General features: G+C 43.4%; 2 protein-coding genes across 9 annotated transcripts; both read right to left on the bottom strand.

The window, feature by feature from the left end:
* Positions 1–993: 993 nt before the first annotated feature.
* Positions 994–20331, bottom strand: CHRNA1 (cholinergic receptor nicotinic alpha 1 subunit). 7 transcript variants are annotated; one of them, XM_083842056.1, is made up of 13 exons: positions 20181–20310; positions 17213–17514; positions 16328–16519; positions 10752–11300; positions 9039–9184; positions 8858–8902; positions 8331–8440; positions 7921–8116; positions 7070–7307; positions 5677–5900; positions 4300–4539; positions 2262–2422; positions 994–1748 (listed from the first exon to the last, which is right to left on the bottom strand). In XM_083842056.1, the coding sequence occupies exons 4-12, from the start codon at positions 10789–10791 to the stop codon at positions 2291–2293; spliced, it is 1371 nt and encodes a 456-aa protein (XP_083698182.1). In that variant the 5' UTR covers positions 10792–11300; positions 16328–16519; positions 17213–17514; positions 20181–20310; the 3' UTR covers positions 994–1748; positions 2262–2290. The 7 variants fall into 7 exon arrangements, with proteins under 7 accessions (XP_083698182.1, XP_083698177.1, XP_083698178.1 ...); XM_083842052.1 differs by lacking the exons at positions 994–1748; positions 2262–2422 and having other exon boundaries at positions 3048–4539; positions 20181–20311; XM_083842051.1 differs by lacking the exons at positions 10752–11300; positions 16328–16519; positions 17213–17514; positions 20181–20310 and adding an exon at positions 16139–16317.
* A 751-nt stretch (positions 20332–21082) lies between these two features.
* On the bottom strand, positions 21083–117196 carry CHN1 (chimerin 1). Of its 2 annotated transcripts, none has more exons than XM_083842068.1 (13): positions 117080–117196; positions 97604–97642; positions 94798–94857; positions 87253–87280; positions 86013–86126; positions 69755–70043; positions 49708–49785; positions 38361–38445; positions 27950–28123; positions 27163–27240; positions 25853–25990; positions 24752–24857; positions 21083–22010 (listed from the first exon to the last, which is right to left on the bottom strand). In XM_083842068.1, exons 1-13 carry the CDS (start codon positions 117096–117098, stop codon positions 21839–21841), a joined length of 1380 nt encoding a protein of 459 aa, XP_083698194.1. In that variant the 5' UTR covers positions 117099–117196; the 3' UTR covers positions 21083–21838. The 2 variants fall into 2 exon arrangements, with proteins under 2 accessions (XP_083698194.1, XP_083698193.1); XM_083842067.1 differs by lacking the exon at positions 117080–117196 and adding an exon at positions 106283–106322.
* Between the last annotated feature and the right edge of the window lie 5867 nt (positions 117197–123063).

Here is a 123063-nt window from a genome sequence, read left to right on the forward strand (position 1 = left end):
CTAGGAACATACATTAATGGCAGCCCAGACAGTCTGAGTATTCAAAACAAAAAAAGAGAGATGTAGGTAAACTTCCTCCTGAAGTGTCCTGTTGATGTTTGGAGGACTGTCTGTATGGGAAGTCAGAATACAGTGCCCAGATTCTGCAACTCAAGGAGGGAAGTTGTTTGCTGTTCCTCCCCCTACCCCCAGTGCCACATCTTTTGAGACGTACCTAGTTTATCAAGGCTCAGAGTGATACGAAGGCAAAAGATTTACTGTGCCTCTAAGACATATCAAACTATCACAAATAAAAATAAAATAAATTTCAAACCTTTTTCTTTAGAAGGAAATGACTGACAGGGCAGCTAGTTGTGTATGGAGAGAGCCAGAGCTGGAGAGGTGAGCCCATGCACACAGGCACACAAAGAGATGGGACTGGGGGACCAGTACCCTGGAGGTGTTTTGAGGAAACTGAACAAGCCTACTGCACATGCTTACCACAAATCTTGTTACTTAATGTTTATTTTTAATGCTAAGATTCAACCACAGGTTCTCCTAAGAGGATTGTCCTGCCACGTTAGTGCCAGTCACAGTCTCCCAGTTTAAGCATCATAGGCACCATTACATGGCAACTTAGCTCCTCGCAAGCTGGGGAATTGCTTGGCTCCATCCAAGAGCTGAGAACTTACTGAAGATAAGCAGAGTGGCAGCAGGCCCTCCGTCTGCCAGCAGGTTTAGCCCAGCATACATCTTCAGCCATCGATTACGAGGTTGATGATCATCCACGGCGGCGAAGATTACCAACATCAAAACCGTAAGAGCCGAGCAGAGCGTTACAAGTGATTGACTGACCTGCACAAACCCTTTGCTTTAGGCAAGTACTGCACCTCACCAAAACATTGCCCAAACAGCCCCGCTGCAGTAAATGAACTATTACACAAGAGCCTAATTTTCCCCATAGTGTGTTTCAAATCCCCGTCCTCCGCAAACACGACACATTCCTGTAGGACATTAACATAATGCAAGTTATTTTATTAAACTCACAGCAAATTATTTACAGATGTTAGCAAAGTAGTCTTATTGGCATGGGCAACCAGCTCGGAAAGATGAGTAACTTGTATTCTTTGCCCCACCTCTGTTTATTTATTTTTCAGAAGAATAGACAGCACTGCTGGAACTTCCACACTGTGTTATTGAAGCAAACATAAGCTTGTTGCCTGGGTTGAACATTTACTGAAAAAAACAACCCTACAATATCAAATGTCTTTGGACAAAAGCAGCACTACTCGGTTTTGTCACTAGAGTGAGCTGCTGCTCAACATTTAGAGAAAGCTTGGTTAATTCAGGCGATTGAGGGGTGGAGGTCCTATCGTTCTGTCACATGGAGTAGAACCAGTATTCACGCTTTCCATAAGAATATTCTTTGTGATGGTGTATCTGACTTTGATGCTCATGATATATTTCAGCAGAACAGGGGACAGAGAGTTGTGTTTAAGATGTCATACTAAACACTCAATTTGAAGCTGCCCCCACAATTACTCATCACTCAAAATGGAGAGTGGATACCAAGGTGTGATTGCTCTCTGTCTGCAGCTTATTTGGGTGGCCACAGAGCAGGGCTCAGTGATAAAAGAGGGTGAAAAATCCTCCTCTGCAAGTCCTTTTATCATGGGCCTGAATAGCAATAAATACGTGCGAGAGCCAACTGGCTGTGGATCCTTCCCACAACAAGGAACATTCCCTTCTCTTTGCTGGACCAGGAGTTTCTGTAGGTAGAGGCACACACGACACTCGTTTCAGGTTTGTACGTGAAAATCAAGTGCTTAACCAAGGAGTTTGAGACATTTCTGCTGGTTACAGCCCATGTTACAAGAAGAGTCATTTGTGACATTGCCAATACAAAAACCACAGAGCAGATATTGAAACCAGCTTGGAAGCTAAAGCTGGATAGAGATTTACTGCTCAGCTAAAGCTTATTACTGCTATTGATGTCACTTGAATTGTGTCTGTGGGTTACAAAGTCAGACAGTCTTATTAATACGTTAACATTTCTAATAAATGGTAAAATGGACCAAAACCTGGCTGACAGCCATTCGGTCTAGCAGTAGCGCAAGTATGTCTTTTGGCAATGAAATGGCACCAAGCAGCAGCTCAGAAGTGCTAAGTATGGAGCCTTACATTTTATTATCCCTGCTCATTCCCAGGGGAACTCAGTCCTGCCTGTGAAACTTCCAGGGGCTGGCCAGGTTTTGATGATTAAGACGCTTTCAGATGCTTACCAGGGCAGCAAATAGTTTCCATCTGATGTTCATCCTTGCTGATTTAATTCAATCAGGCGACCAGCAAATACAGCCAGTGTTCCAATAATACAGACTAGCATAAATATACCAAGGAGAAGATGATCGATCACCATTGCAACAAACTTCCACTCTTCTGCAGCCTGAGGAAGAAAGAAAGGAGATAGTAAAATCTCTGCAGAAGTGTGCCTGCTGTGGACATTCTTGTAATTTACTGTCTTGAACAATGGAAGGGCTCTTCAGTAAGATCCACTAGTATGCAAAAAATACTCATTTTCTTTGCAAAATCAGGTCAGTGATTCAGAAAGCCTAAGCTAACTAGAAATACAAGTTTTAAGGCTAAATTGTTAAAACGCCTGATAATTTGGTGAACAATTTTAAGTAATGCTGGAAAGCCTAATTTTTAGTCAAATGGTTGCTTTTGAAAGACAGCTTAAAAAAAGTAGGAAGCCAAACAGTTAGTTTGACCCAACTGGCTTTGTTTTCCTATTGCCTTTTCGTTCTAATGGGATGCCTAAGCAATTACTGATTAATTTAGCTCCAGTCCCTGCTTTCCATGCCTACCATGCACTCTAAGGTCTGGGACAGCCTTCTCCGCAGCTCCCTTAGTCTTTTTCCCCCTCGCAGATCATGGCACAAACCAGCAAAGAGCAAAGGGTGGGGCATGGAGCGCAGCAGGGCCGAGGGCTCGGCATTCCCACCCTGCAACTCTGCCCTACGACCGAGGCGCCCTGGCCTGAGGCACCCTCTTCTTTTGCCTCAGGTGCACCACGAGTAGAAGGGGCTGCTGTGAGTCATCTAGAGGAGGACACTGTTACCAATACCGCTTCGAGGTGGTTCATAAGCAAATGCAATGATGTGACAAGCCTTCAGGAGCCACAGCCTGCGGTTTATTTTTGGAATTTGATTTTTGAAACCCTCTGGAAGTGGTGCCTAGATGACACAAGCAGCTGGGCTCCACTTCCGAAGGGGGCACTTGCCAGTAACTGGAGACCCTCCTTGTAAGTACAGGAGGAAGCAGAGGCCAGAGGCACTGAAACCATGCCAGCCCTGCTGAAGGTAGCACTTTATCTGCCGAGGAGCCATTGGGAACACGAGACTACGACCGGAGCCATCTCACACGCTTCTGGAATGTGGCCACAGGAACAAACACTGGGGTGTAAATTCTGCCCGAGTGGAGGAGAGGCCAAATTATTGTCCCCAGGAAGCCCCTCCCCATCTGCAGGCTAGCTGTCACCGCCAGACATCCACTTCTCGGCAGGAAGCAGCTGATCATTTAGAAAGGTGAGGGACTGGTACTGAGTTACCTGTTCAAAAGCTGTGTGAGCTGCAAAAATTGAAATGAAAGAGGGGGTTAATTGCATCGAACACGCTAGGAGGAGGCAGAGCTAGGTTTTCCTGGGGAACACTGCCATATGTGACTCTACACGCAGTTATCCTTCCTTTGGCTTGCTATGTGGAAAAAGACAGTAATCGGAGTAGCTCCTGATGTGTTTCACTTGCAGAGACTACTTGTAGCTTTCATGGATCAACAGAAAATCTTATCAAAACGGGAATTATCATTTGGAAGTCACAGTGGCTTCTCAAAACTACATCTGAATTCTGCAGTTGGGCTTGCTTCCTGGCTTGTTAAGATTGCTTACCACAGGGGGAAGATGCCCAAGCTGGGGACAGGAGGGATGGTTCTTGGAATTGCTAACAGTTCTGGAATCTGCGTTGCTACTCACACTCCAGCTCTGTGGCTTCACATACCACATTAAGAAAACCATAGCACTGCTACTTTATTATTTTCTCTCTCTCTCTTTTTTTTTTTAACTGAGATTCAATTGCTATCTGTGACTATTACCTGTAACTCCTCAAAGAGTGAATCAAGGGCAGAAGACTGTCCCCTGCTAAAGCCAAAACAGGGTTTGGAGTGTTGCTTTTTTTTTTTTTTTTTAAGAGTCATGGATATTTTGCCAAAAAATGAGATGTAGGAGTTTGAAAGCAAGAAATGAATCATGCACAAAGAATGCCTTACATTACTGGATTCTTGGTCCGATTTCATCGTTTCCGCAATGTATTTGATTCCCTCTATAGCATTTTTCACATCTGGATTTTTGGTAAGCGGGGAGTAGAAGTTGACAGGCATAGGACCTGGCTTCCCAGAAATTTCAGAAATATCAATATCTTCTGCAAAAATCCTTTTGTCTGGTTTATCCCTGGATGGTCGTTTCATTGTAGAGAAAAACATGATGTTTGGGATTGTGTCAATAAAGATCTGAAAACAAAGAGGCAGAAGAGGAATGTTTCTGTTTGGAGGGGCTGCTTTGCAGATGCAGCTCTGCAGTAAACAAAGGCAAGCTGCTCAGGTCCCAGATAACTTCCTGTCCTGGGCTCACTAGAAATTCCACTTTGGAGTATGTCACACCACATGCTGCATTCACACTCTGTCTGTGTCATCCGCAGGCCCGTCACACGCTTTCTGGAAGTGATTTTGCTCGGCCGTGTAGCCGGCAGAGGGTCTCCTGGCTACTTTTGCCTGACTTTGCTATTCCAATAGTTTGTTACTACAAGCCTTATAGGCACATGTAATTTCCTTTGGCGTAAGGGAGCCTTACTTCCAGATCAGTTTTAAGCACATGCAGTGTTTGTCATTTGAAATCTCTCTTCTGCAGCGTTCTTTGTGCTGCAGAACAAATCTGATGTAAGCTGTAGCCTTAAAAGGAAATCCGCAGAGCAACCTCCTGTTCATGTCATGGCTTAATATGAACCTAGGCAGGCTTATAGAAGATAAGAATAACTGGCTGGGTCCCCTTTGGTACTGTCTGCCTGGTAAAGAGCTCGCAGTAACGGACACCCAATTATTTCTACACCTCGCGGTCACCATTTAGGCCGGTGTGCAAACATCTCCTTGCTTCCCAAGGACTGCAGAACTATTGGAAAAGTACAGAGGAGACCTTGGCTCTTGCTAAACTGTCTTTTGCAGAACGGGAAGCTGAGCACAGCTATCCCTGGCAACCTTTGCGCTCCCAATTCACACGATCTGACGGGCCTGGCCTTGGGCAGGCAGAAGTGGATAATTAGACTAGCAACATCCCTCGGGCCCAGCTGGCCAGCTTTCTCCTCCCTGTACCCTAGCTGCCCATGCTTTGCCTTGTCCGTTCCCTCCAGGACTTTACCCAGTGGGCAATTCTGTTACGTAACGGAGCAACTTGGCAGTCTCGTTGCCTTTACACACAACTAAGTAGGAAACGCTGGCTCTTGTGCCTGGAGAGATCTAACATGATGCATCTACTTCCCTGATTCATGCTGACTTGTAGGAGAAAATCCTCCATAAAAAAAAAAAACACCCCACAAACAACACACACACAATGCTCTGTGGAAACCACAGAACATGCAAAAGCATCGAGCTCACCTTCCTGACCCAGTGCGGCATGGTGTGAGTGCTGGGGGAGCGGTGGTGGGTGTTGATGACGATGACCGTAATGATGATTGAAGCGATGACAAACACCATGGTAAACAGCATGTATTTGCCTATTAGAGGCACTGCGCTGGAGGTGGAGGGAATCAGCTCCACAATGACCAGAAGGAACACAGTCAGAGACAGCAAGACAGAGATGCTGAGCGTCATTTTCTCACCTGCCATGCCAAAACACAAAACCAAACAAATTATAATAAAAAACAATACCACTGCTGTTCATATAATTCAGAGCTGAGACTGTCAATCTGAGAAGTTCAGATGTGGATGATGGCTATCCACACACATGGATTTTCATGCACCTGGAGCGCTATCAGCACTCCCAGCACCCAAAGTGGTAATGAATGCTGCTGGCCAAACCCAACTGCCTCATACAGCCCCAGGTCCAGCAGTACAATGGAAGTCACCAGACATGGCTAGGCTGAGGTATACGTTGTGGGTATGGAAAGCTTACTTGCCAGGAGCACTTTATGAGCTGTGGGATTTGAATGATGGAGTGCATGCACCTGATTAATGCCTGCTCCAGAGTCTCTTGGGGTCCACCTGCCTCAGCACAGCATGAGCCTGCCAGAGCGTAAGTGAGCGGACAAAAAAAAAAAAAAAAAAAAATCACATCTGGCACCAGAGGTCAGCTGCCATGGGGGACATTTCAGTACTTAGGATGTCAGAACTGAACCACAAATCATGATTCACACAGCTTTTTTCTATCCACTTCAACTTTCTGTAAAGTTCTCCACCCAAAGAACTTGCGTTGGAAGTCTTTCACAGAAGGGGCTCAGTGAAATTAAGCAGTATGAGAAGCTGGGCAAGGCAGAATGAACAAAGCATGAGACATGGTAGCAGGGAGAAAGAGCTTTCTTCAGCAGAGCTGCTCAGCAGGGACAAAGCAGGCCAGAAGAGGCCAGAATTACTCCATGTCAAACAAGCCGATGTGCGCATGCAAATGACAAGGTCGCTGCTCCAGCACGGTGCAGAGGGGCCTCAGGCCCCCCGCTTGCTCACATACTGTGCAACGTACAACTGTACTAAAAGCCTGAGTGACAGAATAAGAAAGTCAGCTAGGCCAATCATTGTTTTGCAGAAGTAAATTAACTGGACAGTTAATCAGTGTTTTCCATAGGAAATCAGCCCAATTTGTCTGTATTAATAGTTTCAGCTTTCAGAGCTTACTTTTTATTTGCAGAATGTTTAGACCTGTTATTTTGAGCTGAAACATCTGTTTAGCAAGCACTACCCCTTGGTTTGGGTGGTGGCTTCAGATGCCCAGAATTTCCCCAAAACTTGTTAGAAGAGCCATCTTTATGGCAGTAGAATGAATAAATTCACATACCTGAATCCGTGGGCAGATAAAAAACCAACCCAGTTAAAAACGAGAAAAGCAGGCAGGGAATGATGACATTGACGATGAAGTAGAGTGGCAGGCGCTGCATGAGGAAGTGGTACGTGATGTCCAGGTAGGGCGTGTCGGGGCAGCAAGCGTAGTAAACCCAGTGCTTCCAGCCCCGGTAGTCCTTCATCACCCACTCGCCGCTCTCCATGAAGTTACTCAGGTCAGGACGATCGCTCTCCTGACAGAAAATAAATAACAGAAATAGAGTATTAGATGTTCTGAACAAAACCTAACTTGGCAGTCACTCAGGAACAGAATTTCCAATAAGTCAGGCACTTTACACATCTTTGTAAGCAAAGCAACCACTCTTATTTATGTGATTTTGCTTTAGAACATCATCCTTTGCACAGAGTTCAACTGAATGTTTTAAAGAAGGAATCAGGGATAGTCCACTGAAGGGAAAGACTAATTAAGTATCTACAGGTTGGAGACATACCTGAAGAGACAGGGAAAGAGTCCTTGTAAACAGAAAGTCACAAGCAGATAAAAAGTTATCCCCCCCAAAATAAGGAAAACAAAAGCAGAATGTGCAGCACCATAAGGAGTGGCATGAAGCTGTAAGAGGATAGGCAGGCAGGAAATTTGGGGAAGACATGGGAAATAAATATACTCAGAATCTGAGAAGTCAAACTGGGCAATTTTTGTGATCGATTTATAAACGGGGTATTATACAGGTAGTGTCTGCTTGTTTTCCAGTCAAAGCACAGTTATTTTCCATTCTAAATCTGAGATTTCTCTAAGAAAGTACCCAGGTCTTTACTGCTTTTCCCAGTTACCAAACTGTTGCTTACCGGGTTAATAACCACCACCGTACCATCATACGTCCAAGTTCCCAGCTTCATGCTGCAGTTCTGCTGGTCAAACGGGAAGTGCGTGACTATAATTTCACAGTAACTTTTAAAAATGGCAGGTGGCGTCCAAGTGATCTTTCCTGTGTGTTCCAGAAGGACTTTGGTGTATTTAACAATGGCAAAATCGCCGTCTGCACTGTGAAAGGAAGGATGTTAGCAGCTACCCAGTGGCTTGGGAGCAGCCTAGCTGTCTGTGGAAAGCAGTTGGTGCTCAGCCTCTGGTCCTTGCAGTGGGATGGGATTGCTGTGGGACAGGATTAGAGAGCAGGCAGTGCAAAAACACCCTCCTGTCTCAGTTTTCATAAAGGTGCTACTGGGCAGAGATGTCCTTTCCTTCCTACACTGCTTACTTGTTGTAAAGGACAAGGTCCGGGCGCCAGATGTCATCTGACGGGATGCGGATTTGTTTCACGCCGCCGTAGTCTTCTGGATTCCACTTCAGGTTGACGTCTGTCCATTGCTGCAGAGGGAGGAGTTCAGCCAGGGAGAACCTCTCCCAGCACTGCTCAATACTTCCTAGAGACACCCACCTCCCTAGCTTCGGGTCGTGCAGGTAAGCATCAATATGTGTTACTGGGCCCCACAGATTTCTGGTTGTTTTTAACATTAACTTCAATATTGGTTTAAGACACTTAATCCAAAATAAATATACCCAAAGCCTACTGTTTGAATTGCGATCAGAAAATGAATATTCAGGTGCAAAATGGTTTTCTTAAGGCCACTAGTGTCCAAAGCTTTTTGTTCTTGAGGCCCTAGAATGAAGAAATACTCCACCAGCTGACCCTTTGGTCCAAGTTGCCCCCAAAAGTAGTTCATTCCTGGCTGTGTCTAGCATATTTATTTGAACAGGACAGAATAGTTAGCAATATTTAGTTACCTGCTTCAGACGTACATTGGTTGTTACAATCTGATTTACTTCATCCTTAAAAAATAGAAAGAAAGAAAAGGAGACACCAGCAGCAGACACCAGGATTAGAGGAGAAGGAAAGTGATGGCATTTGGCGATACCCCGTCAACCAACAGTGACATGTGCACCGTGCCACACGCCCATACTGTACCACGTTAATAAGCTGAATGAGCTGCAGCCCAACCGTGACGACAACGGCATCCCGATGGTCCTCGACAGGCCGCACGACCTTGTTGTAGTCCCTGAACAGGTCCTCGACGAGGCGCGTCTCATGCTCGTAGCACAGGGCCAGCCCGGCTGCGAAGGGCAGGGAGGTGTCAGCGGGATGGGGCGGGGGACATGCTGTGGGGCCAGGCACAGGGCAAGTGCCACCAGAAGCTAGGCCCCGTGGCCGGCCAGCGCCAAGCCCACCTTGTGGCTCCTCTCTCAGTTCACCTGTGTGCTGCAAATGCCACCAGCAGGAGCAATTGCTTATCTGACTGCAGGTCAGATCAGGATGAAGGCAGCAAGAGCTGCCAACATGCAGATGGCAAAAACAAATGGCCGTGACTGTGGAAGTCAGACTGTGCGTTAGGAATCAATCCCCTGCAGGCTCTCCCAACCCACGGCTGTGGTTGGGCTCAGCATTTACAGACAGTTTAGCACAGAGGATACCCATCATCAGGGATTTCTTATGTTGCTGCCCTGTCCGTCTTTGATCCTATGGTCCTGCCAGTAATAGTGATGTTAAATGGGGCCAACCTCAGCCATTTGGGTGAAAGCATCATCCAGGCTCTTCCACCTGAGGCCTACGCAGAACAAGATCCTTCTGATGCCAGGAGCCACTCCGGCAGCACCCAGGAGGGCAGAGAAAGAAGCAGTTCACAACTTGTGCTCATATTTCTATGTCCTGTGCTCCCTTGTCTGCTGAGCCACCTACCCCTCTTAATGGCAGCGAGAGGCAGTGGAGAACAGCTGAGCCTCACCACAAGCATGTTTGGAAGATCTCTCCCTTGCCTCTTTGTCTCTCAGTACAGGTCCTGGGCTGTTGAATTCAACAAGAATTTTGCTGCTGACTCCAGACTGAGCCAGGATTTCCCCTTATTTCCTAACTGCCTTTTCACCAGGTCCTCTCATACAGCTAAGCTGAGATGCCAAGGATTCTGTCTCAGCCTTGTCCTGTCACCAGACGCTATTAAAATACCTGGGTGTCATTGCAAAAACCCCGTGCGGGCCCTGCGCAGCCGGGCACTGCTCGCTTCCCGATGGCTGCTTTCGCTTCCTACGCTGTGATCATAGTGTCACAGCTAGGTTAAACATTTTGCTATGCTTTATTAATCCAATTAAAATCCTTCACACCATTACCTTCTGGAGGGGCTTGGTAGGAATTTGGTATACTTCTTGATTTTGGTGAAAAAGGTTTAGGATCACAAAATCCTTATTCTTTCAAAGGACAATTTACAGAGAATTATCCTGGTACAACATATACAGCTGCAAAACTATTCTGCATCTTTGTCAGTAGTCCTGAAACTAGTGACATTTTACACTTCAAACCATGTTTGCTAGACCCTCTCATACACTGGGAAATAAATTTAGCACTAGAGTAAATGAGAGCATGGCAAAAAGATAGCAAACACACAGAGAGGAAAACAACTAAACACAAACTTCTCATTTCAAACTGTCTGAGGGCTGAAATTAGGAATGTTTTAGCTGCTATCAGAGCACGCCAAAGCTCTTATTTGAGTGATACGGCATGTCATAAAACCTCCTTCTGGACAGGCTGCTCCCAGAGCACGTGCATTTATACAAATGCATACACAAAGCTGTGCTCCCGCACCCTCCCAAGGACCCAGCCCAAGACAATCGCTGAACCACGCTTGTTTACCTGTGGAGAATACGAGGAGGAGCACACGACAGACCTCCATCACCTGGGCTCCCTCCCGCTGCAGCCCCACGGAGCCCAGAGCGCACGCAGTGCCTTTAACATCTCCCGGGGGGGGGCTGGACGGCCTCCTGCCAAGGGGCCGGATTGATACAGCCACCGAGGTGTTGCCTTACACCACCTGTTTTTGGGAATGACAGCTGAGGGCCACCGCACCGGCTGGGGAATGGGAGCACAATGTGTTTCACCGGTCAAGTATCTCCTACTGTTTACAGAAGGCCATATTTTCTAAGTGGCACTGTGATTTGTGTTTAATAAATAAGAATGGACTGTCTGTAACATAGCAGGGCGTCACAGCGAGACTGCAGAACCTTCCCAAACTGGAGACCAGGCCATGTGTGCATCACCCTCTGACCGGAGTGACTTGCCAGATTAGGGATTTTATTTCTCTCAGGGAAAACAGCTCGGTCACTTATTTCTGATGTACCCTCATTGGCATACAGGCTGAACTCTGGGAATCGGGCTGCTGTTCCTATTGCTTTACAGGTGGATCTGTGAAGACATGAAAAAATACATTCAAGAGAGATCCATCACCTGGAACCTACTGGGATGTTCAGAAGGTACTGGGTAGTGTCCCTACCCTGACAGCTACAAGCTAACCTAAATAACTTGGAGTAAGAGAGAAAACCTTCCCATAGATAAGCTTACTGAACTGTGGAAGGGCAAACGGTAGGGATATGTTTCCATAACTCCAGTCTCCATAGGATTGGTTTCCATAGCAGGGTAGATCCAGTGGATTCCTCCAGGGCATGCTGATGCCTGCTTATTAGCACCATAAATCACCTGGAAAAGGGGTGAAGAGCTAGGTGTTTGCTAATTACAGTGGGAGATATGGGCAAGTAAAGACAAAGACCATCTCTGAAGAATTATATAAACAAATATATAAAATAAACAGTGACTTCCTCCGAGCTCACTGATGTCACGCAGGATCAAAACCACGAGACAGACAGTTCTGTGAAAGGCTCAGCTCGGTGCTCAGCAGAGTGAGGAAAGACAGCCTCTTGGTTCCCTGGAAAGGGGAGGAAGCAACAAGGAAAGACAATGTTGCTATAATCATGGTGTCCTGAGTGCTGCTGGCAGTTCTGATCCTCTGATTTCAAGGGGAGAAAATTGCAAAGACATCCAAGGTAGTGAATGGCTTCCGTACCAGGAACAAATAGATAAGAGTACGGCCCTCCAGCTAGAAGAGAAGCCAGAGGGAGAAAGGGCTTTGGGCAGGGTCTGTAAAACGGTCTGGAGAAGACAAAAAACCACAGCTAGATCAATTAGCTTCACGCTACTAAATACAGGAGTGATTCCTGTCACAGAAACCCCATCGTCACAAGGCACAGGGGGCTGGCACTGCATCCCGGGGAGCGCTGCTGGACGCAAAAAAGCACTTCCCCCTGGGCACCTGCTGTTCGGAGACGGGCTGCTGGTCTGGATGGCCAACACAGCCACCTGTACGCAGCGCTCTGAACGTCCTTTTCTGGAAAACATTCCCCACAAAGAGCTTCCTTCGCTTCGCCTCTGGGTGACACCAGCTGCACTTTGTATGTCTTACGGACGTCCTTTGTGCTGCCTGTCAGCTGCGTCAGTGCTTCATGATGGATGCCTTAATTTTATTTTGTTTTATTTGCATTTGTATTTCTTTTTAAATCACTCCCCCTCGGCCACTCTCCTCCGCTAACCCGGCACTCAGCCTCCAGGTTTGCATTTACCCTCCATCCACATAGCTCGGCAGGGCTCGTGTTCCAGCCGGCAGCTCCCATTGTCCCCGCGATCTCATTTCAAAGGGGCGGCTGGCTGCTCCCCAGCCTTGCCCAGGGCCAGCAGCTGCTGCACAGCCAGCCGCAGGCATTGCGGCGACGCCAACAACACCCTTGGGTCCCACGGGCTCCATAACGCAGTCCCTGCGTGCAACGCAGCGCCGGCCCGTCGGCTCCTGAGCAGATGCAGGAGAGCAAAACCACTGCCTCCAGCAAATGGTAGCTGCTGGGTGACACAGGCTCGTGTCCCTCGGAAAGGTCTGGCTGTCTGCAACAAGCAGGGTGGAGAACCTGCAATACTTTATTTAAAATCTTCGGATTATTTATATGTAATTCCCACATAGAATAGCCTTTTCACATACATTTAGCTCCAAGGTTTCTGGCATGGTTTGTGAAGCCCTCCCCCAGATTCCAGGCAAGCCTACTCCTCACGGTGCTAGGGCAGAACAGGTTGCACTCACATAGATTAAAAACAAAGCAAAAGACCCACAACTCCCTGCTATCCAAATTCAGGATATTGCTTCTATAATTTGCACATCAGGAACAAGCTCTGCAAAGGGATGCTGCCCACTCTAGCCTGAAGGAAGCCAGCCATGAACAACCACCACTGCAGATAAGTCTTTTTGGCAGGGTGACACCACACAGCCCCATTACAAGCGAGCAGAACGCCAAGTGCTTCTGACAGCGAGGAACACAAGATTTTGACTGAAATATTTGTCATGAGTTACAAGCACAAATGCAATTCCTGAGTAGAGTGGGGGAAAGAGCAGGTGCAGGAGGCTCTGATGTCTGCAGGGGCCGCGCAGGGGAAGCGGGAGTGAAGCTAACAGAGAACAGAGATCACCTTGAACAATGCTGCCAGCAATGGCATGCTTACACCCCTGTTCCCCACACTGCCCACCCCATTTTGTGGTGCCTTTGTTCATCTACCCTTTGCAGAGGGTAAAGCCACCTGCGCCTCAGCCGTCCTCTTGGGGGTACGTGCGCTGCCGCGTGGGGAGCCCAGCTGCTCATCACGATAGACTTGCGTTTCGAATTCCACTTGGTGGATGTTATATCAGGGAGAGTAAGGGCATAACAGCTGAAAATATTAGCAATATTAGCAGCGTGTTTTATATATCTATAATTTTAAACTTGCAAATACAGTAGTTGCAGATTATAATGCAGTTTGGTGTCAGAAGAGCGGCATTGCTGGTGACAGCAGCTCATGGCCACGCTGGATAGGAGAAGGCAGCTGGCTGGACATCGCGCGGACTGGCCACGTGCTGGTTACCCCTCCAGCTGCAGGCAGCAGGACACCCATCCCGCCGGGAGCAATCTCCCACAGCCAGTCGCTCGTCACGATCACCACCAGGTCACGACAGGTGAGCAACAAGGGGCAGTGGGCACAGCACCGCGTTTCAGAGGCTGCTGTTGCAAACCATCTCTTGGCAGAGCATGACAGAGGGAGGAAATATTTTCAGTGCCTTCAAGGCATTAACAAATCCTGAGATCCTAACGGACCGTACTTCTGCTTAGCCCAGTGCACATAAGAACATGCTAAGCATTTGTAGATATCAACACGTATGGCATGTAGGATTTAAATCTACAACTTTAAGAAATTCAGAATTGTAGCTTTCCATACTGAGCCATCCCACAGATGTATTTTATTCCCATTGATGTTTGTAGCAAATTGTTTTCAGTGTTTCTTTTCTTTGTTTTCTACTGCACAAGCCAAAAGAATTAAAATACCAAGAACTCATGTCAAAAGCGTGGTCGTAGCCTCTGTGGTTACAGAGCTGACATGTAGCACAGACACAGCGCACATTTACCTCATCAGAAAGAAGCATGCTTCTGGAAGAGTGCTGTGAGGACAGCAAAGGGCTGACACGTCCCCTCACAAAGACCTTCCTGCACTGCAGGGCTCCTCAGACACTGCTGGTGTGCTCAGGGAAATCTCAGTTATGCTTGGATGGGGTTGGGCGACACCTGTACGAAAGTTATTAAAGTCCCTGCCCCTTCCCGGCAGGGCAAGTCTCCATCTGGAAGCCTCCTACACCTCTGCAAAATGTACTCGGCCTGACACAAACCACCGCTACCGCCTGTTGCTGCAGAAAGGTCCCACACAAGAGACTTGTTCTAGAGAGAGAAATACAGAGCAAACCAGCCATTGGATCTGAACTGTTACTCTACGACTGAAGCAGGAAGCCCCTCACCCCTCTGCCCAGAAGCTCTGTTCCTCCAGTGCCCAGACAAACATCACACAGCTGTACAGGCCAGGCCAGCAAGGCAGAAAACACACCCAGGCTTCACTCGATTTAGCCTTATTCGGATCGCTGTGACAAACCGGTGCCAAGCCAAGCTCAGCACCCCCAATGCCATCCCCAGGGTTTGTTCTGAGCTTCACCTATAGCCACCAAGCAGAAGTTCTCTCTCTGCAGACATAGAAAACCCTGCAAGGCACAGAAGTGACAGACGAAAGTAAAACTGGACAGAGAGTGGCCCAGGGGTGACCCGGGGGCCCAGCGGGCGCTGCCAGCCCTGCCACGTGCTGACCGGGCAGTCACCTAGGCAAGGGTTAATCAAGCGTTGGGCACCTGAGGGCTGAGATCCATCTGCCTCAGGATATGGCCTTGTATCATTATATTATGTTTTGGGTACATATCTGATGCAAATTCGCTTTTATAAGTACAAAGCTGAGTTACTACAAGTGCCGAAAGCAGAGCTTGCCACTGCCTGACTTCTGGAAATGCATCTATCATCCTACCTGCATGCCACTGCATACAAAAGCTTTCACAAGAAAGGCAGCATTTGACCTGAAGGAGCTCTCTGGATGCTCACATTGACATGTTTAAATACACATCTGTTTTAAAATAAGGATTGATTCTCTGTTGGAGTAACTGCAGTGCAGACCGTTCACTTCAAGCACTACACAAAAGCAAGCTGCTTGTTCAGCTCCTGTGCGACCTGACACGTTTCGGCCCGTGTGCTGTATTTCAGAGTTTTCCTAGAGACATTTTGGGGGAGCTCCACCAAGAAGCCAGTGGAAAGGAGAACTGGCAGTGTGGGAAGCATGTTTCACTGCTTAGCTCCTTCTCTTACCCAGTCCACCAGAAAAGTCACATCATCCCAGCTCGCCACTGACACGAGCTCTTCCGAGCGCAGGCCCACAAGGACAGCACTGGCCACAACCATCCCTACCAAGCAGTGAAGCGGCTGGCTACCGGAGCACCCCACAGCACGTGTCCCACACGGCCAGCTCTGGCTGGGAGCCCTGGAGGGCTCCACACCACAGGGTGCTCGCGCGCCACAGCCAGAGCCATCCCCATCGCTCCCGGGGAAAGCGCAGCAGGATAAGATTTACAACCTTGCAAAACACCTCTGTGAGCCTGCAGGAGCCCCAGGGCACCTCGTTTTGTGCTAGCAAGTCTTTCATGGCCCGTGTTAGCTGAGTAAACACTGAGCAAAGCACGTCTATTTTATTTTTAGTTCTGAAACTACCTGGCAGAGCACTCTCCCTTCTTGCAAAGGGCTCCCCCTCCACACACCCTCTCTGGTCCCAGAAAGCACGTAGCAGGGATATCTGCAAAGCATCCATCTCACCTACGGCTGCGGGTGAAGGCAGCACCCCCCTCATGGCAGCAACTGGGGCAGGAGGCTCGGCTCCCCAGCCCCGCTGCCCTGTGGCTCCCGGGGGCCGAGCCCTGCTCCTTCCCATGGCAGGCCTGCCTCTGTGGGGTGTACTTCAACAGCCACTGACTCCGTGCCAAAATACGCACTTCTATTGCTTACCTTGGGATCTTTGCCAGTACTCGCACAGCTTTTTGTTGGTAATGAATGGAAAATACTGGCTTCTGTGGTTCCTGTTGTGCAGCTCTCACCTGCCACGCTCCGGGTTTATTTTGCCCCCTTGCAGGCTGCAAGCTCTTTGCCACATTTGTCCTCTGCACTGGCCAAGAGTGAGCTTACAGGTTGTGTTTATAACTGATGAAGGGGGAAAAAAAACAAAACCAAAAAAACTCTACTGAAGAAATGCTTTCAAACAGATAGCCAAAGTGTTAAAAAAAAAAAAAAAAAACTACACCATGCTGGAATACAGGCTGCAGCGAGCAGTGGCTGCAAGGCCCGGCAGCCCCATGGCCGGAGCCATGCGTGAGGCGGGGGCCAGGAGGTCATTTCCACTCCGTTATGTCCATGCTGACTCTCTGTTCAAGAATGCACCTGAAGCTAAATTCCTGATTTCCCTGCTTGCTAGTATTTGGGATTTGACAGAAGCTCGAAACGCCCCATTCAAGACAGTTGGGGAAATATCTTAGTAAACACCCAATACAGCACGGGGAGCAATAGCAGTGTAACATAAGCAATGCAGGAGCAAAAACAGCACAAGAGAAACTGGCATTGAAACAAAGAGGTTTACCAGTCTGAATAAAGTCTGTTTTTCAGATTAGCCTAACTGGGAAGTTTGTCTCCCTATCAGACAATGGCTGCATCCAAGGCACTTTCTGCCAAAGACTTGGTGGTCTCTCTCCTTTCTCCTCCTCCCACACCCTCTCCATGTGCAGGTCAGTGACACTCGGTGACGGACACCGGGAAGGACGCGGCACTGGCTGCTGTCGCTCCAGTAGGCCATGACAGCACCGAGGGCCTCATTCCTCCGGCTGCTTTCAGCACACTTACAGTGTAATGAGGGGGGAAAAGGAAAAAAAAGTCACAGTTTGTTACTCAGGCCACACTGCAGAGTCCAAGAGAAGACAGCATCTGTGCTCCTGGTTCTTATTGTATCTCTTCACGGAAATAGAAGCAGACAAAGAAACAAAGGTGGCTTCTCAGACTAGAGCCCAGCAAGCAGCAGCAGTTTAGCTAGGCCGAGGCTCGCTGTTGAAGTTGCTCAATAACAGAAGACTTGGGGGTAGATGTCACAGCAGAACAGTTTCGTGCTAAATTCTTCTGGGCTTAGTGAGTGATCTTTCCAGTGAGAGCTACAATACACCACCGTATGAATATCAATGGAAAAAAAAAAAAGAAAAAGGTAATTTTAATAATTTGGACTGTCCTATTTGCATTGCTTCTTTTTCCATGCTGCATCAGCAAAGAGAAAAAGCTCAAATTTCAAATTCTAAAATTCATAGCAAGAACAACAAATTGCAGGCAACGTAGCTCTTGAAAATGAATCCTGGTTGGCTGCCAAATGTATTTTTCAAAACAATGCCTAATTGCCTCAGGAAATACATTAATCAAAGTGTCCCAGAGGCCTGAGAATCATTTTCTGCAATCCACTGAGGCAGAGTAGTGATAAAGACCTGAGTAATGTGAGGAGCTACGCATGTCCTTGAGACAAAACACTTACGTGAGGGGTAGGAAAGGATGCCCAACTAAGAGGTCTTAAACAAATTCCTCGAGCAGCTCATTGACATCGCTCTTCGGAGAGATCAAATAAGAACAAATAGCACTCCGGCCATGAAGCCAGGAATAGAAATCAGAGCAGCTCAAGACTCGTGCTGTCCAAACTGATGTACAGAAGGTGGCACCAAGAAGCAGCCCGTGCAGGGAGTGGATCAGGCCAGCGCGGAGAAGCCCTCAGCCTGCGCAGGGGCTCTGTAGAGGCAATCAGAGGCATGCTGCGGCCTGGTTGGCAGCAGCGGGGAGCCCAACACCCAAGCTCGAGGCTGACCGGGGTGCACACTGGCATGGCCAGCCCCATGCGCTGACCCAGCTTTCCACAGCGTGCTCTCTGGCACATCTCCTCAGCCGTTCGCTTGTGCTGCTGTTAGCGTGCACCCAAGGCACAGCGAGCTCCTTCCTTACACAGCTTGCTCAGCAATCATTTTAATCCACAACATGCTTCCTAACCCCTGTTCTCTTGCATTACATAAGCTTTCTAGGTCTGGCGTGCAGTTGCTAAGCAGTAATTTTGCATGACTAAAAAAGAAATCCATGATTGCTAGGTTTACTGTTTTTTTTTCCTCTTTTTTTTTTCCCTTGTTGCAATATAATTATAGCCGTAATGCAAACATTGCAGAACTTTCATCAGCAGGCAAAAACAAGGTTGAGAACAGGGTGAGCACATCATAGCTGCCTTGTAGGAGCCTTTACTTCCTACTTAGTCGTTGGGGCTGGAAAAATTTGGTATAGCACAAAATCATTTATGATAGGTTTCCCACCCTGCCAGCTAATCTGGGACAAGCAGTACTGCCCATCCGGGTGCCAGAGGCAGCTTGCTTCCCCATCCCCCTGGTGCAGGGCACGGCCAGCCCCAGCAGTGTGCATTCATCCAGGCAAGCAGCAGCCCCACACCACTCAGCGTCCTTGGGCACCAGATGCATGGGGACCTCCAAGTTTTCTCCTCTGCTAGGAGCGCCAACCCATCATCACCAAAAGATGTTTCCTTTCTCACACTGAAGCTCCCAGTTATGCCCCATGCATAGCCCTAAATATTTTCCAATAGTTCCAATATTTATTTTTTGCAAGACAAAGTCATTCCCTGCCTCAATCATTTTTAATAATTAATTTTATCTTCCTTTGCCCTCAGTGAAAGGTCTGTTTTCCCTCAGACCCCGTTCAAATCCCTTGACCACTACCACCCTCTTGTACTTGCTTCCAATGCTCCTCATTTCTTCATTAGAAGTCCAAGGAAGGAGTTTTTCCTCAGGTCCCCCCCTGCTTCCCCCGTGCCCTTTTTGGTGCCAGCGGGGTGGCTCCAGCACCCCCGCAGAGGTGCATCCTGTGCTGTAGGCACACACCATGCCATCAGGTACAGGTCCTGCAGCACTGGATACCCTGAAGTCAACTACAAACTACAGATAACGCTTATTCATCATGGAAGTCAATTCATTTAAAGAACAAATTGAGTCAGCGATGACCTTTGCTTCTTGTGGACCTAGGTTATTTTATCTTCGTTTAAATACTGTGAATACCACAAGTATTAGCTTTCTGTATTTCCTTAAAAAGTTGAATAAGTTTAACTTAACGTAATTGACTATATGCACATGCAAAATACCTCCCTGGTTGGCCAAAAAAAGTACTAAGCCTACTGCAACATTTATTTGGGCACTACCTGCTTGAACGGTTACCACTCAGGAAAATACAAAATTTCCTTAGGATAGTAACTAAAATGATAACAAGATTGAAATGGGGGCTCTAACTACACGCTTAACATGAAATGACAATTAAATAAACACAATTACTTTCTTTTTAGTTGAAGCAGCAGTGGATGGGGACACTCAGGGCCATCAGACAACACAGGGGTGAGGAAACACATCCCACGTTGTGGGGACAGGGGGAGGGAACGTGGGGGTGGCTTAGAAACAAGGCAGCAGGGAAAAGATGGTGCTGCTGGAAGGTCCCAGGCAGATGTGCCTGGGGAGCACAGAGTGACAGGGGGAGCAAGGCTGTGGTCAAACCTGGCTGGTATCCAGCTGTGCCAGTTCATTGGGGTAGATAAGGTAATAACGTGCCACATGCTGGGCAGTAGATGAGGTAATGATTTATACATGAGTTATAACAGTAAGTCACTTCCAGTAACACCAAAGATTAAAAAAAAAAAAAAAAAGCTAGGGGATGACACTTTCCATCCTCTGAAAGCCTCTCCCTGCTCTGCCCCTTCTATCAGCCCCACAGCAGCCACCCAACCCAGAGCACTGCTCACCATGCGCTTATCCTTGGGCATCCCCAGCTTCACCCTCTTCCTTCTGGAAGCCTTCACTGCCCACTTCCAGGAGGGCTGCTTCTCCCCCTTCCTGGTGAGGTGTGCACAAGCATGGTGTGGTGCAGAGAGGCTACTTACTGCTCACAGGAAGGGAGACCAGCTGGTTGCAATTACGAACTGATTCCTCCTCCTGGTGTCTGAGGGGAGGGAATAGGTGAAACCTCCAAACAGCCTCACCTGGCTGCTCTCCTCTGGAGCAGGTGTTAGGGAAGGTGCCCAACCAAAGCATCTCCCTAACCTAGGATCTCATTGTGTCCTTCTTCCACACGGGTCCCTGCTTATGTGCCCCAAACTGACTCACTCCTTTCTCGTTTTTCTCTTCCATTATTACCAACCCTTCAACCTCGGGCTTTGGCTTCCACGTTCCTGGAAGCTGCTGTTTCATCCTCACCCCAACTTCAGTGTGAAGCAAGTACTCTGTGAGGTATTACATTTGGAATTCGGTGCTGTATCCATCTACTCAGGGCATCTACGTAATGGTAAACTGCAATGCCAGTTTGTATATAGTTAATTACAGCAGTATACATCATTTATGAAGGAGTAAATGGCTTGATGGTACCTTTTTTTTTGGTTTATTTAAGAGTTCTGAAGCATTCTGTAGAAGCACCCTGGACAAAGAAGAAAGAAAATTTCAAACGAAATATAAAGAGAAATTCCTGGGAACCTTAACAAAGCATCAGGCTCTGAAGTATTTAGAGCAGAGTGGTCTTGACAGAAATTGTAAAGACCTAACTTGTTTCTTTTAGTTCAGAGGCTGTTCAGTGTGAAAGTTATCAATGTGAACAGTGAAACAAACAGTATTTTTGAAACACGTTCATTAAGTAAAAATAAATAGCTTGGTGTTAGAGTTCTAAAAGCAAAATTTAATAAATTAATATATGCATGCCAGATAAAAATACAAAATTACAATTGAAATAGCAATCATAATAAAGGAACACTGCTCAGCATTGCAGATTTCACTGCAACCACCATAAACATCATGGAGAATTACTTAAAGTAACATTTAAAGTACATGTTTTGTTTCTGTTAAAAACAAATTACTATATGATGAAAAAACTGAAAGAAACCCAAGAACAAATCAGCCAAAAAAGTGGCAGAGAATGATATGAAGTGTCAATAAACTGCCAGAGGCTCAATTTCACATAAGTCGGCCTTCTTTTTAGTATCAGAAACCAATTACATAGAACATAAAAGCAAATTCACAACAGGTTTACACTGAGAAACATGCTGAATTACAACCACAAACTATCCAGAACAAAGATGCTGCACCAGATCAGTTGTTTTCTTCATGGAATGATTCTCACCAGAGCAGGGAGAACAGGGAGCAAATCATGCAATAGCTGTAGGCTTCTTGTTTTTTATTTTCACATGATAAACACCCAGGATTACTAGTACTGGAAAGTATGTGTTAACCTTTTTCAACATCAGCTGAATGGCACTACAGAAATGACAAAGAGTTCCTTCATTTTTATCCTGAATACATCGAAAGCTCTAGCAAATATGGAATTCAGCGACAAGAGCCATTAAATTACTTTAAAATATTCCTTCATCCATAGAACACTGTTGCTTCCTTTTTTATTACAAAACCCCCAAAATATTCAAAATAAAATGTCTTCATTTTTTATAAGCATCTCCACCACAAGTCTCTGATAACGGATGTCATTCAATGCAGCCATCGCATCCAGTTCTGGCGCTCTCATAAGAGTTGGTCCAAAAACTATGCCCAGGTTCTCTGCACTCATGAGATTTTCCTTTTCATGAAGTGTTACTCTGTAAGAGAGGACAGAAAAGTGTTTTTCACTGACTGAAAGATGCCTTCCGCGCCAAATAGTACCTGCATAGGCTTGAAAAAAAAATGGGGAGGAGAAGCTGGAAACATCTTTCTGCCTTTCTCCCAGACCTGCAGATATACGTTGAGTCAGACGTCTGTGTCCTCCTACCAGGCACACAGACCACGTTTACCTCCAGAAGGGTTACAGTGTACTGAGTGAGGGGGCTGATGACTGCTTTCAGTCGAACTGGGACCATTTTGCTTTTGCTCTTTAATCTGCAGCACTTGGAGGCTGCTCCCCTGGGAAGCAGGCTGTGCTCCTGGAGAGCCTCTCAGAGCTGCTACGTGCGCAGCTGAGCTCACCAGAGACGCATGATGTGACTCCACGCCACGTGGTCACACTGCCGCTCCCTCACGCGTGCAACTGCACTGCAGGCGAGGCACGCGTGAAGGCACTGCCTTTACGCATTACACGCTAACTGCGCTAAGTTGGCCTGAATGCACCTCATTCCCCTCCAGTACAAATTACGCCCTGTGGCTTGTACTAAAAAATGAAATCATCACTTTGGGGTGGCTTTGAAACCATGAGGATCTCACTAGAAGCTCATTTTCATAGCATCTGCAGCATGCTATGAAGTCTGCGCTCTGACAGGCCTACTCCCACCCCCACGCCTCTTCTTCTGTGGACCCTAACATCTGCCAAGCAGCTGAGCCCCAGCCCATGGTGGGCTCCTGCTGCCCGGTCTCCATCTGCAGAAGAGGAGGGATGGAGGGAGGCCACGTTTTGCTGCTCCACAGGAACCTGACCTCATCAAAGCCGTGGGCTGAGGCCCTGCTTCTGGGCAGATGTGGAGGCTGCCTCCAGAAACTAACTCCTGGCCAAGAACCATACCCACAGGAGAGGCATTCTCTGCCGGGGCCACTGCAGAAACACGTCTGCTCAGCCAGTGCCAGCAGCGTCACTGCTGGACAGCTAGGATGGTCTCTGCGGTCACAGGATGGTATTTCTTAGCACAGCACCTTGTGCTCCTCTGTGCTGCTCTGCCTCAGCATGGGCAGCATCGGCGCCACGAGGGGTGTAGGAGGAGAACGGCCTGGCCCCGAGCGGCCCATTACTGCTGTCTGCTGCAGTGGGTGCGGGAGAGAAAAGCCTGTCCCAGAGCCGAAGCTCCTGCCTTGATCCATCCTGGTGAATTGCCTCAATTGAGGAAACAAATTTGTATTATGCAAAAGTTTAAATATACACTATTGTTTTATACAAAATGAATCTCCGTAAGGATTCCCAGAAACAACTACGTATCCAGGGACAGTAACTGAAAGCTTGGTTATATTATTTCTCTTTTCACTGCTCTGGCACTTCTTTTGTTGCATGAACAAATCCGTTGGTGTGTATACATAAAGACAAGCTTTTTCTCCCCTTTTTGTCTTCTGCTTTAATTTTTATTTTAAAACAAGTGGGATTGATGTTTCTAAACTTCTGTGTCTTCAACTAGTAGTTATCTCAGGTAAAGGAGCTGTGTCTGATTACCTGAATTCAGTAGCAAGACAACAGCTTTTCCAGCACCACAGCCCATTTTAACAAACATACTAAGGGGAAGTTTAAAAATGAGTGAATTTTGTCACCCTTCTACCTTATTGTTCACCTATACCACAAATATGATGTGCCAAAGAAACTTGCTAACTGGAGCAGCAATTGCAACTCTTGAACAGGGTAAGGAAAAATGAACTTCATACCTGACAAGCAGTAAGCAGTGTTTTTTTTTTATTTCTCCCTAAGTCTTTCATCCCTCTGTCTGTTCTAAAAGATACATTTGAAATGTCACTGAAATAAATGGACAAATCAGGCAGAAACCCTGTAGCTGAATTTTGCCTGAGGTATTCAGCAGAGTCAACGTATTCCTACTTGTACAAGATCTATAAAAGGAAAAAAAAAGAGCTTAAAATCAAGTCTTTTTCTAAAGAAAGGGAGTAATTCTTATATATTGCCAATAAGTTTGAGTTATTCGAGAAGATGAAATTGATACCCTAACACGTCATATTGATTTTTTCCCCCTACTTTCCTGAAATAAATAGGACCTTTGCTGCTGCACTGGATATTCATCCGTCAATCTCTATCTAGCAATTTTTAAACCTACTGACCAGTTTCAATCACATCTGAGGGTGGTGGAGAAACCACACACAGAACTGATGTTCCTAGTTTTGAGAGTGGCATCTGGCATGGGGGTATCCATGCTGGCAAACCCCACTGCACCTGGGGCTAGATGGCCCTCTGTGCCCAATATCCACCATGTTTTTTAGGGTGTCAGGGATGATCAGGTTAGACGAGACAGCAGAAAAAGCCACCAATCCATAGGCATTAAACTGTATTATTTCCTTGCCTGGGGAGTAACTTATTACTCCCAGCAATACTAAAGACTATTTTTTTCTTTTTTCATAAACATTCACTAACTTTAAACATAGTGCAAATTTGTTAGGCAGGTGACTTTTGTGCTTCGAAACTGTGGGCTTCTTAGACTTATGTCCTTCAGATACTTTGTGAATGCTTAAAGTTGGGTAAAAAACAATGTTTGGGTATTTACCACTGTGCAATCTATCATTCCCCACCACAGCCAGACTCCAGGAGCAACTCTTAATTTGCTTTGCAGAATTTGGTGGGCCTTGCCCAGGCTCTTCCGAAGGTCCTAACATGAACTTTCCTAAGAACAAGTTTGGCTTAGTTCTTTCCAGACAGTCCACCTACCTCTTCAAATGTGCCATGAGATACCTTAACGTTTCACAGTGTGCAGGCGGCAGCAGTTTCAGCGCCTCATGGAGAATTTCCAGCTGTTCATCCGGATCGGTGGTTTCTGAAACACAGATGTTCACGGTCACCACATGTACAGCCCGAAGTCACGCATGGAAGGACAAGAATGGTGGCCTGCAGAGGAGAGCAGGACCTCACAGCTCTGTTGGATTACTTATTTACAGAACCTATCCAAACCTCTTTGTGGAGGATTTGCCTATCCAAAGGTGCTTAGAGCACGGTCAGGACGTGATTGGTTTTAGACAAAGAAAACTGCCTAAAAATTACACTCCAAAGGATTCCCTGCAGCCTACTAAAAAAATTCCCCTAGCAGCCCCTGCTGACTGGACTAGTTTTGCACAAACAATCTACAGGTGCAGCCCTGGAACAGCAGAAGGTACTGGGAACTTTGCCATCAGTTTCCTTGGTGGTGTCCACACTGCTTGAAAAGAGCCTTCTCCAGAGCAGTGCCAAGCCCAGCATCTGGCCCTTCTTTTCTACCCATGGCCACCCCAGACCTCTCCAGGCGTGCATGGTGTGCCTGTCGAGTCGCAGAGCTGCTCCAGGCAGCCAGGATGCTTGGCAGAAATGTTCCAGCTGGGCTTACTGCCATGCCTGCAGAGGCCAGCCCTGACAGTGGCCTTAGGATGGGCACTTATCAGCTTGTAAAAACACTTAAAACGGACATCTCTAGAAACAAGTGGCTTATCTTATTTCTAAACATTTTCATAAATCACCTTTCTAGCAAGACAAAAGCAAAGACTTTAAATGTCACTATTCAGTATTAGGGATTCACACAACACAGGCAAAACAATGCAATCCGTAAATGTGAGGAAAAGGAAGCGTTCCTGGTGACAAAGGGGAAGAAGAATGTACCCACAATTGTGTGGTACCATGTGATTGTGTTGTAACGTGCAGCACATATTTATTCCTTGATCCTTACTAAATAGAACATGCAGCAGAAGAGTTGCTGGGACAGAATATGTCAATAGGCAAGTCGTGCACAAAAAGAAGAAAAGGATGAGAATGAAGAACAGGAGGAAAATGCGTTATACATACTTGCAGACTCTATAAACTTTGGGTAGGCATCATACGTGATGAGTGGAATTGGCAAATCCCTGAAGTACAGTTTAAGTGCACCAGTGATAATATTGATATCTTCATACATATTCACAGAAATATCAGCTTTCTCCCCATCTGTGTGGAGAAGGCATTGACATTAAAGCCTTGGAAATGTAAACAGATGTAAAATAGTATTCAAAACAAAAATAATACCTTGCTTAAGCAAACATTATTAAACTAGACACGATTATACATTTTGGATTTATAAGCAAAACAGTGCATTACTGGGCTGTGAAGTTCATCATTTCACAGTTAAAACCTCAAGCCTTTTTACACAGAAACTTATCCTTTCTTCATTTCAAATGACTATAGAAAATGAAGTGTTCGGTTTTTCTAGGAAAAAACTGCTTGCCTCCTCTAGCAGTATCTATGTTGTAGAAACGTGTGGAAGTTTAGCTATTTCTGTACACATTGCATTGCCAAACAACATGTTTGTCAGCACTGCATGACAAATTAGGGAAAGTCTGAGAAAAAAAAAAAGGTAAAGGAAACCAACTTTGTCCACAGCCTCCCTGTTTTATAAGAAAAACATGTGTTCACCATTTAGCTACAGCGTACTACCTACTCCTGACCGCAGTGGACATGGATTCAAAACTTGGCTTCTCCAGCACATCCCCACCCTGCTAAGGCTGCAGAGGAGGCAGATGTTGTGTGAATAGGTCCAGTTCTCTGCTGAAACAGGAGAGAGAGTTTCCAGAATGGATTTTGGCCTTGATTTCTACTGGGACAGGGGGACTGCAGCTGGAAAGCCTTTAATTTTCCTACTGCCTTTTGCCAGAGAGAAGAGTCTGTTCTCACTGACTTCCTTTAGACTGTAATAATTCAAACTTTGCGTGATTGTATTTACCTTATTATTTTGGAGCTTTCATCCAGAAAGATGAATTTAAATTGCACAGTCCTCTTAAGGCACTTCACTGCTTGCCCTATCCTTCCCCCACCCCCCCCGAGCGTAGTTTTACTTGCAAACCAGGGCAGTAGTTCAGAAAGCTTTACCCTTTCCTATGTACATCATCACTGAAGCACAGACACTGATGGAAGGAGAAGAGCAGATTTTGGTAATAAAGGCCAAAGAAAAGCTGATGTGCTTTTCTGACGGGGGAGACTCCCCCACTCTTCTGCCAGAACAGCCCCCAGACTCCTTCAGACCGCCTGCGCGGTGGAGCATGAGACAGGCAGGGGCTGTGCAGAAAAAACCTTGTCTATTTAACACAGCAGCACGAAGGTACAGCATGCAGGAAAGAACGTACCTCTGTCAAATGCCATTTTGACATCTTCAATAAGATCACTAAATCCTGAGACTCTGTACAGTCCCTCAGAATTAAGACCTGCAATGAACATTTTAACAAGATTAAAATCAGTATTAATTTTAGTTTCCTTCTACCCAGTTCTTTTTTTTTTTTTCTAGGTTCTTCATTTAAGGGAGAAAAAGCAGACTGGTTTTAAAAGCCTTATCAGGCTTTCCTTTCAGAATGAAATCTCACCCTGGCCTTTTAACCCTGACCCTTGCATTAGCTGCCTTGTTAAATCAGCACTAAATTATGTTTATGCAAATGATTTCAGAGCTGAAGAAACATATTAAGCCAATTACAACGGATTTAAAAATAACTGAGATTAGCATGTGAGATGTTCAGTCATCATTTCAGAATGAAAACAAATATTCTAATTCTAGAAAAGGATATTCTGTGTGCTAGGGGATCTAGCAAGAGGAAACGTCAATACTAACTGGCTTTGCTTTAGCACATTCACTTGATTTTTTAATAAAAATATTACTGGAAAGATAGGTGCCAAGATGTGACTATAAAGCAGTAATTGTTCATTAAGCAATTTCTAGCAGAATCTATAAAAATTATAAATGGGTACGAACCATGAAATAATACGAAGTATAATATTAACAGTGCAGGGTAATAGGCAGTCATAAAATGTCTTGTGCAAACCTGTTTTGAGCAATCATACACTCAGCAGAAACCCAGATGACCCAGATCAATCTAAACGGATTATCAGTAAAGCAACGAGAGCCCATTAACTACGCCTTACCTCGGGATTCAATTTCCCTAATGCACATGTCTACTACCATCGGTCTCTTTGTGAAGTGTGCTTTTACTAGCGTGGTAAGGTCACAGCTGTACACTTTTTTGACATGCTTCAGGTCTGGCTTGCAGTCATTTGGGACCATCTTGGAACACTGCTTGTGCACATTTAAACCACAATCTGAGAGAAAAATGAAAGGACGATTAGGCTGGTGTTTGGTGAAGATGTATCCCGAGGTCACCGCTGCTGAGTGCACGCAGATCCTGACGCCATCCTGCAACTACTACTTCTGCAGAGACCTCTTAACGACCAAACGCACGAGGCTGGGACAGACTTAAAGCAACGTATTTTCTACCCAAGACATTCCTTCCACGCCTCAAAGATCCAACATGAACCGATAAACTTTCCCCAGGGCTTACCGAACCAAGGTGTAAGAGCCAGTCGTGTTCCCCACCAGTATTTGTGTTGCTACCATGACCTGAACTTTCCTTCCAGGTCGTTGCGGATATCCAGGCGCGACAGCCCAAGCACAGCGTTGCTGGTGACAGGGCCCTTTCCCCGGCATGGGGAGCAGACATGCAGCCGCAGAGTCCCCGCGCTGCCGGGGGCATTTCACAAGGACTGCTCTAGGGCTGCCCCTCTGATACAGGCTCACAGGCTGTTTGTGAAGCAGTGCTGGCAGTCACCAAAACAGTTCTATGTATTTTAAAAGTGGCTTCAGGAATATTTGTGGGTTTTGTTTTTTTTAAGCATAAACAAACAACTCCACACCTTTATCGCAAACATGCTGAGAATGAGATTTAGTTTAAGTGAAACTTAATTGAAATCAGATAATCAGATTATGGAAAAACGTTTGCTCTCTCCAAAACCACACGAAACATACTAATCAGGGTTTGGAAAAAAAAAAAAGTGTAGGAAAACAACACTAATTACACAGTGAAGATGGGCAGAGCAGTGCAGTCCCTTTTAAGCTAAGCACACACTGCCACCAGCAGCAGCCCTGGTGTGCCCGGCCAGCTTCTGCACTACCCACAGCCAAGGGCAGTGCCCCCATTTTCACTACAGTTTCTCCTGTTTTGTAACAAAGACTCACAGACTTCTGTGAGAAAACAGCAGCGGGCAAGAAGCATGGCACGGTGTGGTCAGGATGTTTGCCATGGTCTAACCTGCACTTAGCATTCACTGAGACTCCAGCCCTGCATGTCTCCGGTGCCACACACAGCCCCCTGCATTTCCACAGCAGCAGAATTAAAGGATGTAGGCGCTTGAAGGATCAATGGAGGATCAATGGATCCTTGACGGAAATCCATAACTTCCCACTGCAGTACTGAATAGCTAGCTGCGTGTAGAGATTCCCTTTGGATTTTTGCCAATACCCGTATTTTCATTAATGCTCCATAGATTATTTGACTTTGATCTTTACAAAACAGTAAAGCCCAGAAGTTTAATTTCCACCGCGTCAGCTGCAGCCTGCTGCTAACAGCGCTGTGTTAACTCAACAGGCCTGTAAAGCCACCAGCACTGTCACTCGGGCTCCTCTATAAAGCATCCCCTCTCTGCTTGCAGTTCAAGTTTGGCATGTCACCTCAATCACCTCAACCAGCCCTGGGCCCCAGGATTAAAGCTCCCCTCAGCTTTCTGTGCAGGAACGCCCCCTGCCCTGTGAGGGTGACTAGCGCCGAGGCCGGGGAGCTGCCAGCTCCTCATTTCACGCCTGTTTGTCAGTTTGTGTGGCGAACACACCTCGGGCAAAGCCATCAAGGTGAAACCTGCTCCCTGCAAGCAAGCGGCATTACCGAAGAAACTCTGAGGGCACCAGTCAGCAGTGGCAAGGGCGCCTCTACCCATGTTTAAATACCACCAGCACTCCTTGTCTGAACTCTGGAAAACCAGGTCCCAAAATTCTTTGGAAACGTGCGACTTGAATCCTCCAGCATCTCAGTGCTTCAGCTGTGAAATGGGAAGGAGATGATGTTCCAGCTTTCTCTGCTGCTGTAGAAATCCCTTAGAGGTTTATGAGAACGCAGAGGAGAAATTATTCATCTTTGGAGTACGGTTTCAATACTGTGCCCTCAACAAGCCCAAAGGCTACACTTTTAACATCAAGGAGAAATAAAAAATACTAAGTAGGTGCTGGTAAGCAAGTACCATCCGTTCTGCTTTCAGACCAAGGATGAAGTGGTGGAGTAAAAATAGCATGTAGCTAAATAATTAGGGGCAATATCTCAATGCACACACAGAAGGGAAGCGAACTGATACCCCAGAGAAAATCCTAATTCTTGATTTCCTTTAATTTGAAACCCTAAGTTTGCAGTAGTAATAGTATTTATGAATGCAAATTAATTATTGCACGTTGATTCCTAAAACCGCTGCAAGAAGCACCTATTCCAGCACAGATGAAAAGTTTGAAATATTAAAATATTTATCAGAAATGCTCTAACATGTCTATCAAAACTATTGTCTACAGGACTGAAATGGCTGCATCTTACAAGGACTCACTAGTAATTTTGTGAGTACAAATTAGCCACTTCACATAGATAGCAATGTAGCTCAGAGTTACATCTCTGGGAATCCAAGGCTAATTAAGACCAAAATATATAAAAGTAGAAAAAACATGCTTCCAAGTATCTTACACTTAAAGCAATTACCACATTCGCTGAGATCATCCTAATTATATTTATATACAAGAAAGTTTTATTTCATTAAAATAGCTAACTTACAGAGATGTTTCCAATGTGAAAACCTTGCTTCAGAAAATAATTGTGTTATTGCTAATCCTACAGATTCAGATTGGCTTTGGATCTGACCTCATTAATGCCAGAATAATAATTACAAAAGAAAAAGTCAACTTTCCTCTGCTGTCTTTTGTTCTTCCTTTACACTTGATTGGATTTTATGCACCATCCCACTGCTTAAGGGCTTACAAACACTCCTGAGGAACATTTAAAACCTAGAAATATTTCAGATAGTTAATGCTTACAAAATGCATGAGCACTATGTTTGGTATTATTGGGCTGCGCGATACCTTTCTAACAAACAAGGCTCTTTACCTCTTACGTAGGAGATCACCTTACCTTAGCAATTCAACATCAGTATACAGTTCTAGGAGATTTTGGTGAATTTGCAATAGGAAAATAGTATTTGCTTCAATAAATAAGCTGAAATTCCCCAATGCTATGATTTCTATGAGGTGGGTCCCTCTCCTGCGCTAACAACAGTCATGTCTCAGTCACTAGTCCCTGACTAAGCTGACAAACAGAGTCACATGCAGATGCAGGATGACCACCTGTCTTGCTAACGTAAAGGTAAAAAGCACGCAGCCAGGAGGTCAACCCTCTGCTCCACATTGCTGCGTGGAACCTTCTACTCTAATGACATCCAGCTTACTTGTTAGTACTAAAAGACAGGAACTACACCGCAAATAAAAATGCCCTCTGTTCTTATTGGAGGATCTTCATGAAAGCTTAGAAACCCACTGTCTGAGACAGTGGAACTAACACGGAACAGGAAAGCCTCGTCCCAAATCTTCGTGCTTCCACATAGTGAAGCCTTAGGACTGTTTGCTTCCTTCACACGTGATCTTCATGATTTGGCTGGGTTGACTGAGTAAGACCAAGAGATTGACTTCAAATCTAAGACCTATTTACTTTCAGTTATATCAAAATAAATCCAGAATAGCTAAGTTGGCATTAGCAACTTTACTCCTGATCTACTCTAATGTAACAAAGAGCCCTACCCATTTCTTACAGAAGTTCATTAGAGCCTATCCCGACTGGCTAAAAAAAAGTCCCCCTAAAGCACCATATCTGCCGATAAATCCTATAATAATACAGGGCAGATTTAAAAGATCTCTCATGACCTCTGGCAGGTCAATAGAAAAACTTCTGCTGACTTCAGTTAATCAGAATTCCACCTTTACAGCGATGATTTCTCAGGACTAGAACTGTAAGTCATGCATACCATTCCTTTTTATAGTGCTATCAAACTGTGGCCACCTTTCAAATACACCAACTATGGCTAAAAAAATACAGCCATAAATTCAAAAGCATATAGGAAGTTTGGAAATCTAGCGAAAAAAAAAAAGTCATTTTAGATGACAGCTTTAAAAGTCTGTGATAAGCTACCCTTACTTTAATAGCATATTGATCTAGAAGCTCAGGTGGGCTGTGACATTGCTCCTATGAGAGGTATTAAATTTAAAACCAGCCCGACAATACTTTCTTATGATGCCCAGAAAAAGGTTTTGCAATGTTTTAGAAACAGCAAATACTGATGTTCGTCCACTGAGCTGAAAGACAAGTAAGGCATTCATACAAACGCATGAGCAGAACCAAAAGATGTATGTACTTTAATACTGCCCCATGAGCACACATTATAAATATTTGCAGAGTCTAAAACACACTTAGCTGTCACTTTTTGTTATCCTGCTGATTTGATTTTAGGCAGTTTTAGATTTCCTCTGGTTTACAATTTACTGGTTAACATGGCTGCTGATCATGCTCCGCTGGAACAATACCATATGCTATATACATCACTCTAATTGTGTTTTTGAATTATCCCAAAGAAAAATTCATGCATTTGATCACTCCGATGAGCAGCTTTAAGAGCTAAAAGGTAGACGTACATTATCTGCAAAAAGCATGAAGCATTCTTTAGAGATTTACGGCAAGCGTGGGAGTGGTGGGAAGCGCAGAGCTGCTGGCACTGGAGCAGCGCGATGCTCTGGGCAGGACCACCACGGCACCCGACAGATGAGGCAATGCTGCTGCCTTTGGTAAGCTACCCAAGATGCGAAGATGATGGCTTCTACTCGAGCACAAATTATTGGTGTCATTACTTTTGCAAGGGTGAAAAGGTTAGAAAGGAGTTTGCTCTCATAAATCAGTCATGAGCTAGTAACTTCCCTTTAATAATTTAATGCTCTTCTCTGGAGTGGAGAAAGCAATGTTTCCTATTCTCTTGGACCCAGTGCGTGTCAACAGGCACGCTAATGCAGTCACCCCAGCAGCACCACGAGCTGCGCTGTGCGCTTCCAAGCATGTGGCAGGGCTGTGCTGTGAAGGTCTGCCCTCTCCGGGAGGGCCGTGCCAAGCAGGTGACTGGCAGCCACGCTGGGCTGCTAGCCTGCCTCATGCATGCCATTCGTTAACCTGCAACTCACATCTGGGAGCAGCCTTAGCCCCACCACAGTCCTGAGCACTTCATTACGCAATGTCATGGCAAAACTGCTTCCAAGCACATACACAGGCTCCCCTAAACCTGCTAACAGCCATACCACTACATCATGCACGATTGGGTACATGATTCTTTAGGAAAGAATTTCTAGAGGTCAGCTAGTTACTTGGCAACAAAATTTCTAACACTACAGAAAAACCTGGGCTTATGAAATACAATAAGAAAAGAAGCCTCATAGAACAAGCCAATTCCCCCTTATTCCCAATGAAAAGAACATGTATTTCTGTGCCTCCAAGCAAAATGTTCTTTCAACAGAATATATCTGGTGGAGGTGGTTTGATTGTATGGTAGTTTTGAACAATCACAGATATAAGTTTGGTCAGAAACTTCCCTGGCTCCCTGCCACGACACCTGCCTACCTCCTCAACAGCTCCCTTAGTGGGCCACTGGCTTGCTCGAGGCTTCCAGGTCTGTGTGGGCTTGGAGATAAAGACATTTTTAGGACTTACAGTTTCAGCTTCCCCATGGGAACGGCTCTGAGGCACTGCTCCACTGCCTGATTAGCATTTCAAAATTTTGGAGCTCATTCCTCACAGGAACACCACCAGATCCCGAGCTGGTGGAACAGCCTGTCAGGCGGTGTGCATCTCCTCCAACAGCGTCTCCACCTGCCTGAGGTGGGCAGGGGCTGTTCTCCTAACAGTCCCCTTCCCACAGCCCCTGACCCTGAACCCTGCCTCTGTGGCTTTGCTTTGCTCTTGTTCTGGTTTGGGGCTCTGTCCATGCTTTACACAGTCAAGGAAACCAGCAGAACCTGGGTACCTGCCTCAGAAGTCTGGATGTGTTTTTAATGAACAGGTGTGGGTCTGTTCTAAAAAACATCCTGACTAAATCACTTCTTAAGAACAATAAGCAAAAGGGTATAGAGGAAGGAGGTAATCACAGAGAGCATTGAACAGTTCTGATGGGCTGAGGAGGGGCAGGAAACCCGCAGCCCTTGACAAGTTGACCACCCTGCTGGTCTATGAGTCTGCTTGGGCCATGCACCAACACAGCATGAATGCCCTGCTCTAGGCTCTGATAACACACCAGTCTCCATTAATGTTTCTGAATCTTACATGCTTATATCATTCATAAAATGAACTCCCTGGTGCTTTCTACAACTTTTCTTTGGATATTATTCTAGTCTCTTTCCTGAACACATTCTGGGGAATGGGATGAGCACTCTAATCACAGGGAGCCTTGCATAGGGGGCTTATATTCTTAAAAATGTAATTAAGAATACTTTATTTTTTTATTTTTTAAGTTTATGCATTGGATTTGGAACTGAGCTTCATTAGCTTCTGCTGAGCTTCAATGTTTACACAAGCTGCTGGCATTATAATTTCAAACACTTCTTCAGTGATTTCTACTTACGGCAAAAGCCCAAAGGAAAGCATGCTGGAGATGGAGCACAACATCAGAAAAGGCAGATTCCTTGCATATAGATGAGCTTTCAGCTCAAAGAAACTTTAAGGGCCTGTGGCTAGGATGTAAAAATTGGAAGCATGACCCTCTAAGGCAGGAGGGCTGATGATGCCTGTGATAAGGATTCACTCTAATATAAGCAAACCTTGCAAGCAAAGAGACATACTCTTCCTTCTTTGTCTGCCATAAAGCCTGACCAAGTATGTGCTACAGACAGCCCATCTTCCGGAGGCTAGTTATATGGGACGATGCCCAACACGGCGCTGAACACACTCAAGGCTGTATTTTGGCTGAGGGGACACATTCAATCATGCTGGCCTGTGACAAAGCCCGAGTCAGGGCAGTTCAAGTTGCTAAGGCATCCTTGCTGGTTGCTATGGTGTGGGTATGGTTCTGAGCGTTTGCTTCTGGTTTATTGTTTTGCAAAGGACTGGCTTGTTTGTATAACAAAAGCCAATCTACCAGCCATTACGAATAAGCTCCACTTTTTCCTCCAGCTTCCCCTCTTCTGCTCTGAAATGGATGACATTTATCTCTGCTGACCAGTCTTGGACTGTCCCACATGCCTATTCTTGCATGTTTTTGTGCTTCTGCTGAGAGGATTTTGTGCTTCTGCTGATTGAGGAAGAGCTGAGTGTAGCCCAAACAGTAAGCCATTATATTTGTTAAACTTCTCACTTCTGTACAGCTAACAGATTCCTCTTGAGATGTGCAACTGTCTGGTATAAGAGCAAATACTTTAGAAAGTCTAAAATCGCATACATCAGTGCAGTTTTGCTCATAGGTATTCCCAATAACATGATTACACAGACCACAAATCAGATCTTGTGGATTTCCCTGGAGTGACGTCAAACCCCATGTGAACGCAAGTGAGCTGCCTCCTGCTAAAAGCTGTAATTTTTTTGAAGTACGTATCTTCTCTGGAAAGCAATGGCCTCGTGTGGCTCCCTGTGCACAGTGCCTCACTGTTTCCACATCAAAATGGCTCAGTTCAGCAGCAAAATGATTACTACCTTCCCCCCCCCCCCCCCCCAACATGCAATCTCACAGCCAAAGCCACGGCCCCCAGGCCCGGGCTCTTGCACACTGCTCTGGGCCCGGTGGCCACCTAGGCCCTGCCACACTGTGTGTCTCTGCCCTCATACCGCCATCTCAGTGCCGCTCTGGTGGGCTGTGCGGCCTGGGCTGGTGGGCCTGTGCAGTGCTGCGCGTCAGGCACAGGAAGAAACACGGCAACTCAACCATCTGGGTGACACAAAAGAGCACTAAAACGAACTCAAAAATCCAGCCAAAATCCCATCAAACGAAACGCTAAAAACCTACAATCTAGGCTAAGCCATGCTGATTAATCAGCCCTCCTCTGCTGATCTGCAAAACAAAAACATGGAACCTCCAAACCAAAATCTCCTTTGCCCAGCTGCTGAACTTTATGAAATGTATGAGAATAAAATTATCAGGGAAGCCCATAATTCTCTGTCAGGTATTGCTGAAGTTGGCTGGCAGCTAGAAGCTAGCCCTGCAGTGAGGGGAGGACAAGTGAGAGGGCAGCCCGCTGGGTGGACAGGCTGCAGATGACGTCCTCAGGAGAGCTGGTCCCTCAATCCCAAAAAAGCCATGCAGGCCACACACAGGAACCAAATCTGCTAGGCTGGGAAGTGCAGCCTTCATAAATCTGCTCTTCAGAAAACCATGCTTAATTAGTACTTTTTTCATGGAATTTGAAAGCATCTCCACACCCACAATGACACTCAACATGTGTGCTGAATGCCCTGTTGCGTTTCCTCCACATAAAGCTCTCCCATCTCAGAGTGTGCCTTCCCTGGTCGCCACTCATCACACTGAGGAGGACAGGATTTGGCCTCTGCTCAAAGGACACGGGCCCTTCAGTGGCTGGAGGGCTGGCTGAGCAGTACCTGGGCCACCTCTCCCACCTCAGTCACCCGGCGCCTCAACCCCCACAGATGCTTCAGCAAGCAAGCGTGGTCGGATGATGTGGGATTTTAAAATATGAATAAGATCATCGAAGATGCTGGAAGCTACCAACACCGATATGAAACCTTACACAAGATAGAAAGCCCTAATTATAGTTTCTGAAACTATGAAGTCATCTAATACACATATGTTCCTCTAGACTGTCAAGGAGGAAAAAAAGAAGGCATGCGGTACTTATTACCATTCCCATAAGCAGGAAAGAAAACCAGTCTTTGGAAGTTTTTAGAAAAATCTGCATAAAACCAGAGATCAGCTACATTATAGTTATATTTAAAAAAAAAAAAAAAGCAGCAGCACAGAATCGTAAGCACTTCAGATTTAATTACAAAAGCAGTATTATTTGTTCATTCCACATTGCCATGTAGCATTGTGAGCCTTCATACTGTTTGGTTTTATTGATCTTCTGGATCAATGTTATTTATCAAAAATCTGAAAATATTTAGTACTTCTTCTAAACACCAAAACTGGGGACTCTACATCAGGGGAGAAAGGAAGACGGCACATTTATTGCCTCGTGTCAACAAAAAATAAATGCTTTATTCAGAAAATGATTCAAGAACAAAATCAGGCTTCCTCTTTCTCTTCTAGCACTGTACATATACCCCGTGCAACATCAAATGCAGTAACTATTGAGTCTTAACTCATCAGTGAAGGATATGGCTGCAACCCTAAATACTCAGAACAGGGAAAATACAGAGGAAGTAAACGCCATTTTTACATAATCTTCTCTTAAAACAGAACACTATTTAAAACACAGTCTGGACAGTGCAGAGCCTATTGATAACAGAATACTGCATTTCAAATAATTCTGGTGGAAGCATTTTAAAATATTTCAATCACAATTGGCTATATATTAGTTTAAATTTTATCACAGAACTGCAAATAACGTAAAGAGCTCTCTTATTTGTTTGAGACAAGATTTCAAAAAGCTTTAGACAGAGCAGATTTTCTTAAATTAGCTTGAAAATTCAGTTTCCAGGGCAACATATGCAGGTCTTTATACATCAACATTTCTTTGCACCATTTATATAAATGTGGCTGCTAGAATGTCATAAAATACATTTTAAATACAGTAAACTATTTTGATCACTTTGATCCTTTTTTGCCTTTGAAAAGAGAAGACTGTCCTTTCTTTTCAGAAGAATCACATCAATAAAACTGCCGAAGTGTTTTACTTTGGAGAGGCTTAATCCTAGAAATGCCTGCAGTGACACCCATGCATGTCATACATTTATATCAGCACCTGCATATTTATGCAACATTTCTGTACACATCCCTTATTCATCATCCTCTTTCTTAGCATTATTTCAAGTTTGCAAGTTTGGAACATGATTTAGGGTCTATGGCACACTGGGAGTTTGCTGGCTCAGAAAGAAAATGAACCCAAGTGTCTGTTTCCCAGCCACAATGTGAAATTTGCAGATTGCCCACCTTGCACATTGAGACCCTTGGCGAGTCTCTCACACCTACCAATACATAGTGCTATACAGGAAATAAAGGTAATCACACATCTACCTATTTTCCCCTCCATTCTGAAAGCAAAAAACCAAAAACAATCAATGATTGCTGTCATTTCCCCCCAAGAGCACTCGAGAAGTGCTGTGCATCCCCACAGCGATATTATGAACATGGGGACACCAGCAGCAGAGGGAACACATCTTCCTTGATTTCAACAAGGGACAGATCAGACCCTTGCTGCATGGGTTTACAGTGGAGCAGACAGCAAATTCAATCGTTACAACATTGGGAGTGACTTAGGAAAAGAAGACAGAACGAGTGTTACCTGCACATTTTACTCCCTGAGCAATGAGGCCCCACATAAAGTTGGCGCAGTATTCACACCAGTGCGGGCCCCTGAACGTATGCACCTGGAAGACAGTAGCAGAAAGGAAAATTATTGAAAATGACCCAACTGTTTCACAGACATCAACAGCAACGTGTCTAAACAGCCAGAGCTCCTCTTCTTAGAAGGCACTGCATGCACATTTGCTGGAATTTTACCACTGCAGGAGAGGAAGAAAAAAAAAACACAGAAAGATTTAATTGCCATGGAAAGGCGAGTTGTCCGTTCTGCGTCATCCAGAGCAGCAGGACTGGGACTGGGGTCTGCTCCCGCTCTGTGCTGCTGTGGGACATGGGAGCAATTGTGGTCGCAGCCCCTCTCCCTGCTCCCGGCACCCCTCTGCCTGGACGGGATTCCAGCGCCAAGACAGCGATGGTTCAGGAGTTCACCTCTCTGAGGTACGTATGAGGTGAAGTATGTCTCTCTGCTGGGCACTGTGTGACTGCCTCAGGCAGAGATGGTCGTGCCAGCAAAAGCACCAGTGCTGCACAGAAGTCCTGGAAATGCAGCTGGGGGCTTTCCAGTTCAGAATGACTCTGAAAGGAAATTAATTCTCTCCAGACTAATGCCACATATTGAAAATATAAATGAATCTAGTAAATGGGAACAAGAATCCACTGACCCAGGAAGAAATTCAAAGCTAGGGAAGAAAAAGCCAGTGCTGCTTTCAGTCCTGGCTTGCACATGAGCTACAAATCCTTCAGACACCATTAGCTGCTCGGGATTTTATTCTGATAAAGTGCGTGCTGTAGGAAACCACAGGGTGCTTTGCAGAGAAAATCATCGCTTGCTTAAGCCAGTGTACAAGGCTTCGAGTGTCTGTTTAGAATAGACTGGCAAAAAAATTGGTAACTGGTGATCATAAAGTAATGAAATTTGCAGTGAAATGTAATACAAATGCTTTAGGCTTAACTCAGCCAGTTCTCCAGTCACTCAGTGGTACCAGCACAGGCAGTACCCTCACAGGCATGCAGCGTCCGGTCACACCAGCGCAGAACAGAAGAGGAAAAGGGCTGCCTGAAACGTGTCTGTGTTTCTGGTTTTAACCACAGTGCTCTGATTATAACTAGCAGAACGTGCTGCACCTAGCTGAGGAGGTGAGCGTCCCCTCTGCCAGCTGTACGCAGCAGCTGGATCCCAGGTGACACCTCCAACAAGCGACAGCCCGGAGCAGCACCTAGCAAGGCAGGCAGGGTTCCAGTTTTGGCTACAGGAAGGTCTGCAGCCTCCCCTGAAGCTCTGCAGCATTTGCTGCCCGTGAAGCAGCAGCAGCAGGCAGATTGCTGCATTAGCCTGCAGAGCTGCTCTCAAATGCACCTAGTCGTTCAGGCGGTGCCCGTGCTAAGCCAGGCTTACAGTTGCCTCTTTCCCTGCGCTGTGCCATCTCTGGAGGAAGCGGAGGGGTGCAAGGTGCTGCTTTCTCACAGCCTGGCACCGTCCCCGAGCAGTGCCAGCTGCCACCCTCGCTGCCTTCCACTCCTCTGAAGGTGCAATGTGCCCCCTTCTCCTCCCAGCTCCAGCTGACTTCTACGAAGCAGATGATAAGACTGTCAGCAGCTGCAACCTCCATTTTCTTGTTTCTTCCTAGCACAAAGAGATTTTTCACACCTTCTTCTCCATTACCCACCTGCACTACCCACATCCTCTTGGCTTTCTTCCTCAGCCCTGTGCCTTTTTTTTTTTTCCCTCCAGGTCTTTGGCAGCTTTCCCTTCCCAGAATAAGCACATTCTAATATCCTCAAGCAAAATGCTGTGCTTTAATGCCTGCAGGACTAACACAACTTCTGCAGGAAAAAAAGAAAAAAAAAAAAAAAGGCTCCTTTCAGTCACCTTTTTTTTTTTTTTTTGGTCAAAAGAACATTCCTCCAAAAACACTTCTTTAAAATACTTCTCAAAACTTCTGTTGAGGAAAACTGAAACAAAAATGATGATTCAAAAGTTTGAGCAAAACCAACATTTTTTCAGAATTATTTTCAGTGTTATAAAATAATTTTTATATGTTTTTTATTATTCTGACTGTAAAGGATTCAGACTTTTGTCTTGTTCCTTGGAACGTTCTGACACTTTTAACTACTTTCTTTGCTAAATAAAAAGAATAAAAGAATCTTTCGCCAAAATGACGCTAGCCTGTACTTCTCCACTCACTGCTCTCCATCAAATTCATGGAGCATGCCACATGCAAATGTGTTCCTAACACCTCCCTGGTGCTGGGGCCCTGCTCTGGCTCCCCAGGGCTCCCTGCAGCACCGGCATGCCCCGAGCCCCACCAGCAACTTAAAAGGGCAGGGACAAATCAGACTCCCCTCTTCCCTACCAGTACTGCATGTATTGGTCACTCTTCACGAGACCAAGACTGACTTTGCTTTCAGGGTCATTGTCTCACGATCCCCATTCTCTCATCCCCTACATCCCAGGCTCCATCTACACACAGAAATGCCTTGCCACATCGATTTCTTAAGAAATTAACTTCTCATGTGGAACATTTGTCCTGAGATGGCTTAGCTTTACACTGCTCCATCCAAATTACTTTCTTATCCACTACTCTGATTGCAACATTTAAACAAATTAAAAGCTACAGGTAGTTTTTGCTATTTTTTGTAATGCTTTATCTTGCCTTGACTTTTATCTGACGCGCTCTGGGGATGTTCTCTGGCAATATTAATTAGGACGCCCAAAGGCCTATGATGTCCTTCCATCCCTAGTATCTGCAACCCCGCGGGATCAGCTCTGAAGCTGCTTCTGGGGTTTGTAAGCAGTGCTGTCTTTTCACAGAGCGTGGTGGTGCCAGAGCGTTAATCTCCCCACTGCCACAGAGCAGAACTGGACAGCTCTGAATCTACAGCACCTCTGGAAATGAAATCAGAGTAAGTGAGCCATGCCAGAAAACTGCAGAAAAGTGGCCTTCAGAGGTCAGAACAGCCCTCTAATCCCATTTCATCCTGCAGAGCAAGGCCTGGCAGCATGCTAAAAAGGAACACGTTTGCATCCCTTCGCTAGTTAGAGGGCCAGCACCTGCAAACAATATTGCATTTATTACATGACCCTTTCATACAGCACTCCGATTTTTATATTCAATTCCCCATTCTAAAAACCTGCCAAGTGGCTTGCTTATTTTCAAAACTAAAAGATGCTTTCCCAGAAAAATTTCTGAAAACACACCCAGCAGAATTTCAGAGATCCTGACTTAAATTACAAGGGGTGTCTTTCTCCTTATAAAAAGAGCATCTGCCACATGCAGATTTTACTGTCTTATAAAATGTGAGAGCACAGAATTGCCAACTGGGGCTTTATATCTCCCACCCCTTCCATTCTCACTCCCGCCCCAAAACCATTTTTCTCTCTCTCTTTCCATAAGGCTTCAAGCGTACATGATTTTTTTTAAGAACATGGAAAAAATCGGAGAGCAGGAGAGCAAGATAAACTTAATCTTAATTTGTAAAATTCCAGGGGAAATATGAAATTTAAAAGAAAAATCTAATTCTAGATAATTTTAAAGGAAAATACCTACTTCAAAATCTAGATAAAATACAACTACTAAGCTATCCTGCAAGCCTGCAAGTCTGAAATAAAAGGACAGCCTCACATTGGATTTACACCTTGGCATTTCTATTTTGAAATCTCCCACAACATCAGCAAGGTATAAAAATAAAGACTGTGATCTTATGTAGAAGTGGTTTTTTTTAGGTTTAAAAGACATTTTCTTATGCACCAGGAAAATGTGTTACCTCTTGTGATTAGTAACTGTGCGTTACAGAACTGCATTTAATTTTGTTCTGAATTTAATAAAATATTGCTTACAAAAAGAGACAAACTTTTAGGAGAACCAAATTCAAATGACGACTGGCAATAGATTATACCACAAGCTGTGAACTCCTCAAGCAGATCTCTCTCAGATATTTCTCAGACTCTGTAAAGGTCACTGCTGAAGTTACCTGTGTATCTCGTAAATCCACTTATTTTTAATACTTTTTGTTTTTACTAGGCAGTTCTTCAGCTAGCCTTGACTGCTATCTGAAAGCCAAGAATGAACCAGCAGATAATTAGCATTCGTAACTGGGAGACCTAAATTATGTAACTTGTCAAGGCAGGGAGGAGAAGAATGAAGGAACATCAGCAAAGTGCTTTGGAAACGTGATGTGAAAGAACATGATGGATCTGCAGAGCTTCCACGCAGCCACTGCTGTGAAGAAAGCAAGGCTGGATCTGACAAATTATGTATATGCAAAATAAACACTGAACACAAAAAACAGGCCTTCTGACAGCACACACAAAAAACTTTCCCTATTTAGAGGCTGCTGCCATGGTCTCCCCGAATGGCAGCTCTAACAGGACCCACGATCCATACAGAGTAGCGTAGCCTCTTGCATGGCCCTCCACGCTGAGCTGCTGGTGAGAACAACAGGTTTTGGAAAACCTGTGCACTACCACCTGTGCTGGGATGAAATATATTGACTAGAAAAAGGATGGGAAAAATGTTGCAGCTTTACCTTCTTCCAGAGTCCTACGCTCTGAGTAGGAGCCTTGTTGGTGCTCGGGGAGGAGCCCAGGCCGGCTGGGGACTGAACAAATGACACGCAGCCAGCACTTACACCGCGTGGCGCCCCAGGGGTGCAGTTCTGCTGGCTATGCCACCTTTCAAACTCATGCCTAAGGATCATGGGGCACTGCTGATGGAGCCTGTCAGCTCAGTGGTCCTCACTGATCTGCAATTCCATCAACTGAATTCTGCCTGCTGGGATTCTACCAGGGTTTTAATTAGATATGGGAGATGTTGTAAGTCTCAATTAAAACGATGAACTCAGCCTGTATTATTAATGTCTGTCTCCACTGTCACTGTTGATTTTATCAGGCAGCGAGCGTGCTCATGCTGGCACCCAGTAGGCATGTCCTCTTTATCCATCCCTGGTCCAGACACATTGCCTGGATGCGAAGGGTACAGCAGAAAGATTGGTGAGGAAAATCAATGGACTCAACTATCAGTTCAGCCAATGCTTCATTTCAATCTTTACACATATTATGATGATTAGATAGGTCCTCTAAAACAAGAGTCTCGAGCGCTCCAAATATTACAGAACACGACTTTCCTACTGTGAGACAAATACTGCTGCTGATGAGTAATCTCAGAAGCAAGACGACTGCCATGACAACACACACGGCAGCGCCGCAGCTGTAAGATAATCTGCTTTCATGTGAGGATGTAACAGAAAAGAGAGTAACTGAGAACATTGGAACAGATCTTCTCCAAAACCAGAGATGATTTTGCCTAAACTAGATGTCGTGTTACCTGTGGGGGGCCAGTGGTAATGACTTTGTCCAGCAGCTCAAAAGGGGAGGACACTGATTCAGAGCACCACGTACAAATACCGTCATTACCGGCAGCGAATACACTGACACAAACGTTGAGCAGGCGACCCTTCCTCCAGGTCCTCGCTTGCTTGGAGCCAGAAGCGCTGTCACGTCTTGTAGACTTTCTGGTTTGAGCTGAGCATGTCAGCAGAAATGAGAACAACTGGAAATTGGGGTTAGGTTGTGCTCTACGAGAGCCAAAGCAAAAAACAGTAGAGGAAGCAGCAGGTTGTAGGCTTTTCTTCCTTGTAAATTCAATGAAAGTAGTCACCTTTCTTTCAAGATGGAATAGCAGATTTTCTTTAAATTGGTATCTAGAAACTGGAACATTGCCCATTCCATTCCATATACATGCCATATATACTACACGTAATGATATAAATATAATACAAGACCCTAATAGATTCCTAAGAGAAATGCTTTTCTAATGATGCTACAAGCTAATTTGGAAGAAAAAGTGCTGATGATGGGAGTGCACAAGAAGCACTGCAGGCTCGCGAAGGCAAATGCCCAGCCTGCCCCAGCAGTGCAATTCCACCACGGTCATGAGCTGGTTCGCCCTTGGGGCTGTGCACATGGAAGACTCATGAGATCCACATCTAAGGACTTACAGAACTACTGGTAAGGTGGGAAGGAATTACAGCTTAAATAAAGAATTAGAGAAAAACGTTTTTTTTTAAACCAAGGAAATCTTGAATTCAGGGACTAGCACTCAGAAACCAGAGAGGGTTAAATAATAATGGACTATTTGGAAGCTGCTTTGGAAAAGCCAAGGCTTTTCCACAAAAATTTTAAAAGTAAAAGTAACATTAAATACCTTAGGAGAAAAAAAAATCCATCAATCCCTAAAAGCTTTTCTGGCTTGAACTGCCTTATACTACACTATGAGTTTCAGGAGCAGCTGTGCAGAACTGCTGAGATCTTCTGAGAAGTTTTGTGGAGGCTTTTCCTCCACTTTTGTTCTCTAGATATTTTCCATGCCTTTGAACATTTTTCCCCAAGTATTAGGAGTCTAAAAGAAACCTAAAATTTCCTGAGGTTTTCTTATCTCTGAGTACATGCAGAGGCTCTCTCGGGGGAATGTGCTAGAGGCACCCAGTTCTCCTGCATATTCATTTGAGTGCAGTGACTCATTTAAAGATGTTTTGAAAATACGTTCATTGCCAGGGCCAGACTTGATGAAAAGCGGCAGACTCTTTTCAGTGGAGCTAGACCGATTTGCCCCAAATCAGCACTTGCCCCACTTTTCAGAAGATCAGAAATAGAAATTAGTTCATCTCACAAGTCCCAGAAAAATGGCTCTGCTCAACATTAAGAGTTTGTTACAGCTTTGGGTCTTTTTGCAGCGTTTCTTCTGCAGTGTCCATCTTCCGGCTCTTGGGGTTTAGGCACAGCTCTCATGAGCAGCTCTTGTTAAAATAACACCATTTGGCGTGGAATTAATTTGTTACGACTTTTTACACTGGCAAAACACCTAGTACAGATGCAATTACATCAGCAAAATCTGGGCCAGGGCCAGGTTAGCTTACTTGTTTCCAAGAAATAACCCTCAGTATCAGCAGCGTCTTCACAAAAGTGATGCTCGAGTCTTTCTATACCAGCAAAGCCCATCTAGCAGAGACTGCTCCTCGACGAGTCTTTGCTTTTTGCACAGACGTAAGGCAGCTCTGCCCCTTGCTCCCTCTGGCAAAGCTCGCTGTCTCTGCTCCACAGCGCAGCGCCCGCCCTCCCAAGGGGGTCACCCTCCAAGAGGCAGCAGGAGACTGCTTCAGCCCAGCGGAGATGGGCAGCCGTAACAAACAAGGCTAGTCCGCTGGCTTGGCTTAAGCAACAGTGGAAAAACATCTCTGATCTCTGTAAGAAGCGCTGGTTCAAAAGGGAGATACGTTCTGAATGTTCACTGGTTTACCAAGCAGCCTCACAACTGTTATTTATTACAATTAATCAACTGTGCCGCTTCGGGCGTTAGTGAGATAGCGACTAAGAAACAGTGCGGCAGTGCCGAATGCTGCACAGAAAGGCAGCAGAAACCAGACTTCCGGGGACATACAAATTATATGAGGTGCAAAAGAGAAGCAAGACAACATCCTAGGAAACGCGATGCGAGGAAACACGGACCTCAGCCCAGCTCTGACAGGCGCAGACACCTCCCTGCTTCAGCGAAGCGCCGCGGTGCTAATCCAGGCAGGAGAGTGGCTTCGTGCCCGGGACTGTCGGTGGTTAGGAACACCTGCAGAGCTCTGCTGGCTCAAGCCCGCAGGGCCGGCGGCGGCTGAAGGCACACCAGCAGCCAGCCACCACAGCGAAACAGTCCCCGGGGCTGTGAGCCACATGGGCTGGAGCGGGGTAAAGACCTTCAGGGTGCTTTGTCCACGCATATTTTACATTTGCCAAGTGATGGAGAGGTTACTGCACTGACTAAATTTCACTGCCAGGAAGATTTCCTGCTGTTAATCTCAATTTTCTTCCCTTTTCTCATTCGGTGTGCTGGATTGCAGAAAAGCAGAGTATGAAGAGGGAGAGCAAAAGAAATGAAATACGCAGACAGACAGACCCAATCAAGTCCCACTCCCAGACCTAGCTCACCTTCAGATCCCGTTATTCAGTTAGAGCTAAATAAAATGTTGTGTCAAACAATGAAGACTACAATTTCTGTTAGCTAGTATGTTTGAATTAACAGAAAATTAAATTTTTATATTACATTTATAGAGGAGGTTTTGTTAGCACTTAAACACTAATAGAAGGTTTTTATAAATTAGAAAAAAACAAATACACAAAAAAAATTCAAATGTTTTTAATGTCTAGCTCTCATCCTGAGGAGTATGCATTAAAAAAGTGGTCAGACCTGCCATCTGCAAACCATCGTCCCTTTCCTTACTTATGGAGATGAATTTAAGAGAACCCAGCCGCTACGTGTCCGTGCTCGAGACGTGCTCCTGGTGGCCGAGCGCTCCCCGCCAGGAGAGCATTACGGGGCTGAGGAGCGTGCTGCCGGCCAGCCCTGCTGCACGTGCCTGCCCACCCCGGCCAGGCAGGCTGCCCACGCCAGGCAAAAGGCACCTCACGTGCCAGCAGATTTAAATAAGATCAAAACCTCTCAAAAACTACCAACCCTGTCAGCACCCCTCGCAGGACTGTCCTTATGTTCTTCTTTCAAACAGCCCTCTGAGCAAAACGTAGCTGAGCAGACCTGTTAGGACAGCTCGATGCCTTCAGAGTTAAAACCAGCCTTCGTGCTCACCCCTTCCCTAGGTGTTCCTCTGCACCATGTAAGGTTTGCTGGACGCAACAGCCAGAGGGTTTAAAGCCCCCCCCATGTCCCTGTGCCTGCTCTTTCCCTGGCCGCCACTGCCCATGGGACACAGGGTGCAGAAGCAGAGGATGAATTTGGGTCTCCTCATCTGTGCCCAAGCCCCTCTGGCACTTGCTAACCCAGACCTTCTGCAGAGCAGCTGCTCCTGTCTTCTCTTCCTCAAGACCCAGTGCTAGTTGCTGTACATTAACGATTTTCCATTTCTCCTCCCTCTACCAGGATGCTACAGCATTTCCAGTACAAAAGGATTTCTAAAAGCCCTTTATTTGCACGGATAGTGATGTGACTGACCATAGAAGCAGTCGGGAAGAGGTTTGAGGTCCCTCTCTGCTGCCTTGTGCCCATGCAATGAAGAGGACATCAGCTGCAGAAGTACGAAGCAGCGCACGTCCTCCTTTTTGCTGGTGGAGCCCCTGGGGACAGCAGTCACTGTTGGTTAGCTGAACCCTACGAACTCATTTCACCCCCCCCCCCGAAGCTTAGCTCCAAGGGAAGGCCTGGAAAGGATTCTGGGACTGACATTTCCTCCTTTCCCACATGGGTGGCACATTTGCTGCTTGGCAGGCGACCTAGGATACTTATTTAGACATTTAAAATGATGACGTCTATACATTTGAGAAGAAAAATTTGACAGATGCAAGGAGCAATAAAGCTGAGAATCAATGAGCCACGCTCATTTCAGGTCCGTAACCCAGAAGGGATAACCCTGAAGGGCTTATGGTTATTTCTCAAAAAAGGGACGGGTGCACGGGTAGAGCTTGTTAAGGCAGCAGCACTCCTTGGGCAGGCAGGCTGGCTGCTGCACACCCCTTGAGGTGCAAGGTCCCATTCTTCTCTTTTACAGCAAAAATTATCTGTGCAAGCTGACTCCATGGCACTGACTTGAGAAAACAGTTACTTTTAAAGGTATATTCTTCTACCAGCTGTACGTCAAAAGGGACTACAGTACAACCATTATAAAGAAAATAATCTGTATGCAAAGTTTGTGCTGTATCTATGACCTTGGATCAGACATGTTTGATTTTGAAAAAAGAGATGGAAAACTCACAGCTTCAAAACTTTCCAGCAACAGTTTTGGGGAAAAAAAACACAAAACCAAAACCAAATGAATGAAAATTGAGTTATTGGATTATTTTCAAAACAGATTTGTTTCAGACAGCTAAAGGAAAGCAACTAACAAGTACAGATGTATGTAAAATTAAATACATACTATCCTGCACAGGCTGTAGCATATGGAAAATCGCTATCTACTGGCATCTACAAGAATTATCTTTACATTCTAAGGAACGATTGAAAGTTGCAAGATATTTCAGATCTCTACGACACCTCAGGATCCTGTGGGGAAAAAAACAACCTGTGCATTTAACTGACAGAAGGCAGGATTAGATCATGCCAAGAGTTCATATTAAATGCTACTTTCATGTAGCGTTTTGTACATGGTTTTCAAATTTGTGCTTTATTAGAGAACTCAAGTCAAACAAAACATCCTGATCATATAAGCTTTCCATTTTTTGTGATCTGCACTGAAAAGACAGAAGGTAGTTTAACCAAACAGCCTGTAGGTAAATATACATACGTGCATGCATGTGTACATTCACACATGCACATGTGTGATGGAAATGAAAACTAAAGATAATTAATAGATGCTTATATCATCAGATACCTATATGATATTAATGATTTCCCCTTCTGCTAAAATAAATAAAAGCAAAAGATATAAGGGGAAAAAAACCACATTAAAAATAAAATCTGGGCTTCAGGTACTGTATATGAAGTTTGTGCTGTCATCTACAGGAATTCAGCATGACATCAATTTGCTTAGTATCTGAGAGATACGGGCTGTGTATTATGCAATGCATTTGACTGCCAAAAGGTTGAATTACTGAATCTTTACTGGACACTTATTACAGATGTAGACACGAACCATGCATATGCTGTACTGACGTGTCCTAATAAAGAACATAATTTATTTTAAAAAATTAAAACAAGAATTGGAAGCTACATAGAAGAGCAAGTAAATTTTTATTACAGCACAAGGTGGCTAATGTCAGCAGCTCCAGCAGCCCCACGGTAAGCCATGCTCCTTTCGTCACACTCAATTCATTAACACAGGAGAAAAGCCAGAAACGAAGGGAAATGCAGACCATCTGCTCGATCCAGATGCAGCAGAACATGCTTCTTACCTCCAAAGCTATTTACCAGCCACAAACCGAGATAAGATCGCTTTAATCCTCTAATCACAGATCTAAACGATTTTTCACCATCGCACCGTCACAAGTAAAACTGACATACGATCACCTGAACTAGAAAGAAAACTTTGACAGCTTTTCTCACCATTAGCATGCCCTGGTACGGAACAAGCTTAAATAGAATGGATAACCTAGGTGTGACAAATATTAGCGAAACAAATACATACGTGTAAGCGACCCGCAAGGTCCTCATTCCACTGCTGATATGATCCAAGGATGCCTAGTTGGTCTAGCTGGCCACGGGATTTAACTGAAGTGTTTAAGTTCCCAGGAAGTCACAGCCTGCACAGGTACGATTCCCTTGCAGTGCCGGACCCGTTTTAAAATAAATACATCAGCCTCGGCGCCGTAAAAAGCAGCAAGCAGCGCGATCCCTTACCTTGAAGTTATGAATCTTCTCGTATTTTGGAACATGCTCGTTTTCCTTCAGCGTTGCTCTTCTGACAAGCGACGTCAGCTGCGAATAAGCAAAGAGTTTAAGAGGTTGCCAGATCGTCACGGACGACTTCTGAGCCCCCAGCTTCATCCCCAGGGCCGCGAGCAGCAAGTCCTGCTGCCGCCTCTCCTGCTTCGCGCCGGGGACGGCGGCCCGGGGAGCTTTCGGCCCCGGCCAGGACTCTCTGGACGGCATTTTGGGACGGGAGGCTCCGGGCTGCCGTCTCACACTCGCCCCGCGGCCGCGGGCAGCGGCATGGCGGGCACCGAGAGCGCTCCGCGGGCCGGCGCGGGGGCGGCCGCGCAACTTTCCGCCGGCGCGGCCGAGAGGCGGCTGGGCGCCGGCATGGGGCGAGCGGCGGGCGGGGAGGCGGGCGGGGAGGCCGGGCCCGCAGCCTCGCCCTCCATCGGCGCCCGGCCGCGGCGGGTGCGGGGCCGCGCGCCTCCCGCCGGCCCGCGCGGGGCGGGCGCTGCGCCGGGCGGGGGCGGCCCCGCGGCCGCAGCCAATGGAGCCCCGGCGGCGGCTGAGGCGCCCCCCGGGGGGCTGCCGGGCCTCGCTGCGACGCTTCGCCCCCCCCCCCCCCCCCCTCACGTTATTTAGGATCTGGGATCAGCTCGACCCTGTTCCGTTAGTTACACCTTCCCCTGACTTTCACGCCGAGGACGCCCGTCAGGCTCACGCCGGGCAACGGCCTCCTCTGCTTGCAGCACACGCCACCAAAAGCCCACCCCATGCCCCCTCCTGCCAAAGACCCCAATGCCCAGAAGCTGCGGTGCCCTCCTTTAGGCCTTCGCGAGCCCGGACAGGAGGCGAATGGTGGGGGTCACCTCAGGCTGGATCCCACAGCCGGGTCTGAGGATGAAGCGAGCACAGCACAGGATGACCTGGCCCTGGCTGCCCCTCACCCAAAACGAGGACACACCATCCCACACGAGCACCACCGGCACAGTGCAGTGCAGCCCCAGCATAACGGGACCCCCACGGGGTACCACAGCCACCCCACTCCTGCCCTCCTCCTCCTAGTGCTCCCCAAACATCTATGAACAATTCGGAAACGGCAAACCCAGACTTTTGGTCTACCTACAGCTGTGACCCACACCATGGGGCTGGCCACTGTCACCCCTAGGCATTTAGGTCCCCTGAGGACCACTCCATGGGCACAACCTGCCTGCGGAAGGGCCCAGCCCTCCCTTCCCTTTGCACAGGCTGCAGCACCGCAACCGCTCTCCCTTCTGCAGCAAAGGTATTTTTATCTCTCATGACTCAGTGACAAGCAAAGACGAGCACAGTTTGTCGCAGGCTTCTGGGTGGAATTGGTGTGTTTTGCAGCTGGATTGCGGCGTCACCGTTTAGCTCAATCATGAAAATACAGCGAGAGAAATGCTCACCATGAGCCTCCCCTGTTCCCTTGCACAGCCACCACTACCCTCCCTCCAGGTTTTAGTAATCTGCTGCCTTTCCACACAGGAGCAAATCGCGGAGATTAAGGTCCAACATACGTGCTTCACCAACCATTAATTTGCACTGCAAGTCAATAGCTAATAACTGAAACCCTGGCTAGATACGATACAGCGTGAAGCTGTCAAGCGTTAGTGCCTTACACAGACCTTAGGAGTACCCAACTCACTTCACAGCCCCATCACAAACAGGAGGCTGCTCAATCCACCTTGTTGAGAAGCCATTTTTCATCAGCTACCTCAATCTGCCCGTCCCGCTTTCAACCACTCATGTCTGCAGCAGGTGAGTACCTACACGTCCCTCATGTTTTCTTGCACGTCCCTCTGGTAAGTGTAAGTGGCAATACGAAATGAAGAAAAAAGAGCTGAGCAGGAAGAGATCCCCAAAACTGACCATCTTGTTTATGTAGATGTGTGAGAATTGCAGGGACACAGGGGAGGAGGAAGCAGGCCTTCAGGCTCATTCAATCCTTTCTTCCTAGCTGAAGTCATTTCATGGTTTCATTCCCAAAGACTACAGCAGGCAGAAGTCCTTGTGGAACAAGGTGGACCTAAACCTGACCCAGAGGAGCTGCCCTCTCCAAACTGCTTCAGGTGACAACAGGCTCAGGAAGAAAATTGTGGAGTTTTGGAAACACGCTTTTGTTACGTACTTCCTTGGAACCCCAAATTCCTCTTCTTTTAAAGGGAAAAAGAATAAATCACCAAAAGTTGGTACTAGGAAATAAACCCTTTGAAAATTTAATTTGTTGGAAATAAATAACCCAGCCATTTCCAAGAATACATTTACTATCAGAATCAACTCATATTAGTTTCTATATAATATCACTTAAGAAGCAAGATAAAGCATTCTGAATTTTCCTTTCAGTATTTTTTTCTTCTTTTAACATGCTTATTCCTTAATTGTCAGCTTTCTTTTTCCTAATTCTGAAGAACTGATTTATTTTCAATTGCACTTTAGAGTCACATTAGTAGAAACCGATCTCTGGATCCTGGAAAATTAAATCTTAAGATTGACAATAAAAGGGAAAGCAAAACTACCCAACAGGGAAAGGTCATATCTCATGGCTGTAATTATGAAAACATGTTATAATCTGAAAAGTAGCTATAAGATTATGAATTTTAATTCTAACATCGCTTCGTGTTAGAGTGATCTAACAAGGACTGCTTATTGGTTTTACATAAATCAGTTTGCCACTGTTCAGTAGAAAGCATTTTCTGCTGTACACAACTAAAGGACTACTGCATATACCTACACTTACAGCCCTTTTCATGTGTTATATGCACTGTATTTGTGCACACCAAAAACCTGGACTGAAAGAGAGTTAAAACCATAAAGTTTTTTTAAAAATATATATTTTTTAATGAAAATTAATGAAAAATAGAATGTTATCGATTTCTTATATTTATTTCCCCAACATAAACTAGTGTAGTAGTTAAAATTCATCATCCTAAAACTGCTTTCAGATGACAAAGTCATTGAACACATACATCATTCTTCTGCCATTTCCTAACTTTGGACGTTTGCTGTTGCAAGCCAGTGCTCTTAACACAGCCCTCTTCCTTTGGTTTGAAAGCAGAATTGGAAAACAAAATTTGTTGTATACCTCTAGCTGGTCATCATTTGAGTCCCCAGGCAGGTCCAGATCTTTAGATTATCTGTTCATGAGTTACTGAAGTAGCAGGGAGCAAGTCCCCGTCCTCCAGGTGCTCTAGCCACTACAGGTGGGTCAAAACCATTGAAAGCACACGAGAAATAAAGGAGCTGTGGGTTCAGCTCAAATCCTGCAGGATGCAATTCTCTTCTGAGGCTCTCGTTGGCTCTGGTCACCCTATGCTGTCCTCATTCCCAGCCTGCAAGCCCTGCTCTTCTTACATCCTTGGCTGGCTCCTGATTCAACGCCTGCTCTGTCGGTGGCCCCTGTACGCCCACCTACCAGCCTCCTTGAGCACTTCCATTCTCCAGCAGTTGTCTTCAGAGTTTGCTCTGTCGGAAGTCTGCCTTAATGGGGACAATTATTAGAGATTGTCCATTACACATGGGATGAAAAAGAGGTAGGAATGTAAGGAGGAAAGTCTTCTCCCTTCCACTTTTCAAAGTAAAGTCCTGATTTTATGTTACTTTTAATTGGTTTGTGACAGACATGCATGTTTAGGAATCAGTATACTGGGCAGATCACAGGAGGAAGGGGACTGTAGGACTTTTTAAAATTTAATTTAAGGACATGATTTCACAGGGTTGAGGTAAACCAAAACCAGAATGACTGGAATTAATAGCCAAGCAAACTCTCAGCAGAGCACACAACTGGAACAGACTCTCAGTCCTGTACATTTTAGTGACTTAAAAATCAAACAAACAAACCCAAGCCCAGCAAAATGTCAACCTTTAAACCAAGACATCTGTTTAGAGGTTGTACATTGTACATATGGACTAAAGGGAGGGAAGAAAAAACAAAACAAAACAAAAACCCCAAAGACTATAACCTGCTGTTTCAAATGTTCTAATTTGTCCTAAAACCTCAGCCATAAGAGTGGTTCAGTCTGGGGTCCTACTGTGACACCGCTTTCCTTTCTTCCCCATGGAGCACTCCTTCACATGCAGTAGAAGCAGCTATTTTCTTGAGCACTATTTGTTCTCGGTGTTATTTGGATAATATATGCATATTTTATGGTACTAACCTCACAATCAGTAAGTCTTATTATGAAGACTCCACAGAATTGATTTTAAAGTCATCCATGGCTTGCAGTAAATTCCAATTAGTCACTCTCTGAAAGTCACATTATGCAAGTTTAATCCAGTCATATAATTCAGTCAACATCAGACAAATTATCCTTCTAAAAAGGCAAATCAATGCCTTTCCCATTTGTTGAGTAATAAACTAAAATTACTCCAGGGAAAAAACAAAACAAAACAAAACAAAAACAACAAAACCCACTGAAGATTAAAGCATCGGGTTAATCTCACAAGTCCTAAAATGCTCATGTTAGGCTTGCTCAGACATCCTGAACCCCATGTGCATTTCCAGCTTAATATAGCGTTTTGTTTCATGAGCACCTGGCTCCTCCCTCAAACACAGTTTCATGTTTCCTTCAGTCTTGGAAATGCACGTGCAGTACACCGCAGGTTTTTTGTTCTCATATGGCATTGTCATGCTGCAATGACTAAACATGCCTTCATTGTTTCAGGCTTTATATGTAATACAATCTCTTCCCTCTAAGGAATGCATCTTAATAACCGAATTAACCAGCAGTCATATTGCATGCATTTTTTGAAAACCAAAGACGATGGCCTATTGTATACATCTCAAGGAGCAACATATTTGAAAACCGAACCTGGTTTTCTATGCAGTTAGCCACTGTGTATTTTGTCATGCTGTTTCAGTGTATAGTTAACCTAGCCAAATGTATACGCTCAGAAAATCCTTCCTTGCCTGAGCCCTTTATGAGAATATTTTATGGGCTCAATATACAGTCTACAAAACCTAATCAGTCAGATTGTGAAACTGAGCCCAATTTCCTCAATACCGTCCTCGTTGGGGGAGGCCTGTTCCACGCTGCATAGGTTGTTCCCCGTCATATCTTTTACTGAATTATTACTGGGGGAGGAGGGAAGCCCCAAAATTTCCCTTTTTATTTAAAATTGGAGACATTTAGAATTGCAACACAGCACTCAGCCTGATGGAGACCCTCGTTCAATGTGCATCCCCCTTTTCAGTTACCCACAGGTGAGTTTGTGTTTACGACAAAGTTGAATGATGGAAAACTACTGCTGAAAAAATCTATTTTTCATAACAAAATTCTCCAAATGGACTGGCTTCTAATTAAATCAGACTTTTTTTTTCCCCCAATATGCTTACTGCAAAGCTAAAGAAATGGCTATTTTTTAGATTTTAATGATTTTAAAAATTATGTTGGATGATAAAAGCAAACACTATTTCCACAGCAGGTAATGTTAAGAAGCATTTTTATATCTAGAATTATTTCAGAAGTTAAAAAGAAACACAAAATTTTAATTAAAACCTTAAATAAATAAATTCATACAAATCTTTGGCTTGGTTTAAAGTAGGATAGTTTAAAAAAATATCTAAAGTTTAAATTAGGGGAACAAGTTGCCCAATGGATAAGCTGATATAAATTATCGCATAAAAAGTGAATTAGCTTGGTCCCGTATTGTGCAGCACAGAGTGCAGCAGCATTATTTGCGAAGATTTTATGTTTGTACTGATGTCTTTCCAGACACACCCTGAAGGCCTTGTCTTCATAACAAGCGAGCAAACTCTTAAACAAGCGGCGAGACCTCTGAGGAAGCCAACAGAGCCACTCTTTGGCCATAGCCTCAGTCCTACACCTGACCAGCCACTGCGCCCGATTCGGACCTGGGTCGGCCTGGTTACTCCTCGCTGGTGCCCCAGCTGGCTGTGGATCTGCTTCCCACAGCTACTGATGCAGGCCTTCTGACAATGGTAAGTCGACACTGCGCACCAGCGAGAGGTGCTGCTGTGACCATTTATCTCTCAGTAACTGACAAGACAAAAACAACTAACATTGTTGGTCTGGATAGCGATGCAAGCAAGGCACTTTTCAGTGGCAAACACCACATTTCTTTTCCTAGGGAAAATGATGTACCTACTTTGGTGTATAATCATGGATCTATCAATGGTAAAAATAATAAAAAACCAACTCAGAGTACCTCCAGGAACAAGCTCAGCTCTTGTTCTGGTTCTGGAGGACATTGTTAACATCCTAAAACTTCACATTTAGCAAGGTCAGTAACCAGACCCGGTGTCCACTGAAGCAGGAGGGTTAAGACTAGGGATTTTCTTCATACTCAGTAGGTATAAATATCCCCAGGGCGCTATGTTGAATATGTTTAAAATTAATGTCACTCAGCGCTACAGGGGCACATGTGGACACGTGCGAATGCACAGGCAGGGACATGGGTGCTGCAATGAATAACAATGCTAAGCTGGGTTTTGCAAGCACTAGCCACAACTTTAGGTATGTTGTAGAAATAGTAATAAGATTCCTGACGGCTTGTGTTGTGGGTGAGATGGACTGACCAGTCCTCCTCTCCTCCCGGGGCTCCTGCTTTGCCTTGAACTAGCTGAAGCCCCAAAGCTCTTCCCTGCAAACACTGTCCCCACTGCCCTGACGGCATCTGATAAAGTAATCAACTGCTGCAACTCTTTCTGTAAAGCCAGAGACCACCAGCCTGCTTGGAGGGCCAAGATAGTCCTGCATGACAAAAGCACAGCAGCTACCATGCTATGGGACACTGAGGCAGGGCACGTCAATCAAACACCGTGACAAAAGCTCTCCAGAAAGCCAAGAAACAAGATCTTTTCATTCCTGACTCTTACCGAGGTAAGGAAGCAGGCTACTCATGACAGTAAGCTCCTGCTGAGAAATCAGCCTCAGCAACCCTCTCTCTCCTTGCTCTGCCATAGCTCTTTGCCACCACCTCTTTTTTTTTTTTTTTTCCTCAGGAAAACAAGATGAATTAAAAGGGGACTGACCCCAGGCAAACTTGGTAAGCACAGAAGGGGAGCAAGGGCAGGTAGAGCCCAGAAGGTACCATCTCGCTGTCCCAGGAGGCTGGCAGCATCAGGGAGAGCACGTAAGACAGCTGCAAGAGCGAAGAGAGGAAGCATCAAGAAACAGAAGAATTTGTCTCCAGGAAATCCTACAGATGAAACCTCTCCTTTCCAGCTTCGCTTTCAATCCTTTGCATCTACCCTCCTGTCCTTCACAGATCTGGTTGTGGTCCATCCTGTCCTGTCAGAAGCCTGGGCCAGGGAGGTGGTGAAGTGGATGAAGAATTAATGCAGCCACCAGCATCGTGTGCCCCTCTCCAGGGGAAAGGCAGAAGCAGAGCGACAGCAAGGACTACTCGTGGGGTTTCAGCCTACCTTTACACCAACAGGCATTGCTAGATCAGGGCTAGAGCGCAGTACATCTTGCAGCTATGAGACCTGTAGGAAGAGGACTTGATGGAGCAAAGAGGTCGGCTTGTGGCTCCTTGCTGGCCTACAGGGAGCTGTGCCTTTGTGACCAAGATGTTTACTGCAGCGAGGCTTCACTCCAGCAAAAATCTCTTGACTTGTGGCACTTTTTATTGCAAAAAGAACTTCAAAGTCATTTACAAATGCTCCAAGACAATGTGCTTTATAGGAGTGATCATAGTCAAAATGTAATGCAAATTGGCAGCTGCATAAATGTTACTCTTACGGCAAATGCTTTTTGTTACTAATATACTACATTTAAGTATCATAAGGAAAAACAGGCTGTTAGACTAATCTTCTGAAGCTACAGTTAGTTTATTTCTTATCTGACATAGACTGCTATGAGGTTTTCCTCAAACTGAGAGAGAGAGAAGGCACATAAGAGGCTTAATAAAACCCTTTGATGTGGGACCTTACCTGTCTCCTAGCAAGGGAATGTTGATGGTGGCTAAACTTTATGAAATAAATAATTTACTACACTTCCTTTATCATACCCATTTAAGAATCATATTGTTAAAAGTAGGTTTCAAAATAAATCTTTGTATCTTTTTGTATCTGAAAATTCATACCTTTAGGGATAATAATGAAATCCACAAGATCCTTCTATTACCATATTTATAGGGTTTTTAAATTTATTTCTCATGGAATAGGAGCTGTGGATACTGGTATGACATAGGCAAGCAGGATGGAAATTTCTTTTGTCTGTAATATTTTCTTACCTGATGTGTAATATTCGTTTCACATTAGTCTTCTCTGGCAGTCTAATGCCTCTAATATTAGTATTTTTTTTTTTAATTCTACACAGTAATGCAATTTGGAATAATTCAATATATGTTGTAATTAAAAACTGCAGCTCATTAATTTCTAAACACTCTTTGTATTTCAGACCACACCTGTTCCTCTGGCACATCCTCTATTTTCAATTCATCCACTTCTTCCTGAATAAGCTATGTTGCTATGATACATGTGCTATCACACTTTCTTTCTTCAACATACTTCCACCAGACCATAATCATACTTATTTAGCAAAAATAAGACTGAAAGTGCAAAGCGTCCTAATCTTTCTTTAATTAACACTGTATTCAGCTCCGCGAATGAAAGGTGAAAACATCTTTTACTCTGAAAGAATAGCAGAGTTGTGACATTGAAAGGAAACATTCATGTAAAATTTGCAATGCTAAAAACCTACTTATGGACAACCTCACTGCAGAAAAATTACAAAACGTGGTAATCCTAAGTGCTAATTAGCACTTCTGGCAGACCCCTATCAACAATTTTCTAGGTGCATGTATGTCCATGGGCAGAGCTGCACCATTGCAGTGGGTCAGGGTCTACTTTCATTTTATGCGATGTAATTAGGCAGAAGGAGAAAATAAGGAAGGCTGATCATCCTTCACATGAGTCTCTCATGTTGGCTCCCAGTTTCTTTGCATAAATAACTATTTCAATCAGGACTGATTTGAAACCTGCAATGAATGAAACCAGAAAGAAATTGGTAGTGGAATTACACTCTGAAAAGTCTCAAAGTCAAATGACCCGTTAATTGCCACTCATAAAATCTTCGAATCCCTGGTTAGATTCTCAGAAAATAATTGGTTTACATCCTGTTGACCAGTGTTCCAATTTTCCCATTTTTCCTTTTCCACATATGGTTCATCTTTCCTATTTATTCCCTCTAAGTTTCCTAATCAACATTTTTAAATGCCTCTGTCATGAAAATTTTCATGCAAGGGCAGGAAGCATCCCATTTCCTATAGGAAGTTATAGCTGTTAAAATTTCTTACTTGAGAGATACATTCAAAAAAACATTCTCTCAAATGGTCAAAATCATTCTGAATGTTTTACAGTGGGGTTGGCAATGCAACTCCCCCTCATAAATTTGGGCTACATAGATTAGTTACCTTTTAGGGAAGAAGCAGGAATCAGCATGATACAGGTTATACAACTTCTGTTACAGAGGACAGACTTTGCTTTATTTTATTTTTTATTCAGCAAGTCCAGCAGTTTTTTGCAACATAATTTTCAGCTGATCTCTATTTTCAGTTGAAATATGCTGCTCCCAGGTCCCACTCAGTAAGTCAAAGATCTGACAGTTGGGATTTCAGAGGCATATGATCTTTGGACAGAAGCTCTTCTGAGTATAGGGTATGTTAAACTTCAAAAAACAACTAAGTTTGGAGTATATTTCAATTTCTTAAATTCAGTTATTGACAATAGACGAGGAAATCAAATTATTTACAATGGCAATGAAATATTTATCCAGTATAACTGCTTACTTCTTAGTCACATTTTTCATCTCACCTTAAGGGGCAATTTTTTCTTTACACTGCCCACCCTCAAACTACCACTTTAAGTGGCACTGCTCAGAAGATTTCTAACGTTGTTTGTATTTTCAATGATAAGAACAGCCCAAGAGAAGGCCCACAGAAAGCTAGCCTGTAAGCTCCCAGTACTGCCAGCCTGCTGAGCAGAGAGCCTGCCTTGCACACCAGCATATGATAAAAGTGACTGGCGGTTTCCAAGCACCAGGCTGCAGCTCTGCGACAAATGCTAGCAATGATTCGGAGGCTAGAGTGAATGAGAAGCTGTCACTTAAGAGACTGAACGCTTCAAACTCTGCGGAAGATAAAAACACATGATACTTTTTGCAATTTTTGTGCATTTGTATTAAGCACATTGTTAGTCTAATCATCAGCCAATTCACAGAAATGCCTGAATGCAAATGTAATTCACTATCATATTAACTTTGGTAAATGCTTCAAGACTTTTCCAGCAATGCAAAATCACCAGAAATCTTCAAGCAATAAGCTATTTGGTACATGAAATAAGGCCTAGAGCTTTTCAAATGTTTTACCATTACATGCAGAATAGAAATTGGGAATAGCCTTCCATATTTTCACAGTATTCATCTCCTCTTCTCTCATTTAGGAAGGGGGAAAAACTGCTTGCCTTTAAGCAGCACTACTAATCTAATTCACAAATTGGAAGCCATAAGAAAATGTACTAATTCAGATAGTTTAATAAGGTTTAATACAGGACATTATACTTTGCTATACTAGCTCTAATATTCCTTAGGCAAACTATTTCAACTGCTTTAGCTCTATACAAATGCAATAAAAATCCCCACGTAAAACAAGATAGTCTAAGTGTATTATAATATGGTCTGTTAGAAACACACCATCCCGTAGTTATCTTTGAAGTTGTGAGGATGTTGGAGGAATACTAGTGCTAAGATGACAAAGTACAGAGCAACAAGAGTCAGATTTTTCAACTTGATGGTTCTCCTGTTGCATAAACATTAGGACTGTAGTAATGGCGAATGCCAGAAGCAACACTGTTTCTAACTGCTGATGCCATGCACAAAAAAATGTTAAATATGGAAAAGTTTAATGTTCTAAAAGTTAATGATCTAAGGAAGACTTTGCAAGACTGTCAAGAGTTGATGTCTTCACTGATGACTAGTGTGACAGGTTTGAAGCAATAAGAGCAAGCAGTTTTTTGAGCTTAGCAACAAAACTGAATTTGAACAAAGTAAGAAGAGCAGAAGAGAAAAACATTCAGCTAGAGGCTAAAACTAAGCATGAGGAATTTTATCTGAAAACATCTTTTTTCTTGCGAAAGACTGGAAGTAAAGAAAGAAGGGTTGGAACAGATCAACTTCTGCAGCATTAACCACAAGACAAAGGACTGCTCTTTTTTTATTTCATAGTCCAATGCTTCCAAATACTTCTAACTACTTCTCCTTCTGCTACCACCTCTAAAACACGCACTTCACTCTTCAGCAGTCTTATGGATTTGGTAACCACTTATGAATGGGCAATTATGAGTGCAGCAGATGTGCCTGCCTGTCATGGGACTGACTATCCAACTGAGCAGGGAATGACACCAGACCTCCACGGCTCCTCGCCCTTTCAATCTTTGTACAGAAGTCATCTGATATGTATATGTACTTGTGAACACATAAACACTGACCAATGCAAAATGTTTTCCCCCCGTCATCTAACTAATAATAATAAAAAAAAACAACAAATAAACCACATCCTCAAACAGCAACCCTAATTGAATAGGGATGGAGGTAAGTGGAGAAAATTCCTGGTAATCAGACCCTCAGCACGGAGTCATGCAGGGTACACAGAACTGCAGAGGGAATAAAACACAAGACATCTTGGATATTAATTCACAGCAAAAGGTGCTACTAACACCACTTCCTGCAGCCCCAGCGCTGCCTTGGGAGTCTCATATTCAATGAGTGACCAGACCTGACCCTGCCTAGTTTATAAGATTAGACACAATCGTAGCCCAAGGTGATTATCACCAGCTATACAGCGTCACATTATAAAGTCTCAGTGAGGTAAGAAACTTGTAAATAACAAAATTATCCTTTTATAGGTCTCTTAATTCAACAGTCCAGTCTGTTTCCTGTAGAAGTGATTAGTAATAGAAAATAATTAGGAGATGCCAGATGGGAGGAGGAGTTTAAAAAAAAAGACCCAAAACTCACACAGCTATGGAAACAGAACAACAAACGGCAGAGCTGCCAGCTAACAACCAACCCACTGCAGTCCCTCACCGCCCGGCAGGCTTGTGGCATAAATAATAAATAGCAATCATGTGCCTGCTCTGAGAAAGATCCACCAGCTCCTTTCTGTAACCACTAGAAAAAAAAAGTTGTGAGGACACATAAAAAGTCAAGGGAAACATTTTTTATTTTTTATTTAAAAAAAGGCCTGAATTTATGAGGGGTTTCCCTGCTATACATCTAGGCGGTCTTTTTGGAAATCACAAGTATAAGGCCCACAGTGATGGGACGCAGCCCTACTCCTGTTAGGGCTGAAGCCATGAGCTCTACCTCGCTCATCAGGAGTTGAGCTGGACTTCTCTATTTCCACACCCCACACCGTAAGGTCCACCAGAAAACCTCTCCCCCCTTGAAGAAAGCCCAGACAAAGCCATCCTCTCTGGCTCTTCACGAGCTGAGGGAGGTTCCTCCCTCTGCTTGGCTATGCCAATGAAAAAGGAAGGAAATTTCTGTCAGTAAACAAAAGAGAAGCTAAGGCTAGATGCTAGATTTTAGAAGGCATTAAAAATGTAACCAGATCCAAACCATCAAACATCAGTGACCCTGGAAAGAACCGCATTTTACTGGTGGGGGCTTCACACAGACTTACCTCTCACAACGCCGAGAAACGCAGAAAAAGAACAGCACCTTATTCTTTGCTAATGGCTTCACTTTATCAGTAACAACACAGCCAGTATTCTTCAGGCTTAATTGCACAGCAATCATACTGCTTTACAGCCTTTTTAACAATTTTGTTCAGTATTAATTTTACAAAGGCTTGAACAGGCACGGGACACGCACCAAGTGCCATTACTCCCCACGCCTTTGCTGAGGGTCTGGTGTGTGAGCCTGAGGGACTGGCCCCCTGATTTCACATGGCAGACGGCCACCTCGCTGTAAGTAAGCACTTGACTTGACAAAGACTCCACCTCTGCGTATAAATCTCACGTGCCAGACCATGAAAAGCCACACTTAAGTGACAAAGCAGAAGGTAATGTGGAAAGTCTTCTCAGCAGGCAGTCAAGTGACTTGCACCTACGAAACGAGGCTGAAGTGGGATGCTGATCCTCAGCTGTGTGAACCCACAAAATGGTAGCAAACATCTCTGCAGCACAGTAACATGACAGGAGATGTGCTGTGCGCATTTGAAACACAACCTGACCCAAACCACTCTTCACTTTCTGAAATTTGTGCAGCCGTATTTATTTTTAACTTCATAATACTAGACCAGCAGTATGCAGTCGGCTACCAACACAGGCATATGACTTTCACTCCACAGTAATCCCCCGCATTATTGTGTGGGCATTAAATTAATGTTCTTTGGAGGCACAGGCCCACACAGAGCCAGCCAGGCAGGTGAGGTCCTGTGAGGTTAACTGGAATCAGCTGGGATGCCTTTTGTAATGCACAGGGACTAATAGGGCACAGCTGAACACTGACTGTAGTGGAAAGGAGAGAAGAAGAAAGGGTTTGCCCTGGAAAACCAGGAGAGCCAGGGAGCCATGTTCAGCACTGGAGCTGAGCCACAGGTCCAGCTAAAAACCCTTGCAATCCCAACGTTTACCCTCTGCAATCACGAGGCACTGACAAGAGAAAAGCTAGATATTCTGTGACCTGGGGATTCAATTAGCAAAGTTTATGCTTCATTTGGAAGCTCTGAATCTTAAAACAAGATCAGTTTATATAATCTTTTTAGTATATCAATTTTACTGCCACACTGAACATAAATAAGGCCCTAGGTTACTCTCAGCGGCCGTGAGAGCAACAAGCACTCTGCAGTTTGTAGAAAATAATCCTCTTTGTGCTGATGTTTGCACGCTGGACAGCGCATGCAATTAGCTTGCCTTTCTCAGGTCTTAATAAACATATAGTTAAGCTAAAAACAAATGTGCTTACAAAAAGATACCATAAGCACTTGCAGTCTAATTTTGAGCTGCATGTGCCATGTATAATGGTGTATGTAATACAGCAGTAGGTCCGTACTGCCAGAAATGCCAATGCACAGAAGAGAAGACGAGGAAGACTGAGGCAACCTCTGCGGAGTACAATGTTGCCGACATGCTGCAGCAGCCACCTAAAAAGGAGACTCGTCCTTCATTCTGTTAACTTCCTTGGTATTGACAAAATTGTCTGTGCTTTGAAGTGCCTGCTGAAAGATGGTCTAAGCCCAGAAGAAATAAATAGAAGTTTTTGCCTTCCACAGAGTTATGTTTTATTTATAAATTACATTAAACTTACAGAGTGATTGTCATGGACACCCGCGCAGGGACTGGGAAGGCACATTTGTGAGAAAAGAGTTGACAATCTCCTCAAGTTAACCCCTGGGAGTCTTCAGTGCTCATCCTCATGTGTCTTTAAATGTACTTCAAGGTAAACATTTATAAGCAGTACGTTTAACAGCATTATTGCTTTGTCACTATCCTTGTTCTAGATACGGCTTGTCTAGAGTTTTACACCTTACACACCCATCTTTTCTGAAAAAAAAAAAGTTCATTTGATTAAGTGGAAATATTTCAAACAGCCTCCAGAATCAAGATTTATTCACTCCCAAAGCACACTTTCCTCTCTGACCATTAAGATCCTGTCTTCTTTCCAGTCCTTACTGCTCCCCATGTTGGCATTACTGGGTGCCAAATCACATTCAAAGCTGTCTTCCTCCATCACAGACCTCGCTAAGGGGGATTATGACAACAGACTACTCTAACTTTCTTGGCTACATTTTCTGATATCCTTTCCCTGAAGATAAAACGAGTCTTGGAGAAGGAAGATTTTGAGCAGATCTCACCAACATATTTCACTGAGAACAAGAATAGAAAAGTATTAGTGTCCTTAATGAAGGTATCAGTATCACCTCAAGGTTGGGAAGTGAGACCGGTCCCTCTGGGAACAACAATAACTGTGACCCTTGATTTTCTGTGTGGAAGCTGGTATGAATCCATTAGAAATGTACACAGAAATTGCAATTAACTTTGTGCTCTGGATTATCTTTGGAGGCAGGCTTAAAAGCATGTTTCCTACTAAAATGACACAGATTTACATTTCCAAATCTCCTTGAACAGAGTTGCAGACAATCAGCCTTCATTACCACGGAGGAAAAATGGTATCACCACTCAGACCATTAAAAATAGAACAAAAGGGTGCTTTTGTTGGATGACTGCTGCACAAACCTCTTCTCAGTTCTTTCCATCTTTGGGAATTGAACTGAATGTAGTACAGTCTAGAAGGGGGTTTTAATTGATTTGCTGTTACTACAGTTTCTTGAAGAAATAGCACTTGTCACCAGTGTAAACAAGAATAAATGCGATTCAGTTGCTATCCTAACATTAACCTCAGCACTTCATTCTGAAAGACAGGACAGATCATAACTGATCATTTTGTTTTCTTATAACAGATGTTAAATCTTGGATAAATCACTCATATACCTTCTTACATTAATATCTCAAAAGCATGTCAAAATCAAAAAAAAAATAATTTCATGTTTTGCAGGGCTTTCATGAAGGGCTTTGACATATATATCTAGATATTTATTAATTTTCGAGAGCTACCGTTTTTATAAGGTATTTAATTGAATCAAGTCATCTCCTCCAAGGCCATAATTACCTTTGAGAGAGGAAAACGTTCAGAGATCCATCAGTATTCAAGGCACGGGAGGAATAGTAAATCTTGTGATAGTGGGTATTATTTCCACCTCCACATTAGGCCATACAGACTGAATCCACATGGGAAGCTCCCTTTCAAACGAATCTCAGGCCTCTGTCTTAACACACAGACCATGATAGCTGCACAACTGAGTTCTGAACAATCTGCAGACTGTTTTGGGAACCAGCATTACCTTTTTAGCACAGCAGCTAAAATATCTATTCAGGGCATTGGAGCTTGACAAGCTCTTTCCTGTTTTCAATCTTTACTCCTCCAGTTATCTCTGACTATTTAATTCTTTCATAGCTTATGGAAATCATAAATCATTAAGCAGTAATTTTTATTTTATTTTTAATATATACTCGTACAAGGTAAGCAGTCAAAATCCTTCTCATAACCAGTGAAGCTCATGCTGGGTAGTGGATTATATTCTCATGTTTTCCCTATTAAAAACTGCATCTTAAATCACGCCACAATATGGTCTTTTGCAGGACTAAGTACTTAGGAGTATTGTGACTTGTGTCCTACAGCCCTCATCTAAAAATTGTGTAATTTTCGTCTTTTAATCTTTTGCGGTCTATAATCCTTCCCCTTTACTAAGGCTCTTTTTTAATGTATTGCATATGACAAGTCATCCAACATACAATAAATTCTTTTACTATGGATTAATAGCTGAAATGTAGTATTAGTGCATACCAGGAGGCATCCAACATACATTAGTGGCATTCCCTGCCACAGCCCCATACCAAATTCAAGGCTAGGAGAAGTGCTCTTTAATATTTCATCCTCAAGCTGGAGGTGTGTTCTCTGGCTGCCCAATTTCCTCTACTTGATTTTATGTCAGGAAGTGAAATTACATTCCCACCAGCTGTTCCCCAGTCAGCGCCTGTGTGTCTCTCCTTTCCTTCTTCTGAAGGATTTATCTTTTATACACCACTCACACAGGACTGGGGAACAATCACAAAGCTTGGATTTGAAACTGAACAACCATTCCTGCAAATCTGGGAATGTATTTTGGCACAGGGTGACCAATGCCCAAGACCCAGACTTTTTCCTCTGTTTACAGAGGAGGAATGTACAGTGAAAAATTAGGGAAAATCTCCCTGACTACTGTATAAAACTGATAAAGACGCATTCATTGACAAATACTGTACCTTGCAGAAATGTTCTTTCTCATCATCCCTGAGCTAACGTTGTAGCACACAGATTTTGCTATTTGGATGATAGGACATGCTAGGACAAGGGTGGTTTTTTTCCTTGTTGGGTTTTGGACAATTTTCTTTGTTAGACTTGTCAACATTGATTCAGTGATATTCACTTCATATTGGACAACAGGAATTATTCTTCCATCCCTCTAACCAGAGACAAAGAAAAAATACTTGATCTATTAATCAATGTCCTACAAGAAAGCTTTCTTACACCTTGGTTACATTATTCAAATGACTGTTCATAATAAGGTAAGTAGTGTGTGATTATAAATTGAAGTTTTCATGTAAATATCAATAAGAAGCAGCAGCCTACACAAAAAGGGTATAATGACGTTCCAAGCAACTTAGTAGAGGATATATGCCTTTTTCTTATGTTATCTATAATTTTATCAACAAAAAGTTTATGATCTCGCAAAGAGATCCGGTATTCTGTTTAACTGCATCCTTGCTGCTAGGCTGTTACCTTTTTATAGTAGGGAGGCTTTTAAAAAAGTCAAGACAACTATTTCCTGCCGTACAGTATCAGACTCTTGCTTTAAATGCAAATTATGTCATACAAATATCCACCTCATGATTTTAGTGGTTTTTTTAATCAAATTAACTGAGACTGGAAAAGTCCCACTAGCTGTGATTCAGTCACAGGGCTTGCAGCCCACTAGCTTGCCACAGTCACATTCGCCCCTCCAAACCTGAAGCAGCTCTCCCAGCTTGTCGAGGGGGCGGCTTTGGTGGGTGTGCAAGTAGCCAAGCCCCCTGCAGAGTGACAGGAGCGCTTGGGAGAGCCCTCCGAGGTCTCCTCTCCCCACCACTCCTATGGCGCGTTCTCCATGAGCCATCCGGCAAAGCCATCACCACATTTTCCCCCCTCCCCACTTCCTACGCCTTACAGAGGAGGGAGGAAGGATTTGGCAAGCCTTAGCTGGACCCTGGGGCTCATTTGAAGTGCTGAGGTTGCTGCCAAGACCAGGTTCTGGTCATGGGATTTGCTGTGTGAGGTGACACTCAGGACTCTGTGTCATCGTCCAGAAAAGGTGCTGAGAGGTGTAAAGGCTGCAAAGATGTGACCTCTGCACCACCCCACAGCAAAAGGGCCACACCGTGCCTTCCCTGTGTAGCCAAGGGTAACAATCTCAGCTGGTGATGACTTTAAATTAAATTGAAATCTCCACATTTAACTGCACTGTGATGTCTGTGTGCCCCACTGTGTCCACATCAATACGGTTCCAAGATAAATACAGTGAAAAGATTCAAAAGCTGGGCTTCAGGCCAGTAAACACCACTGCAGTTTAACTGTGTTGCAGATGAGGCAACTTGAATTGCTTATAACTTCCAAACAGTGTGGGATGTTGCAATTACACAGCTAACCTCTGCAAAGAGTTTTCATCTACAATCTCAGCCTGTTAGATATACTTAATAGTTCTTGAGCTATTTAATGAAACATGCTTCAAAACTATTTGTATACTTTGTTGACATATCATACTTTGACATAACACCACGTATTCTACAGAAAAAAAAACCAACACAATATCCTTCAGTAATAATCATCAAAATCCCTTTACTACAAAAACTTATTCATTAGTCTAAAAAATGTGACAGAACAGTCGTGTCATCACTTGAAAGCTACCAAATGCAGCAAGAGTTAATTCTACCAAACAAACCCGAAGTGGTGACTTACAGAACTCTGACAGAAGATTTTTACCCAGGTTTTGCATTGCAATGAACCCTCCCTGATAACAAGCAAAGAAATCCTTTTGAAACAGCATGCTGCAAGTCAGCGGCTGCCAGGAACTGTCACACCTCTACCACTAGTACTTAACAGGCAACAAATTGAATATTTCATGTGGTCAGCTAGCACCAATATGCCTGCCAATATTTCTTTTGTTGCATGGTCTGATCGCAGGAGGACAAACAGTGAAGATTCGTGCTTTAAGCTAGTTGGGTGCTTCATCTCTCAACAAACTCAGTCAGGTCTGGTGCTCCAGAATCTGCTGGAGAAGGATTTGAAGGACCAAAGCTATGACCTTCCCCTCTCTGTGGGCTCCGTAGGGAGTTTGGTTTCTTTAAGATGGTCACATATGTTGGGAATCGTTAGTGAGACCCTTCCTTCCCCTCAAGACAAACTGAGATCACAGACATATTTCTGACTGGAAAAACAAACAAATGATCCAAACTGAGGTTAGTATTTCTTGTAAGCAATATAAGCATATTAGATACTCCTATCATCACTGTGACGTTAGCGAGGTAGGGGAGCATATCAGAGTATTATACATGCATTCACATGTAAGCCTATGTAAGAGTGCACTTTAAAAAGACTTTCACATGCTAGCTTTTCAATAAACAAAGTAATTAGTTTAACATGACAGAATTTACATTGTTTTCTTTAAGCTTAGTCTCTATCACATGAATAAATGTTCAGGCAGCTGTTTTGTCTGCCTGATACTTTCCCAACCTCCTTCAATATTCCTGTTGTCACTGGTTCTAAGATTTCTTTGTTGTTCGTTTTTCTCTTTTAATCCAGGACGCAGTCAGTTCTCAGCTGATAACGCAACTCTCTGAAGAGAGCAATCCTTCTTCATAAGTCTGGCTGAGGCCAAAAATAGCTCTGTCAGCTTCTGACAGGCTGAACTTAGCCAAGTGAAATGTTTTAACATTTTATCATCTTAATGAACAGGCTTATTTATAATGTGGACAACTTTACTGTCATTGTATGCAGACTTCTGAAGAGATTATGGAATGCATTTTGTTTGGGGAATAGAGAATATATTAATATTATTTTTTTGACCAACAGGCACTTGTTTTAGACACTGTAAACAATTTTAAGACAAAATAGCCTTTTTGACATAAAGGAGTGACTTAATGGCAACATCTGTAATTGTGAAAAAAAATGAAGAAAGGAACCTTACAATGATAAATAACAAATCTCTGAATGAGAAATTTGCAATATGCACAAGTACCATTAAAAAAAAAAAACTACAACAATTTAAAATATTACTATTAATGCAATACTGGAAATAATTATGTAGACTAAGTATCTACAGATACTTTTAGGATGTGGGGGGAGGGGATAAAATTACAAAATAAAAAATCTATCAGAAAAAAAAAGAGCGTGGGTTAACAATTGCTTACCCTCTTTTCTGCTACCTCATCCTCTCCTGTAGACTCTTTGCCATCATGTGCATCTCTCAGGGTTGGCATATGTTTTTTGTGTGCTGGCTCTCTGTTTAAAGTTGTATATCCTATGTGTTCATAAATTGGATTTATTGTCATCTTGGCAATGTATTCTGCTGCCTTGGTTTCAATATAAAGAGTAATCAATCCATCTGTCACCAGGTCATGGATGGACTCAAAACGTTTCTCCCCAACAAAGTGCTTTCCATCGTAGTAGAGTCTGAAGTTTCTGGTTTGACTTCCAAATCTGCCTCAATGAAATGGGAAAGTATTTTTTTTAAAGAACAGTAAGCAAGAATAAGAAAGAGTAATCAAGCCTTTGCAAACAATTAAAAAAAACAAACACAAAAACTTTATCACTTAAAGCTGTGACTATGCCCTGTGTTCAGTCCAGACGCGACTGAAAAACCTCAACTACTACTTAGCACAGATAGGAAGGAGAGATTAACAGCTACAGACAGATAGCCAAATCAGTGACTGTCCCAGAAGGAGCTGTTTGTTCCTGCATTCTTTTGGCCTCTCCATTATCCTGTGGAAAAACTGAAAATTACTTCACACTCTTTATGGCTTTTTTTAGTACTTTACTACTGCATCGCTGTAGTCAATTTGCCTGGCTCTGATATGAAGAGTTCTCATAACAGAGCCCTCTATTACAGCTGATCAATACGCAGTTTTGACGCAGTCTCAGACCTCTGCACCCCTGCTTTCTTGCAGGAAGAGGCCATTCAGCGCTCAGCTCAGCTTCGGTGCCAACAATTACACTGAAGCAGAACTGCTGCCAGCAGTGGAGCAGCACAGGACAAAATGGCACAAGGGCAAGCATTCTTTATTCCTGGCTGAAGGCCAAGGACTAACTCTTCAAGCTTTGTACAAAAGTCCTTCTGTGTTATGGTTGTTAGGTCTTGAGCTTCAAGCAAAGCTTTGTAACATACGGGACATGTAACGCATAAGCTATCTGATGCTAGCAACTCTGCAGCCTGGGTGGAACAGGATTTTGACAGTCTTTAGGCAACCATAAGCAAGAACACCAATGCTACCTGACCATTAGCACCTTTTCAAAACCTACTTTGAACCTGTAACGTTTTGCTGCCTGAAAGCAATCTCAACGTGTGAGAACACACCAGTGCTTGTGCTCGGCAATAACCAACACGTTTCCTGCAGAGAAGATGGAGGCAAAGAGCTGCCTTCACAGCTCGCTTCTGGGTCACTCCCTGGTCAGACAGCAGCAAGGGTGGCTGCTCAAGGCATCGGGCCACTTTGTGAGGTCAGATCAGCCAAATGCATATTAAAAACTGAATTTGAAAGGATGAATTATTTTTATTTCACAATCAAAAGCTTCATAGGAGATGTTAAGGAATAAAATAAGCACTGGTGCTTTGCTGAAGTGATTTCTTTTCAATGGGGCACTGCCCAGTAGCAGAAAGCATATTATTAGACCTTGCCTCAGGTGAAATACATGCATTCTTCCTGCAAATATGGGCAAAATCATTTGTCTTGGGATGTATATTTTTTTGGGATGTATATGTTTTTCAAAATGCCAAACCAAACCATCCCCCCTACCAATAACCTGACAGCGACTGTAATTTTGGGAGGTGCTATTTTTAAAGAAAACTTAAATGTGAAGCAACACACTCCTGGGGGGGCTCTCAGGAATCCACATGTGGCTCACTAACAAAAGAGGACACCATGTGTAGAAACTGCAGGGGCATTTTTTTGGAAATGAATTGGTACTTGTATTCGCATTTTTACACCATACAAATTAGAAGTTCACTGAATCAAACCGAAAAGCAAGAAATTACAAAACAACAGGAAAAAGAAGCATTTTTACCTGATGCTAATTTGATCACAAGTTGCAATCCAGAGTGAACACAAGTCACTGAGGAAGTAGAAAGGTAGCGTGCTAACCTGCAGCCTAAGTGGTAGGAACGCCTACCTACCCCTCCTGCTGTAAGTTAGGACAAGTGAGGGACTAGGCTATACTAGATATACTAGAGTGGTATGGCAACATAATAGATACAGAAACATAAATACTTCACTGTACAAAGTGGCAAAAACTAGTCAACTTAGTATGTGGCAAACGAGTTTTCACCATGAGCCATATTTCTTGCGTGTCCTCCACTGTCAGTAAAGTCAATACGAGCTAAGAGTGCTCAGTACCTCACGGTGCCAAAGTGAGCAACCTTCACTGCATCCTGCTAAAGTCAGTGGGAACAATGCACACGGAGAACATACAATGTTAAAATTTCACAAGAAAAACAGAGTGAGTCTGAAGGTGAAAAATAATATATCTAAATGATAATATGCAATAGAGTGATTTTTATTAGGAGATGCATCAGGTGAATTGCTGTTCTAATCAGTAACATATGCTCTGACTACTTACAGCAGTTTTATAGAAGCAGAAGGTCACTTATTATTCTTAGCTTTCTCTGAGAGAAAGTATTATACTAATCTTATCAAGGGAAGATAAGGCACAGAACAGCTCCTCAGGGCCTATCACTACACACGTTGTCTTGATTTCAATAACATCCTTCCAGAGTCTAAAACAAAGTTCTCAACAACAAGACGGCCAAATGCAGAGAACCACTGAAAGTTTTAAAGGATTTATTCTCTTCCCATCAGGGTCAGTAGGTGGTCCTGCCCCAGCAGGTTTTACGTTGTACATCTATTCAGACTGCTGCCCATAAAGCAGGACAGATATTACAAGGAATAGGATTCCCAAAAGAACATCAATCTTTATCCCACGCTCCCAACCCCACATTTCAACAAGTATCTCATAGAAAACATCCCACAGTTTTAATTCTTTAACAGCACTCCATGCCTAAACTCATCTTGTAAACCTCAGACTGAACCTTCTTCCTACACGGATCTGGGGAACTGAACATCAATTTCTTTCTGTACACATGGCCTTCTGAAGGCCACATTCCATGTTCTCAGTTTAAAATACATTAAGATAATTTAACAATTAGTGCTTAAAGAAAAGTATTTAAACAAACACGTTACTCTAGATCAGTGCCATAATCACTTGGAAAAGGTGCCGCAAGGGGTGAAAATTGAATGGTTTGCCTTTATCTGTTTTTCCATTTGTTCCAGATCGAACCGTTTTCTCTCTATTCATTCCTTATTGGATATGTTCCGGGGAAATGTATTGTTTTTCAAATTGAGTGGTATTAGCAACAAGCAAGAAAAAAACCTCACACAAATCAATGCACCAACAATCTCTAACAAAGATTGTACCATCAATACCATGTCTAATAATCCTCCATTTTATTTCTTTCAAACTCATTTAAATTTCTGGCCACACAATGGTAATATTTTGATCAAATTACAATATAAATGCAAACATACACATCCATTTGCAAATAATCGATTCAAATTTAATCTTCAGTCCCTTCAGTCTTATTTAATATTATGGTTTAATTTTTTCCATTAGCAAGAGGACTTCCTTATGTTTACCTTCTATAACGTTACTGCAGCCTAGCTAATTATACATCACCGTGGAAACTAAGTAGAGCCAAGATTTGATATTTCAACTTCCTGATAGTCTCTTCCTAAAGGCAAGCATTAGTACCAGCTGTTTTTTGTTTAAGAAATAGAAAACAGGGCACAGATAATGTATGTTCTCTTTTGGTTTAAAAAGGGGAACATTAGATGTTTTTCCAAGAAAGAGAGATAGACCTCTGACACATCGAACGGTCTCATTGTGTCTATTGTCCATTTGTTTGCAAGCAGCAGGGCTACAGATAAAAGACTTTTCTTATTCCAAGTTGTCTGAAAAGCAATCACTCTGTCTAGTCCCCTTGGTTGCCAGTGGGGCAGAGTGGATAACAACGTGGGAAAACGGATTAAATGGTAGAGCAAATGCGGGTAGTAATAAAGGACTGAGGAGCTGAATTAGGTATCATAGCATGAGAAAGACGGGCTTCAGACTCTGCCACCTACTCTGTATGCAGCATTCATTGATCAAACAAAAGGAAGAAGTGAAGGACTGAGAGCCCATCCGCACTTTCTTACCATTTAAGAAGATGGATTTTACAGTCCAAATAAAGACTCATACAGTAGCTATTCACCTCTTCCTTCCTTCACAGGCTATTTTATGATCAGGAAAGTATCTAGCCACAACCTAAAGACAAAGGCATTATTTAAAATGCAAAGCTGCTGTGAGACCACAAAGTTAACACCCCACAGGGCTACTCATATCCTCATAAGTTGTGAGCATCTTCATACTTTGAGCTGGGAAATCTTAAGTTCCGTACATGTGCCTGAAGGTCACTTAGACTTCATCTTCCCTTGGAGAAAAAGTGTCTTAACACACTTTGAGGCCAGAAGGTAGAAATCTCGCTTAAAATTAGGTGTCATAATTTCAGCTATAACTTCTGAAAACTCTCACCAAATACTTAAGACTAGAGTCTTGACACTCCATAAAAAGCTACAGAAATGTAAGCAATGTTGCAACCAGGAATGTCTCCTGATCATGCTGTGTCCATGCAAAAGAAAACAAACGATCCCACAGATCCTCTTTTGGCCATTTTCCGTGCCAAAGAAGTACAAGTATTGCACGCTGCCAAAACCTACACATTTAACCCAGAAGGTCTCTGACTCCTGAGAGAAGCTTACTTTTGGTTTTATTTATTAATGATTTCTTATTAATTGGCAATATATTCTGAGGATGGCCAGAGGACGGTGGGACCTGCCATCTTCCCAGGGTACCTGCCTGAGGAACGGCACTTGCTCCGAAACCTGAAAGTCAGCAGTAGCTTGCAAGAACACGAGATGTGTAAATGAAACCAAATACATTAATTCTTAAAAGTAAAGGTGCATTTTATAAAAAGTGGACACAAAAAATCCCCATTGTCTGATAAAACTGGGATAAGTGGCAGAGTACTGTGGCCAGAGAGAATTTTCCTGTGCCATTTGGAAGTGCAGTATTTACTGACTGACTTAAGTATGGCTTGATGAATATTAATTAGGTGTAAAGTTACCCCTAAAACCTCATCAGACCCATGGGCTGGGTGAACGTATGATAATTAAGTTTAACGTGGAAAAAAAAATGTGGCATCCTTCAGAAAAAATAAATAAATCTCAGATTTGGAACTGAAACGTGGCAACCCTATGCCAACGTAGACACAACCTCCAACTCACTTGATCAGGTAAAAAAAATAAATCTGAGCTGGTGCTGCATCATTGACAATAGCCTCCCAGCAGCCTCTCTCAACTGAGACTGAAGGCTGTTTCACTGCATCATTCCCCAGACTTCCTTGTCCAAAAGGGAAACAATATTGTGCAAGGAGGATGCTGCAAATAGCAGGCAGGGAGGACCAGAGCAATGGCACCTTTATGTAGATGATGAGCAGTGTCAGGGACAACACAAGTGAGAGACAACTGCTGTAGGGCATCAGCTGCTGAGAACAATGAAGTCTGGAAAGATTATCAGCCCTTGGTACTGTAGTGGTGTGCTTTGTAAATAAATCTAAGAAAATTAAGAGAGAAAAAAAATTGTCTCAATGTCTTACTTTAACAGCTGATTTTAACCATCTCAAATTGTGAACAAAAGTCAGCTGATCAATAAATACGCAGTAAGACCACTTAACACTTTGGATCACACAATGTTTTTGATGAGTGATAGATCATTTGAAAATAACATCCGGTTTTGAAATGAAGCTCCTGTACGATACATTCTTAGTACTGTGCTTGCATGCCCTATTCCATTTAAACTCGTTAAGAAGTCCCTGGGATTGCTGTCATGATTGGATCAGAATCAATACCAATATTTTGTGTAATGTTTACTGCCTTCTCTACCTGATAAAACCTTGGAGCTTCCTGGGAAAAGAATCATTGTGGTTAATGATTAAGACACGTTTAAGCCTCTCTATATATACACATATGGGAAAGCAATAAGAGCCTAATATTTTCTCTTTAAAAGAAAGTATTACTTTAGAAACCTGTTGACATGCGTGAAATAAACACCTTCTGGAAATGTTACTAGTGGGAATGTTAGTAACTTTCACAGCTTCACATTAAGCAGATAGTTTTGTTCCTTTAACAAAAATTTTGAAAAATGTTCTCTATGAGTTACTTCTACAGCATGACTCCATGCTACTGAGATCTTTTGTATTCCTTTAAAGCAGAACTGGGTTTTAATTTTTCTAAGCTAAGCTATCAACTCTCACCAGTGTCTGCTCAGTAAATTCTAACTGTGCATGCAAATTTTACGCATCCCAAGTATAACATTCTTACTGTAGGTTATACCCTATGTTTCTTTTCTGGTAAATTTAGAAGTAGAACAACGTCGGGTCTGGAATGGAAATTTCACTATAATCATTACAACTGAGAGAGAACTGCCACAACACAATGCTCAAACACGATCATTTTGGTTTCATTTACAACACTTTTTTGAGGCTTAAGTTACTTATGAGCCCCTTAATTCTTTTTGCTTGTACAGATGCTCTCATACTAAAAGTAACTTGCTTTTAATTGATCTTGACAACACAGTATTAATATTTTTATTCAATATATCAAGAAAACTTGAGTGCAAGACATCAAGTGAAAACCCAAAGAAATGTTGTTATCATTAAATAGCTTTTCAAGTGCAATTAACTTACCAATACTTATGCCATTCTGTTACCCTCCATTATCTGCTAGGATGAAAAAAAGACTACACTTTTCTGGAGAGGGGAGTGGAGAAACATTGCTTTGTTATTGTTCCTACATTGTTTTTGTCTCTAAATATAAACTTAATAGGATATTATTCAAGAACTCAAAGTTTATATTTAAAAAAAGGGGAGGGGGGGATTATTTTTAAGTTTCCTTTAGATTAAAAATAACTACAGGAAGATTTCTTTTCCAGAGAAATTTTGTCAAACCTGATTTGTCTTAAACCACTGTTGATCCCAACCTTCAAAGCAGGCTTACTCAACTTACTTAAAGCTATTACACTATTTGCTACTTACTTAAAAGCTGTTTTCTCAGTGTGTTCTACCTCTGATCTTCTGGTAATCACTCACCTTTTTTTTTTTTTTTTTTTTTAACAACAGTGAGATTCACCAACTGCTTTCTAAACTGATTTTTCCTCAAAGCTACATTCCTTAACGATGAACAGGCATAAATATACAAAATGAAAAATTCACCAACATTTCTAAAAGGCAAAAAGGTGAAGCTTTCTTATTGTCACGTGTAACAATGCAACCTATAAAACAATGTTTGTGTGTATGATAATACAAAAGATTCACCAACCTAACAAACTATTAACTGTACGGTCACTGAAACAACTAAAAAAGCCATAGGTGACTCACTGGCAGCAACATATACAATTACTCCTAGGCTCAAAATCTCCCATGAAGATCTTTTGACACCTATGGCAACATCTGATGGCTCACAAGGCAAAAATCCTTTGTGGAGAAGACTTGTGAAGACTGGATTGTACAGAAAATAAAAGGTGTTTAAGTCCTAAAATAGAATTTTTTCATCTACAGATTTCAGTGCCTGCTGCCTCCATTTTCCCACAAAGAAATGGAGTGGTTAAATGAATTGACCACAGTGACAGGTGGGTCACCAACATCACAGTGCAGCCTCCCTGGTTCCCACACGTGCAGTAAAGTGCTGTTAGACGTGCCCAACCCGTGGTGCACACGTACAACCACTGGTACAACCACTGGCACATCCAGGCAGCAAAGAGACTTTGGTCAGAGCCAGGAACCAGTTCTCTGATTTGTTAGGGCACGACAGTGCACAGAGGGAGGCAGCATATGGGGCACTGACTGCGTATTATGATGTGTAACATGACATCTGCATGCAGTACGCTGCATATACTACAAAGAATTTAGGACATTACGTGCTTGACAGTTGTTCAAAGGAGTATAAATTGTCCTGCATAGTAGCTGTTAAAAAATAAAATGCTTTATACTGGGAAATCTTTTCAAATAAAGTTTCATTTTAATATACCAGACTAAAATCTGTAAACTTTTTATGGGAATGTTTTCAATGTTGTGTTATTTTCAAAACAGCGTTGTGTTGCTAATGAATAAAAATTAACTGTTCTACATGGGCAACTCCCCTTAATGTCTCTTGACCATGACTACATAAATAAATGATAGAAGAATAGTTTATTAATATATTGCAGCATTTCCCCATCTATAAGGATTTAGTTCTCTTAGGGTGATGCCTGATCTGCCATTAAAATGCTTTGTGAATTAACAGTGGGAGAGAACAGATGATAAAAACTCATTGTAAAATAATATTCCCACTAAAATTATGTATCATACCATGGATTTTTCATTTTAATAGGCCTCAGTGAAACAGAATAACTTTAAAGATTCCATCCAGCTGCTGCCCTACCTTTCTGAAAATGTACATAATACATACAAAAAAATACATGTGCACACACACCTAGTTTGTGTGTTTAGGTATTGCCCGAAATAACAGAAATTTCTGGGCCACTAATAGATCAGACTAACAACTTTTCTATTTTTATATTCTGGTTTTCTAGAATATAATTTCATCCTTGGCACAAGTGCAGTCGTAAGTGGGGCAAACCTCAATTTATTACTGAAACTGTTAGACTCCATTTACTCAAGTTATAAATGAAAAAAAAAAAGCTTGATGCTCTTCCTAGCACCTATGAAAACAGGACGAACTACACTAAACTCAGCAAAGTTACATCAAAGTAAAAAAGAGGGAAAAGGAAGAGGAAAAGTGGGACAGATAATGATTATTGCTGTCAGTTCTTTTGGTGTTTGAATAATTCATAAATGTTGTGATGAAAACAATTATGAGATTAAACAACAATATGAGGCTATTGTGTGTTATTTTGAAAACCTATTTCTAAAGCATCCATAGTATCTACAGCTGGAGGACTTTTTATGTTTACTGATGAGGCACAGGAAAAAAGTTGTTTCTCAAAGCACAAAGGTTTATAAATATGTATATCAAAAGCATACAAAAGAAGAAGCCAACCAAAGGACTAACTTGAAGATAGGCTTCTATCACTTTCTAAGAGCAGTAGAGCAGAAAGGCACTCCAGTAGAACCTGTGGATGACAGAAAAGAAATGCATCCTTTTGAAAGGGAAGGAATGGGGGAAAGGAGGATCGAACAGTGTATGCTATGGACACAGATACACAATTTGATTTTCAATTGACCGCATTATAATTTGACATTTTTGCTTCAAGTCTGATAGCACCTAGAAGCTTCAGCCTGGGCAGACCCTAAGAACAGCACAGTACAATACAGGTTCTTGCTCAGGAGCTCTGACTGAGGGTGGTCTGGGAGATGGGGCTCAATTTCCAGTTCTTTGTCTAGGCTATTTTTAAGAGATCCTAGGCTGATGTACTGAACAAACATGTGAGACAACACAGGAAAGAAAATACTCTTCCTAATGGAGAAGGAAGCAAAGCATGGAGAACAAAAAAGCTTTGAGCTAGGTCATATGTGAAGCCAAGAAGTGAACCCAGATCTGAGCTCCATGACGGTGCCTCACCACAAACCCAAATACCTTCGCTGTACACCGGGTTACAATAGATCTTCGTGGCTCAGCAGAAGCTACAGTCAGAGGTGAAGGACATGGCATAAAATGAACATGAGTTACATGCACTGAATGCAGACAGCTCTTGGACAAGCTACCAAAAAGTTCACTCCGCTACCAAAGCAGTAGTGAAGTACCTCTGAGAAGTACTGAACTTATACGAGCAGGAGAAAGTCTGCAGCAAGCTGAATTGCCAAAGATAAATTAGACACTCTAGCCAAAAGAAAACAGAGCTGACAACAACAACAGATGGGAAGAGGAGGGAAGGAGAACAGGAACACAGCAAGAAGACATGAACCATAAGGAAAAAAGCATTCTAATCTGTGGGAAGGCCTAGGTAGCCAGTTAATTACTCATTAAGGTTAGTAGCTATTTATTATTATTCTAAAGACTTAAGCGAAGACATCTCGGTAGTGCCCAGCTGCACTTACATAAGACAGACAGCACACAGGTCAGCTTTGTTATTTACTGGTAGCTGAACATTCCACTTTACTGACAAAGTAATAGAGTATATTATTCAGTACAAAATTTTATATAGAAAAATAAACTTCTTTTACATGGAATATCATTTAAATAGAGGTCCAATTGTTTTATTTCAGAGCATAAAAGCGAGCTCCAAAATTTATCAGCATGCTCCTTTCCCTGGGGCAAGCTCTAGCTCATACGATGTTTCCAGCCAACAGGATGACAGCTTTAGTTTCAGTAGAATTTAAGCCTTCATAAAAGAAATATTTGGCTCTTCACAAGGAAGAAAAAAAAAAGCCCAGCATATCAGCTGGCATACCTGCTATGTTAGCCTATTAAAATAGCTTTAAGCATAAACCGTTTCCTCCATCTAAAAGAAGCTTTAGATACCTTAGTGGCCAATTTTTGAAACACTCACCTGAATTCTGTGCCTATGCAAGTGTAACGGCCTAAGCCTCTGGGAGAAAGAAGAGTTCTTCCCCGAGAGCTTCAGCCCGCCACAGAGGAAGCACTCTTTCATCATTTCACACAGAATAAAGAAAAATGATCTGATTAAAATGGGCCAGGCTGAAACAAACGTACCCCACAGATATGTTTGGTCAGGTTTTGGAGCAACTCTACTTAGCCCAGCTAAGCTTTAAGGTTGTGTGTGTGCACGTGTGTGTATATACACACAGACACTTATGTGGACATAGTTTCCCATGTTTCTCAGCTGGGGACCAAGAAATTTTGTGTAAATATTCTAGAAAGGTTCCTAGAAACTGAATTCAGCCCTTGCTACTGCCAATCAATGCCTGGTGCAGAGCTGCAAATTGGGTAAAAAACATACAGAGATAGAAGGATGTGCAAAGTTTAGCGTTGAAAAAGGTCTTTGTATTTTTTTTTCCTACCAAGCGACATGATGTCAGAATACTGTTACTAAGGTAAAGTGAAGGGATGCAGTCAGCTACCGTTTTGCTGGGTTCCCTCTCTCAGACTACTTAGAGATCATCTCTGGATTCAGGATAAGGTATGACCAAATTTTGCTACATTGATAATTAAAAAAAAAAAAAGTAATTCAGCTATTAGCAACGAAAGTTGTTTCAAACATTTCTCTTTCCCCAATTTCTCTCCTGTGTCCCAGCCCGTATAACTAGGCTTCCTAGCAGAATGCAGGCATGCAGTTTTGACCTCTGAAGTCAAGAAGCCTTTTGCAGATGTTGAATTTTAGATGGGTAAATAATCCCAGGGCAATCAGTGTATGTTCTGGAAGGGAACTACACACGTGTCCCAAAAGAGCCCACTGAAAACGGACAGCATTCAGCTATCAAAGCGATTGTCCTCTGAAATTAAAAAGGTTCATTTGCAGCATTATACTCTAATAGCCTGCCAATTATGACTCCTTTTAAAATATTAGTGGCTAGTTTCTTAATGCAATTTCATAATTTAGGAAGAGAGGATATATGTATCAATTTCTTGCACAATACATGCAGTTGGTTGACTAAAATAAGGATTACTAATTTTTGACATTTATTTTGCCTTAAGAATTCTCTCTTGGTGCCACATAATCTTTAATATGCCCTAGCCCCCAAACATTAAAAAAATAACCAAAAAAAAACCCATGACTCATAATCACGGCTAACATTATTACCTTTTTTTAATCCTGCTGCAGAACCTTATTTTAATTCATTCTCAGTATCACAACAATAGAATTTGCAGGAAGGGAAACCATGGTAACCAACTAAACGTGCTACAGCAGATATCTGCTCAAAAGAACACGCAGTACCATCACACTTCAACGCCTACCGCTAGTACAATCTCTACCCATTTCCTCTTTATCCTCATCCTAATTATTAAACAAGCTCTCAACCACAAAAGGCTACATTGCAAACCATGTCTTATTGTTACTGTCATTTGCTATACGTCTTAGCATTAAGCACTGTACTACTGTTTTGCCACATTTAAAAGCAGATCTAATACCTCCAGGAGTTAATTAGGAATTTTCAGTTTTCATCCATTTGGAACATCTAATTAACAATAAAATGTATTTTATACGTTTTATAGTCACAGAGATGTCCTGATATATACGGACACACGTGTATATCTAAAATAATCTTATGACAGTCCTTTTTTTTTAAACCTCAGGGATGCAAAAAATTTTCATTAGCATTCTCTGATTAATTAAATAGTAAACATTGGTGATTTCTGTTGTGCCTTTTTTTTTAATAAACTGCAAAAAAAATGCATGCATGATTAAGTACATGCGTTAAAAATAGGGTGCCAATCTGATGCTCTCATTTGTGTTTACGTTTCATTCTATTTCATTCGGTTTCTTAACTGATACAATTTCACTGGCCTTCTTAGGCCCTGCACATGAATTTTATCTGAAGGACAGCTTTGGTTAAATATTCAAACTCACACATTAAAAAAAAATAAAAATTAAACTATCATTTTCTTTTTCCATAACAACATACTTCTACCTCTGTTACAAATTTTGAAAAATTTGTTTTCTGAAAACTTCTTTTGTTTTCTGAAAACCTCTTTTGTTTCAAATTTTGATTTAAAAGGTACTCTACCTTAAAATCATGAAGCAAACTAATTGCACAATAATGGTCAAAAGTGGACAAAAATAGCTCATCAGATGATCAAACTGCAGCTTCTTATGTAAAAGGCAAGCATATTTTATAGTAACTCACAGGCAACATAACTGAGAATTTTTTTGGGGTGAGAATCACTTGTTCTACCCTATTAAAGAAAAATAAATATTCAAAATCTGAACTCAGTTAACCATTCCACAACACTGCACTAAGAACATCCGACTGACTTTGTTAAACCTGTGAAAGCTATTATTTGTCCTGTCCTACATGAGATCATTTAATCTGTGCTAGGCTACGTCTGTAGCTACTGCAGCTCAGGAACAAGTCCTTTAGATTTACTAAAGTTAGTTCTATAAAAGCATCAGAGCCTAATGTTCCATAGTGGTCCAAAAAATCATTTGGAAAGGCTTAGAGAACAAAGAAAGAAAACTTCACAGTCCACTTCATCCTGAACAGGATGTGCAGTTCTGGTCCCCTCACCTCCAAAAGATCATCACAGAGTAAGGGAAAGGCACACAGAAAGATGAGAGAGATGATGAGAGGTATGGAACGGCCTCACTACAAAACTTGAACATATAGCCTAGGGCTCATTGACCTGTCAAGAGAAGAATAAGAGGGACATGACTGGCATGGAAAAAGTAAATGGGGATCAATTGTTCACTGTTTCTCATAATACAAAAACTAGGGAGCATCAAATGAAGTTATGAGATGGAATCCACAAAAAAATGATGCTTTTCCCCATCAAACATAGTTAAGGCATAGGACTTATGCTACAGTTGCGGACAGCAAGATATATGAGAGTTAATGCATTCAGAATGCCACTATACCAAAAAAATAAAAATAAAAAATCTCCATCGAGATCCTGAAAGAATAGCAAATGTAACAGTTCTGCTCAGAAGTCCCTGAACAGCAATCTTCAGAGACTGAGAGGGCACAGCACACCAGAGAACTACTACTATATATTCATCTTGTTTGCATACTTTTCTTTCAACATCTGCTGTTAAAAGGTATTAGAGAGTGGATACTGGACTGGACTATGTACTGTATCCAGCCCCGTGTATTCATAGTCAGAGAACTTGCTGATATAGTTACAAAGCTGTGTAACTGGGGATAAACTCTTTGCAAAGAATTAACCAGATCTCTTCTCAAATCTGCTCCGTTTATGATGACTTAAGGTATCCCTTAGAATAAGCTAAAAAAGTGAAATGCAGAAGAGCTGCGCTAGGAATGGAATGGCACCTCAGAGAGCTTCATGCACCAACTGCATTTGGATTCTGAGCTCTTTGGCTGTAGCTGAGCGCTGCAGCTTCATGTGATTGTCCAATCTGTTCCAGATTTCACAAAAACATGTTTTTATGTCTGTGAATTCTGTCTGCCTACAAAGGAGTTATGACTTGTGGTGTTAACAGTTTATTCGTTATCTTCTAGAAAGATTAAAGCTGTTTAACAAGTGGAAGTCTTCAGTGCAGAGCAAAGACAATCCAAGTACTTCTGGAAGATGCCCACGGTAAGTACAGTCTAGAAGGGAGCAAGCAATGAGGACAGAGACAAAACAAGAGAGAAAGTGGGTGTTTTTCCCCTAAAATATACCCCTCTATTAGATGATCTTGTATAGTAATTTCAGAAGATAAACAACCACTTCACAAAGATGAGCTAAGATACATTAATCTCTATCAATTTGCAGCATAGAGAGTAATGCACTCAAAAATATGTTCGGATAGTCATAATAAGGAGTCCTACCTCTATCTCTTGGTGTAGCTTGCTTTGTAGCCAAGATTTTATTTGGTGTTTTTTCTAACTTCCAATTAAACTACTTCAGTAACTTTACCCATATAGCAGATACCTGATGTTGAAGTAGATTAGGTATGATGTGTTATAAAATAAGTAAATCAATCAAACAACAAACACCAAGGTATTTTTGACAGAGTCAGAACCACGCTCATTGGGAATATTGTTATATTCTGAGTATCTAATTCCAGGGAGAGGAAAAATGGAACCTCAGCAAAACTCTGCCTTCAGCCAGAGGGAATGCAGACTCATGCCATACTTCTCCGTAGAGAGAAAAAAGAAATCTCTCTACTGCAGTTCACAGAGATCTTCCACCTAAAGTATGAAAGCAAACAAAGACCCTCACTCATAGATGTTAAAGGCCAACAGCAAGACAACAGAGCATTACTTGCTGTGAAACGGAAAGCAGCATTCTAGAACACAACCCCTAATATATGTGTAATCAAGCTCGAGTAATCATGCCTATGCTCAAATGTAATGAAATGGCTACAGCGTGTTGCAGGTTCAGGTTGAGGTGTTTTGCCAAATGCTGAACTTCTTCAGAATAAGGAAATAACAACACCTTTGCTATCATTTCAAACTATTTCCCAAACTGATCACCAACAGCTATACATTCTCTATTATATTGGCTATAAAAACAGTTTTTATGGCTTTCAGAAGGGTTTTCCGGTTTGAAAAAGATACCATCAAACCTAGAAAAGACCCGTCTTTTGTCTTGCTGGACTGGAGGAGCATTTGTAAAACAAACTATGCTAGTGCATCCTGCGAGATGCTCAGTATCTTCACCAGTCACAGGCCCTGTGCCTTCTGTATCATCAGCAGCAAACAGCAGGAGTTCTTTGCCTCCAAGATCAGTGTTAAGACAACTGTTTTCTTTTTAGTTGTGAATGAATATTGTAAGAGCAGAAGTAGAGGTAGTATTAGACCCTAATAAGCAATACCAATTCATTCACATTGCAAATGCAAATCAGTATGAATGTTAATAATGTTTCTATTTGGAATCTGAATACTACAGAAACAAGTATCTTGGTACAACATACATTTTCTTTTTTCTGAGAAAGAAAACTAACTTATGTCAACTTAGTATTCCAGGATATTTTTATTTTAATCATAATCTTATTTTACCTACATAAAGCTTTCAGTAACTGTATTTTCTCTTTCAATGTTTTCCTGTACTACTTCAATTTAAAACAGTGTGGAAAAAAAAAAACATTTCCCATTTGACAGCTCAGACCAAAATAATCTCAATTACTTTAAAAGTAATTATACTATTTAAAATTTACATATTTTAAATATGTAAATATTTATTATCTGATACTATCTGATCTACTTGCTAGAGTTTTGCAGAACGAGGAAAGAGATCTGCAAACACTGCTAGTTAAGAGGGGTTCAGACAAAAAATCAACTGATTTATTGGCCACTCTGTAGAGGGACTAGAAAGAACTAATTGTTCTTCAGCAACAGCTAGCTAGCTAGTAAGTAACCCACAGAGCCGACCAGTCATGGGATCTCATAAGATTCCTTCTATTTCTCAACTGCATGCTCCCTCAGTGTCTACACATGGGGTCTCATCTGGAAGGTACATGGAAAAAAGGAAAATGAAGGACAACCAGCAAAAACACAACTGCTATTATCTTGGCAGTGCAAACAATACGGAATGTTAGCACTTCAGAAATGACTAAAGCAATTCAGAAAGCTAAAGATACCAAATCTGTAATAAAGGTAAAAAAAGGTTCAAGTTCATTAAATGCTTACCATGATTTAAAAAAAATATTTAAAAAATCATAAGGAAGTTTAAGCATTAAGGCCAACACAACAGTATAATCTTTTAAATATTTTATAAATTTTAAAATGAAATATTAATTACCAACCTTAATGCCAAAGTGTAGGTTCCAGGTTGCCGTTGGCTTTCACGAATGAGATAGCTTCCCTCTGCAACACTTAACAACTGGTCAGCTTCCTCCCTTGAGATCATGCCATGGAATCTGAGGAACAAAGGCATTTTGAAACACATGCCTTTTCACTTTTAAAACACCTTTTCCTCTTCTTGTAAAAAAAGACCAACTATGGTATTTAAAAAAGAAACTAACATAAAATGATTGTTTTACAGGAGCCTACATCTTAAATCAGCCTCCCTTCTCCCCATATTTGAAGTCACTTTAAATGGTTTAGGAAGGCTTCTCTTCATCTATGAAACAAGTATATTGCTTTTACAATCTGCAACCATCTATTTCATATGTAGAAACAAGCCCATTTTCTCCTCTTGGCTTCACATGCTTTGTGCCAGAGGCATGCAATCCAGTGCTTCTCAGCATTCAGGGATATTATGGCAACTTGCTAAAATGTTAGGGATTGCATATAATCTTAGCAATTACTGGTGTAAGAACCTAGCAATGCCACACATCTTTTACCAAAATATACACATCAGATCCGTTTTTTTCCCCACACTAAATCTAACCATATTTGCTGCAGCATTCTGAAGACAAATACACATATAAATGTTACATACATATTGCATTTGTGTTTCAGATTTTTTTTTTCTGCACATACACATCTTTTGCAAAAGTCAATTGAAGGGTGGCGTAGAAAGAGACAACCCTCTAAAAGAACAGAAAAACACCGTTTTCTCACTTAAGGAATCACTCAATAATATTTATAGCCATCAGAAAATGCAGCTGCAATTTTAGGTAGACAAAAATGCTGCAATAATAATCTGATGCTCACACAAGACACAGTGCAAGGAAATGGAGCAAAGCCCCTTGTTGCAAATGCGTAAGGAGCAGCCTGGCAGAAACAACAGGGCTGAGGTGCAAATGCAGTTCTGCATTGCAGGACTGACTTTTCATGGTTCACCCACCAAAAGGCAACTCCTGACCTTGCCAAGGTCCCAAACAGAGACAACTGAGCAGCTACCGGAGCAAAGTACTGCGAAGCCACCTGCTGCGAGGGAAAGCTGCCTGTGAAAGGGACAGCTGTCATGTCAGGCCCATGTCCCTCTCTGCAAAACAGGCTGAAGAAACAATGTGCCCACAGCAAACACTTTCAACCTTTTCTGTAAATATTATCCACCAACATGTGGAGATAAACCACGCTGAGATGTATGTTACTTACTCTCTTCCATAATATTTGGGTCTGTTCTCTACCTAGAAAAAAACAAATGGAAATTGTAATGTTTCACGTTGACATAGAAAGCACACTGTAACACAGAATTAGAACTAGGAAGTGAAGTACGGATCAAAATCATTTTCCACCCTAGCATTTCCCATGTGAGTGGAACAGAAGGAGAGCTAAGGCGGAGCTTCAGGAGAACACTGCACTTCTGAATGGTTAAAATGAGGTGAGAAAGAATGAACAGCTTGGGTTACTTGGGCAGCGAGCATTGCTTGTGCAAGCTGTCAAGAAATGAAATAAAAGATTCATTTCACATAAATGTACTGTATTAAGTGCATTTACACAGTGAAACACCTACAAAACTCTTAAATGTACAGGGTATCGTCCATCATAAAGCTGTTGCTGTCTCTGCTGTGAGAAGTTCAACCACTACCATATCCCATCAGAGTGAGGGCAAGAGGCAGATTAAAGGATCATTAGCAAGTGCCTAATTATGCACTACTTGACTTCACTGAAATGTGTGATCTGCAGTATCACCTAAAAGACCTCAACATCACATATGCATATGTCATGCTATGTAACAGAAGCCAGTCCGTGATCCAGAGATCGTACAGTGTCAGGGTGTCAGAAGACAATTTGCCTGCTATGTATTTCAGATGAAGTAATTCATTTGCAATTGTCCAGGAAGATTTCTGACAATTGCGGAACTACAGAACTCCCACAAATCAGCACAATACTCTAAACCACCATATTATCCTTCTTTGCTAAATTTATAGGCTGAAAAATTGGGGGGAATAAAATTCGACAATTATACAGCCTGAACTGCAAGAGTCTAAAATGACCCAGCTATAATAAAATACAAAATACTTACAGTAAACTGCCAGTTCAGTTCCCTTTTTCCATCTTTTCAAAAGATGCCTATTAAAATCAGCACTTCCCTCCAGTTATCTCAGTGGAGTATAAAGATTTCAGATGTCCAAAATGTCAAAAAATATAACCCGATCTACAGTCTAATGACAACTCTTCCACACTCCCAGCAAACAAAAGTTGTTTTGATGGGTCATCATTTTTGAAAAAAACATTCAATCACGGGAAAGATTAATCATGTTCTAAAATATTTCCTTTTCCCACATGAAAACAAACAAGAGTTAACCAGTGTGAATTATTTTCAAAGGTCCTGAGGAGACTGGATCATTTCAAAAAAAAAGAAAAAAACTCTTACATATTTCTGTTAAAATCAGACTAGTTAATTAATAGCAAGACAACAATATGAAAACAGAAAAAGTGAAAGTATTTTATTATTATTATGATATAAACTTGCAACAGTTCCTATCTTTGCACAGCTAACTTTACAACTCTCAAGAAAACGCAACATTCTTTTTTAAAAACTGCCTGAGACTAGTGTTATGAATAAGATTTTGATGTCTGTCTGTTGTGATTTTATATTTATCTCAGCAATACAGCGAATTTATATGATAGAACTAGAAAATATACATAGGCAAAAGCATTACATTTCAGCAGTGGACTAGTAATGTGACAGGTCCCACTCAGAATACCTGGAAATCACACGACAAATTGTAATACTGCCCTCCGTGCAAATGACTTGAAAATGTGAATTGGCAGAAGACTGGGGCAAAGCAGCAGAGCAAAGCTCCAATGGGCTCCGAGGTGATTTTAGCTTGGTTTGCAGCTCGTCTTGGTGGATGATGAGTTAAAGAGCAAAATAACCGCTTCTGTTAACATCGAGTCTCTCCTGATCAGTTTTACAAACTGTTCAAAAATGTCTATATAAATGTTGATGTGCAAAATGGTTAGTTTGTATAAACCCCAGCGCAACAGGAACCCATTTCAGACTGTGGCTAAACAGAATTCACTTAGTTTTATAGCCTGGTTTTCTGTATTTTATTTTTCCATAACTTTTTTACTTTTCATAATATTAGCTTTTTGTCACCTAGATTGAATGTATGCATTTAGATTCGAAGGCAACTCCATCTGAACTCAGCAGGGGCCTTCTCATTCACTCAGCACTAGCTGGGCTACACATTTAGTGCAGTCCATGTGACCTTACAAAAACAGAGATCCTGTAGGCCAAATTTATCATGTAAGACAGTAAACACTGTGCTTCAGCTTTCTACAACGCTCCCTAGGAGTATCGTTACAACAGCTTTACTCATAGCAACTTAGGCATAAAAGAAAGCGCGCCATTTGCTCTTAGTTAACAATATGCAACGTTTCTGGTTTTTCATGTCTGTTTGGACTTCCTGCCACACCATGTATGTAAATTACCGCTGCAGGTACTCGCATATCTTCCAGTTACATGTGAGCACCGAAAGCCAAAAGAAGCCAGCGCCGAAGCTTTGTTAGCCCCTGACCCACACTGGGTCAGCCTCAAGCTCAGGACACAAAACCAAAACATCCAGCCGGACTGGAACTAAAACCCACCTAAGGAAGGAAATATGTTCTGAAATAAAATCGAAGTAGCAAGAAAGCGGTCATTTTAATTAAAGCTGTTAGCTGAAAACATAGCCCAATGTCCTCTGCAGTTTGTCTGATTTGGCAGCGCTTTTGGACCAGAGTGTTGTTGAGCATGAGTAAAAGCAGCCTTAGCTACTTCATTTACCCTGTATGCAGCAAAGACCAGCTGAATGCTATGTCCTTGGACTTCTCAGAAATTTTTATTTATGGGAAAAAAATCCTATTGCTGTTTGTTTAGCCTATGTTTGGCACAGTTTTAATATTGCTTCTTACTTAGAAGAAAAAAAAAAGCCCTTATTCATAGGGCCTCACAGAGTTATTGGAAGTTTCATCCACAAGTCGGATGGGAAGTAGCTGCATTAACTGTGAGATACTGGCTTTCAGTTTGCTTATTTGTATTGTACGTGCACTGAGGCCACAGGAAAATGTCAGACCTCTCTATGATACCTGCAAGAAACACAAAGGTGAATGAAGTTATCCACCATTGCTTTGTTTCTGATTTTTTTCCCCACAAACTGAGGTGAAGCCAATAAAACCAAGTGAATAAACAGATAAGTGGGTCAGACTTGGCAAGCACCTTACAGTAACCATTCCTTTAGAAAAGAGTCTCCTTACCATGAAAGCTGGGACGTTGTTCTGGCTGAATGTGACATAGATTAAGCCATCTCTGCAAAGACCTCTAACAACGATGTGCATTATATATGCCCAACCTCTGCTGTGCTTCTTGACCGCTCACAGAGGCCATTTTCACGAGGCTACGCAGAGATGCTGTTTAACAGCTTGTTAACTGCTTGCACTGGATCATGATGAAGCCTTGTTACAGGGCAAGAAAGGGCAGTGATTTTAACTGCCCCCATCATCTGACTGTTTGATATTTTTTTCTACACATAATTATTTAAAATTTATCACGGAATGCCTTCAGATGGCAGTCAAGGATACCCTCAATATGCCTGTGTGCACACACACGTGTAAATAAAAGATTATATGCACAACAGACAGAAATCCCAGGGAGGCACTACAAGATCAACTGGACAAATGGCATCACAATATTGATGTAAGTCTCACACAGAAATCCAACGTTCTTCAAAGCTGATGATTCCATAACATTCTAAGTTTACAAATGAGCATTATATAGTGTTAAAAGCTTTGGCTCTACTGCATGTTCACAATAAAAAAATTCCCAGTGGATGCACTGTTCTTTCTAGCTCCATGTAACTCCACAGAACTGCGCGTTGCTCTGATACAAAACTGGTGTAGCAGAGCAGAAACTCAAATCCTCTGTATTTGAGAAGCATTTCATGTTAAGTAGGTCATTCTGTTGAATACAGTATCAGCACTCGTACACCACGTGCCTTTGCACCTAAAATAAAAGACTGTGTGGTTTTTCTTTTTTGCTGTTGTTTTTTACGTTGTAACTTCCAACTATTCTTTAACAAGTGCTTTTTCCTCTAATCATCACTCTCACTCTTGCTTATTTCAATAAGTGGAATACAATAATGCAAGGGGAGCAATTTAGGTGCTAATATCTTACCAAATTACATGTTGTTCCCTCCCACTGACCTCTTTGATGTTCTCTGGACCAAAATTCTCATCCTAATATTTATGAATTTGTTTATACAGCTGGATAATTCAACCACTTAGGAAAAGACTCTGCTCCCCACTGACTCATGCATGGCTGCTAATAGAAACCCAGCTGAGAAAGAGCAGATCACAAAGCTCAGCACTAGCAGGAGAGGCTGAGACCACAGAGAAAGGTTAAACATGTTACTGCTCACTGAATATATTTTCACATCAAATCTGAAGCAGCTGCATAAATTGTTCAATATTTATAATGAAAAACACTTATCTGCATTGTAATGTATTATTTCATTTTTACCTTTATTAGGTAAAAATAAGCTTCAAAGACTTTTTATATAAAAGGATACTTTAATGAGAAAATGTGTACTTAATATGTTCTGTTCTGCAGCAAAATGTTCTGCAGCTATCTGCAACTGACTGATTTTTTCCACATCTTTTACTTAGTCCAATTCTTACCAATTTCTAAACCCTGTAAACCACCTCTATCATACCTAACAAATTTTATTTTTATAATTATCAGTATTAAAATTAAGATGAGAGAATTACAGTGGTCAGCGTAACTTGTATTTGAAGCAGCTTTATACAGATGCTTTTGTATTTGCCTGACATGAATAGGTCTCTTCTCTTGTTTGATTCTAAAAAGAGGGCAACCTGGATCTGATGAACAGCTGAAGGATCTCCATCAGTCCAGAGGGAGGAAACATTTTCAATATGCAGATCCTATATATATATATACACATTTATACCTCTGCTTATTTGCCTGGATAGGCTAACAGTATTCTAAGAATACTATGATGGAGAACTCAGTATAAAATCTGCTTGTGATTTCATATCACCCAGGGCAAAAAGACCCCAGAACAACTCTCTGCAGTTAAACTAGTCTGGGATAAAATGGCAAGAGATCTTATTAGATATGCTGGACGCCTTTATGATTTTACAGTTTCTCTCTGAATGTCAGGGACATATGCATTGTGCTAGACAATAATTACAATCATGATGTTATCTGCTGTGAGATTTCCTTAGTACAAAAGTACTGATATTTTCCCACTCCTTACATTTCTTTTTATTATTTTTTTCCAAAGAAGCCAGGAAGTATATAGAAAAATGAAGGTTCTAATTCTGTAAGCATTAAAACCATCACACCTGCAGCTCTCAAAGCATCTAACTGAAGAAACTGAAGAATAGCTGCTGGGCAGAGGGCCCAGCAGAGGGCCCAGGCAACTTTATGAGCATACATTATGAGAAAGGCTGTTGTTACAAGTAAATAACAGCAGAGCTTTGAGATAAGACTCAGCAAATAAAAGACTGCAGTGATTGCAAAGGCATAGTGTCAGCGCCTCGCAAGGAACAGTGTCAGAAGACTACCAAAAATCCTTCACACATTTTAAAGCATGCATATATACATATACATACACACATACTAGCAATTCTTCCACCAGTGAAATTGTTTTGGACAGAGGAAATAAAAAGCAGCTATTCAACCACACTCAACAACACTAAAGACATGGGAGGCAGGGAGTTAAGAACTTCATCCTAGCCAGGTGAGCACAGGCACGATGGAGTACAAAGGCAGGTTGCCATCTGATCGAGCCACAACAGGCTGGCACAGCTCTCAGCACTCTACTTTCTGTCAGCGTTTTTGTAATAATTGTCCTCTGAAACATCCTTCTGCTTTCTCAAGAAAAAGTGCAAGAGGGAAAAGTGGGAGAAGAATGACAATATGGGCCATAATATAGAAAAATAAAGAAGAGAGAAACAGAAAATTATGCCCCCCTCAACAGTGTGCAAAGTTCCAGCTGGCATGGGGTCCATGTCCATTTTGCCCAGCGGTTGGCCTGGACACGATAAGATACAACAAAGCTTGCGAACAGATTGGCCATGAATAGTCCCACTGAAGTCAATGGGAAAATCTCCATTCGTGCCAAGTTATTACTCTGGAACTGGAAATAGTCCTGCTGCTAAAAGTGGACATTCAGCCTCCCTAGAATTACAAGCCCTTATTACAAGACTTCAAATATTTTGTATAGTAATGTAATGGAAAACCCTAACAGAAAGAACGCACAAAATAGAAAATAACCTTCATAACGACATTGCAATGTGAGTAAAAAACTTTTTTCACAGCTCAGAGCTTCTACAGATCTCTTCCTCAAATCTTCATCCCACCTTATTTGATGTACGAAAGATATCTGCTCAACAACCTTAACAAGAGTCTCCCTGCTTGGACCCTCATTAGCAATGGAAACATTAGTTAAAGGGAAACTTTTTGCTACAATGCTTCTTGTAAAATTAATGTATTGTTCTTTCCTACAGCTATGTCTTGCTTAAGTGCAATCAGCTGTTATTACAACTTTAATAAAAATACAAATCCATCAAATTAACAGAAGACAAGAGTGCTTCCTCTAAATGAAAAATTTCATTTCTGTTAAATCTCTGCCTCTTATCTTAAAAATTGACAGACTACTTTGTAGAATCACAATTGGGCATTTAAAAAGACGACAGCGAAATGCCTGTTTAATTGTGTATAGTAATCCTCTTTCTGATCTGAACTGTAAGCTATTAGTGTTCCCGACAGTGCTATGTCCCTCTATATTTAATACTACATCAACATGACTAACATATTTCAAGGATTAATTCCCTTTCTCTTGGCACATGATAAAAATGCTCAGGTTTTATTGCAGCGATGTAATAACTTCCAGTGGTTACACAGTTGTGTTTCGTAACACTGTTTGACATGTTGAGCCTAACGTTTTGGCATTTTTGTAACCGAAATTAATCTTTCCCAGGTTCCTAACTGAAGCTGCATGAGAGATACAGTTCTAAACAGACACTTGCTGGCAGGGATGTTCGGTACTGATGGCACCCGCCAGCATCACAACCCCAAAGAGGTGTGGGTCTGCTGCAACAACGAGCAAGGCACCTGGCCATTCAGGGTCTGCCTCAGCACCTGGCCCCGTGAGCATCTACCTCGTTTTTACAAAACTCAGTGATTTGTATCACTGCATCTCAACAGGGTCCCATTGTTTCTGTGCGGGTCCTTAAAAGCTGTGGCTCGGCATAGCTTAGCTACTAGAATTAACGAGTTGTAAGTACTAAGACTCAAATAACAGAATGAGAAGAGGTTTCAGTCTTCTGCCTGCTGATTTATTGCAGGCATCTAGCAGCAATGTGCGTAACAACAGGTGCGTGTCCCCCCTCTACAGCTCTGCTCTTGCTTCTGGGAATTTCTGTCCCCAAAAGGAGAGAAGAGGCATGTTTCCATTTATGTAGGAATAAGTGAAAAACCAGCAAATGATTCTCAGGTATATACAACAAACTCAAAATGTATTTTAATTCTATTTTTAGATGAAGTGGCTTTCCAGGCACCACTGACCCCCAAGGCTACTTCCTCTGATCACAGCGCCATACCTGCCATGGAAGCACTGTTGGGGTTGCACAACACTGAGAAGAGACTTGGAATTACTGGACTCTATAAAACAAAATGTTTCATAATACCTACCTCGCAAGTGCAGGTAATTCTTCTAGGATGGGGAGCTTCCTGTTGCAACTGATACACTGAGAGAAGACAGAAGTTAAATTTTGATTAATACAGAATCACTACATCAATTAGGCATTTTAACATTAAATTTTTCTGTTTAAGAAAAAGACTTGCTGTGAGATTTAAATGCGAATGTACATATATCAAAAATTACTTACAAGATGTCAGAAAAGAGAATGTTCCTAGCCAAATCAGGATCATTGATTATTTTTACAATTAATTGCTCAAGTACTAGGGAGTCTCTGGCCAAGCTTCCATCAAGCAGATCAGAAAAGGAATTAGGATAAATGCAAATTAAAATTTATAATATGTCAAATCAGGCAGCTAGCAGGTTTTTTTTCAGTAAGCAGACGGAGTCCCATCCTACTATGCTGGGCACACTTGGTGACCTGAAATATGAGAGCTTACAGGAGTCATTCAGAACTTTGCACAATCAAACCCTCTGCTTTTCTCACTACTCAGTGATGACCTTTCTGAACAACAACAACAACAAACAGACCTTTGCATTTACAGATCTAACAACATCAGGAGTCTAGTAGCAGTTAAGTTCCAAATTACAACCTAAACTTACTACTATCTTCCAACTTTTTTTTTTTTTTTTTTAATATAAGCCTTATTAAACCACTATAATTCACAGGAGCTAGCTGTAAATTTAATGGTATTAATGTATGGACTTTCTTGTTTAGTAAGCAGATGGAGTGACTTCCAACTCCTAAAACAAAAAGAGTTTGGTTTGGCAAGTCACCTTCAAAACAAGGCTAACAACACCACCAAATTAGTAATTGAACAGTACTCTAGAACAAATAAAATGGACATTTGGAACTGTAATCTTTTAAAATTAAATTATCTTTCAAACATTAGTACTAACACCAAGGTCTAACAATGTGTGCTGTCACCTTCTTCAGGTAATAAAACCACACATTAACTTACCCAATAAGATCTGACTTCATTACACTTCTCATTTGATGATGAGTCTTCCCCACTGAGAAATACATTATTTATGTGCTAAATTACATGAGAATGGAAAAAATGGCAAAATGCCCAATGATATGGCAATCATAAGATCGACTGGAAAAATTTACTCCCTTTGTTCCAAATAAAAAAGCCAATGTTTTTTCCTGATGTTACTAAAATCAATCCTGACCATTCTCTATTGGTATTACAAAAATGATTTTTGCAAGTGATGAAAAACAGCATACACATATAAAATAGCAATCTTCATTTCAAGCATAGCATGACCATTTATTTGCCTAGCGCACAGATCCTTTAGCTTCCATTGTAAAAGCCCTATTTGATGGCGCTGGCCCTTGTCCATATCCAATTCTGAGAACTGTAGAGTCAAGTTCAAATGAAAAAAAATCACAAAGCGAAAATGGATCTCTCTGAGTTGCACAGAAGAGCACTGAAGAATCACAATCAGCATGTTCTGCAGAAATTGGCCAGAAGTTGAGAATTGTTTCCCACCTTACTTCAAGCAAGGTCGAAAAGATTTTCTGGAAGGAAATTCCTCTTCTCAGAAGACAGTACCTTTTGTCCTCTTCCAGTCAGAAGCACAGCAGGTAGAACAGTTAAGTGACAAAACAGGATGCCTATTCCTCCTCCTCTAATTGATGTGTGCACTTCAATTTGTTCAACACCAGTTCCTTTGCTGCACTTATCACCAGGGAAGTCAAGCAAGCCATTCCTCCTGAGCAGTCAGGAGACAGAAATACAAGCAAACCCCATGACCGCAGGCTTAATTCTGAACTAGAGGAAAGGCTCGCCGTGGTGAACCACGGTGGTGCAGGAGAGTGGGTGCACACACACTGCAGGCACCCGAGCCTTCAGCTCCTGGCAAGCTACCCATGAAGTTCTGGGATTAACAAAGACCGGTCGCCCCTATTCCTGATCGTGGCATGGAATGAACTGCCCAAACAGGCAGCATTCCCCGAGTTCACGCGAGGTACAGAACTGTGATTCATATCCAAAAGCAAAACACACAGAACTCGGTAACAAGCACAAAAACGTATTGCAGTTGTGACTAATGACGTTTAATGCCAGGCAGCAAAGTGTCTCAATTTTATCTTTTAGCCATCCACTGCAAGAAAAAAGCTTGCTCAAGTCACATTCTTTACTATTAGGCGGCTGACGTGGCATACGACAAGCTACTGGTGCTACACACGGTGACTCAAAAGGCACAAACAGGCTCTGCCACTGGATTCAGAGACTCAGGCCCCAGCCATCTCTGTTATATGACAGTTGGTAGGAAACCAGGTCTTTCTCGTCAGGCCTTCAGAAAACATAATTTTGGTTTCACGGTCACTCTGGGCCACACAAATGCTCTCATTTTACTGCATCAGCAAGTTCTGAGGAAAAATGATTTGAGTTTTCCTAACCAGTTCCAGTCTCAACTCTAGTGATGCAAGTTACTAACACAGAGGAGCCCTAAAAGTTTACCAGTGTAACCTTAAGGCAAGAACGGCATTTGTGCAAGCCCCAGCCTAGGCAGCCCCACCAGTGCCAGCCAGCCCCACGCAGGAGCACCATCCCTCGTGTCAGTGAGGTGCAGGGAACCTGCCCCATCGAATAATCTGCATTTGTTAGCCTTGAGGATAAACAGCTGCATCTCTCTCTAATGGTAATGAACGCTTTCACTTCTGATGCTGGTAAAATCACAGTCTAGTGAAAAGAAATATGAGTCTTTTTTTTTTTAAAGCACCCCACTGAAACTTTTTCAGCTCTGACTTAAAGAAGGAAAAAGAAAAAAACCCTTGAGATACTTACAGTAAGATTTCCAAACCGGTGGTCTGTATTCATCAGTATCTGAAAGAAAAATGTCAATTTTCAGTGTTGTGTTAGAAACGTTTTAAGACAGAAACAACCCTCCAGAAGCCCCTGCAGATTTATTAAGACAAATACTGCACCTAAATTCTATAACTGTTTTTAATAATGAAGTACAGAGCAACCTATTAAAAGTTCCCCCTCCTTACTTACACAGAATACATGAAAACGTATTTTCTTAGAAAACCATTTGCAAAATGTGAAGCCAAATGATTGGAGGAGGCAAGTAATGCATATTATTTTATTATGTACATATTTTCAGTTCCTTTTTAAGTTACATTAGAAAGATTTTTTAATCTCAATTTATACTCTAATAAATCAGTCTTCATCCAACTCACTCCTGCCGTTAGCTTTTTCCTATTCTGGATAGCAATTAACAACCCCCCCAAAAAAAAAAAAAAACAAGCATGGAAATACTATGCAATGTTTTGCAAAAAAGGAGGGAGTTTTTCACGCTGAATACACACACTGCTTGGAAGTGGTCAGTGGGTATTAAAAGTAACAGTATATTTCTAATCCATAATTTTAATACTAAAAAAATAAATAATAAAGAGCCAACAGTGTTTTCTGTGTCCCTTATGAGTTGCTGACAAAACGATCTGACATATTTGCTCAGGGCTCTGTCACCAACTCCATCTCTGATCCACTATTTTACTTCGACCAGCGTCAGGTCTGATTCTGCAGGGTACTGAGGCTTCCTGCAGGGTGCTGAGCTTTTCTGTTACCTGCCCTGAAGTGAATGGAGTTACTCAGCTCTCGCTGTATGAAAATGAAAAAGCCCAGAGCGGCAGCGGCCGGGCAGCCAGGCAGCCAGCCTGGCTGTAGGAAATCTTCTCACCGAGGTCTTCAGTTCTGAGCTTTCTCTGCAACCGTCTGCTGCCTCCACACAGCCCCGATTTGTACTTTTTGCTGTGAGGTTATATAAATGTCTAGCAATCTGGGGACCTGTTCCTTAATTTCAGCCTGTGTGACATCTCCATTCCAGAGTCCCTAACGCCTCCAAAACCAAGCCCGAAGCTGGGAAAGGCTTTTGCTCTGCCACCCCTCAGGGTAAAGCAATCTGCCCTCCTCAAGCTCTTGTCTTAGCCCGTTTCTCCCACCTACAGTCATGTCCAAATCTCTCTAAACCAGAGCGCAGCGGAAGGAGATATTTTCCAGTTTAATTGGCACAGACCCTCCCCAGGCCCACCCCAGCACGCTCACTAACCTGTCCGAGCTAGCATTTTGCTTGACTTTTTACCCTATTATTTCAGTGGTGAATGGAGAAGGTGCAGTCCTTGCGGACTGCCTCGGCGTTAGCGGGGTTTATAAATACAATTCACTATTACTTTAGCATTAAGGCGGCAGTCGGTCAAACTGCCACTGCCCAGAACATTATTTTTTGACCTTTGGAAGGCCCTGCAGATGTGCCACCGTGTCCTGGGGACCTGGCACACACAGAGATCTTCAGCTGCCCACACTACGCTAGCTCAGTGGCAGAAAATCAGCAGCGACAGATGCAGCAGTGGTTACTCACTCCTACTTGCATATTTTTAATTAAAGCGCTGCAAGTAGATTCATTTCAGAAGCATTGCAATGTAATCCCTTCGCACTGTAGTGTCACAAGGAAAAATGGCAAAACTTGAAAGTAAAAGTAATGGGTTTAGTCCCAGAAGAGGATTCTTACCCCACCAACTGAATTCCCTTTTGCTATGGCTTATTTTTGGCAACGTAGGCACCAGTTGGATTTACAAATAAATAACTTAAGTGAAGGACAACATGCACCGTGTTTGTAAAGTATGAGCTGACTGCTATGAAAATACAAATATCTTGGCAGTCTAACCCATATTTGCTTGCACTCAAGCCATATAATTGTTACGGCTAAAGGCAGCACGATTATAAAACTGAAAAGCAACAATATTTGTGCCAAACAAAAACAAAAACCAAAACCCAAACCTTGTTAAAGTCAGACAAGAACAGCAGTAACTTTCATATAACTAACATGTAACATTCAGAAATTGGAAGGAATGATTTATGTTATGCAGCTGTGCACAAGTATTTTGTTAGAAAATCTGTCTGTAAGCTTTACTGCCTTACCAGTGTTAGAATACCCCCAGGCCATCCCACATGAGCTAATGAAAATACAAAAGGTCATTTCTATTGTGATTTAAAAAAAACGTTATCTGATACAAACACTGTAGCAGCAAGTACAGGGTGCAGTAACAATGGTGAAGGAAGGGGCTGCAGCGCTCCTTTCTGAGCAAGGATGTTTCTAGTACCCGAATCACTCTGCTACACAACGATAAAATAAAACGAGTATAGGCATTGGATTGGTCTGTTAACTACCTGTTTTTAAGTACTAATTGATATGGTCCCGTCTACCAAGTCATCAGCATTTGGAAATGCATTATTATGATTTTCAGACAGTACAGGCTTCTGTGTACAGCATCTCCAATGAGGTGTCCAAAGTACCCGAAAAGCACTTTAAGGCATGATTAAAAAACACAAAGATGCTAAACCCAAAATACATTTTCTCACTAACGCTGCACCACCTCCTAATTAACACAATAAACTCCACACTGACGCTTCTCAGATTTTTATACAGCTCCCATCAGCACGGTATCTCAGCTCTGCTAAATGCTTCCATGATAAAATTGAATAATCTTCTTTCAGATGTGCATAGTGTTTTATCTTAACTGTGTTTTCTGCCTTAAGTGAGATGCAATTCAACTTAAAGCTGTTCTTCTCCCACAGTCTGGAGCACTGCGGAAGACATAAATGCATAAACCGATGCTGCCAGCTCTGCCCAGATGCGATCCTACCAGCATCAGTGAGACTTCTGCCAGCACGAGGGCCACTCTCACCAGCGAGGACATTTTCAGATCAGGCACACTGTCTGTGTACAGAAACGGCAGTTTCAAACTTAAGCTGGCAGGTGCTGGAGCTGAACAGTCTCCCCAAACTTTAAAAATGAAAATGTTTGATAATTTCCCACTATCCCAAGCAATGACAGCTCTTGAATTCTTCAGAACTTTGCTTTGATTTGAAGGGTATAAGATTTTAGTTTTATATCATAGGACTTGTTCAAATTCTCTACCCTGAATCCATACTGATCTTTAATAATTTTCCAGCCTAGAACAGATCAGGAAAGAAACAGCTGCCTGCCCTAAACCTGTACTTTTAAGTTCATCAGAAGACCATCAGAGAATAAATATATATGTATACGTAAAGAAAAGAGTAAGAATATGTTAAATTGATAAAGCACTTTAAATCCTAAAGCAATAGGCAAGGTAAAAGGGTACAGGGAAGTAATGCTGCAAGATATGTGAAAATAAATGCACAGCCCTTTACCCTGTAGATTGATTTTTACTCTCGAGCCAACAGCAAAATCATACTACTCTGCAAAGCGAGCACCTCGCTGCAGACCTGTAAGAGCTGGTGAGTCCTGAGAGCTCGCTGCGGTGCCTCTGGTTCAGGCAAGGACCTGCATCCCCTGTGCACCCTAGTGTCATGCTGTCTGTCTCTTCTTCTCAGCGCAAGGGTTGCCGGCCCCCCACTCTCTCTCCAGTGGAGAAAGACAGCAGAGATCGCTGACTATTTCTGCTGCCCTGCTACGACTCACCCAGCCAGCCCGCTCTACCTGCTCAGCGACTCGCCTCCCCTCTACTCAAGGCTTCCCTGAAATTTGCCTGAACTCAGGCAGAGAGAAGAAAGGCAGAAGAAGCCAGAGCAGCCCAGGCAGCAGACCCTTCGCAGGCAGAAACGTCTCGGTGGAACAGGAGTATTGCTGTCTGGGCCCGGCCTACCCTCCTTGAAGCACACTCACTAACGAAAGAAAAAGGAAACTACCCAAACTTGTGCATGAAACACCTGCAATCCAGAAGTGAAAAGCACAGGATGACTGTCAGAAACCCGTGCTTGCACCAGAAAAGTGTTTCTGCCAATAGAAAAACATGCAGCAACTTAGGAGAAGTTCATATACAGACACCAGTGCCATGAAAGCATCTCTGATTTTTCCATAAACATAGATTTGACTAATTGTGGCATTACAACGTAGCATTTCCCTTCATTATTTTCCTCTTTCTTACCCACTGCCATTTTATCCATTATATAAATCTGGACGACTTTAGTACTTTCCGAGTGCACGTTTTAACTGTAGAAATGAAAACTGTTACTATTGCCTCAAACTGTTTAGACTGCTTGTCTCTGTGTATTCCTTTTATAGAAAGAATAAAAGTGTTTACCTCTGCTTGAAATGGTTCTTGCTGTCTCCCCACTGCAGACCAGCCAGCTCTAGGGCAGAGCAGCAGCAGCGTAACCATGCATGGTAACCCCATAAAGCAGTCGAGGGCTTACTGTGAGGTTTGCTACAGGGAACTTGATTTTGGTTTTCTTTTACCGTATGTCATTCCCTGCAGCATGGTGATTTGTAACATCATGCTGGAAATTAGTTTAATGCTGTCTGGAAGGAAATAACCAGCTCTCTGCTGGCACAGCAGCTCTTGACCCACACCTGGGTTGTATTCAGCAATATCCCTGTCAAACACTGGTGAGGCCTCCCTCAAAAACCTTGTGGAAGAGGCCGATCCTTAGCTATGGGGACCAAACCTCAGCACGATCAGGAGAAGTAAATCTAATTTCAAGTTTTCTGAACAGCTATAGGACCAAAGAATAGCATAAGTCATAAATAGGAAAAGATGCAAGAAAGTATAAAACCTTCTTCTGTATGCTATGGCCTAGTAAGTATTAGCATGTGTTTTTAGATGCTGTATCTTGCTTTATTTGGCAGCAGCATGCATCAAATTTGAACTCCCGGAGAGATGGATGACAAGCAGCCATGGCCATTTGCTGACCCATACAACAGACTCCTTCTTGTGCCCAAAAAACAACTTCTAGAAAATCCCTCCTCAGACTAAAAATGTTGCTTATTAGCACCTTCCATATGCCCAAAGGGCTCACATAAGAGCACTTGACTTACAGAAACAAAGCTATAATTTATATTGCTGGTGAGATTCTGGAGCCACAAAAACATCAAAGTTGAACAGAAAATGTCATTTCATCTCTGTTTTCAGAGAGCAAGTGCCAACAGCATTTCAGAAACTAAACTCAAGCCATCGCAAAATGTTTCAAGCGTCAGCCAAACAGGCCCCAGCATTTAGGGCTTTTATGCGCTCCAACCAAAACACAACTCAAACAGCATCAAGGTAATTAAAGGATGAATGCAGCCACCGCCCGAGGCAGCAGTAGTAAAACAGATGGACTACAACACCACGGTTTCAGGGTAGATAGGAGACGCAGGTCTCTGGCTGCGCCAGCACTGAGAGCGTTTTGCACAAGTCCTCGCGTGCACACTGCGGTACGGAGGGAGCACACCATGGGTCCTTTGTCACTGCCAGGTGAGACCTAGGGACCCGCAGCTTTTTCCCCAAGGACCCCACCCCTCCACTACCCCCCTGCTACCCGCAGCCGCCTGGTGTAACCAAGGGCAGAGCTGTGGTGCGAGGAGCCAGCCGCAGCCAAAGGCTTCGGGGGCAGCTGCTGCAGCCCGTGGTCAGGCCTCGTGCCTCGCGCCAAGTGTTCTCCTACGGACAGAGACTTCTTCAGCATGTGGCTCCTCATGCCTTTTAAGAGACCTCAAGCAACTTTTTGGTAGGTTCCCTGTCTCTTCAAAACGACTATGTTATCATGTTACAAGAAATGCTCTCATTTTATTTGGGGCTTAAAAGTGACTCAATAAAAAAAAAAAATTAATCTAAAAGAAATGCTGCTCTGTTAGTTCCTAAAAGCAGACACAAGAACAAGGACCTTGGGGTACAGATGACCTGTACCCACCTGGCAAACACAATGGGTTTCATGACTACTGCAGCAGGGCATCACAGGATTTGCCAAGGGGACAGGAAGACCCCTGCAGGGCCGAGGCTATTCCTGGCATCTTCTCATCTCTCCAGAATATCCAATACGCTGTTTGACACTCAGCCACGATGACTGACACTTCTAGACTGTTACTGACTCTTTGAAGCTATTTTAATGTTATTCTTGGCAGACTAATTCTTTTGAATTAAGAAAAAAGAAAAGCTTAGAAAACTTGCAGACACGTCTTGCTCTTCCCCAGGCAAGGCACTGTGACGTGCTGAAAGGAGCCGCAGCGCAAAAGCTCCTACATAAACCACCATCGTTTTTCTCCCTTCCAACACGCCTAGGAGGCCAGGCAGCACAACACCCCATGGCGGGGAGGTGGGCTTCAGCCTGCATGCCCCGTCCGAGGAGGAGCTGCTCCTGTCTCACACAGCTCTCCTCCCACGGGACGAAGGCCTGGGCAGCCGAGTTGGCCACAGCAAAGCGGTTCCAGGCCTCCGCTTGCCGGCACGTGCCCCAGGCCGCAGGGCAGCAAGCAGGGGCACTGGCAACAACTTGCTATCTGCAAAGCCTTTGCCTTGATCCCCAGCCCATCAAACCCCACGCACGTGGGCAGGTCTGGGCTGTTAAACTGTGCTTGAGTTACATAAGCAAGAGAACGGAAACAGCTGAATGCATTTTCTCCATAGTTCCCAAAGGCATTCCCGTCTGGGAGAAGCGTGACAGTACAAAACAATTTGAGGGAAAGTTACAAACAAGTGAAAACTGGAACTCAAAATAAAGCATCCCTTTGGCTGCAGCATGGCACCAAGTCACACAGGCTGTGCCCTGGGAATGTTTTAATGCAACAAAACAATTATCTTCCTCTGCCCTTTTGTCCTCACGTGTTTTTGCTCATACCACTCCAAACAAGTGTAAGTAGGTTTCTAATTTTTACTAGAGCAAAAATGATTATGACAAAGTGAGTGTGAACAATGCCCAAGGAAGCCACAAGGGCTACTTCCATTTCTCTAATGTGACCAAGTGATTGCTTTACTAATTAAGCACTCTCAACAAAAATGAAGGGGCTAAAAGAAGGCTATGCTCTGAAAATTGCATCAGCCTTGATGGTGGGGGGGTGGGGAATCACACTACCATCCTGGTGTCTTTTCTGAAGATGATAAATTCAGTGGAAATGCTTCTAATGGGGTTGAACGAGACATCCACTGAACACAGCTAGAGTTCAGTGCATTTTATTATCAGGTCTCCTATTACTGCCTCTTTATGAATAATGGGAAAACTTTAATGAGTAATATTTTGCCTATCATGGGCACTGCTGCTGTTAAATGAATTCATCTGCTGTGTGATTACAACAGGCTGCAGCTGATCTGTTTCTAGATCTTCACTAAACTGAAGCAAGGGAAGCAAGTACTTGTTTTTCCTCCTTTTTGCCAGACAAACACAGTCACATCTGACTACAAGAATGACATACAACAACCAAAAAGAAAGAAAAATAACAAAAAAAAAAATAAATTTTACTTAGGTGTTTTTAACAGCTGGAATTTTCATGTCTGCAATAACAAGCAAAGTATGCAGTTGCTGCTTTCCTTTTCTTGACTGAAGTTTAATGGGGGAAAAATACACTTCCCATGAAAGCACGGTTAGATGACTGTTTAAGAAAAGTTCCAAAACCTCTAAAATTATTTCTTAGCGTTGCTGTAAGCATAAAAAAACAGGCTTCAGAGAGGTAAAAAGATGCCAAGTGCCACCTTGTGGACATTTAACAAACACAGAATTTAATTTTGATTTCAATTTACAGTAGTCTCTCTTCTGCCTTCAGACAACAGGCTACAGGGAATTTACAGCATTTCTGGAAACACCATCTTCTCTTCTCAATAATAGTAATTTTTTTAAAAAAGCCATACAATGGGAACGACTACCTAACATGGCTGTGGGTGCTGACAGGGGTGCCTGACCACCAGTTGTCCCTGACCCTCCGATCTGTATCACCATGAGGTTGATGATAGCTCTACAGACCCACAGGTATCCTGAAATGTCTGGCTTACATGGCAGACATCTCCTAATTGGTAATGCTATCAAAATCAAATTTGCCTCTTTAATTTCTCCATTTCAGAGAAAAAACACCTGTCAATTATTTATTTAACCCACTGAAGTAAAGCTGAATGCACTGTCTGCAGCCCCAAGGCACTGGAAAAATGAGTGGGGCAGTTCCCTGTAATTCCCTAGGGGTACGTGAAAGGTCTTCTGCAAACAAATTTTGCAAGTTCGAAATTGAAAGAATAGCCTCTCTCGGATGAATCACATCTTTTAGATTTGATAGATGCTTCGTTCAAATAACTTCTACATTAGGACAGTAGAGTCTCAGAGCAGTTTGGATTAATGCCTGGTAACAAACTCAAACACTGTAGTCAAGCTTCCCTAGTGTAAATCCAGGGTGGTTTTCATTATAGACACTGTTTTGATCACGGTCAGGTAAGTTTGCTTGGAAATGAGCACCAATACCTGTCAAAGCTATCACTCTTACCCAGTTTTCATTCCTACCAGAGCGAGTCATAATGTAGGAGAAAATATTTGCCCTTCTACTTTTCCTTTCATATTCTTTGTTTTCACAAATACTCCTTTGTCCCATTTTAAAAACGTTCCTGCACAGAGACCAAGCTCATTTCCCATCACTTGTTTTAGTTCTTCCAAACATTAATAGCACCAGCAGCGGCACATCAGTTTTACTCTAACTTCCAGCCAGTGACAACTTCTATAATCACAGCCTAGAGGCATTCACAAAAATACCTTTTTGTCTCCATTTCTCTAACATATCCTCCAAGAGGGAATTTTGAGTGGAGCTCGATTACACAAATATTCTGACCGGTCACCCTAATAATGAAAAAGAACAATATGATATGTTATAAAAGTGTCTTCTAGCCGTAAATTAATCCCTTCCCCTGAATAAGAAAACTGTCCAGTCAAGGTTGAGCAGAGGAGACCCTAAATAAAGGAAGAGCTTTCAGGCACTTTTGAAATACAACCCCTCCATCCGTTGCATAATGCCCTAATTTACTGAATGGGGAGGAATGTTTTATCACTTTTTGCTTGGATGCTTTGAATGTTTTTCACATCCAGCACCGAGATAATGAACATACATTCACTTTCCTGTTCTAAAAAGCATTTTTAAATACAGTGTTGTGGTTTTACTAAAAGCTGAACCACAACAAAAGAGCACAATGCTGACCCTGCCTCCCCATGCATTGGTAAAAATCTGCTGAGAACTTGTCCTCCCTTGCATTTCAGACCAAGATAGCTGCTGTGAATTCATTAGCCTCCTGTGGGAAAAAACAAACAAAACAAAACCACCCATTAGCAGCCCAGGCAAAACCAGAATCACCCCAGAGAAAATTAAGAGCAGATCTGATTTCTGACTGCCATTACAAGCAATCTCAAGACAGACTCAGTGCTCCAAAGCATCTCTCTCTCTCTCTTTGTCATGGTCTAATAGACGCTGTTGCCTCTCCTTTCCCAAACTTGACCCATTTACAGTCTTAGACCATCAGAGTTATAACAAACCAATTATGATTCTTATTACAAACAGATTTTTCATTTTCTAAAACAGTCGTCAATAACACAAGCCATTGCTTATGCAAAAATATGGCTTGCATTTACGTCCTTATTTCCAGAACAGATGCAATACATCAACACTCACGGCTGGAAGGAGGAGGACAGATACCAAGTAAAGTACCCTTGCCTGGAACCAGCATTGTTTTATAGTATTATGAAGGAAACTCCTAAAACACATTATTGGCAGGGTCAGAGGAAGGGAAATGGACACAATGTGGTGGGATGCCTTTTCTTGAGTTGGAATTAGGTTTTTACTCCAAATTTCATTCTCCGGTTGCTGCGAGCTATTCCCCAATCCAAAAGCTGGAGGTGTCGTTCCTTACCTCTGTTCTCATATAAAAACTTCAAGAGGCCTCCAGCGACGCCAAATAGGATGTTCCAGGTAGAACAGATAAAAATCTCACATTCCTGCTGGGCAATTCCATGGCTTGCCAATGTAACTATAGTCAAAGAAGTAAGGCAAAAAATATTTACCCATCAGCCTCTCCCTGTTTATAGCATTAAATACTTCTTTTCATAAATCTTTCCCTCCTCTGTAGATACACCTGCTGCTCTGCAAGTCTGCGAAGCACGAGCCTGCATGGGCTCTGCATTTGTCCTTGGCTCCAGCTGTGCTCCCGAGGATGAAGGCTGAGCTCTGTGAGCATGGAGCAGGCTGCGGGCAGAGGAGCTCGGCACAGAGCTCTGCCACTGCCCGGTGGGAACAGGAGAGATGTCGGGAGAGCTCCGTATGATCAATGCTCGAAGATGACCCTCAAGTCCTTTCCTGGGTAACTCCTTTTTTTTTTTTTCCTCTCCAAGTACTTAATTCCCATGGCTTTCTTACCTTTGTTTTGACCTTCTTTCTCCCTTTTTCCACTAACTACAAGAACAAGAAATTGGTCACCAAATAATGGGAGCTTGGGTTTATCACCTCTCACTTTACCCCAGCACCGTGTTAAGCAGGAGGTCTTCAGCAATTATTAGATGCATTTCTGGGATATTGGCCCATCCTCAGTGGAGCTGAGAGCCCATGGCAATGTCCACAAGCAAAAAGCAGACTGTGTCCTACAGCACATGATGTCTAAACCGAAAATACAAACAGCTGCTGGCAACAGCAGCAGAGGCCCACGTAGATGAAGTCACGCTGTAGATCAAAGATTGGCATCTCTGTTCCCCAGTCTTGCCAACCCAACAATCCCCTAGGCAGCACTGCCTCTCTGGGTAACAGCTCTTTGGGTGTATTTAGCTCTACTTTGACTTTACAAAGAAAGCTCTATCGTGGCAACTTGCAGTCTGGGAAAACTCGAAAAACAGACACTTGGAAAGCTGTAGGATGTGACTGATCAGGACTCCAGATTATAGTTTAAAAAATGGTTCTGGCCTACCTACGTGACTAGATGGGGACAGCTGCGAGGCAGAACGTTCGTGCAACTGTCAGAGATTGTGATCTACAGGATTTCCGTACAGAGACAAGGGCAGATGTAACACAGCTCTGAGACATGGCAAGTCCTGCCTGGATCTTCCATGCCTGCTTTTGCACAGCAAAAGGAAGAAACCTTCCAAAAATAGCTTTTTTACTTTTCAGAATGACAACTAATAGCAGGACTAACCCAGCAAAAAAAAACTTAAAAAAAAAAACAGAGAAAAGCCCTTCCTGCTCCTCACAGGCCTTTGCAGGAGGTGGAAGAGGTGCCACCAAGCTCAGCAGTTCCTCACACGTGGGCTCTCCGTTCAAGCAGCCTGCAACCCGCCATCCCAAAGGCTGCTCTGGCAGATCCACCCGTGCCACGTCCCAGCACCGCCATGTCCCCTGTCCCTGCCCCAGCGCCTGCTGTGCTGCAGCGTGGCAGGGACACCCAAAATAATCCAGGGACACCCGAACAGGGACCCATGTCCGAACCTGCAGAGAAGCGCGTTAGGGCAAGGTGACCGTCCTGGGCTGATGCTGGGTCAGAGCAGGCCTGTGGCAGGGATGTCCTCTTGTACGGGGTAGTTTCAGCAACAGCCAGGGGATAAGAGATGCTGCACTGAGTTATGGACGAGCTTGCTGCTCTGCCACCGGGGAGGGAAGGGGCTGTGACCACAGCCAGCACCGACACCAACAGCGGTGGGCAGATAGGTGGTGCCGCCAGCACAGGATCTCACAACGGGAAAAACCCTCATTAATTCTCTCTCCTTCCTCTGTTTTTCAGGTCGGTAATTCTTCCTTACATACTTGCAGCCGTTCTTATGCTACAAATGTTATTTCTCAGATAACAAGTACCTGATGTAATTCCTCTACCATGTAGATTTTGGCATTGAAATAATATTTAGCACAGAATTTCCAAGTATTTTCTCAACAGAAAGAAAAATCTCTGCTTTATTTTGAAATATATCCCTGCTTCTGTTAAAACGCTGAAGGTTGTTTCAACACCTTCAAGTCACGTTTCGAAACATACTCTTTGGAAAACCTGAAAAGGAAATCGGTAAAATTAATTGCTGTGTCAAAATCATGCTTCCTTTATTGTGTGCATGTTCAGTCCGTAAGGCAGAGGCAAGGAAGAGCTACATCCTGTTGTGTTTTTTTTCCCCCCAATGAAAAGTGATCCAACATTGCACTGAAGTATTGTGTCCAGATTCATATGGAAGCCATAAAGCACAGATGAAAACGTATGGAAGATTGCCCCTACCAAATAATTATCAGCAACTTTTATAGTCTGCTCTGGACTGTATACTTATCAGGTACTAACTCAGCATTGAGGAGACTGAGTTGGACCCTGCCAATGTGAGAGCCAGGAGCTGTCAGGTACTGTGCTAAAACTGGGTTTCCTTTTCAGACCTCTACCATTACTCCATTTTTCACAGTCCACCAACTGCTCTGCACTCAGAATAATTTGGTAACTTTTTCCACGGCTGCAGCAGTTCTCTAAGACTTTGCTACGTGATGCCTTATTGCATTTGCTGTTCAACTTAGATTGCTGCAATTGCAACTCTGCCGGCCACTGCAGCACACACCAAGCAGCGTGCAACAAAAGCACCTCCTGTATTTAGGAAGCAGTCTTTTACCTTTACTTTTGTAGCCAGCCCCAGCCACACGATGCCTTGGGCAGAGCCCGCTGCTGCCACCTGCACCAAAGGTGAACGCGACCGGGGGCTCCCCACAGCGGCACCTGGGACCCCGAGCGGGGCTGCCTGCTCGCCGTCAGCAGCGAGGTCTTGCCTGCAGCCCGGCCAGGGGGGCACGAGCAGAGGCTGCAGTTTTCCTAACACATTCTCCCAGGGGACCGACACTTGGGCATGCAAAAAGCCAGACCACAGCACCACATCCTATCAGCATTAAACACAATTGCAACCAAAAGCTCTGCCCAGCCCTGCCTGTCACAGCAGCCTCAGATCTCCCCGCAGCGCTTATCACAGAACTGCTAGCCAAGACACAAAAATAGATTGGGGGACCAAGGTATCAAAACATGTCGTGGAAAACAGACTCCCACAGGAATAAATAGGATTTTGTGAGCATGTTTTCCAGAAATTCTGAAATCACTTCAGAAATTCTGTGGTTTTTTTTTCATTCAGATATAGGTTGGGAAATATTTTGAGTGCTGGAAATGTCAAATGTCAATCAGCTCTTTCACATTCGCAGAGGCTGTCACACATCCAGTGAACACTGCAGGCTGTCCAGCTGGGTGTGCCCACCCCAGTCTCGCACTGGGACAGTGACCAGGGCTCCACCATCCATCTAAACCCTTGCGACCACCACGGAGAACTACGGGAACTCCTCCCAGCACCTTCCTGCATCTGGCCAGAGGGGATGCTGCAGTCCCAGATGTCAGGCAACTACAAGGTCCTACCAGGATTGTTAAACGCTTTAGAAGACCAAATATTTCTGTGACTTTATATTATGCTTTTCTTAGTTTCAAGACAGAATTGAAAAGGCAAAACCTAGAGGGCTATTTTTCTGCCATCATTTACGAAGATGTGCAAGGCAGAATCTATCAGGCCGAAATGACAGATTCTGAATATCTGCAAAATTCTCACACAGGGACCTTCGATTTTTCATGTGACATCAAGCTAGTTTATGACTATATTCGTTAAATAATTACAAAACAGCCCTCTGGCCAGCTCCTGGGTTTGCCTTGTTCTGCTTCATCTGCAAACACGCTTCTGCAGAACTGCACGATCTGCCCACAAGGTGGAGCAGCTAAATAGCTCGAGATGCACACGCTACGCCCCAAATTCACAGAAAGAAAAGAAAATCATCTGACAAGGAATGGCGCTTTTTTTTAATTACCTGTGCCTGTACTCTGGAAGGATTCTGATTAACATGCTTGTATTTTGCACAAATAATACGGTCTTCCAAAAGGTTTGTACTGCATTTATACCTTGAGTTTACTGATTAATATAGTATTTAACTACGGTACTGCTATTATTATGTAAACACATTCTTGACACTGAGACACGCTTTCTATCATATGGAAATCTTTTAATACATCTCAAAAAAAGCAGCTAAGAACTCTTGGAGAGAGGCAGTGAGAAAATAAAGTCCCCAAACCCAACAAGGCAGAAAGATCAGAGGAGTCCAAAACAAACCAGGAAAACCTATAGATACGTCAGTCCTCAGCTGCGCTGCAGTCTGTGTCAGTGAAGCCTGGGAACTCCTCCTTGATCCTCTGATCCCAAGGACATTTCACTCTGACACTGTTTGGTGAGATCCCGTGCTACGCAGACGTCTCCAGGTCCAAGCGGGTCATCCAGCAGCAAGGAAGAAAGGGGTGCGTGTGTCCAGCGCTGTGCCTGAGCTGGCTGCATCACGAGAGGGTTTCTATCAGATAAAAGGCTGGCTGCAGACAATTGTTAGGAGGGGACAAATTCAGAGGGCTCGTGCTGATGCTGACAGGATTTTAAATCTTTCCGTGCTCCATTTTAGTTACCCATGTACATCTTCCTCTCTTCCTTATTTACTTTCCTTTAGTAAAAAGAAGGCAAATAGTTTATTACACACAATTCTTGACTTAATTCTAGCCTACGGTTCCTGGGCAGGTGTTTTGATACATTCCAGTAAGAACAGATATATTCCTGGAGAGCACAAGGCAAACCAATAACATCCTCTATTGGTTAGTAGAAATTTCTCTCTCTTTGGAGAAAATTCCCAACCCCCATATTAATTACACGTGCCCACAAGCTTTCCAGCTTCAGAAACAATCCCCACACCTCTGCTTTCTCAAGATTATTCTACAATATTCACAATTCATAGAAAATACGATTTTATACTAGCCACTGCCTCAAGCACTAAGCTGAGAAGCCATGACTGATGTTTTTCAACCTCATTTATAAGTGTTAGTGTCACTTCTCTGATATTTTGATCAATTGATACCAATTTGCCAGTTAATAGATCCATCTTCTTTTCCTAGTTCCTAAGCAGGTTTCCCTTTCGATTTTTTCTTGAGAGTGCATTGCCAGCAAAAGCTTTTCAAGGTTGCTCTCCTTATTTGCTTCATTAGGTTCTGTAAATTAGGTAAGGTTAGGACAGCAACTAGGAGAAAATAATCTTATGATTCTCAGCACTTGGCCACTTTCCATCCCAGATACATGAATGGGAGTTGGAAGATCAAGTTCACCTCTAACATGGTTTCCATCCGCGCTCAACAAATCACCTTCACTTTTAAATCTTGCTTAAAAAACAAAACAGAGAAAAAAGACAAAAACCATTGCCCTTACCTATTGTTTTGTTTAATTAAAGTATTTCAAGTTCTCACGACGACTAAATGTTAACTTGCTTAAATCTCCCTTAAAATTAGTCTGTCTATTATTCCTATAGCACACCACACATATTTCCTATAGTGCCAAAAGCCCTATCATAAATGCACCAACGCTGTAAAAAACTTACAACTCCTATTCCCATGAAGGAATAGGTTCAAAAAACATTCTTCTGGCACAAACTGTCCCTTTGGTTAAGTCGCTCTGTTGGTAAACTTTTACCATCACAGCCAGCCACAAGTTTTAAGAGAAGTTCAGGGCTACATCTGAAAACAGAGAGGGGAACAACTTGAATTGCACGTGAACTGTTTACCTCCCGTTCTGTACAGACAGCAAGAAGTAAGCAGATCCACTTCTGTGTACTTCCTGCCTGCAGCGACTCCACGTGTTGGATTACGTGTTGGTGAGCTGCTTTTTAGAGGAACTTTGACTGGCCACGTTCCTTTGACTAAGCCAGCCAAGCACAGTAAGATTTACAAGTCCTCCCCAGGCAGGCAAAACAAGTATTTAGAGAACAATGGCTGATTTCACTTCTGTACGATACCTTTACTTTAAGGCTGTCCCATTAGGAAATACGTGCTCGTGGCAGCGTAAGCACAGCCAGCTTTTTGAAGCAGCAGTGAGACAGTCCTGTTTGGTGGAGAACAGTAACCACAAATGCACAGAGCTGAACACAGCCAGTTGTTAATTAGCATTTCAAGTATGGCAGAACCTATTTCAGAGGATTGCCTCATACCCACGGCAATAGATAGATTAATAGAAAATTACTTTTGTGCAGCAATACACCAGAGCTCATAGTTGTGGAAAAGAATTCTGTTAAGCAGGCAAATTAATACTTGGGTGCCTTTTCAACAACCTATGCACACCCGAAATGAAGGCATAATCAGCTGCATTGTCCCTACCCTTCCTGACTGCATTGCTTTTTTTCTTTTCTTCTGGTATTTTTCCTATAAACTTCTCTTTAAACTGTCCTTGTTCACCATCTCCTTAACTAACCGTATCTGTCATTCTGACTACAGCTCCGTCTCTAATCCCATTCATCTGCAGCCACTCATCGGAGAACAAGCACTTCGCATATTCAACGGGAATCATTTCACTTCTCATTTCTTCCCGCCAGTATGCAGGAGGGAAGTTTTCAGCCACGGGCGTGCTCTGAGCAGGGAGGCAGTAGCATGAATAACTAATGATACGTATGGTCACGAAGAGCTCTCCTGGCCATTTTGAAATGTCTTCCTTTGTTCACACAAGACAGCTGATGAGCAAACAAACAAACAGAAAGTGAAGTGATAAGCACTGAAAGCACGACGAAAAAACATTTTTCTTTCAAAGTACGATGTTGACTTGCTTTAGACACTTCTCAGGACACCCAGAAACAAAACCCCTCTTAGCAAACAGCTGTAGCAATGGGACGACTTCCCCCTTTTTCCTCGACATTGTTATCTTTCCCGCCCTTGAGTTATCCCAGTGGAATGACAGCAGGCTGGACACGAAGCCACTGACGGTGGGCTGAAAGGACAGGGATGGACACAGCTTGAACTCCGCTCCAGCTGCTGCAGCAGGCAGGAAGAAATGGTTACGGAGAGAAAAGGGGCTACATGTTCAGCGACCACAACCTGAACGTGTGGTGAAGCTGCTGCAGGACGAAAAACAACACTACATTTGCACACCTACTCCAGTAGCCAAGCTGGCTGACAGGTAGTAGCGGCATGTTCTCCGCCAGAAACTTCCATGCCTTCCCCTCTCCGACTACTTCCAGCAGGGGCTGCTCTTTCTCCTCTCCCTCCTAAGGTGCTGAGGGCTGAAGCTGCTGTACCCCACACCAAGGGACTGCGGGCAGCCCCCCACCGCCACCCACACAAGCAGCAGCGAGCGCAGGACACCCTGGAAGGTCACAACTGGGTGGACAGGACAGGATGAGGAGAACTTTAAAGTAACTAAGGCTGAGAAAGTGACGGGTTGTCATGTTTTCTTCCCATGTTGCATAATAATCTGGACAACTAGATGTAACTGCAAAGGAAGAAGTAGTCAGGACAAGGGAAACAGCCTCTTCCTGGGGAGGAAAAGCGCTGCTGATACACCAGGAGCTCCTCTCACCAACCAGCTTTCCGAGAGCCACAGGGTGCTGCCTTGAAGGTGCCAACCGCAGCCAGTAGCCCGGTGGCAAAGGGCGATCTCCTGCAGAAACAGACAGCTCCCGACCTCTCTGCCAAGGATAAAAGACGTGGCATGCCCGACCTCCCAGCTGCCTGATAACCAGGTGTCCGTCTTCATCTGGAGCCCTGACAATGTCACCCTGCTCTTGCCCTGTCCCCTCTCAGCACAGGCTTTTTACTATGCACTGAAACAGCCATAAAGCATCGGGAGCATGGAGAAAGCACGTTATGACACTTCCCATCCCTCTCCTCTCCCTCTTGCTGTGCTCACACGTTGAGAGGAACCCTGCAAACTTGGTGGATTTTCCTCCCCAAGCTGACAAGGTAATTTATCTCAAGTTTTATATGCTTTATAGCACATCCTATTACAAGCAGACGTAGAATGTCTGAAGTTTCAAATATACCATTATGGGTTAGAGGAAAAAAGGTGCTATATCGAGCCTAGAGTTTATGTGAGTGCACAGAACCAAAGCGAACAGGTCCTGAGGGAGGTGTTTGCTCAGGACAGTTTTACTGGTATCAGAGAGGTGTGAACTTAAAAGAGCACAATTACAGCTGTTTAATCTCTCAAACACATATATTCATTCAGGTACATTTTTTTCCCCGCCTCTTCCCACACTTGCTGATGTTTCTTTGGAATAAAGAGGCTCACGATGAAACTAAACAAAAATATTCTTTCATGGCTTACATGTGCAATGAGTTACTATGGGTCAGCTGCGGCGTGGTAACTGGAAATGTGCCCACCCATAACCAGCCAAAATTCAAGATAAAAGCTGAAGGCTGTTCTTTAAGTCTAAAGCAAACATGTTTGGTCTGTCTTTGTTGTACACTAAGAGGCAAAGTGTGGCAAGCTAAATCAGCTCAGCGGACACAGAGCAACACAGGAAGCCACGATAACTCAATGGTAAGTTAATCACAACTTCATCTGCAAATACACTGAGTGCTTTCTGCCTTCATGCAAATCCCACTCAGGCTCTTGCATTCATGGTTTAAGGTGTACTCCAAAGGTTTTACGTTTATGAAGGGTTTCACATAAATTTATCAGCACAGGTTAGTCTTATTTGCTGCATCATTTTATTGTAACTTTTTTTTTAAAAGGATGAAGTCCTGAGTTTTTTTTTTTTACCCTTGGCAAGACTTTATTCAAAAACCAGGCACAGCAGGGCACCCCACTCCATCTTCTGTTTGCTCATTAGCTTTTACATGCATCAATGTCATTTACTCTAACAGCAGATGTGATAGCACACAAGCATTTGATTCAATTCACTTTGTAATGCAAATTTATATTAATAGAAAAACGTCATTAAGTAGATAAAATGTACATGAATTAAAAGCTGATCAGGTAAGCCTAGAAAACAGGTACCTGACTTATAAACGTCACGTTATTTAGAAGCTGGCGTTAAAACAGCCTCAGTTTTGCAGCCAAAGATCTCAGTGACACATTAGCTACGCACAACAGAAAAAGCGCGTACGTTCAACAGCCTAGCATTTGGGCTTTTTGTTCGGAAGAACTACAGCGCTTGCCCTGAGCGGCCGTGTAAGAAGCCACGCTCTGCCCAGCACGCCCAAGCTTCAGTGACACGACACGGCAGGCTGCAGGATAACCGACACCCGCCGTGGGAGTGCCCTCTCTCCGTTCACTCGCGCTCCTCGAGCACCCGCTGGGCGCAGGGCCCCGAGCCCCCCGCGGCACGGAGCCGCTGCCCGCCGGGGGGGAACCGCTCCGCAGCGCGTGCCGGGACGCGCACAAGCGGCAGAACAGGTGGCAGCTTCCACGGGGCAAGAGGCGAAGCCGCGCTAGTTCTCTGAAGGAACTGCACCAGCCCGGGGACCCCGAGATGGGCGAAAGCCAGGCGGCCGCTTACGGAGGGGCGCCCCGCCAGCCGCGGGTCCCACGCAGCCAGCACACGGCCGGCCCCCGCCAAGTCGCTCCCGGTGCCCGGCCGGGACCTGCTGCCGGCGGGGACCGCCCCGAGCCCTCCGCCGCTGCCCGGCCGCTCCGGGGCAGCTCCCGCCGGCCTCCGCCCGGCCGCTGCCCGCGCCCGCAGCCGCCCGGCCCGCGGACCCCGCCCCGCGGCAGACAATGGGCGCCGCGGCCGCTACTCACCGAACAAGGTCAGAGCCATGGCACCGGCGGGGGCTGGCCGGGCGGCGCGGGGCTGGCATTGGCGCGGCGGCGCTCACGGCGGGCGGCGGGACGCGCCCGCGGGGCGAGGCGAGGCGAGGCCGCGGGGCTGACGCCGCTGGGGCCGCCCCGGGGGGGGGGAGGGGGGACGCGCGGAGCCGAGGGGGCCGCGGCGGGGCCGGGCGCGGCCCCGCTGCCGCTGCTCGCTGCCTGCCCGCGCTCTCAGCGCGGCCCGCCGCCTCGGGGAGCCATCTTGCGCCGCCGCTCGGCCCGCCTCCTGCCGCCCGCCCGGCCTGCGCCGCCGCCGCCGCCCGCGGGACGGTTGCCGTGGCAACGCGGCCGCCGCCGGGGCACAAAGGGAAGGAGCCGGGAGCGGAGCCCTCGGGCCCCCCCGGGCGGTCGCGGGGCAGGGGGGCGGCCCCCGCGCCCCCGAGGCGAGGCCAGGCCGGGCCGGGCCGGGCGCTGCCCCCCCGTTATCGCCGCTGCCCCGTGAGGGGGGCTGATGGCGGGGCCGCCGGGCACGCCGCGGGCGGCGGGCGGCCTGCGTCCCCTCAGCCCCCTCCTGAGGCACCGCCTCGGAGCTGCACGCACCCGGTACAAAAGAAAGAGCAGTCTTGTCAACAACCACCGCTTTCTTGTGAAACAAACAAACAAACAAACAACTTTTTAGAGCAGGGTGGAAGGCCAGCGAGTATTTCCAGTAGCGTGACAGCGGGTGCGCGGTCCTGGGCGGAGAAGGGCGCTGTGGAACCCCCCCGTCTCCCCCTCAGAGCTGTTCAGGCACAAGAAGTTTCAACCAGCCCGGCTGCCATCGGCTTTCGCTGCCCACGACTGTAAATCCTAGGAGTAAAACCATTTGAGTGAAAAGAGAGCATCACGCCCGGTGTGACGCTATGCCACAGTTCGCGTGTTTAGCCCGAAAACAAATGCTTAAAGCAGCAGTTAGCACCCGGCAGACCTTCCCCAGCATCCGGACGGTCAGAGCTGCACGACGCGATGGCTCCCGACCTGTCGGCATCGCTTCGCCATGCAGGCACAGCCGGCGTGTGCTGAGAATTCAAATCCAGCCCGGGCGTGAGCAACACAAAAAGTTTACCCAAAGCCAGTTAATTACAGCTGTGCAGATCCCACAGCCCTCAGGGGAAGCGTGGAGGCAGCGGTGAGGGCACTGAGGAGCAGCGGGCAGCCTGCGGGACCTGTGCCGGGACCTGCAATACGTTTTCTTTCAAGGAGGTGACATAAAGGTCTGTCTGAAACATGAAGGCTTTGTGCAGTGAGGTACACGTGGTTTTGTCACTCTAAATTCTACCTAGCCCATTTGTAGAGAGCAAAAGGGAGAGATTTTGTAGGAAAGATGTCAAGATCTTTGAATCTTGCTTTAAAGGTCATTTGAGGGCAGTCAAAATATTTGAAAACGTGTTTTTTTTGGTGATATACTTTGCTTATCGTGCAAAGTTTTTCTTTTTTAAATAAACATTTCATCTGAACGCAGTCATTTCCTCCCTTTTATTTCTTCCCAAATGAATAGTAGTAGCACGACAGACCTGATTTCATAAAACTTTTTAATTTTGTAAGTATAACGTGTGAAAGTTTGTTGAGCAGCTGGGCTACTGAGAAATAATGAGATTAAAATAGATGGAAAATGGTTTGGAAGAAGCAACACAAATAATCTTTGCCATTCTGCCTCCACAATTCAATCTTTGTATGCACAGAGTGTTTTGCTTTCCTTATTTTTGAAAGGAGTTAAACCTTCATACTTTTTTTTTTTTTCCTACATTTCCTGGAATTAAATAGCAAGCTTTCATGTTAATTTCCCTGAATTAGATAACCAGCTTTTATTCTTCTACTACTCCAAAATCTTTATCGCTATCTTGTTTACATTAGAAATGTTTTGTTGTCCAGAGAAAGTAATACTGTTTTTCATAATAAGCGTTATCAATACTGCAGTTGTTAAGGTCAGCCCGAGTAATTTGATCAGTCATTTCAATTGTCTAATCAAGTCTTTGGTATTAATGCAGTTATGGCTAAGATTTAAGGAAGTGTGTTGGTCATTCCACACTTAGTTGCTATCATCATATTTTACTGTGCCAGGAAGAGTTCTGCAGCTGATCTGAGTTTTCAAAACAAATTGAGCTGGATCATTATTTCTTATTAAATTATTTGCATGGCTCAGGAGCGTGCTTTGGCGTGCGAAGAACAGCAGCGGCTTTGGAAGGGACTTTGCGGTCAGCCTCGTACCCAGAGCTCTCCGCCTGCCCTGGTAGGTGGTGGCACGGGCGGCGTGCACACAACGCTGTCCTAAAACTACATCATGTCTCACCAGGCCAGCACATCTTAGCGCACCCGTAATAAAGTTTTAACAACTCTGGGGATTTCGTTAGAGAGCTGGAGCTCAACTCACTCACCGTCTGCCGCTGGGGTGAGGAGGGGAGGAAACGCTGAAGCGACCCGCACAAGGCCCCCTCCTGCTGCCGCCCAGCCCCAAGGCTGCAGCTGCTCCCTCACACTGAAGAGGACCCAGTTTGGCACTACCGAGTAGTTCGCCACTGATTTAAAGGGAAGCAGTGACGACCTGGGTGTTCTGTTCCTCTCGATCTGTAGCCCTTGAAGAGCCCTCCTTTTAAAAACTGGTTTGTTAGCATCGCATCCCATGGGAAAAGCATTGTTACACTTGCCACCTGGTAGGAATGTTCTGAGGTGTATTTACCGAGATTGTACCTAAGAACAAAGTCTGCAGAAGAGTAATAGAGATGTGAGATGCTATCCTCTGGTCTGCTCGTTGTCTTTCAGTTGGTTTCTTGCCTTGTCCCCTAAGCCTCATGGCTCTTTAAATCCCACGGGCAGTTTCTACTGCTTCACTCTCCGTGTTAAATTTCCTTCCTGGGATTTAGGGCTGGTTTCCAGTGTTTAGATCTTCATCTTGGCCCCTGTCCTTGTGCCCCCTCACTTTTGATACTGAGCACAGAGCGCAGTGGCCCGCTACCCACTGCGGTCTTCCTTTGATCCATCACCTTGTCTGAGGGTCTGGTACAAAATTGCTTCTAATTACCAGACATTTATTCTTCAAACCTTAACTAATTCACTAATCATATGTTGATAAATGAGATTTTAAAATTAATTACTGACATTTATAAAGATTTATACACAACTGTAAAGAAAGGTTTCCAGTTTGTAAATACAATATTGTGTGAAGGAAAAAAAACATAAATTAAAGCTGTCCAGTATTAATGGGAAACAGTAAAAATGAAGACGCGGTGAAATGTTACCTGAATAGGGGTAGCATCTCATCACAGTTACTGTCTTCGTGCAACAGACCCCCTTGACAGCAGGAAAACAGCTCCGTAGAAGCCTTGTCATGTGCAGAATTTAATTTAGCTTCTAATGTGTAATTGCTGGGAGTGCCTGGAGCAGGCGGGGAGCAGCCAGCGGCTGCGTTACTGAGCGCCTTCCCAGTTCCTCTTATTTGCAACGCAACATTTACTCCTTGGAAGACGGTGAGGCAGATTTCTACCACTTGCTCGGTAAGATAAATTCAATTGTTCTATCTAATTTAAAAGTCATCAATAAAAAGTTGGAAGACTGACTACCAAGCTTTCTTAAGCTTTCTAGTTAAAATTAATGTTTGTGTAAGCGACAGCTACTTCGACGTAACATCAAGCCTATCGCCAAGTACAGAACTGACATTGCACGTTACCAGCATTTTTATGCCACTGTTGTTCATTACTAATGGCAAAGTCGTTTAAACCTAACATTATCCAGCACTGTACAGGCACACAGGGAGGCAGAATCCCTGCGCCAAGTACAGCAGCCACAAGCAACCTTTGCAAACCAGACGTGTTCGGCGCCCTGCTCGGATTTGCGCCAGTCTGTAGATTTCTGCGGCAATAAAATCTTTTTTCCTTTTTAAGCTGTCAAGATATTTTTTCTTTTATCTGCAGGGTGCAGACGAGCAAAGTAACAGTTACAGGGAGAAACCTGCTCGTTGAATTTGATGATCATTGCCAAGGAAAGCAAGATACGTGCACCGTATCCACCGTTCTTTCTGTTTTAAATCACAACCACAACATTATAAAATCACTTCTGGCATCCTGTCCTAATCAGTAGGCATTGCACTCTATCTTCTAACAACTTTACAGTGGGTGATGTACTTCAGTGAAGGGAAAAATGGGCTTAACAGGACTGCTTTTGGCTCTCTGGGTCATGAGAAATGTTTAACAGACTAAGTGACATCAGCAACCTTTAGAACTAGATTTTTTTTTTTTTTGGTTACCCCAGAAGTGAATGCCCCAAGATCTAAAGGGAAGCAGCACAGGAACATGATCCTAATTTCAAGACTGAACTAAACATCTTAAACTTAACATCTAAACTATTTGCTGTGTTTAGATTGCTGCTATGGGACATCACACCATTTTTGACTGACTTTGACAGCATCAAAGGAAAAAAGCTCGCTCTTCTCTATGCTGCCTGAGCAAACCCCTTTTCAAAATAATTCTTAAAGACTTCCACATTACGGCTCCCACTTAATGGGATTTCCAAGGCATCTACACAAATGTGATGAGAAATACATCAAGAAGAGATAATATGGATAGTAAAACTATCTATGGATCTTGAGAAAATCCTATGATCTTAATCTTTGATGTAATTTCCTTTAAAAAGAAAGCCTGCGTCCGAATTCCTCTTCATAGCCAGCTTTTCCCATGCAACAGATGGAAACAGCAACACCTTACAAGAATACCCACCTTTGCCCCCTCTTTGCTCTAACACCGCTGACGCTGGAGCACCAAGGATGCTGGGCTGGCTGGATCTGAAGTATGCCTTCTTTTGCTCTGAATTAGGTGGCTACCTACAGCTTCTCAGATAGGTAATTCTTCCCTGCCATCCAGTTCAAAGGTTGTTTTCATATCAAGAACAACCTCATTCCCACTTTTTCCCCATGCTTTCACCTTCAGTCCATTTGATTTTAAGAGTGCTGTAAGGGTGAAATTAAAGGTGATTGTCATGCATAGGAATTAATGAGGCAGAATCCTAAAATGATCTAAATGTTTTGGGTCTCTCTATTCAATAAGCATCACCCAAACTCCTCGAATACTTTCAAACGTGAATGTAAAAGTACTTCCAATACTACAGCCCTGCAGAAGAAAGATGGCTCTTTCTAAGAGCAGGAGCTGGAAAAGCATTGAAAAACAAAGTGTGCTATATGGAAAGAAAAAACCTCGAGCTACCCAAATTTCTTTTATAATTGCTATTGCATAGATTGCTAGATGTGACCAAAACTAATTGAGACTTCCCTCCCATTAAGCTATGATCTCCCTGCGGGTGTAAGCACACGAACGAGGTGCTGGAGCTCTCACTGGGAAGGCGGTTGCGCAGCGTGTTGGTGCTTGGAGCCCAGAAGGACCGACGGTGGCACTCGGAGCTTCACTCCCACGCCAGTTTCCAGGTGACACTGACAGCAAGCGGTATGAGAACGGGCAAGTGACCAAACTACTTAGAGCTGCTAAATAGTATTTTTATTTGTGGTCTGAATGTACTTTAATGCTAGACCTGCAGCAAGCTTTCTTATTGCTTGTGTGTACACTAAGTTACGTTTTTAAGAGTTCTGCATACAAAACCCACAATATGTTTTTGATTGCTTGCTTTATTAAGTGAAATGAACAGGGTAATTAAAGAAATTCCAGGAAGTTTCTGCTTTCTGTCTCCCAGGGACAAGCTTCAAGTGTCAAAGGAGATAATACTGATGGCTGTAAAACACCCAAGTGTGTTTATATTGCTTCAAAAATGCAGCTTGTAGCTTCTATTTAACTTTCATAATATTTCCTTTTTAAACCATGTTTAAAAATACATTTTAAGGCATTAGTTGAAATAGAGCTTATATGTATTTGAAAAAATCTGGTAATCACAATTTAAAAAGCATAAGGCAAGCCATTTGCAAAGCAGTCTTGGGAATAAACTGTTATGAATATAAT

Source organism: Anser anser (genome assembly GCF_964211835.1).
Source record: "Anser anser genome assembly, chromosome: 6".
Classification (NCBI taxonomy): domain Eukaryota; kingdom Metazoa; phylum Chordata; class Aves; order Anseriformes; family Anatidae; genus Anser; species Anser anser.

Coding starts and splice junctions, on each gene's coding strand:
- CHRNA1 (XM_083842050.1), bottom strand. CDS start 16,253: ATGGGAAGGAGCAGGGCTCGGCCCCCGGGAGCCACAGGGCAGCGGGGC. Junction 8,117..8,330: donor GACCTTGTCCTTTACAACAA/GTAAGCAGTGTA, acceptor TTCCTTTCACAG/TGCAGACGGCGATTTTGCCA. Junction 4,540..5,676: donor TGCCGCACTGGGTCAGGAAG/GTGAGCTCGATG, acceptor CTTTGTTTTCAG/ATCTTTATTGACACAATCCC.
- CHN1 (XM_083842067.1), bottom strand. CDS start 106,307: ATGTTAGAGAAATGGAGACAAAAAG. Junction 97,643..106,282: donor AGAGAAATGGAGACAAAAAG/GTATTTTTGTGA, acceptor TTTTTCTTTCAG/ATACTGATGAATACAGACCA. Junction 25,991..27,162: donor CAAAATGGCATTTGACAGAG/GTACGTTCTTTC, acceptor TTCTCCACACAG/ATGGGGAGAAAGCTGATATT.